At 43.9% G+C, this 144,179-nt stretch overlaps 1 long non-coding RNA gene across 3 annotated transcripts; it reads right to left on the bottom strand.

The window, feature by feature from the left end:
• Nucleotides 1-42,108: 42,108 nt before the first annotated feature.
• On the bottom strand, nt 42,109-122,506 carry LOC131492505 (uncharacterized). Of its 3 annotated transcripts, XR_009252080.1 has the most exons (8): nt 122,385-122,506; nt 122,105-122,231; nt 77,693-77,811; nt 76,204-76,385; nt 57,160-57,404; nt 56,215-56,433; nt 50,140-53,625; nt 42,109-42,307 (listed from the first exon to the last, which is right to left on the bottom strand). It is a non-coding gene; the product is annotated as an uncharacterized LOC131492505 (long non-coding RNA). The 3 variants fall into 3 exon arrangements; XR_009252082.1 differs by lacking the exons at nt 122,105-122,231; nt 122,385-122,506 and adding an exon at nt 100,697-100,965; XR_009252081.1 differs by lacking the exon at nt 42,109-42,307 and having other exon boundaries at nt 49,872-53,625.
• Between the last annotated feature and the right edge of the window lie 21,673 nt (nt 122,507-144,179).

Raw genomic sequence — 144,179 nt, 5'->3', positions numbered from 1 at the left:
TGACAGCTCGGAGCCTGGAGCCTGCTTCGGATTCTGTGCCTCCCTCTCTCTCTGCCCCTCCCCCACTCGCGCTCTGTCTCTCTCTGTCAAAAATAAATAAACATTTAAAAAAATCAAAAGAAAAAAGGCCACAAAGAAACGCGGTCATACGTTAGCAGCTGTTATCACTAGTGTTTGCTTTCTTTTCTATTTTTCCCTACAGTGATCGTGCATAATTTTTATAACTAGGAAAAATATATTAATATATTAGGTAACACAGGCAGTACAAACAGCTTCTGATTTGTCCCTCACCCAGCCCTGCTAATGTGATTTTACTTCTGTTCTCTGGGCTCCTGGCTTCCTTCTGGAGCCTCTTTCAGCGTGGTCTCACGTGAGGGCCCATTCCCAAGGCCACACTCTGCTCCCATCATTCCCCCCCGACCTCAGAAAAGCCTGACATTGTATTGTCCCTGCTCCCATCCCCGCCCCCATTCCCATAGCCAATTTGGCAAACCTTCCTCGGGATCTGTCTCCACTAACCTCTGCCACACCAGGAAGCACTGTGAGGAGGAAACGAGAAATGTAGGGAAGTGAATGAGGTAGTCAACAAAAACCCATCTACAATGCATTTTTCATTATGGATCCATCAGTACGCAGATGAGTAGAGTGTCTCATGTCACCAGAGAGCGGTCCGCCCACTGATAAATAGCGCCTGCGCGGGCCAGAGGGCCATAAGGAACCCATTTCCAAGAAGACCTCATTTTCACAGACAATTTTCCCCCTTAATCAATTCAAGGTTATGTTCAACAAACTCTTATGGAGCATCGATTGTGTACCAGGCCCTGGGGATGGAAAGAAATCATCCCATTCAACATAATGACAGACACAATACATACGAAATAAATGTGCGTTGAATAAAAAGGGCAAATAAGAAAATAGGCTTGCCCAAATCTATCCAAATAGCCGGAGACAAAAAGAAACACTAAGACGAATCCCCTCATTATCTGATAGCCTAAACTGGACACAAATTGTTCAGCTAATTAAATCTCCCAGATCTGCCGCCATGGTGATTGTCCTTGCAGGCCTCCCTCTTCCTTCTGGCTACTTCCATGCACCGATGTGCAGAAGACCCACCGCTTCTGAGCCCACGTGACTTCTTAGGGTCCTTGTCGCGGTCACATACCTTGGGATAGCTTTTTAGTTTGTTTTTTTTTTAAGTTTATTTTATGTATTTATTTTGAGAGAGAGAGAAAGATTGGGGGGAGGGGCAGAGAGAGAGAGGAGAGAGAGAAACCCAAGCAGTCTCCACACTGTCAGTGCAGAGCGAGGGTGGCTCGGACTCACGAACTGAACTGTGAGATCGTGAGCTGAGCTGAAATCAAGAGTCTGCCTCTTAAACGGAGCCACCCAGGTGCCCCACTTGAAGCTCTAGCCTTTTAAGGTTCAGTGACGGTGTATTCTCCGGAGACTTCCTTTCTCTAACTCAGTGGTTCTCAGCACCCCCCAGAGGACACCCAACATGTCTGGAGATCTTTTTTTTTTTTTATCATCGCAGCTGGGGAAGAGTATGCTGCTTGCCTGTACCGAGCAGAGTCCAGGGATGCTGCTTAAACACCCTGCAATGCAGAGGACCGGCCCCATAACAAAGAGGAGTCCAGCCCGAGATGTCAAAAATGCCAACGTTGGAGAAACCTGCTCCGGGTGAAGCAGATGCCTCTACGGGAACTCCCCGACTTCGGTTCTCCCTCACTCTCCTGATCTCCGATTCCCTGAACGTATATAGCCCAGAGCTGAGCGCCTTGCCCCAGGGACAGCGTGACGTGTGCGGGGCAAAGCCTTCTGCCACATGGGAGGCCGCAGGGCACCCCCTTGGGCTCCAGGGCCCAAGTTCATCGCGGGCTCTGTCGCTCTCGGGCTGTGGGATTTGGGGCATGGCGACCAGCTTTAGTTTTCCCGGTGTTGAAATTGTGGCAAGTAGCCAAAGACAGTGAAAAAAGTATAAAATAGCACCCACATCTTTGGAGGTATTGGGAAGATCTATGCGACACAGCATGTTCGGGTGCCCAATGCGACGAGCTCAGTAAACGCCAGCAGATAATAATAACGCCGTAAGCCACCTTGGGGTTGCAAACTCTCCTTTGAGGAGTTGTTCGTTTCTAAAACCAGTTATCTTTATGAGATTTCGGAGAGCTAAATTGAAATCTTTGAACTGAAAAAGTTAGTTCTCGCCCAGAAGCCCAGGGACGAGGGACAGAGGGGCGGCGAGCACCAGAACGATTGGGGTCCAATCTCTGAAGCTCAGGTTTGGGCCGGTGAAGAGGTCTGGCACCCAGGTCAGCCACCAGGAGGCTGTTTCCACGGCATCTTCCGCCCAGCCGGGATTCGTCCGGGGGGTATTTGCCTGGTGAGGGCGAGGGTTATAAGGCTTTCAAGCCCTTGTCTGTGCTTCTCAGGAAGCACCTGTTTTTCTCCATTTATTCCCCCAACACACACTATTATTGAGTGCCTGATATGCGTTACATCTTGCCTTTATTTCCTACCCTGCCAGCCGCCTGGTGAGAGTTGTTGCATCTGACAAGCTTTGAGATCATTCATACAATAAAAATTCATCTTCCCCGAGCCAAGAGAGAAAACGTAAACAAGAAAAGATATAGAATACCCTTTGCTACAATAACCCTCGATGTATATACTGATTTACAGCTTACAAAGCACCTCCGTACCCATTATCTCATTCTGTCCATTTTCCTGCTTTCTCCTCTGGCTGCCAAAGGAAACTGTCTAGAGGGCGGATGCATACCCTCCTTACCACCGTTATTATTATTCATACCAAATAAATAGCAATGACCATGCCATTCTTGAAGTCAATAACATCGCAGCTGAGCCAGCGAGGAAAATTTCAAGGGTTGAAATCGCCTCTCTTGTGCTTTGTCGCTGCAGAAATGATGCTCTGCTGGTCCCTCCAACTCGAAACGACAGCAGAGAAGGTGCCCTGTGGCTGCTGCCCGGAGGGCAAATGCTCACCTTTGCAGGACTTTCGGAGGGGAATGTCGGGCCGTGGGTAAAGCCACGTGGGAACAAGGACAGTGAATGTCAAAGACAACCTGAGCCCCCGGCATCCTGCGTTAGAAAATGGGCAGCTGGCCGGAGACTCAGCATGCAGTGTGGATAAGACTGATCCACACCGCTGCTGTGGCTGGGGTGGGCAGCGGACCCATGCTCAGGAATCCCTGACTCTGAAAGGACCCTGGTAAAATAGGAGGACCCTGGGTTAATCCTGCTTTTTAGTATGTAGTGAAGGTCTAGACATCGTGAGCTGGATGCCAGGTGTCAGAGAGAGTGCTGTTCATGGGGTCACGTGCATCCTACGTGTTTTGAGAGCATGCTCTGCTTAAAGCAGGGTCTCCTTTGCATCTCCCACGAGAGCTTGTGCATTGTCTCACCCACGGCAGGTGCTCAGTGATACCTGCTGGACTCACATCAGCCGCCTACCTCTTCCACAGACCTACCCCCACCCCTTTCCTCCCTCTCTCTTCCAGCCCAGAGGGACTGTGGGTGATCCTGGCAGACATAGGAGGTTAAAAAAGGAAGCAATGAAGACAAAGAGGTAAGAAAAGGAGGTAAAAGAGCAGGAGAACTGTCATAGCTTGGCCAGACTCCTCCATGGAGTGGTTAGCTGGACGGAAGCAGGGCAACGATGGGTAATCGGCAGCCCTGAAGAGCCGGTTCAAGGGAGGTCTCCCAGGAGCCCGGGACCCGCATGGATGCGGTCTCCAGAACAGACTTCCAGGCAGCTCAGGTGCTGCCGGGGCTGAGAGACACCACAGTCTCTCCAAACCAGGAGTGGCTTGTGCCTAAGCAACCGGTCAGGGCGACAAACTCCAGTTGGGGTCCAGGCGATGAAGAGACAGTTGGGAGCCAGAGGGGCGGGGATCATGGTTGCAGGAGCTCAGTCCAGAAGGTGAAGTCCCAGAGGCGTGCCCGGATCCCATGACAAAGGCTGAAGTTCAGGGAGAGCTCCAGTTGCCCGGTGCTGAGAAGGGAGCCCCTGGAGAGTAACATTTCCCATCCCTCTCAGGGTCTCTCCCTTATGGACTCCTTCCCCTGGTGGGAAGAACAGCTTGTCTGGTGGAAGGTAGGAGTCAGGTGCCCATCGAGGCAGGCAGAGCCTAAAAGCCTTCCTCTCTCTCTCTCTCTCTCTCTCTCTCTCTGCGCCCTCTGCTCTGCTTTATTGGGGAGCAGCCTTGATCGGCTTAGCAACTGGCTGGGCAAGTGTCCACCTCGCTTTCTCTATAGGAGGCCAGAGATCGCAGGAAGCCCCGTGCTGGCTTCAAGCCCAAGCTGAACCCTCAGAGCTAGCCTGAATCAAAAAGTGCCCAGGAAGCTGGTCTCCTTGTGCCTATTACCCAGCTGATGGGAGCCCGAAGGGAGGCGGCTGAGCACCGAGCACCTGCAAAACCTCTCTCTCCAGCACAGAGCAGCCAATCGGGGCTTTGAAGAGGGGCCGCCTCAGTGCCAGAGAACCAGAAGGCTTTGCCTTGAGTCTGTGCCTCTGATGCCAAGCCTGGCTGGCAGCAAACATTTGGGCCTGGGGCAGGATGTGTTAGACGCCTGGTCTAGAGAAGTGTTTAGGGCTGAGCCTACCGGGTGACGAGGGAAGACGGGAAATGGTGCAGAGGACCTATGTGACATGCTGTCTGTGGGGATTGGCCCCTACCGGTGGATTAGCCAGCAGTGAGGACGGGCGGGGGCAGAGGGGGGACGGCAGAGGCAAATGGAGGAAGTCGGGAGAGGGAAGGGAAGGGCAAGGGGCAAACAGAGCCTATGGTGGGGGTGGGGAAGGGGTAGAGAAGAGAAGCCTCCTCTCCCACCTACCACCTCTGTGTGGGCCGCCTGTGCAACAGGCCCATTTCTTCCAGGGGCCCAGGAGGGGCTGGAAGAGTAGAGAAGGTTTGTCCTAACTTCTGCCCCAACCCCCTTTTCACTCTCAACTGCTAGTTCATTGCAGGACCTTGTTGGAGGAGAGAGGGAGTAGCTAACAGTTTGACGGAAGTTGAAGCTTTTTTATCATTACCTGGGACTGACTGGTCTAATTTCTAAGCTGAGACTGTGTTTGTGACTTAGAGTGACCGCAGGACTTTTTTGTTATTCAAGTAGTAGCAGCAAATTCATGGGACATCCCAAGTTTTTATTCCGCCACTGAATAAATTTTAAAGGACAGTAGGACACAGATATAAAGACACCTCTCGATTGTGTCATAAAAGAATTTCTTATTCAATGTCCATTTATGATTATGTAGTTGGTCTTTGCCTGAGGTTGGAAGGGAGTTTCTTATGATTTGAGTTGGTACATTTCAACTCAAAGAATGGATATGGATGCAAGGTAGGGGCTCTTGGAGGTAACAGGGAAGTTCCATTCTGTTTCTTAGAAAAAATGTCTAGTTGTGCTTCACTTAAAAAGAAAACACATTGAGAAAACTACCCCTTAGGGGCATTGTAGGCTTTATTCAGAATCTCCAAGAGGGAGGAGCTAAATTACTCCCACTCAATAGACAGAAGCCCAGACGCCATGGGTGACCATCTAAAGAGGTCAGTCTGTCTTCAGGAAGCCATCATGAAGAAAGGAAATAAAAGCAACCCTAGCTGTGCCCAGATGTCAGTCCTCAAATGTGAGCATTGACAAGGTGGCTGGACTGGGGATGGGGAGGTTTGTTTTGGCTGACACAAAGCAACTTTGCTCTGTGACCACTGGGGCTCAGCTCAGGCCTCTTGTCCTGGAGAAGAGCAATCTAGGCAAAGCTACCAGGCTGATTCTGAATCCAGTCTGGCTTTCCTGAAGCCCAACAAACCAGACATTTAATAGGCCACTAAGACCTCCTCTAGTCCCTCCAGCCAGCCTGCATCACTCGCTGTCAGACAAGAGGCATCCAGGGTGAGGCCAGCTCATGTGCACAGCGTCCTGTAAGGAGTTTTCTCTTCACAGCTACATAAGCAGAAACATAAAGGCTCACTGAGAGAGAGAGAGAGAGAGAGAGAGAGAGAGAGAGTTAAATAGTTGATTTCAGACTTCTTAGCCATAACTCTATTCTCCAAGTAGAGCCAAAGGGGGGTGCCAGAAAAACTTCATTATCAGGAAAGCAGACACCTTCTAGGAAAGCACAAGCCCAAATCAGGCTTGATGTTCCAATGGAGTTTGCCCATGGGAACCACGAAACCTAGAGTTGGGCTTCCTGCAGGGATTTGAGGGAAGGAAATCGAGATTTCAAGAGCCAAATGTCGCCTGCAGAGGGGATGGCTGATGGAGGAGAGGGCACAGATCTCTAGAAACTTTGATAGAAGAAACTTAGAAAGTTGCACATCAAAGAGGGAGCTGGTTTAATTTTGTGTTAAAATGGAAAGACATGGAACCTAAAATCAATCCCTATCCCCTCTTTTTCTTCAGTGTAAATATATGCACATGGTTTTAAAAGTCAAATGGTACCAAAAGGCTAATTATAAAAAGTATCAGTGTCCTGCCCTACATCATCTCCCAGGACTCTGTGCAGAGGGGGGGGGTCCTCAAATCATCTAGCTTCTCCCCTTGCTTCTAACCTCATCATTTCTAAATAATATGCATAGAGTGCTAAATCCTAATTTGTCCATTTTTGACACTACAGGCTTCCTGCTGTGGGAGAGAAGGATGTAGCACTCCTGTTCCACCTTCCACCCCAACCTCTACACATCTCCCAACAGTAATATCACAATTATTGATTGAGTCAGTAAGCAGTGTTTACAATACTATGACTATGAAATATGACTCTTTATTGAGCCAAAAAGTTCGTTATGACCTCACCTCCTTTCTTCTACAATCTTTTCTTTTTCCTGGAGTTAATCATTGCTTTGTGGTTTTTTTTTTTTTCATTTGTCAAATTGTCTATGTTCCAATGGTTACTTGTCCCCCTCCAAGGAATTCAAAATCAATAGCATTATTTATATACACTCAAATACAGAGATTCCAGTTTTGGCTCCTGCTGGTGAATTCCTCCTAGAGAGATCCAATCCCCTGAGCTAGTCTGGAGGCTGAATATTAGCCTGAGATGTCCCTTGGCCCTTCCCTGTGTTGAATCATCTGTTCTCTATGTGCTATCTTCCTCTTTCTTGATTAATTTCCTTCTTTTGCTGAAGCATATCTTCCTAAGGAAAGTACATTGGAGGTGAAATATTTGAGTTTTTGGTTTTCTGAAAATGTCTTTCTCTTACCCTTGCTCTTGATTAATAGTTTGCCTGAGGATAGAATTGTGGCTGAAAGTCATTGTCCCTCAGAATATTAAAGGCATTGTATCATTATCTTCTATCTTTCAGTTTTGCTATTAAGAAGCTCAATGCTATTCTGATTTAAAACCCTTTAGGGGCGCCTGGGTGGCGCAGTCGGTTAAGCGTCCGACTTCAGCCAGGTCACGATCTCGCGGTCCGTGAGTTCGAGCCCCGCGTCAGGCTCTGGGCTGATGGCTCGGAGCCTGGAGCCTGTTTCTGATTCTGTGTCTCCCTTTCTCTCTGCCCCTCCCCCGTTCATGCTCTGTCTCTCTCTGTCCCAAAAATAAATAAAAAATGTTGAAAAAATAAATAAAAAATAAATAAATAAATAAAATAAAACCCTTTATATATCACACACATGAACACTCACACCCATGCACACACACACACACACACATCATACCTGGAATTTTTAGAATTTTCTCTTTGCTCCTGGTAATTCTAAATGATGACGTGACACTTTTTTAGAAATTCATTATTATGGGCACTTTGTGTCCCCTTTCAACTTAAAGCTTCTCTCTCTCAGTCCCAAATATCACGGTTTTGATAATTTCCTCTTCACCAACTTCTCTGTTCTCTCTTCCTCTATAGTTTCTCTTCAACAGACATTGAAACTCCTAGATCGTGTTTCTAATCTCTCTTTTTCTCTTCGCCATGGTTTTGTTTTGTTGGTCAATTCCAGTTCCCTGGAATTGTGTCTCAACTTTATCCTCCAATCTTGCTAATGAAGCTTTTACATTTGTTTCCTGTTTTTCATGTCCTGGTTTTAATTTCCAAAAGATCTCTCATATTCCCTGAAGACATTAAGAGGTTTTGTTTTGTTTTTAGTTTTCTGCCTCCTGCATTATCTGCATTTCCTCTGGGCTCCTTTTTCCTATTTATTTTCTTTTATCTCTCTTTGATATTGAAGACTTCCCTCAAATACTGATTCATATTAATCCAGACAACAAAAACCTGACCACAATTTATATGTGCGTGCAAGGGCTTGGGCACTCTACACAAGATGGCTGGTGACAATTCACGTTTGCAGTGGAGGGGACCCCAAGTGTCAGCGACCATCTATCTTGAGAGAGGTCTTTTCCTCCATTCTCCTACCTAGAGATTGTGGGGGTAGCAGAATGCAAGTCTGGCTCCAGCATTCAAGAATGACCTGAATGAGGTTCTACCATTTATCTGTTTCCTCCATATCACCCTGCCACTCCACCCTCTATCTGGTGTCCCCAGTCAGCTTTCCTGGAGTATAAACCAACTATCTGTTCCCCAGGTGGAAGGAGAGACACCAGATTGCAGATGGGAGAGCAGCTGTGGGGATTTAAGTACACACATGTGCAAATATCATTGAATCCCCACACCATACCTCACCCTCATTTCCTAAAAATTTTTTTAATATTTGTTTATCTTAAAGGGGGGAGGGGCAGAAAGAGAGGGAGACACGGAATCCGAAGCAGGCCAGGCTCCGAGCTGTCAGCACAGAGCCCGACGCGGGGCTCGAACTCACGAACGATGAGATCGTGTCCGGAGCCAAAGTCCAGAGTCAGATGCTTAACCAACTGAGCCACCCAGGTGCCCCTAAATATGCTAACTTCTTAAACTGTGCCTTAGATACTCAAGCTAAGGATCCTTCTTTTCCCTTAAGTCAGTAACTGCCATATTTTCCGTCCAGGAAAAAGTTGTTGACACTTCTTACCAGCTATTGTCAACTTTCCCAACCTCTTTTTTCTTGCAGGCTATCAATGTTTCTTCTAGAGTTTTGGGATGGTGAGAAAATTGACTCTGTGGTCAATCTGTCCTGTCCTCTGACCCTGGCCTGAGAATCAGTCAAGGCTCTGCCATTTGTTAACAGTGGGATCTTGGGCAAGTTATTTGCCACTCCAAGCCTCGGTTCCCTCATCTGTAAAATTGGGAGACTAATGTCTGTCCTACATAGGTCGCAGCCTCCTCTAGTGATTAAACGAAATCACGTACGTAAAAGTACTTGCAATACTGAAGGACCCACTTTAAAAAACTCTTAGCGCTAATTAACAAGTTCAGCAACAAGTTCAGGACACAGGATCAATATACAGAAATCCATTGTATTTCTACACACTAGTAACAAATAACTCAAAAATAAAATAAAGAAAACAATATCATTTATAATTACATGAAAAAGAAAAAAAGTTAGGGATAAATTTAATGGTTTGTGCACTGAAAACAAACCATTAGAAGAAATGATCTAAATAGACGAGAGGGCGTGCCATGGTCATGGATCGGAAAGGTTGATCTACAGATTCAAAACCATCTAGATTTTTTGTGGAAAATGACATGGATGTGGAAATGCAAGAGATTCAGAATAGCAAAAACAATAGTGAAAAAAAGCAAAGCGAGGAGACTCACACTATCTGACTTCAAATTTGATGATAAAGCTACAACAACCAAGACTGTGGTACTAACATAATCAGATACGTCAAAGGAATAAAATTGAGAGTCTAAAAACTAAACTTTTACATTTCTGGTCAATTGAGTTTTGATAAGGGTGCCAAGACCATTCAATGGGAAAGAATAAACTTTCCACTGTATAGGCACAGCTATGTATCCACATACAAAAGAATGAAGCTGTCCCTCTTTCTCACACAATACACAGAAACTAACTCAAAATGGATTATCGACCCTAAACGTAACAACTAAAGCCATAAAACTCTTAGATGAAAAATAAAGGAGTAAATCTTTGTGGCTTTGGGTTAGGCAATAGTTTCTTAGATATGAGGTCAAAAGCACAAACACAGAAAGGAAACAATAGATAAGTTGGACTTTATGAAGATTAAAAATCTGTACTGCAAAGAATAACCGTCAAGAAAATGAAAAGACAACACACAGACTGGGAGAAAGTATTTGCAAGTCTATAAAGCACGCATAACCAGAATATATAAAGAACTATTACAAATCAATGGTAAAAAGACAAATATCCCAATTAAAAAAAAAAATGCGCGGGGCACCTGGGTGGCTCAGTCGGTTAAGCGTCCGACTTCAGCTCAGGTCACGATCTCGCGGTCCGTGAGTTCAAGCCGCGTGTCGGGCTCTGGGCTGATGGCTCAGAGCCTGGAGCCTGCTTCCGATTCTGTGTCTCCCTCTCTCTCTGCTCCTCCCCCGTTCATGCTCTGTCTCTCTCTCTGTCTCAAAAATAAACGTTAAAAAAAAAATTTAAAAAAAAAAAACCGCTAAGAATCTGAATGGATAGTTCTCCAAAAAGAGATATGCAAATGACCAACATGCATACGAAATGATACTCAACATCATTAGTCATTAGGGAACTACAAACGGAAAGCTCAATAGATATCATTTTACACCCAGCAGGATGGCTGGTAAAATTAAAAATATATAGTTGGTCTTTGTCCCCAGTTCTTGGCACAGGGTGCATAAAATCTTTGGAATTTCCTGAGTGATGGGAGTTTCTTTTGTTATTCATAACGAGCTGCTTAGGACCACACCTGTGTTTTTGCTTGATGAGATGACTCTTTGAAGACCCCCAATAGCCTCGGGATGGGGGCTGGTGCCCAGAGGAACCAACCACATGATTAGAGAGTTAGAACTACTAACACCCTTCCTGTCTGAAATGGAGGTCATCTTGTTGGACTGAGCCCTTAAACGTGCTCAGTCTACGCTAATTCCGGGTAGACGGTGTCAGAACTGGGTTGAGTTGTAGGACTCCCAGTTGAAGTCGGAAAACTAGAGAATTGGTTGTTACGTGGGAAACGAAACAGTGGCTGTATTTTTTTTTTTTTAAGACAATACTAAGTGTTGGGTGAGGATGTGGAGAAACCGGAATATCCGTACATTGCTGACGAGACTGTAAAATGGGGCAGTCGCTTTGAAAAACATTTTGGCAGTTACTCAAAACACGAAGCACACAGTTACCGTATGACCCAGCAATTCCACTCCTAGGTATATATCCGAGAGAAATGAAAACATATATCCGCAAAAGACTTGTACATGAATGTTGACAGCAGCATTATCCGTAATAGCCAAAAATTGACACAACTCAAATGTTCATCAGCTGATGAGTGGACAAGTCAAATGTGGTATATTCATTCAATGGAGTATTATTCAGCAATAAAAGGGAGTGGAGATCGGATACAGGCTACCAGCACAGAGCACCTCAAAAACATGTGCTGCATGAAAGAAGCCAGTCACAAAAGGCCTTATGGTGCATGGGACCGTTTATACGCAATGTCCAGGACAGGCAAATCTACAGCGACAGAAAGTAGATTAGTGTTGACCTAAATCTGGGGATGAAGGTTGGGGATGGGCAATGGGAAGTGACCGCTAATACGTATGGAGTTTCTTCTGTGGGGTGAAAAAAAATGCCCTAAAATTAGATCGTGGGTATGGGCGCAGCCTCTGAGAATATGGGGAAAACTCCTGAACTGTATGCTTTAAATGGATGACTTGTATGGTCATATGAATCATCCATCAACAGAACCGTTTTTACAAGGTAGTTTGCAAACTACGAAATACAAAAGCTCAGCTTTTACCTAACATTATTATTGGTAGTGAAACAGAGTAACAGAACATAAACATTGGCAATAACTTCGATCACTCTTCCTAAGGTTTATTTCACAATTATTTTTTAGCTGCTCTATAGGTTGCTGTTCGGAAATGGAATTTCACAGATGAAGCCGACGGTTCCTCAGGAAGCTGCTTCGTACGCTGTGTGGGGCCACCTACACATGGGATGTTGCGACTGGGGGCAGTGGACAGTGAGGATCACCTGTGTGCGTGGTCCCCGCACAAGCTCCCGTTTGAACCATATATCACGTCTTTAATGGTCCAAGAAAGCTCCCTACTGAGTGGCACAGCGTGCCTCACATCTCAGAAATCAAAGGCTCAAGTCCCAATAAAAATGCTGTTCACAAAACCACTTGCTATTAAACTTTCAGTTCAATTTCCTGAAGAATCATCAGAGCCACAAAATGGAGAAAGTAATCATTCTTCTAGAGTCACTGTAATAAGCGCTTGGAAGCACCTGCTGTTTCTAAATTCACTGGCGTGAGCCTGAAAGCATCTTGCAAGACCACACCTACTTGATGATGAAAATTTGATTATAAGCTCAAAGTAGGAGTAGGCTCAGGCAAGGAGTGGGCCAAGGTGTGCCCTGGGGCGTTGCCTGTGCCGCGGTCTTGGAGCAAATGCGGGCAAATGGTACAAGAAAATGGCCCTTTCTTCACCATACTGAGATAATCACCGGTTAACAGTTGTAATACGTGCTTCTGGTTGTGTGTGTGTGTGTGTGTGTGTGTGTGTGTGTGTGTGTAAAGTATGTTATTTTGCAAAAATAGAATCCTACTACAAATATGGTTCCATAGCCTGCATTATTCACATAGCAATATGTTATGGAAATCTATGGATATCATTTTAAATGAGTTTGGTGTATTCCACTGAATAATGATACTTTCCTTTTACCAATCGCCTCTGGTTGGATATTTAAAATTCACGTTGGCGGGGGGGCGGGGGGTGGGGTGCCTGGGTGGCTCAGTCGGTTGGGCGCCCGACTTCAGCTCAGGTCATGATTTCGCAGTTGGTGAGTTCGAGCCCCGCGTCGGGCTCTGTGCTGACAACTCAGGGCCTCGAGCCTGCTTCGGATTCTGTGCCTCCCTCTCTCTCTCTCTCTGCCCCTCCCCGCTCGCACCCTCTCTCTCAAAAATGAATAAACCTTAAGAAATTAAAAAAAATAATAATAATAAATAAAGATAACATCCTAAGCCCTCACTTCATAGAAGAGTAAACTGAGGCCCAGAGTAAATAGCTTATCTTTGTATCTGACACTAAATCTCAGAGAAAGAATGAAGGTGTGAGACCTCAGACACCCGGGAAGGAAGAAGGCCCAAGGCCCAAGGGCTAAAGGTGACCCTGGGATTTGTCTGGGAACACGTGGCCACCAGCACTCCCAAGAGCATGAGAACCTCAGCCCCTTTCCAACACCCCAGGGTGGGCCCCCAGAAAGTGCTCACATGCTCATGTGTTTCGGGAAATTTTGTGAAGTTAAGATCATTTTTTGCTCTTTTTCTTAAGGAGGGTCCCCATTGCTGTTTTCTGGCTCGAGCCCCATAAACATCATATAGATGCTGCTGTCGAAATTTTTTTACCCCACAGTGAGCGGGACCATGAAGCCCATAGGAGCTGGTGGGGCTACAGGAGAGGCCCTTTTGTGGAGTCAAACCCTGCTTATGCATTTCACAGTCTGAGTTTTATTATCCTGTACTCCTCAGTGAAGGGAACGGCTAAGATTCAGGTTTGGCTTTTTGTGGTTGCATTGCCAGTTCACACCTGGGTATAAGGACAGACTGCATACGCCTTTGAAACGACCCCACACTGCCATCACAGCACATTTCCCAAAGGGATTAGGCTCCTGCCCCTGAATTCAACAGTAAATTATGGTAGTGAGAAAGGTTGAGAAGAAATTTTTTTTAAATGTCACATCACCAAAATTGCCGGTTCTTGGTTGACTTGACGCCTGTAGGTGAAGTCAATCTAGGTGGCTCGTCCTAGAGGGCTGTTCCCTCTAGATACCAGACATCACGGTGATGCTCCTTCATTGACCACGAAAAAGTTGCCCTTTAACTTCCTGCAGCAGGAGATTGTTCTAGATTGAGAAAAGATTTAGCTGTGGTTAAGGAAAGATTTCTGAATTCAAATAAAAGTAGTTGTAACTGACCTCTTTGAAAACCCAGAGGTTTTATTATTATTACTTTAACCAATATGCTTTCCCTGTATTTTTAATCTGTTTGCATCAATGACCTCTGACATAATTATACCTACCCACCTTATTTAAACCCATACTCCTATCTGGCAAAGCAATAAGCTTTGGGGTTCAATGGCCCCCTACAGGCAATGTGTTTGCCCCTTGGTTTGCCATTTGTAGCCACGTCTTGGCGATCAGTGCTTCCTGAGAGTCGCAGAGGCAGAGTCATTCTGCTTTAACCCCATAAAAATGGTGGTCGTCAAAACATGGAAGTCAGAGTCCTCAACTATAGACAGGCTATTACTCTACTGCAGTCCAAACATGATGCCTTCAGGTATGCATAAGTAAGACGAAGGCCTCATTGTCTCTGTCCTCTTGTGGGACCCGGTGGCTGGACAGAAACCAGGTAACTGCACAGTGTGAAGGCACAGCCTTAGTGGGTCAAGCTCTTGAACCAGATCGCAAATGGCGGTGGACTGGGCACCCACTACCGAGGCCAGAAGGGAGTCCAGACCAGGAGAGGCAGAACCGCGGGGTCAGGCAGCCCACGCATGTTTCCGGTCGTGGCGCTGGATGTTGCAGTGTGGAATAATGGTATATCCCACCGTGGGCTAAGAAAGGAGCCATGGATTCCAGGGTTGGGTTCATCTGGTTGGCCCATTCGGTAGGGCCGGCTAAGTAAGAATGCCTTCCCTGGAGCACTGCAGAGGAGGAGAGCAAAGTTCAAGGTGGTATAGCCAGGAAGTTGGAGGTGAGGTTCAAACCAGCTTTGTGCGTGACAAGGGAGAGGATAAAATGGAGTTGGCATTGCCAAGAGGGTTATTTAAAACGGAGCTGGGAGAACATTGAGGAGGTGGGGCGTTCGCATGTCTCCTGTCTTGAACCCTGGGAATTTCTGCTGAACTCAGCTAAAAGCCAAAGCACCTGCTAGATGATAAAATGGACACAAATTAACTTTCTGCCTAACGCCAGCCCTAGCAACCAATCACATACAGATTAGCGTAACTGTAGCTACACCAGCACCAATCACATTTGGTTCAAAACAACTTATGTAAATTCCCTCTCTCCTCTCTAGAAACGCTAACCTCCTTTGTCTCTCCGGAAGCGCACTTTTGAGTGCCCTGGAATCTGTGTCTCCCGGATTGCAATCCCCGAGACCCCAAACAGACAGACCCATTTTCTTTTGCAGCTCGCACCTTTGTCTTTCGTTGGTTGACATGTGACTTCAGAGCCCAACCGTGCGGCCACCTCCTCCAACAACACAAGGACCATCTTCTCACGGAGGCCACAAGATAAACGCGCATGAAGCGGGGAGAAAATACTAAGGCTCCCAGACGACAGGGGTTCGGGGAAGGGAGAGCTGTGGATTGAAGTGGCTGTTGAAGGTGTCATTCGCGGGGGTTTGAGTGAGCAGGAAAGAATGTCTCTCCCCCAGAAGAACACTGGCCCCGCCTCCGCTGGCAGGTGCGGAGCCGCAGACACATCATGGATTCCAGAGCACGGGCAGAATGTGTTCGGTTCCATCTTTGGTGACAAGAGGAGTGGAAATGAGGGGTGAGGATTGTCACACTGCATATGTGTTTCCTGGGGGCACTGCAACAAAGTACCACACACGGGGAGGGAGGCTTCAACAACAGACATTTATCTCCTCCTGGTTCTGGAAGCTGGAGGTCGGAGAGCAAGGCGTCAGCAGGGTTGGCTCCTCCTGAGGCCTCTCTCCTTGGCGTGTCGATGGCCGTCTTCTCCCTGTGTCCTCGTGTGGTCGTCCGGCTGTGTGTCCGTGTCTAATCACCTTTTCTTAGAAGAACACCAGTCCTATTAAATTAGGGCCCACCCTAATGACCTCATTTTAACTTAATCACCTCTTTAAAGACCCTAGCTCCCAACACAATTATATTCTGAGGTACTGGGGGCTAGGATTGCAGCATATGAATTGGGGGGAGAGGACACGATTCAACCACAACACTCTGACAGAAGGGTTCTGTTAGGCTTGTTCTGGTTTTTTTTTTTTAATGTTTACCTATTTGGGGTACCTGGGTGGCTCAGTCGGTTGGGCATCCAACTTTGGCTCAGGCCATGATCTCACCGTGTGTGGGTTCGAGCCTGTGTCAGGCTCTGTGCTGACAACTTGGAGCCTGGAGCCTATTTCAGATTCTGTGTCTCCCTCTCTCTCTGACCCTTCCCTGCTCGCATGCTCTCCGTCTCTCTCAAAAGTAAATGTTTTAAAAAAATTAAATGTTTATTTGTTTTTCTTGAGAGAGAGAGTGAGCAGGGGAGGGGCAGAGAGAGAAGGAGACATAGAATCTGAAGCAGGCTCCAGGCTCTGTGGTGCTCCCAGCGCAGAGCCTGACGTGGGGCTCGAACTCACGAACCATGAGATCAGGACGTGAGCCAAAGTCGGACATGTAACCCACTGAGCCACCCAAGCGCCCCTGGAGCTTGTCTGTCAAGCCTCTCCTGCCAGATTTCCCACCACAGGCATTGGAGCTGTAGCAGGTGTCCTGAGCTCATGGGACTGTGTGGGGCAGCTTTGCAGGAGGGGCTCACCCTGAATGTAAACACAGACTTGGTGGTGTTCCAAACTTTAGACCTCACCCGGGCCCTGACACACTCATCCGGACTCTCCACTCTCACAGGCTCCAGACGGGTGGCAGAGAAGTGACACGGTGTTGCCCTCTGAAGAGGGAGTGTGGAGGCGGGCACTCAGCAGGGTGCATCTCCTGAGAGAGTCAGGTTCTCGAGCAGGGTAGGAGGAAGAAACCATTGCTCCCTGGGGCCTCCGGCATATTAGGTGCTCTCAGCCTGATTTCCTCACTTGATCCTTAGCACAGTCTGGAGAATCAGGTCTGACCCCCTTTTTTTTAACGGATGGGCAATGAAAGCTCAGCAAGGAGAACCTGCCTGAAGCCATCCAGCTTGCACAGACCAAGCACTAAACAATCAAGCCTTAACCAGCCTGACTACAAAGCCCATGTCTGTCCATTCTGTTACAGCTAATTAGAGCAAAAACTTCTTTCCTCCCTTCCCCAAATCCTGGCACCGCCCCCCTCCCTGAGCTGCTCATACCCCCACACCCCATGCACGGCCATTCCCTCTGTCGGCTGCCCCCCTACCCCGATTCAACTCAGGTATCACCCTCTCTGTGAGGCTTCCCACACCTTCAGTTGCCCCCTCCTCCTGCAGCACGTTGTTCAAACTTCTCTGATGGAACCCCATTTTAAAAATGGGCAGAGGATCTGAGTCAATATTTTTCCACAGAAGACACACAGATGGCCCACAGACCACAAAAGGTCTGAGCATCTTTGAGAAAAGATGCTCAGTGTCACTAATCATCAGGGAGATACCCGTTAGAAGAGCTATTATCAAAAAGTCAAGAAATAGCAAGTGTTGGTGAGGATGTGGAGAAATAGGAACCCTCGTGCAGTCTTGGTGGGAATATAAATTGGTGCAGCCACCGTGGAAAACAGTATGGAGATTCCACAAAAAATTAAGCGTAGAACCCCCTTATGATCTAACTATTCTGCTTCTGGATGTTTAGCTGGAGAAAACCAAACACTAAACCAAAAAGATACATGCACCCCATCCATGTTCATTGCAACATTAATTATAATAGCCAATATATGGAAGCAACCAAAGTGTCCATTGATGGATGAACGGATAAAGAAGATATGATATACACATACAACAAAATATTACTCAGCCATAAAAAAGAATGAGATCTTGCCATTTGCGACATGGGTGGAGCCTGAGGGCATTATGCTAAGTGAAGTAAGTCAGATGAGAACAAACACCATATGGTTCCACTCATATGTGGAATCTAAAAAGAAACCAAAATGAATGAACAAACAAAGCAATACAACAACAAACTCGTTGATGCAGAGAACAGACTGATGGTTACCAGAGGGGAAGAGGCATAGGGAAGGAAAATGGGTCAAGGAGTCAATTGTATGGTGATGGATGGCAACTAGAATTTTGATGGTGATGACTTTGGAGTGCATACAGATGTCAAACTATAAGATTGTGTATTATGCTAATATTTTCTCAATAGATAAATAAATAAATAAATAAGAGAACTGTCTAGCAAAGCCCAGCCCCAAATCACCAACCCACAGAATTGTGAGCTAAATAAATGGTTGCTATTTTACTCTGTTAAGAAACAAAAACTTGCCTGTTTAGGAGGATAGATCTGTTAAGTGTTCTTCCCACAGTCACATTAAAAAAAATAAAACCTACTCTTGCTTTCTAGGTTTTCTATGGAAGATTTGTATTACTCTGCAATGAGATGTCAAGTAAAGGAAAAGTGCTTTGAAAATATCAACATAAGATTTACTTTCACGTGTACATTTTACAGATATTAAAACTTAGCAGATGTTACGTGAGATTACTTAACATCGCATCAGAATCTAAACAAGCCAAACAAAATTTATAGTCCCATGACTGAATTTCAGATCCAGAAGTAGTGGGTTAAAGAAGTAAAAAGGTTATACGATCCACATGGTTTTCTCATCCATATTCCAACACCACCCAGGTTGTACAGTGAAGGATGAAGGAAAGATAAGCGTCTCTAACCACCTTTCTGGGACAGCCCCGCTTTCTGGGGCTTACGCTGACTGGCCCTGGGCGCTCAGTGTGGCAGTATCCGCTGATGTGAACATCTTTTTTTTTTTCTTTGAATGTTCATTTATTTATATTTGAGAGAAAGGGGGAGAGGCAGAGCGGGGGAGAGAGGGAATCCCAAGCAGGCTCCATGCCAGCAGCCCAGAGCCCGACGTGGGGCTTGATCCCACAGTCAGTGAGATGGCGACCTGAGCCGAAATCAAGAGTCGGATGTTTAACCTACTGAGCCAGCCAGGCGCCCTTGCTGTGAACTTCTTGAAGAACACTGTTAGGCCTCCCTTGACTTATTCTATCCCCTGAAGTACCCACTCCTGACCCTCCATATTCGAGTGTCTGGGAGTGGGGTCCCTGACCCAGCCAACAGCCCCTAGGTATAGAGTACATAGCAAGATAGCCCAAGCTGTGCTGTGTTGTATGGTTTCCACTCAATCCAGGGGAGACATATCCTGCCCACATCAAATTCTGAACTAGCCTGCTCCCTGATGGCTTGCTCCCACTCCTGCCATCTTCCTTCCCAGGTAGGAATCTGTTACCGGGGAGCTTGCCTTCAGCCCTGTGCTTGGGGACAAGGGACACTACAAACCACCGCACCTTAGGACATGTCATATTTTCTTTATTAGAGCACCTCCATAGACTGAGTTGAAACCACCCTGCTGTTTCCCCTTCTGACGGGAAGCTCCAACCTTGAGCAGCAATTCTCTCAGAGGCCCCCTCAATTGGCTCAGTGAGAGGAAGGGAATCATCTCTTAAACTGAACACCACACTCTGCACAGGGCACAGCCGCAGGGCCCTTTTCCCCGTCTCTCCTGCCTCTGCCTCTCCTATGGCCTGGAGAGAGAGGACTGGAGTGAGGGTTCTGCCGCAGACCTGGGTTGCTGGCAGCCCCTGGAAGCTCTCTCAGGAGTATGGGGAACCAAACACCGCTCATCTCTAGCTCTAGAGATTTGGCCCCAATTCCAGGAAGAGAGAAAAGGGACCCGTCAGCCATCCCCAGGAGAAGAAACTGGTGCTGCCTGGGAAGGGTAGCGTTACATGTGAGGGATTCTGGGAAAACATGGGGGGAGCATGAAGTCCCTGAGTCTCTTGGTCAGAGCAAGGGTGAGGGGTGGTCTCAATAGGAAGAAGGTCGGTGCCAGAGGGGAGTAAAACACAATCCCCTATCTTGTCCAGAGCCACATCATGAGTATCTTTGGGTTTCCCCCATCTTCTGTCTGCGTTTCTGTCCAAGAAGTAGCCTGTCTCACAGAGGAGTCACAGACAAAGACAGAGCTGTCCTTCATGGATGGGGACAGTGGTGCTGAGGAAGCTGATTTGGGAGACAAGGGCCCACCCTCAGCAAGAAGAACAAATAGATGGTTTTAAAGTAGGAGGTTCAAGCCATCTGACTTGTTGGCCACTCCCACTCAGACCCTGTGGATAAGGGTACTGTCCAGAAAGATTGTAAATTGCTTTCAGAGTACAAGATGTGTATTAATAACCCCATACAGCTCTCTGGTGCTATCTAAATGCTAAGTAGAAGAGAAATTACTCTGGGGTATTCTCTCACCTGAATGATCTCCCAGATAGAACTGTTTTTGATAAGTTATCAACACAACTTTTGAAATAAAGCAGCCTCAGCCCTTGCAGTTCTGACCACAAGACACAAAGCATTGAACCAAAGGTTAAACTCCAATTGATTAAGGTCTTTCTTTGCCTTCCCCCTCCCGCCGCCCCCGCCCCCATCCTTTGTATCGCAGCAAATCTTAAGATTAGCCCCGGGATCACTTCCATTGTAGAGGCTGCTGTTCTGTGGTCGACATTCACATTTCTCCCCCAGGCGAACAGACCAGAACTGGAACTTTACATGCATTACTTAGAACACCAACTAAGGTGGTTAAAATGCACCTCTCCTCCGCGCACGTTGTCTTGCAGAATAAATCTGGGGCCGTGAAAGGTTTCAGTCTGGTGTCCAGTGATTTCATTGTGACTCAATGCAAGGGTCTTAATTCCCCAGAGGTGTCAGGTTTTAGTGGCGTCTACATTGTCATCCTTTGTATTTAAGATGGCTGCGTGCATCTGGCTTGGAGGGACTGCCATTTTGCCTACTGTCTGTCAGTAGCCTCGAGCACCCCATCTTCCTCTGGCCGCACCCAGAGCAAGTGGGAGTTGGCATGGCGTCCTTTGTGTACTGAACTTTCTGGGGCTCTGCACCTGGCATTCCTCCCAGTATGTGTCCGCCTCTTTCCTTTCGCCGCCATTAATGCTCCACCTTCCATCGCACGTTCCCCAGGGCCTCGGTCGTATTCCCATGAGTCCACAAGTTGGAAGTCTCGCGGTTACCGTGTCCCCCAGGTCACGCCTTCAATCTTGTTCCTCCAGTGCCGCATCCTGAGTCTGACACCTTGAGCTTATCTGCAGTCTTACAATTGTGTCAGCTTCCCCCCTCTTATCTCCTTTTTTTCCCCTTCACCTCTCTCTCTTTAACTTCTGTCTTTTTCTTTAAATTTTTTTAACGTTTATTTATTTTTGAAACAGAGAGAGAGACAGAGCATGAACGGGGGAGGGTCAGAGAGAGAGGGAGACACAGAATCTGAAACAGGCTCCGGGCTCTGAGCTGTCAGCACAGAGCCCGACACGGGGCTCGAACTGACAGACCGTGAGATCATGACCCAAGCTGAAGTCAGACGCTCACCGACTGAGCCACCCAGGCGCCCCTTAACTTCTGTCTTGAATGGGAATACCTTTCAAATTCACAAGCTTAGGAGAAGGGAATTGGAAATCCCTTGGCTAGTCCTGCTTAGGATTTTGCGCCTCCAAAATTGAAGATGTGGTTAGAAGAAATGCTACCCAAGGCCTTAATCTGACCAACAAGAAAAACTGTGTCAATGACGTGGCCCTCTGATCTTTGGCCAACATAATACTTTTATTGCGTTTACAAAATAAACATGGGCTCATTATTAAAAATTCAAACAATAAAGAGAAGCAGGAAGAAGAAAATAAGAAATTACTCAAAATCATAGTGCCCAGTAAAAATCAGTGTTAACATTTGGTGACATCACCCCAAACATCTCTTTTTGCCTATATAGTTGACGCTTGAACAACACTGGGGTTAGCGGTCCCTACCCCCTGTGCAGTAAAAAATCTGTACTATGTACTGTGTTCTTACAATAAAGTAACCTAGAGAAAAGCAGATGTTATTAAGAAAATCATAATGAAGAGAAAGTACATTTATAGTTCTGTACATTATTTATTGAAAAAAAATCTACGTGTAAGTGGACCTATGCGCTTCACACCCATGTTATTCAAAGGTCAACCGTGGGGGGCGTCTGGGTGGCTCAATCAGGTAAGCACCCCACTTCATCGACTTCGGCTCAGGTCATGATCTCACGGTTTGTGAGTTCGAGCCCTGCATCAGGATCTGCGTGGACCTCTCAGAGTCTGGAGCCTGCTTCGGATTCTGTGTCTCCCTCTTTCTCTGCCCCTCCCCTGCTCACACTCTGTCGCTGTCTCTCAAAAATAAATAAACGTGTAAAAAATAAAAATAAATGAAAACAAGGGTCAACTGCATATAAAAAGACAGTTTGATGAAAAGAATAACAGATACGTGGAGAGCTGGCTAGAAAATACTGCTCCCAAGGTATCAGTTCCGTAAATATCTCGTCACGTTTAAAAGAAAAGGCTACAAAAATTATTTAAAAAGCTGGAATCATTTCTTTAAAGTACACATTTCACTCTCAGATAATATTGATCACTTGCTATGAGGGACAAGATATCAGGTATTCATAAGCCTTCCTGCAGTGTCCTCTTGTCCCCACCTCCCAACATTGGTTTTGTGCGTTATTAGGACTTTCAGAGGGCTCTGGACATTCATGTTCTGCTGTGCAATTGTGACCCTCCCAGTGGCTTAATCTTAGTTCTACAGTTAAACAAATTCAGCATTAGTGTTTGTTTGCTAGCCAACAATCTCTCATTTTCTAAAAATTTTTCTATTTCTAAATTTTTGTTACCCTTACGTATTTAGTTTGAGAGAGCATGACGGCATGCACGAGCAAGAAAAGGGCAGAGAGAGAGAGAGCGAGAGAGCGAATCCCAAGCCGGCTCCGTGCTCAGTGTGGAGCCCAACGTGGGGCTCAATCTAATGAACCATGAGAGCATGACCTGAGCCGAAATCGGGAGTCAGATGCTTAACTGACTGAGCCGCTCAGGGGCCCCGTCTAAATTCCCAATTTTTTTTCACCTCTCAAGCAGTTAAATTTTATCACTGGGAAGTGTTTATCAAGAAGCTCCTGAAAGTCACATACTCTAGATTTGTTTTGCTTGTGAATATCCACCTGTTGTCTTTATATTTAAGTGAACAACAGGGGCCAATATTCTTCACGAATTCTGTGGATATCGTTCCATTTCCTCTCTGTGCTCTTGTTTTAAAAATGGGTGCGAAAAATAAATAAATAAATAAATAAATAAATAAATAAATAAAAATGGGTGTGTATTCTTACTAAGTTCACCTGTAGTTTGAAACACTCAGGGGGAATATGCTGACTTAGGGATTATAATTTTTTTTTCCAGACTGGATTCTTCTGTATTTTTTTTTTTAATATTTATTTATTTTTGAGAGACAGGGAGAGACAGCGTGAGCAGGGGAGGGGCAGAGCGAGAGGGAGACACAGAATCCGAAGCAGGCTCCAGGCTCCGAGCTGGCAGCACAGAGCCCGACACGGGGCTCGAACCCACGAACTGTGAGATCGTGACCTGGGCCGAAGTCGGGCGCTTAACCGGCTGAGCCACCCAGGTGCCCCGATTCTTCTGTATTTTGAATGCAGTGTGATGTTCCTCTTTCCCACTTGTGCGTGGAGGGCAGGGCAAGTTTGCAGAGTTCCCAGATCATGTTCTTTTCACCTTGCTCACTCTTAACATAGTTCTATCCAAACATCCCATTTTTTGATGCGTTAAGAGTGAATTTTCACCGGGGTACACATGACGCTTTATTGGAACCCGGTTTGTTCCTTCTTTCCCCAGAGTTGTAACTTCTGGTTTGAGGATTGCTTTCTACCCACCTTTCTGAAGCCTGGGGCATGGGAGGGGTGGAGCAGGGGGGCTGCTACGGGGGGGGGGGGGGGGGGCCGGGACTCAAGCCTCGCTCTTGAGAGCTCCCGGGATGCCCTGTATTAAATGCCCACTTCCTTAAGCTACAGATACGTCCCATTTCTGTCAGCTTCTGCTCATTCTTTTCACTTGGTCCAGAGCCCTGGGAAGTTTCTGCGCTCTCGCAGTCAGACCATATTTTATACTTGTCAAATGAGGAGAGTGTTGGGCATTTTGGACATGGACCCTAGACCTTTCTGGCCATATCTTCATCCGTTCCACAAACGTCTACTAGGCATTTACTCTGTTAAAAGACTTCAACTGGCACGACAGAAAGTTCTCGGGTTTACCGTTGCCTTCAACGTTAGCCCCTTCTCCCCCTTTTCCCTACCTTTCCCACCCTGTGAGTACTCGGTAACCAACAAACTGCAACGCTTGTGAAACACAGTTCTTGGAAGTGCTGTTCTTAGTGGTACCAGGATGGGACCGCATGAACAATCCTTTCATGCCGAGACACGTGCAAACTGGGACAATCTTCAACTTCATGTTTCACACCAATAAATGAGCAAAACCTTTACCTGACCCAAATCACCAGGACATGCCCGTGTGCCCTTCCTGCCCCCTATAGAACTCCAACCTTGTTTTGACTAGAAAGTTACCTGGTTGGGGGTGCCTGGGTGACTCAGTTGGTTAGGCGCCGGACTTCGGCTCAGGTCATGATCTCGCAGTTTGTGAGTTCGAGCCCCGCGTCAGGCTCTGGGCTGACTGCTCAGAGCCTGGAGCCTGCTTCAGACTCTGCTCTCTCCCTCTCTCTCCCCCTCCCCTGTTCACACTCTGTGTCTCTGTGTCTCTCAATAATAATAAATAAACGTTAAAAAAAAAAAAAAGAAAGTTACCTGGTTGTCAGGTGCTTCCTGACATGTGTCAGCCTTCAATCTCGATTAGAGTCCCTCCAGTTATTTTCGTCAGACAACCCATGGAAGCCACGTCAGGCATGAGGTGGATAAGACACACTCCAGGTGGCAAAGACAAACCTCAATGAATGAAAACAATATAGAAATACGGGAGGATTTTCCCCCCTTTCTTTAAGAGTTGACATATGAATATGCCGACTAATCGGGAAAAAGTGACATCTTCTCAAAGGAATTTCCACAAACCCCAAAGGGCAAAGCATCAGAGACAAGATATGGGATGTAGCTGGGGTCTGTTCCAGACTCTTGGCTGTCTGCGTACTATGTCTATGGCAACCAGGTGTGCAGGTAAGGTCCCCATAAGTGCCATTGAGTTCCGTAAGGGAACACTTCCTCGTCGCTGGGACAGAGACCATGGTTCCTATTTCTGCCATACACCGAACACGCCGAGAGATTGCTTCTCCGTGAAATATCACTTGTCTCCAAGCCGTCTCCGCTGACATGCCCTCAGAGGAGAGCCGTGGGTGTGCCCTCGGCAGTCACCACGCTTACAGCGGGTTCTGCCAGATTGTATATCTGTATCTGTAGGGATATCTACATATCCCTTACGGAAATTACGTATTAAGCAAAAGAATGAGACAACGATAAATTCTTCTAAATCCCTTGAGGTATCCCAGCAGTTTACTCATGGGTGGACCGGTTTGTTCTGCTGGATGGCACAGCCCAGTGGTTGCCCACTTAATGTGACACTGCTGGGATCCGGGAAAGGGAGTGATTGGCCCACGAGAGAAACATGGTCCAATTGTGTCTGTGTCGCCATGGATCTCAAAAGCCAGATGCCCTGAACAGGCTTAGAGGCATAGTTGCTTTGGGCAAGGGGACAGAATGTGATTTTCCTGTGGAGCAAGGAAATAAGCAAAATTTTACCCAAACCAACTCTCAACAAGCTCATAATAGAAGGTACCGTAATTGCCGAAAGAGAGTCTTAGAATTCAATGGTGCAACTAATCACGGCTCCGGCAGAGAAGACATGGCAGCAAACGCTGGCCCAGATCCTTCTCATGCAAGAAAATGGCAGCCGTCCTAGAAATATTCAGAATAGCTGTACTCACTAATCTACTAGGGCTGGTTATCAGATTGGCTGCAAGACACCTTAAACACATGAGTAGAATTAGGACCAGTCGGTGGTTAAAGGGCACTTGGCTTCCTTTCTAAGCTAATCAAGAGCCTGCTGACATGCCTTTCAAATGCCATGTAACCGCACTAATCAGAAGTCCCTTCTGGGACGAAATGAGCCGCCACCCGGAAGAGCCCATGAATTTCCTGCAAATGGCGTCCTACCTTCACTTCCCTGGGTAATAGCTTGCAAAATATTATTTAAGTCAACAAATGGCATGGAAAGGAGGCAAAGTGGATTTCTCTGAAAGGGCATGGGCTGTGGTGGCTCCTATGTAGGTTTTCAACCCCAACAGAGCTTCTCAATTCACCCTCCCAGAAGAGCAGAAACCCCGTGACTAATCCAAGTAAAGGGGTGGGGCTGGGCTTGTGAAGATAGAGAGAGCTTGCTGGAATCCTGTTAATACTGAGACTAGATGAGGGTCCACCTCCTTCTCAGCCCAGTGACTGCACACAGCAACATATGGAACACTGACAACATTTTTTAGCCTGAGGCCCCCGATCTATTTGTGAGGAAGTACTACATTCTGTTTTATGACTCTTTGAGATCCGTGTCTATGGCAGACAGGAGAGGAGAAATGTGATATGTTTGGTGTGGAAGGATGACCATCACATCTTTCGACAGAGAGATTTGTTGCTCTCTTTATGAGCTTTAGGGTAAGAGTGAGCGACAGTAGAATTCAGCTTGGAAATCTTCTCAGAGATGTACCAGTGTTTGCTTATCTCTTGGTGGAAGATCCTTCTTATAGGGCACCATTGAAAAGCACATTCTCCTAGACCTCTCTTGGTGTTCTTACCTTCTTTCCTTCTCTACTTCTCCACCGCCAAAAATCACTGTGTGCTTAATTTTACAGGAGACACCAGGAAAATATGATGCATCATCCTTGTTCTTGACCTCCTTACTATCTGGTTCGGGATTCAAGAGGGTAACACAGGGGCACCTGAGTGGCTCCATCGGTTAGGCGTCCAACCCTTGATTTCAGGTCATAATCTCATGGTTGTGAGATCGAGCACCACATCAGGCTCTGCGTGGAGCCTGCTTGGGATTCTCTCCCTCTTCTCTCTCTCCCTCTCTGTCCCTCCACCCACCCCCTCTCCAAAAAAATTAAATAAACATTAAAAAAGAGGATAATACAAATTAACATCTTGTGGAATACTCAGTCTGAGGGTTCAGATTTAAGTGCTACCAAATATTAGAAAAGAAGAGATCACTAGAAATCTGGTGAAATCTGATCATCATACCAGCACTAAGACTGAGGTGAGCATCCATTTACTGAACGCTTTACATGTGCCAAGGACTCTGCTATTAAATGCGATGTATCTGTCTTAAATTTGAATCGTCACAACAGCATTTGGGAATAACTATTATTATCTTTATTCTAAAGATAAGAATATTTTTTAAATATTTTTATTTATTTTTGAGACAGAGAGAGACAGAGCATGAGCAGGGGAGGGGCAGAGAGAGAGGGGGACACAGACTCCAAAGCAGGCTCCAGGCTCTGAGCTGTCAGCACAGAGCCCGATGCGGGGCTCGAACTCACAGACTGTGAGATCATGACCTGAGCTGAAGTCGGACGCTTAACCGACTGAGCCACCCAGGCACCCTTAGAGATAAGAGTATTGAAGCTCTTAGATGTTACCCAACTTGCCTAAGTAGACCTTGGTTATATAAGAGAGAAGTGGTCATTCCTAATGGGGAAACTTCTGAATACTGCACCTTTATTCACACACACACACACAGACTCCTCAGACTCCCAGGGATCAAGGGCACTAGCCTAGCAGGTTTGGAGCTCAGCAGAATTGGGTTAGGAGTTGGTGCCTTGTTAGAGAGAATCAGAGCTAAAGAGCTAATGCCCAGTTGAAGCTGCCTGGGGAATGACCACGGATGAACTGGAAAATGAAGGGAGACAGAAACTGAATACAAGCCACAATGGACCTAGAGAAAACCAGAATGAAGCAGGGTGAGTTCATGAGTAAAAGATTCTACAGTCAAGCTCTTCCAATAGAGCTAAAGGGGCAGATGTTAATGGGTCACGCAATCCTTACTGCATGGGGGACAGGAAGCCAAAGGCAAGGCCAGATCAGGAGGAGCCTTGAACACCAAGAGCTGGCACTCAAAGCACGTGGCTATAGGAGGCCCGTGGAGAGAAATGTGCTTTTGGTTTTTCAACTTTTAAAAATTCATCCTGAGGTGTCTGGGTGGCTCAGTCAGTTAAACAGCTAACTCTTGGTTGCAGCTCAGGGCATGATCTTGGGGTTCATGGGATCGAGCCCTGTGTCAGGCTCTGTGCTGACAGCGTGGGACCTACTTTGGTTCTCTTTCTCCCTCTCTCTCTGCCCCTCCCTTGCTCACTTGCTTGTGCATGCTCTCCCTCTCTCTCTCTCTCTACCAAAATAAATAAACTTAAAAAAATAAAAAATAAATAAAAATGCATCCTGGACCTATATTTTTGATGGAGTAACCCTCAAGTGTGAAAACATTGCTAATACTCTCAGAATTAAATTTGTTTTGCAATTTGATCAGTGAACACGAGAGAGACCATTTATCGGCATCAAAACCCAATTTCCTTGTGACTTAACATCTCTAAGTATTAGAGATAGACCAGACTTTGTATTCAGATGAGACTTCTACAGCTAATCTTCTGTCACTCTAAAAGTAATTTACTCTCAAGTGGATAAAACTACATATGTTTTGGGCTAGGAATTTAAGTTGTCAAATTCTCTTCTTGTGTAGTCACTCAAAAACTGCTCATTTCTACTTTCGTGATGCGATCTCCGCTTTAATGACCATATGCCACGGATTTCCCCCCAATATCCTGGGCCATGGTCGGCAAAGTAAACTCAACGTAAGAATACACAAAATATTTCGGGGTACCTGGATGGCTCAGTCAGTTAACCATCCAAGTCTTGATTTCAGCTCAGGTCATGATCTCATGGTTTAGGAGATGGAGCCCCATGTCAGGCTCTTTGCTGACAGCACAGAGCCTCTTGGGATTCTCTCTCTCCCTCTCTCTCTCTCCTTCCCTGCTCTCCTCTCTCTCTCTCTCTCAAAATAAATAAAAATGTTAAAAAAAAAAAAGAATATAGAAAATATGTAAATGATATTCTATCCTGGTCTTGGATGACGAATCCCTAGAAAGCTGAACACTAGTAAAAGCTCAAAGCTATCCTTTTTGTGCGTGATGAGTCAAAAATCTGTCCTAGGTCCCCCCATAGACTCTTCAAGGATATTGACACTTGCACCTTTGATCAGGAGACTTTGGAAGGGCACATGCCCTTGTGAGAGATGTCCACGCAGGCTCACCAAAGGAAGAAATACTGCTTTGTTTCTTTTTCCCCCAGGAGGAACGTGGAAATTTAGGCTTCATGATTGTTCCGGGTTCAGCATAACAAAAAGCTTCGTGGCCCCGTGCATCTACAGCACCTTCTTCTTTCTTCTCACCTTCAAATCATTTCTGAAAACGTGGGCTTCCCATAAATCTCCTATTTTCTCACCACTTGCTCATGTCTTAATTCTATCCAGTCAGATTTTTGGCCGTGATTCAACGGAGCGCACTTGTGACCTGTGGTCACCGTGCGTGTCAATGTGCTGTTTCCCTTCCCCTCCACCTCCTCTCCTCCTTCCCCTCTCCTCCTCCCTGATCTCTCGACAGCATTCATCACTCTTCACTGCCTTCTTCATGAAGCTCTCTCCTCTCTGAGTTTCCCGTACCCTCTGTTCCCCCTGGTTCTCATGGGGTCTTCTCCATCCTATAATCCTGGGCGGCTTTACTGACCTCCTTTTCTCTTCTGTATCTATAAGAGGGATATTGCCCCCAAGGTTATCTCCTTGTCCTTCCTCTCTTCTTACCCCATGATGTGTTTCTTGCCCATGCCTACAGGTAAGTCCTTTCGTGAGGATACCTCCTAAGTCAATAATATTCACTCTCTCTAATCTTGGCAGCTTCATATTTCTTGACTGCTTGGCACATATCTCTGTGTGGGTTGCCTTTAGGACCTCAAACTCATCACATTCAGCTTGGTCCTGCCTGCAAGATATGCCGGGAGCTCACCTTTGGAAGAAGGCAACCAGAGGGGGCCCTTCTGCAGCAACCATGGAGCGAGGGCTGGCCAGACCAGTTCGGGCAGGTGCCCTCCTCAGGAGAAGGAGGCAACCCGAGACCCAATCAAAGCCAACATAGAAAACTCCAGTCGGCTCCAGACCTGCGTTCACAGCCCAGGAAGCTCTGATGTCGCAGATCAACACGTGGTCCGCCCAGGTCCTAAACCAGACAGAATCATCTGGAATAAAGTGAAGGATGCCCAAAGCAAAGTCCAGGCCGGTACGTAAAGGGGCAGACAGAAACTCCTCAGGGGGACCAGGACACTACAGAAAGCTAGAGCAGAAGAGCCACAGGCATTACATACATGGTGGGTGGCTTTAAAGAGACTAACGGTCAGTATTTACATAAGAACCCGGACTCTAGGAGGGCAGATCAATTCCGGACACCACTCACTAGAAAGGGGCAGCTTCAGATGGACACTAACCCATTTTCGACTTTCATCGTTCCGGAGTCCAGAGAAGGCTCAGCTTGCCGGGAGCCGACACCACTTGGCAGCTGGGATTGGCAAGGTGTGGTGAAACTCCCCCTCCCGAAATAGGATTCGTGTTCAGAGACATCCCCACACCAGCCTGCCTCCAGATTTCCCTTTCTCTAATGAAGGTTTGGAATCATCTTTGACTCTCCAAAGTCATACCCCTTCCCTCCCTCGGTTGTCAAGGTGCAGCCGCTTGTTAATCTACGCACATCCCACTGTGTTCCAAAGAGGATTTGAAGTAGCTTGAAAACAAGTAAGTGAGGAAAAAGGGGAGGGAACACGAGGAAGAGGAAAATAAGATAAAGACAGGAATCTGACACAAAACACGTGTGCCGCGATGCCACTCGTGGGAGATCTGGACACGTAGTTTGGAGATCTGAGCACCTAACACAACGAGGCAGCCGTGCTCCGTGTTACTAATCACCATGGCCCAGAGAGGAAAGCAAGGAGTTGTTCAAGAGAAGCATGGCGATCCTTGGTACCGAGACCTAGGAAAGGAAGCACTCGTGAAGTTTCAGACCGAAAGCCCGCGACGACGTGGGAAAGAATGGGAAGGATCGTAAGGCTACGCCTCACGTCCCTCGGGGTAGGTGCATGGCATAAGACCAGAGCACTGCCCGGGAAGACGTGATTCGATTGTAGCTTCTTTCTTTAAGCTGACACTTGCCTCCACCTTCACTTTTCATGACTTTCTTCCTTAAGCCACCCCCACCTGCTCCCCTGGGTCCATCCTGAACCAGCACCAATAACCCCTTAATCCACGGCACACCGCCTGTCTCCACTTCTTCACAAACATGGCCCCGTGAGGCATACCTCACCCCCTTCACAGGCCTGGTACTCCCCAACCCCCACGCCAGCCTCCCCTTCTGCTGCATGGATCACTCACTCCGCCCAAAATGCCCGCACTGTCTCACTTCGTGAGAAATGTGTAATGGTTGATTTCATGTGTCCACTTGGCTGGGCCATGGTGCCCAGATAGTTGGCCAAACATTCTCTGGATGCTCCTGTTAAAGTATTCTTTTGGGTAAGATCTATATTCAAAGCCGTGGACTTTGACTAAAGCAGATTGCTCTACATCATGTGGGTGGGCCTTATCTAATCAGCTGAAGGTCTTAAGAAAAAGGCTGAGGTCCCTACCCCCCCCCCCGTCACTAAAGAGAGACCCAAACTGCAATTTTTTCTCGGCTCTCCAGCCTTGTTGGCCCTACCCTGCAGATCTCAGATTGGCCATCTCCTCCCGCCACGTAAGTGAATTTCTTAAAATCAGTCTCTACCTCTCCCTCCACATACATACACACATCCTATCGGTGCTGTTTCTCTGAAGAACCCAGACTAACACATTCTCCTGGCTCCTTCTCTCTCCAGTACTCCCTTCTACCATTCTTGTTGGTTAAACTCTGATCCATGCTTTTCTGGGAGGGGGGGGGGCACCTCCCGATTCCTTGCGACACGTGTGTGACCAGCCCCCTTTCCCTTCCCAGGATGTCTTGTGCCTCTCTCTGCGATGAGCTACAGTTATGCTCTGCCTGCCTAAAAATGATCAATTTCTGGCTCACGGCTTTGATGGTGCAGCAGCCCCATGAAGGCAGAGGTTCTTGGCCCGGAGTTAGGCACCCAGTGAATATACAAAGGCACTCAGGGAATTTCCCCAGCAAGAGCCAGTTGCCAGTGTATCTTCCCAGAGCACACATCAACTATATCCCAAATCTACATTTTGTAAAGGAAATTTAGAGCAAGACAGGCGATGTTCATTTAGCGATTCAGCCGTAAAAATGAATAAAGGACACGGAAATTTCCGACACATTTTTCAGTACCACTGGGTCATCGTACACAGGGGCAAACTAGGATTTCTTCTTTCGTGGATGAATAAAAACTCTATGTGGCGAGACAAAGAGAATCTGAGAGAACCAAAATTAATTGCTCCCACCAGAAGCCCTGGCAAGGTCCCAGCGTGTGCAGGCACCTAGCGGCCTATGACACTCCCCCACCCCCCCACCCCAGCCCCGCAGAGGGGCCATCAGGAGTCGCCTGGCAGCTCTGTCCGGCTGTGCAAACCGCATGCCGATCTTCCTGCTGGAAGAAGGGGAGTCAAGGCAACGAGCAGCCGTGCAAATCCCCGCCTGGCAGCCGAGCTTGCAGCCTCGCAGCTGCAAGTTCGGCTCAAAGGCTCCTTTCGAAGCGACAGCCTTGGCGCCTCATGGAGAGTGTGGCCCGCCACGGAGGGCGTGAAATTAACAATGCGTACTTAGCATTTAGGTACCACTGGCAGGTCGGCCAAATCAGTAGGACTTGAGTTTCCGATTTCTTCCAGGGGTTGTTTCCCAGAGAGATTTCGCATGGAGCTGCTGATAATGAAGCCAGGGCTCAAGGGAAGCGGCGAGGCACGAGTCAGCCTCCTGTCAGGGGCCGAGAACAAAAACCAGCCGGAGGCTGGTCCCAGAGACGCACAATGTGTGTGGCCATCAACGAGCAGGGGAGGGCCAGGGGCTGGCAGTTCCGGGCCCGCCGCCCCTGATCCAGCCTGCTTCTTAACTGAAGATGAAAAGTGTGGACCGTAGGATCTTCAAGTCCCCTTCAGGTCAAACATCCTACGTCGCGGGCACTTCCTTTCGGCCGAATGGAAGATTCGGGCAGAGTCCATCAGCTCTCGGGACTGTTTTTCATTCGTGCCTCACGCACCAACCTCAACCGCGAGGTCGCGGCTTCCTTCCTGGGCTCTGAGTGCCTGTGTCCAGGCAGGCGGGGCCCCCGAGAAGGGACACGTAGAATTCTAGCACATTCAGGCAGGTCTGGACCCTTTGATTTGCTGTCCGGCCGGCAACAAACAGAAGTGCACCAAGGGCTTTCGGATGCTGGTCCTGTGCGTGGAGGGTGTTTATTCTTCATTCAGGTCACCGCTGCCCTGCTGCGTGCCTGGGTCCCTGCTGCCCAGGAAGGACAGGTAGCTGATACACACTGACAGCATTTAGGTTCTTTGCAGAGGAGACCATCCTCAGTGGCCGGTCTCCCCCCTCCCCGCCCCCAGCGCTCTGCACCAGCAGATCTGTGGTTTCCACGGCCTCCCCAATTCCAGGTGGAAACGTCGAGACGCCCATCGCTGGGAGGACAAGCCTCAGAAGCACGTAAAGTAGAAGATCTTTGGAAATGCCTCCTCCCCACCTTCCCCATCGGCGCAGAGAAGAATGACTGTCCCCTGCAAACCCCCACCTCGTCAGATCCACAAGGATGAGACCACCAGGGCTCCCTCAGACCACAAGCACCATGGTGTGCTAGGGCCGAGGGACTAAGCTCTTGGAGCCGAGACATAAATAGAATTGTGTTGAGAAGGACACCTGGGGAGGTTCCTCGAAAGAGAGACAGAACACAGAGCAGAACTCCTTTGCTCTGACTCCCTCTCCCTTCTCCCCGGAAGGTGCATGAGAGCGCCGGCGGTCCAGCAGCCCACCTGGGCCATGAGGTGACCTGAAGAATGGGCGTCCACAGTGGGAGGCGCGGCGCTGAAGGCGGGAGGTGCCTCGGCCCTGAGGTCGGTGCCCCACAGCGGCCTGGCCCCATCCGCCCCTGAACCTCCATGAGAGGAGAATCAACTTCCATTTGAGAAGATTCACAGTCCATTTGAGTCTTCCGTCAACTGTCACCAAACGCAGTCCTAACCGCTGAGCCACCCGATGCAACGGTCACACGCGGTGGCGGGGGGGGGGGGGGGGCACGAGCCAGCCCGCCTCTTCTGTGAGCTGGAGCGGGTGTTGGTGGCATTCTAAAGGGTCCCCCCACCTGCTCCGCTCCGGGGTGACCCCGACCAAGCCACATCCTGCTCGGTGCTCCTCCACGGCCCCGCCTTCCCCTCCTTCCCAGGCGGGCGGACCCTGAACTCCGTCAGCGCCTGGCTTTTGTCCTGTGTCTTTAGTTTTTACCGGGACGGGTGTGGGCCCCTTGTATAGGCAACAAGAAGGTGCTAGAATCGGAATCTGAACGGAGGTGTGAGAGGCACAAAGCTGGGGCACGCAGGAAGGAGACGGTACACAATAGATGAAGCGGATAAATAAGGAACAGGGGCCCTTTGAAAAAAAATACGCCGCAAGTGACAGGAGGTAAGGATTGTTACCATGGTGACGCGGGGCTTGGGGCTGGGACCGCAGAAGCTCTGGCTGTGAGCATGTGTTGAAAACGAAATGCAAAGAGAGGAGGAGCCCGGCAGAGGCTCCCAACCAGCCGTGGAACCCCTGGCTCCCTCCTCTCCCACCTCTGCCTGCCCAAGACAGATTAAGACCCTCGAAGCCCAGCAGGGCGCAGGATACCCTGACCCTTGACCCTCCAGGCCCTTCAGTGAGTACAGGACTGACTTTTGTATGTTTGGAAAAGAGAGGGCCGGGCCAGACAGTTCCAGCCATGCTCTCCCACCGTGAGCCTCTGGGGTTGGTCTCTTCTGGGTCTGCCACTTGGAATCAGGCTTCCCTCTCTGCCCTACTGCTGGGGAAAGGAATCTCACTCTCCCTGCCTCCCTCCTTATCTTTCCGTTTTATTTTTGGCGCCAGAGTCCCCGATTATCAAAGGCTGTGTGTCAGGAGTGAAAATTCGGTGAGGACCGGCCTCGGACCCACAGGTATGAACCGAGGCCTCCTCGGGAACATTCCTCAGGAACATGCTCCGTCCCTGGGCATCCCGCTAGCTGCTCAGGTCTGCAGGGGAGAGGCCGCGGCCAGCCCCTCACGCGGTTTGCACCCGGCGGGTCCCTCTCACTCACCTACCCCCATTTCTACCCCCTCAGCCATATATCCTGGTGAGCCCCGGCTTAGGCCACCACCCACAGCCTCTGCTACGGGGTCACCTCATACCTTGCCACTACAGCTGTGCGGCAGGCTCCCCTTGGCTCCCAACATTCAGTTTCCTTCCACCCACAAATGAGCATGTTCCCTAGCTCTCCCTGCCCTGACACATGATCCTGTTTCTTTAAGGCCATGACCTCCGGATGTTGCCGCAGGCTGCAATTATGTTGCAGAGTCCCATAGACCCACCGGTGGGAAGGGCCCCTCTCCTTCTGCTCTCCTTTGGCCTCTCTGGGATGGCTACCTTTTACCAAGATCTCCCCTGGCCATTTGTCTGGGAGGGAAGAGGCGGGACCCTCACACTGGATGGTGACTAGCCCTTTGCGTCAAACCAGAGGACTTCCACTCGGCCTTCTGTCTGCAGGGGAGTAGGGATTTACTCTCCGTCATAGCCGCCTCCTCCCCTACCCCAGGGACCTCAGCGGTGTGAATGGTACCCCTTCAGTTTCTCTGGAATTTCTTGTGGCTGAGGCTAGACGGTAGAATGGGTGCGATTTAGGAGGCCACGCAGACATCACAGCCTCTCAAAATCGCTCATAATTTTCTGGGAAGCAATATTGAATCACGATTATAACGCCTATGAATTAAAGGGCCTGTCGTTTAGGAATCCGTACCAGGATTGACCCATACCATTCTTTGACCGTCTTACAAACCAGAAACTCTTCTAAACAAATTCCTGTATGTTTACACGGCTAGATACCTTTTTTAAGACACCGAAATTCTACGGGTCTAAACAAGCTGGCTGGGCATATTGGTCGGAAATTCACTTGCTTCTAATGGAAACCTAATTAAAGGGCCTTCAAAACTCAAAAACGAGTGTTGATGGTACTCACATATCACAGAGTCTGAGCCTGGGCAGTCCGGGTTGGAGCACCTGCTCAACAAATCTTTGGAGACCAAGTGTCATCCTAACTTCCTCTTTCGCCATCCCCAGCATGTTGATAATTCATCCTTAAGCTTGTTGCCTCTTAGCACAACATGGCTGCAGCACCTCCAGACCTCACACCCATGTTTTTGGCCAGAAACATGAAGGAAGAACAAAAAAGGAAGGAGACGCCAGAATCAGGAAAATAAGTCTTTTTAGAAACTCTCAAAAAAAAATCTTTTTAACAAAACAAAACATTTTTATTTGGCTCATCAGAGCCTAAGTCTGGAAACCACTTGTGGAGAATCATCCCACGGGGATGGGGACTGATGGTTGACAATTCTAACACTGTCTCTGTGTCAGAAGAGCTGGCCGTATTGATAGGGTTAAAAATATTCACAGCTCAGAGTAATAGGAAGAAATAAAAAGGTGGCCCCCAGGGGGAGAGTACAGAGCTTCCTCGCATCTCTCTAGGTATAAGAAAATCCAGAAACCCATGGGAAGCAAGGGATCCGGGGCTGGGCCACTGGACAGAACTGTATTGAATGGCTGTTCCTAACAACAAGGAATTCTGAGAAAACAAGTATTTTTAGCTACTGCCCAGAATATAACTAGGATTTATGTAGTTTGAAAAGGGGGGGGAGGGTAACGGGAGGGGCGGAGGGGCCATTAGAGGAACGGAATGAATATTGGGTAGGCAGCTAACATTGCCTACCAGGCGTGGGATTAGGACATATTTTATCTTTCTGGGTCTCGGTTTCTTCAGTTACAAAATGAGCGTTGGGCTAGATATAAAAATACCAAAATTTTTCATCCAAGAGCTCCTAATAGTAGATGATACCCAACTCTTTACACCATTCCCATTTCAGAGAGAAATCCCACAAAAGAACCACAGAATTTCACCGAGCGCTCATATTTAATACCGAGGGGCACCTGGGTGGCTCAGTTGGTTAAGCATCCGACTCTTGATTTCCGCTCAGGTCACAATCTCACGATGGGCGTAGCACCTGCTTGGGATTCTCTCTCTCCCTCTCAATCTTCCCCTCCCCTGCTCACTGGCTCCCTCTCTCTCTCAAAAAAATAAAATAAAATAAAATAATAAATATTAAAAAAAGAGGGAAAACTCATGAGCTTTTCATTCTAGGTCACATGTTAGTATAAATATAATCATAAAATAGAAAAATAATGTTTTTAATCTACAAATAAAACGGGTAGATGTTTGTCCTGTGACCTTGCACACACCCCCTGCTCAGGGCATGTGTGCACAAGCTTGAGAAACTCTTAAATGCAATGCTAAGCATGACGGGAGTTTCCAGTTTCCACCATGGAAGGCTTGTAAGCCAGGCATTTGGAGATCAATGTGGAACGGGGGAGAGCATTTGGCTGGTCCCGCTGAGGTCTGAACTCGAGCTTCCTTTTAAAAAAAAAACAGGCCAGTTGATCTTGATGGATGTGCACCAAAATACGGCAGCTGTCCTCCGGGTCCCAGAAGTTGGATCGCCGCCTCATAAACGCCCACCGCTTTGGCTGATGCTCTGTTGGTTGGAGACTTCTTGATTTGATGTCGCAAATAGCGATGGCCTTATTCACCGAATGACCGATGGCCTTGTTCCCCAGCTGTGCGGGTAATACCCAAGAAACACCTGCTCAGGTGTCCTCAAGCCCGCTGTCAGAGGAGCACTCCTGAAGGGGCGGCTTCTACTTACTTGACCCACTCCCCTTAGTTCCTTCCTTCCCATCCACACACCCTGGAAGAGTTGTTGCAGGGGGTCCTGGGGACAGGAGTGGGGGGTGAATGCGCCCCTCCCCGGGTGCATTCCGCCTTACCTGATGGAATCAAGTCAAAACGTAGTCATCTCTCCCCAAGGTGAAGCGTTGTTTAAATACCCATTTTAGGTACTCGTGATGATAAGCAACTACTGATTTTGAGAAGAGGAGTGTCCATGAATATTCTTCGAAACTGTGTTGCACAAGACCATGGGGGAAGGGAAGGAAGAACAACAACAAAAAAAATTTAGAGAGGGAGGGAGCCAAACCATAAGAGACTCTTAGAAACTGGGAACAAACTGAGGGTTGATGGGGGGTCAGAAGGAGGGGAGGGTGGGTGATGGGCATTGAGGAGGGCACCTGTTGGGATGAGCACTGGGTGTTGTATGGAAACCAATTTGACGATAAATTTCATATTAAAAATAATAAATAAGTAAACTGTGTTGCACAGAACATCCGGGAGACGCCAAGAGGATATTGGGGTAGGGTCGGGGGAAGGTGCCCTGGGGAGAGACCCAGAATTCTGTGCAACCCCTCAGGCAGGCTCTCCATGCATATCTTCATGCTAGAGACTCCGAGAAATTCTGTAGGAGGGAGACCTATTTAACTTCGGTGAGCCCAGAATTTCCTAAACTCAGAGAGATGAGTGTGGAACTCTTTCTCGTCGCCCCCCCCACCCCCCCCCGTTGACCACAGAAGGAATGTGTTTTTGTGAACCACGGCTTTAGGAGCTACCGCTTAGGCTGGCGGGACTTTTGTGGCCATTGATCCATTGTCACACATGCTGCGCAAGCTCTCACGAAGCCTTCTCTCCCGTCTGAGATTATGAAAGGAAAAGCCACGGGCTGTGTATTTTATCCTCGGCAGATGTTCTGCCGCATAGCGCCTTGCATGAGCTCTCTCTTATTTTCCCCCACCTGCGAAGCAAGGGGGCCAATACTCACCGTACAAAAACATAGTGGAAGCAGTTACTTGTAAGGTGTTGTTAAGAAGGAAATGCCGATCGTTTATCGAAGGGACGTGTGGCAAAGAAAGAACGAGAGAGAAGCTGGGGCAGACGTCAGTCTCATAGATACGCTCGGACTGTGGGTGACGTACATCCTGGGTTGGCCGGTTCCTAGCTACCTTCTCTGCAACAACAAAGTACATATGCGTGGGTTTTTAATGCCCTTTAAAAGTAACAAAAACCAAAAAGGGGCTGAGAGTAACATCAGGTGCTGCTCCGGGTGTGTCAGGAAAGATTCCCCCCACCCCGCAATCCGATCGCATGAGATTGGATGGAGGATGCCAATCTCAGAGGTGAGAGGTGCCTGGCAGTGGGGTGCCTCTCAATCTGGGGTGCCGGCAGCAGGAAGCCACCGGGAGGGAGAGGAAAGCAGATGGACGAGGCGCAGACAGAGGACAGGGTGATGCTGGCGAGGTCACTGCCCACGGGAAACCCTTCTCCTTTTTCCTGATTTGGAGGGGGGGTAGAAAATAAGAAGTTCTAGTTCATGAAATTTAAGACAGCCATTTAGCTCAGAGCCCTTTCAACTCCTCTTTCTTTTTATTCTTTTTTTAAATGTTTATTTATTTTTGAGAGAGAGAGAGTGTGTGTGGGGGGGGGGGGCGGGCAGAGAGAGACAGACACAGAATCTGGGGCAGGCTCCAGGCTCTGAGCTGTCAGCACAGAGCCGGACGTGGGGCTTGAACTCGAGCCGTGAGATCGTGACCCTGAGCCGAACGAAATCAGGCACTTAACCGACTGAGCCACCCAGGCACCCCTCAAATCCTCTTAAAGCAAAAAGGTCAGGGATGAATGAGTAATAAACACAAGGGACAAAAGGAGCTAGCATGGGAGGGCACAGGACACCAGGTCAGAAGATTTGGGTTCCAACTCGAATCCTGGCAGCTAAATCCTGCCCTGCCTGGGATCCCCACGCTTCCCAAGGCCTCGATTTCCACATCTGTGCCATGAGGGTAATGCACATTTCCCAGAGGCTCGTGAAAAGCAGTTGCGATCCCAAGGGCACACATTTACTGTCTCCCCACAGGCTACAGTAAGTGGGGTGAGGGGTTTCCTGTCACCTCCTTCCCTGCTGTTCATCACCCGACGGAGGTGAGGAAAAGCTGAAGTGAGGTTTAAAACACAGCAGCCCTCCCAGGAGTGGCTTACATCATTTCACATCACTCGTGGCAACTCCAACCTGCTGCTAAAGACCATAATCATCTCGATGTTTTTTCTGCTTTTAAACATAAATATTTTAGAATAGGGAACATTACAAGCAGCCAATTCTTTAAAACCTCCCACGTGAGGAAAGCAGCTAGTGAAAGAGATTTGATAACACATGAACTGTGCTAAAAACATTGAAACATAATGAAGCTACCAGCCACTTCCTGATCTTTCCGGCTATGCGGGCTTCTGATTTTACTACTTCCTTTCACGTCTGCTCAATGACAGTCTTAAAAAAAAAAAAAAAAATCCTACATTTTCAAAGATAACTAAGGTTAGCATTTTGATGTATTTCCTTTTCATCAAGAACCAAAGGTAAGGGGTGGCTGGGTGGCTCAGTCAGTTAGATGTCCAACTTCAGCTCAGGTCATGATCTCACTGTCTGTGAGTTCGAGCCCCGCGTCGCACTCTGTGCTAACGGCTCAGAGCCTGGAGCCTTCTTGGGATTCTGTCTGTCTGTCTGTCTCTCTGTCTCTCTCTCTCTCTCTGCCCCTCTTCTTCTCTGTGTCTGTCTCTCAAAAATAAATAAACGTTTAAGCAAAAGAAGAACAAGAACCAAAAGAGATGCTACCACTGTCCCCATGGAACCAGGCTCCACCCGGTTGTTCGCAGTCCCGGGAACAACCTTGCCCATCCAGGATCAGGAAGTCCAGGTAAATGGGTACACCCAGCAGGAGGTCTCCTTGACGATCTGCTCTTTCCAGTGAGTCCCAGTCCTGGTTGAAACCCTACCATCTGGCTTCTCCCTCCCCCTACTGATGACAATTTTATTCCTGCCACATTCTCCCCCCCTGTGGGCCATTTCTCCTCCTGGTCTGTCATCGTACCCCATCTGACCTGCTCCAAGTAAGGCACCCTGCTTTCCGTCACCCTCCTGCCTTCCGCACCAAGCCATCACATTGGTCCTTGGTGTCAACTTGTCCATCCAGACACCTGCCTGTCTAACTCAGCCTGGCACCTGCCCCATCAGGCACATCCTGACTCCACCGTGGACAAGGCCATCCCAGACCTTCAGGACACCTGTAGACTAACCAGGGAGCAGAGCCTTCCTAGGACTGTCAGGAAGCAACATTAAGGGATGTAGAGCTTTTGGCTGAGAAGGAGGCTGCAAGGCAGAGAAGCAGTCCCATGCATGACCAGAGCTAAAGAGTTAGCTGATGGGTTGAAGGTGATGTGGTCCCTTCCCCGAGAGAACCAGAGTCCCTTTCCTTGGTTCTCCCCCAGGCTCTCTCTTCCCTCCCTCCCTTTCTTTGACCCATCGTAACTTTTTCCCTTCTAAAGGCTAAGCAATGGCAAAATTAGCTGGATTCACTGAAGCCCTCTCTAGATCTGAATGGAAGCTCTGGAGACACGCCCTTACGAAAAAGAAAAAAAAGTAAAAGAAAAGATAAAACAAAGGAAACTGGAGTTTTAAAAATGTATCCACTGAAGCCAGGAAGGGAGACTAGAATCAGATAAAAAGCCATTCTATGAGGCCATGGCTTTCAGTTACCATCAACGCACAGGCGATTCATGAGTCTTCCTCTCCAGCCCCCCCTCTCAGCTCACGCCCGTCCGCCGGCAGATGCTCGACACCTGCACAATCTCAAAATGACACGCGTCCAAGGTAACACTTTGCTCTCCCGCCGCCAACTCAATCCTCCTCTGGGTATCCATCCTCAAGTCATCTTCCTGGACATGCCAGAAATCTGACAGTGGTTTTGGAGCCCTTCTTTCCTTCCCCTGGGGAGCGTGTTCTACCCGTAACCAAGTCCTGTTGAGTTTGCTGCCTACCTAGCTTCTGGAATGGTGTGCTTCTTGCCACTCACACGTATTCCACCCTGGTCCGAGTTGCAATCATGTCTCGCATGGGCTGTAATAAAAGCTTCCTTCAGGGGCGCCTGGGTGGCGCAGTCGGTTAAGCGTCCGACTTCAGCCAGGTCACGATCTCGCGGTCCGTGAGTTCGAGCCCCGCGTCAGGCTCTGGGCTGATGGCTCGGAGCCTGGAGCCTGTTTCCGATTCCGTGTCTCCCTCTCTCTCTGCCCCTCCCCCGTTCATGCTCTGTCTCTCTCTGTCCCAAAAATAAATAAAAAATGTTGAAAAAAAAAATTAAAAAAAAAAAAAAAAAAAGCTTCCTTCAGGGCCGCCTGGGTAGCTCAGTGCGTTGAGCGTCTGACTCTTGATTTTGGTTCAGGTTGTGTGATCCCTGGGTCATGGGATCGAGCCCCACAGCAAGCCCTGCGTCAGGCTCCATGCTGAGCATCGAGCTCCTTGAGACTCTCTCTCTGTCTCTGCCCCTCTATTCTGCTCATGCTCTCGCTCTCTCTCTCTCTAAAATTAAAAAAAAAAAAAATTAAGCCTCCTTCACTTGCCTTTCTGCACCCAGTAGGTTTCCCTCCATTCCATAGCAGATAACACAGCCATAGCCATCTTTTTTAGAACATAAAATTGTATAATCACATTTTATACACACACACACACACACACACACACACACACTTAAGAGCCTCCTTTTTTATTGAGGCATAATTAACATATGACATCATATTAGTTTCAGACATAATGATTCAGTATCTGTGTGATCACTGTGGCAAATCTAGTTAATATCCATCACCGTACACAGTTACAAAAAAATGTTTTTTCTTGTGGTAAGAACTTAAAAAATCTACTCTCTTAGCAGCTTCCAAACACTCAATAGAGCATGATGAACTGTAGCCACCATGCTACATATCGCATCCCCAGACTTATTTATTTTCCAGCTGGAAGTTTGTACCTTTTGATTCCCTTCACCCATTTCACAACGCCCCGCCCCTGCCTCTGGCAACCACCAATCTATTCTCTGTTATCTATGAACCTGTCGGGTTTCTTTTTTAATACCACATATGAATGAGATCATATGGTTTTTGTCTTTGTCTGACTTATTTAGCAAAATGCCCTCAAGTTTCATCCATGTTGTCTCAAAGGGCAAGCTTTCATTTCAAGAGCATTTTTCTCTTCTAATAAAAATTCCTTCCTATTATTCATACGATAAAGACCAAAATCCCGAATGGGGCTGTGTGGACTCCTTGAGGACAGAGATTGTGTCCTTTCTTTTTCTGCCCTGCCTTATATTCCTAGTACTTGGCACAGGCTGCCACAGTGAAATATTAATGGCAGATATTTCCAAAGGGGGTCGTGTGGCCTTGGGAAGATGTCTGTAGCCCTCGACCGTGGGGCTCAGTTACTCCTTCTATAAAATGGGCATGGTAACAGTGCTTCCCAGGAGACTGTAATTATAAAAGCTGCACAGCTCTGTTGTCAATGTTTTCTTGCACAAAAGTGCATGCAATGCACCTGAACCCTTTAAATATACTGTTTTTGATTTCTGCATTAAGTGTTTCAACTATATGTATTTTAGCCTTATCGATATTTCGAAGTACCAACTGTGCACCCAGAATTGTCCAACGTGTAATGGTTATGATTTGTGTCCAGGAAACTTGCAATCGTGTACAACTGATATTAATCCCAATGGAATCAGGTAACAATATTTAGGTCTTCTGAGGTACATTCATTTATTATTATCTACCTCTCTTTTTAAAGTCCCAACCTACGTAAGAAGTCTCTATTATCTCCACTCTACAGATAGAGAACTGGGAGCAAACAGATGTGGCATGACGTGCCCAAGGGCAGAGAGTCAGAAACAGAAGAGGGAATGATACTCATGATAATTTGCATTTGTGAAGCTCTCTTCCTCCTGAAAAATCCAAAGCTCTTAGCAACGCACAATGGAATCCATCATTACAAAAATGCTATGAGGTTAAACAACAAGTATTGATAGCCCTAAGAGAGAAAAGTTTTAAGATGTAGTTGTGTAGCTAACTTCATAACCATGCAGTTAGATTGGATCAAAAAATCGTATTTTGCATCGCACTCGAACAGGGATTATTAGGAACTCAGAGAGAGTTCCAAGGCAGAGTGAATTGCTGAGTCAAAGTTCTCCCAGCTACGTCTCTTGCTTTCTGCTCCCTGAGGTTAAACCAGAACGAAAGACACAGGATAAGCATTGAAGGGAATGCATGTGATTTTGGAGCCAGTCAAACATGACTCTTTCTACTTAGCACTGTGATCTTGGGCAAGTAACTTAACCTTGAATAACCCTCTTTTCTCATTAGAAGGATAGGTGTAATAACTCCACTACACATGGAAATTAAATATGAAAAAGAAAGAAGGCATCCAGCATGGTGTCTGGACCAAAGGGTTGTTTAACAGTGGCTGATATTGACACTTGTATCTATCAGTGATAATAAATGGTTTCTTCCATTTTTAAAACATCGTAAGCAAATGGCCAAGTTACCTAGGCAAGAAATTCTGAAGACTAAACATGTGCATGGAATTCAGGTAAAAGTGAAGATGGGGGTCAGTTGAGACTGATTAGCAAGCTCCCTCCTTCTACGAAGTCCCAAATTTTCATGGGAGGGCCCACTCCAGTTCCAATGGCAGATCTGGGGCCAAAGCTGAAGGGGGCTTTCTCCAGGTTGGACCTCAAAGATAGGGAGCAAACATGGAGAAAGATGGCAGAATCTTTCACGTCAATCCAAAGAATACCTCAAAGAACAAAGCAAGAACAAATTCTAAACCTTGGGGATCTGCAGGAGATGTCCCTGGGGGAATATTCCTAGGGAGTAATGATTAAAGAAGTAAGAAGCTGAATAAAAATGCTTTTCTGAGAACACTAAAGCCAAACCTTCCCTGGAAGACAACCAGGAAACTTCCACACCACCCAAGATGTAGCACATTGTCTGAATCTCCATCTGTTAGGGAAACTCCTATTAGGCAAACAGAATGCCTCCTTTAAAACACTAAAATCTTTGGTGAGCAGAAGTGGGCACTCTACAGTTTACTGCTTACTGCCAAATAGTTCAATCCCATGCATTTGTCTTAATATCTTGCTGAGAATGGAAGTTTCAGGGAATCAAGTCCAGGAGAGAGAATCACTTTGGAGGTGATGGCACCATTTGGCGGGAGTCCATGGAACCGATACACCATGAACATCAAGGAGGGAGTCAGTGAAAGCCCAGGAGGCTGCATCACGGACCAGAAACTTCCTCGGAGTATGAAGGACTTTTTCATATAATTTAAGCTGGAAATTGTTTTCTTCTAAAGCAATTAAAGAAGAAATAAGAAAAAGAAATAAAAAGCATCCAAATTAGAAGGGACAAAGTAAAATGATCTCTCTCTGCAGATGACACAATCTTATATGCAGAAAACCCTAAAGATTACACACACACACACACACACACAATTATTAGAATAAATGAATTCAGCAAAGTTGCAGGATACAAAATCAACACACAAAAATCAGTTGCATTCTTACATATTAACAATGAACCATTAAAAAAGGAAATTCAAAAAACAATTCCATTTCCTGTAGTATCAAAAAAATAAAATAATATAAAATGCCTAGGAATAAACTTAGCCAAGGAGAGTTGTACACTGAAAACCACAAAATGTCTCTGAAAGAAATTAAAGAAGATACAAATTAGTAGAAAGATATCCAGTGTTCATGGATTGGAAAGCTTAATATTGTTAATATGACAGTACTAATCGAAGTGATCTACCAGTGCAGTGCAATCATTATCAATATTCCAATGACAATTTCTGCAGAAATAGATAAATCCATGCTACAATGCATATGAAAACTCAAGGGACAAAACAGTCTTTAAAAAGAAGAAGGAGGGGCACCTGTGTGGCTCAGTCGGTTAAGCATCTGACCCTTGACTTCAACTCAGTTATGACCTCATGGTTCGTGAGTTTGAGCCTTGAGTCAGGCTCTGAGCTGACTATGCAAAGCCTGCTTGGGATTTTCTCTCTCCCCCTCTCTCTCTGCTCCCCTCCACTTGTGCGTGCACACATGCACGTGCACGCTCTCTCTCTCTCTCCATCTCAAGTAAATAAACTTCAAAAAACTTTTCTAAAAGAAGAAGAAAATTGGAGGGCTCACACTTTAAAACTTATTACAAAGCGATGGTAATCAAAATAGTATGGTTCTGGCATAAAGACAGACTTACAGACCAATGGAATGGAATAGAGAGCCCAGAAATAAAATCTCGCATATGGAGTCAAATGATTTTCTTTTTTTTTTAATGTTTATTTATTTTCAGAGAGAGAGAGCGAGAGAGCGAGCACATGAGTGTGAGTGGGTTAAGGGCAGAGAGAAAGAATCCCAAGCAGGCCCCTTGCTGTCAGCACAGAGCCCAACTTGGGGCTCTATCTAATGAACGATGAGATCATAACCAGAGCTGAAATCAAAAGTCAGACACCCAACTGACTGAGCCATCCAGATGCCCTGATGGTCAAATCATTCTCAGCAAGAATGCCAAGACCATTCCATGAAGAATGGGCAGTCTACAACAAATGGGGCTGGGAAAACTGGATATCCACCGGCAAATGAATGAAGCTGAATCCAGACCTTACAGTGTACTCAAAAATTGACCAAAAATGTACCATAAATGTAAATATAAAGAGCTATATATAAGAGCTGTAATGTAAATGTACATATAAATGTAAATATAAGAGCTGTCTCTGAGAAGAGACAGGGGGAAAGCTTGTGACATTGTATTTGGCAATGATTTCTTGGCTATGATACCAAAAGCACAGGCAACAAAAGAAAAACCTTAATTGGACCCCATCAAATTTTAAAACTTCTGTGCATTGAAGGATAGAGTCAATAAAATGGAATGTCAACCCTCTCAATGGAGAAAATATTTGCAAATCATATATCTGATAAAGGGTTAGTATTCAGAACATACAAAGAACTCCTGCAACTTAACAACAAAACCAAATACCTGATTAAAAATGGGCAAAGGATTTCTCCAAAGAAGATAAACAAATGGTCAATAAGCACAGGAAAAGATACTCAACTTCACCAATCTCTAGCGAAATGCAAATTGAAACTGCAGTATTTTTATAAAGGAAAAAAAAGGAAGGAAGGAAGGAAGGAAGGAAGGAAGGAAGGAAGGAAGGAAGGAAGAAATAACCAGTGTTGATGAGGATATGGAAAAATTAGAGCCTTTATGCACTGCTGGTAAGAACGTAAAATGATGCGGCCACTGTGGAAAACAGTTTTCCACAAGAAGTTAAACCTAGAATTACTCTATGATCCAGAAATTCCACTTCTGGGTATATAACCAAAAGACATGAAAGCAATAATTTGAACAGATATTTCTACCCACATATCCATAACAGCCTTATTCATAATAGCCAAAGTGTGGAACAACCCCAGTGGCCCTCAGTGCATGCATGGATAAACAACATGTGGTATAGGCACACAATGGAATACCATTCAGTCTTAAATAGACTCTGAAATGTTGACACTTGCTACAACATGGATGAATCTTGAAGACATTATGCTAAGTGAAATAAGCCAGTCACAAAAGGACAAATACAATTTGAGTCCACTTATATGAGGTACCTACAGGAGTCAAATTCACAGAAACAATAAAAATCGAATAACGGTTGTTAGGAGCTAGAGGAACAGGGAAATAGGGGGACAATTGTTTAATGGGTACAGAGTTTCAGTTTGAGATGATAAAAATAGTTCTTGAAATAAATAGTGGTCATAGTGACACAACATTGTCTGTGCACTTAATGCCAATAAGTTATGCACTTGAAATGGTCAATTTTATGTTATGTGTATTTTATTAGAATAAAAAAAAATTTAAGGAAACACTTAGGTATAAATCTAACTAAACAGGTACAATACTTGTATACTGAAACAACACAATGCTGATGAAAGAAAATTTTAAAACATATAAACATGTAGAGAAATATACTATGTTCATGGATTAGAAGAATCAACACAATAAAGATGTCAATTATCCCCAACCTGATACATAGATTTATCATAATGCCTATCAAAATCCCTTCAAGAGTTTTTATAAGTATAGATAAGGTTACTCTAAACTTCATAGAGAAAAGCAAACAAATTTGAAGAACCAACACAATGTTGAAAAAAAAGAATAAAGTTGGAGGAATCAGTCTACCCAATGTCAAGACTTCTAGCTACAGTCATCAAGATTCTGTGGTATTGGCAGAAGCACAGACTTATAGATCAATGGACCAAAACAGAGAATTCAGAAATAAACCTATACAAATATGCCCAGCTGGTTTTTGACAAAGGTGCAAAAAGCAATTCAGTGAGGAAGGATAGCTTTTTCAATGAATGGCACTGGAACATTTGGACATATAAGCATTTGAACCACCAGCAAAAAACAAAACAAAACAAAACAAAACAAAACCAACTCAAAATGGATCACAGATTTAAATGCAAAACATAAAACTATAGGAGAAAACCAGCAGGATCCAGGGCTGTGAGCAAAGATTTCTTAGACTCAACTCTAAAAGCATGATCCATAAACAGAAAAAATTATACCTTTTTAAAAACTTTCAGCAGAATTATAAACTTTTGCTCTGTGAAAGACCTTGTTAAGAAGGTGAAAAGACAAACTTCAGCCTGAGAGAAAATACTTGCAAACCATACATCTGACCAAAAAACCTAGCATCTAGAATATATAAAGAACTCAGCAGTAAAAAATAAATCACTTTAAGAATGGTCAAAAAATATGAAAACACATTTCACCAAAGAGGATACATGGGTGGCAAATGAACACAAGAAAAGCTGTTCGACATCACTAGCAATCAGGGGAGTGCAAATTAAAACCACAATGTGACTCCGCATCCATCAGAATGACTAAAAAAAAAAAAGAAAGAAAGAAAGAAAAAGAAAAAAATTGGTACAACTGGGTGGCTCAGTCAGTTAAGTATCTGACTTTGGCTCAGGTCATGATTTCACAGTTTGTGAGTTTGAGCCCCGCATTGGGCTGTCTGCTGTCAGCACAGAGTGTGTTGGATCTTCTGTCCCCCCACCCCACCCTGCCCTACCCTGCTTGTTCTCTCTCTCTCTCTCTCTCTCTCTCTCTTTCAAAATAAATAAATAAACTTTTAAAAAGTCTATGTATATACTACGTTTTTTCCTACACATTCATCTTATAATAGAGTTTAATTAAAAATTAGTCACCATAGGGGCGCCTGGGTGGCGCAGTCGGTTAAGCGGCCGACTTCAGCCAGGTCACGATCTCGCGTCTGTGAGTTCGAGCCCCGCGTCAGGCTCTGGGCTGATGGCTCGGAGCCTGGAGCCTGTTTCCGATTCTGTGTCTCCCTCTCTCTCTGTCCCTCCCCCGTTCATGCTCTGTCTCTCTCTGTCCCAAAAAAAAAAAATAAATAAAAAACGTTGAAAAAAAAAAATTTAAAAAAAAAAAAAAAAAAAAAAATTAGTCACCATAAGAGGGGCGCCTGGGTGGCCCCGTCAGTTAAGCGCCCAACTTCGGGCTCCGGTCGCGATCTCGCGGTTCGTGGGTTCGAGCCCCGAGTCTGGCTCTGTGCTGACCGCTCAGAGCCTGAAGTCTGCTTCGGATTCTGTGTGTGTCTCTCTCTGCTCCTCGCCCGCTCACACTCTCTCTCTTTCTCTCTCAAAAATAAATAAACATAAACAAAATTAGGCACCATAAGACATTAACAACAGTAATTAATAAAATAAAATAATTATAACAAACTAATAAAAGTTATGTGAATGTGGTCTCTCGGGGTGCCTGGGTGGCTCAGTCGGTTGAGCGTCCGACTTCGGCTCAGGTCACGATCTCGCGGTCCGTGAGTTCGAGCCCCGCGTCGGGCTCTGGGCTGATGGCTCGGAGCCTGGAGCCTGCTTCCGATTCTGTGTCTCCCTCTCTCTCTCTGCCCCTCCCCCGTTCATGCTCTGTCTCTCTCTGTCTCAAAAATAAACGTTAAAAAAATAAATAAATAAATAAGCAATTTGACAATAAATTTCATATATTAAAAAAAAAAAAGAATGTGGTCTCTCTCTCTCTCTCTCTCAAAATATCTTCTTGTACCGCACTCACCCTTCTTGTGAGGATGTGAGATGAGAAAACGTCTACGTGACGAGATGAAGCGACGTGAGTGATGGAGGCACCGCAGCATTAGGGCTACTGTCGACCTGACGATATGTCAAAGAGGGGATCATCTTCTTCCAGTCCACAGTTGGCGGTGGGTAATTGAAACCACAGGAAGTGAAACAGCAGATAAGGCGGGGGTGGGGGCGGGGGGGGCCAGTAGTGTCTTACTCAAACTTGTCTTGAATAAAGAAGAGAGACCTGGAAAAATTCTTTGGCCTGATACTTGTCATATCATCCTGAGTTCCTAGCTCCCTGCTTCATGCGACAACCAATAAATCAATTAGGGCCGGGCCAACAGAAGGGAGTCCTCTCTGATCAGCATTCTCAAAGACAGTCGGCACCCAAACACAGCAAATCCTTTCTGCCAAACAACCATCCTCCACCACGTGCGATCAGACGCTTGGAAAGCACTTTTTGATGAAGTCAGCGAGCAGAAAAAATGTGCGGGAGGGGATTTTACTACACGTCTGCACACAAGCAGAGCGGCGGTGCGCTGAATCGGATCCAGGACAATAGGATACGGGTGTCGTTGCGGTCCTATACAACGAACAACAATCATGGGGACTATTCGCCCTCCTGAAGGACGCCGGCCCTGCTGGTCACCTTGGCCGGCAGAGCAGCTGCTCCGGTAGCCAGGGCATCTGTCACTCCGTCGGCCATTGCTGAGAAGTCCAAGTGGGCACCCTCCTAATGGCAACAATTCTTTAGGCGGCCTTCGACCCATGACTTGATGAAAAAGAGAAATCGGTTGCCTCTGCCCCATGTCTCAGGAATCTGGATTAAGAAACGCTGAGGAAAAGAAGCGATTAGCAGAGGAAGACAACCCAAAAAGTTCATGATGGCAAAAGATATGGGGCAGACCCAGGAGGCCACGGGAAAGCCAAAGTTGCCAGCACCTGGAACTCTGGAGCAGAGAGAAGAAAGTGAAGCAGACGGGCAGAGGGAGGTTGGAGGTGCCAGGAGAAGAGCCTGGAACCCTGAAGGAAACGGAGGGGGGGGGCATAGGCAGGCCCTGGCACAGCCCACGGCAGCCTACCAGCTAACCCCTGCCTAGCCTTGTGCCCTCCTTCGGCCTCTAGCAGCTTATCATCACATTTTCTGGAACAAAGCTCTCTCCCTAAGAGGAATTCTGGTGCCAGCTGTTAATGTGCCTCTCTCTTACCCCCCTACAAATTAAAGCACCGCCTACCCTCTGCCTCTAAGTCCATCAAAGGGATTAAAGGTCTGCTGCTCCGACTACAAAAAAAAAAACACAAACCTACCAAATCAATAACCAGGGTCAATTCAGCACGATCCCGGTTCCCACTGGCCCATCTGACAGAGTGACGGCCTCTGTAATACACAGAAGGTCTCAGTCAGTTGTGGCCAGGTACTGAGAACTTCCGTGTCAGCCGAACGTGAGGACTTTGCTTGTGTCAGATCTGTGCCCCCCGTGGGCCCCGTTAACTATGACACCACCTGCACACCAGCGAGGACAAAACACGCCTGCTGTCAGCTCTGTCCAGGTCACAACCTCCCCGGGCCTCAGTGTTCTCGTCAGCAAAACGAGGCACTTGGACTAGAACAGCGGGTCCAGAGGAGACACCAGAGAGCCCAGGCAGGGAGCGGGGAAGCCTGCACGGCAGACGAGAGGGAGTGGGGCTGAGTACCAGCCCCACCCGCACCCCAGCTTCTACCAGAGGCAGCTCGACTCTCACCCCTTCTTCACACTGGGCCCCCTGCTCAGAATGCAGTGAACGAAATGTTTCCACTGCTGGAAGTGCTTGAAAACCACTTGTCTCGCTGTTCTCTAAATTCCCATCAGCAGCTTCTACTCGGCTACAGGATCGCACTTGTCATTCCAGGAGCGAATGTTTCCGCTACACTTAACAGACCCATATGACTCCAAGTCAGAATGTATATCCAGGAGGATCTGATCCAGGAGGCGGAGAGCTGCTGAAAGGGATTTCAGGGCTAAGGCGAAGCACAGCCGGGTCCACGGCAGCCTGTAGCCCACACGGTCCTTCTGCTAAGAGCGGGCCCCAGCGTGTAACGGGGGAAAGGAGTGCTAACCCTACCCGAACTCCCTCATTATCTCTCAATAGTTACTTCCTCTTCTGCCATAACAGAATCCCATATCGTGTCAGCAGGTACCACCCAGGATAAAAGACGACAGGGGCCCCTGGGTGGCTCAGTCGGTTAAGCATCCGATGTCGGCTCAGGTCATGGTCTCTCTATTCACAGGTTCGAGTCCCGTGTCGGGCTCTGGGACAGCTCAGAGCCTGAAGCCTGCTTTGGATTCTGTGTCTCCCTCTCTCTCTCTGCCCCTCTCCCCCTTCTCTGTCTCTCTCAAAAAAAAAAAAAAAAGACATTTCCCAGCCCCCTTGCAGCCACTTGTGGATGAGTGACCAAATTCCAGATGGTGACATATCAGCAGGAGTATTGTCCGGGACTTCTGGGAGGCTTTTTCAACAAGGGGGCAGCGTTTCATGCTCAGCAGCCACCCTAAGTCATGGAGACTGAGGCTAAGAAGACAAAACAACAGGTTAGTGGGAGCCTCGGTCCCTGATGACCTTGGAGGCACCATATCAGCCTGGGCTATGCTTCTAGAGTCGCTGTGGGCGAGAGACATGAGCTTTCATCTTCTTTCAGCCACTGTTATTTTGAGTTTGAGGTCACAGTCAGTTTGATCCAATCTGGCAAATAATTAATGCCCCAAAGTTGCAGTCAGTAGGGACGAGAGAGCCTAAAATGTCACAATTTTTGGAGGAGGTCAGATGGCAGGCGAGAACGACACAGATGGAAGCTGGAAACTGGGTGAGCCTTATTACGCAGGGACAAAACATTTGGTAAAACTGTCACCCGTGGTTCCTTGGGTCAAAGACCACAAGCTGAGATCTGTGCAGAGAAGGATCGATGGAGAGAATTCAGTTGGCAGGTGGTGGCCATTATGGCTTCGTAATGGGCCAACCTGCCCAGGCCCAACTGTTCCCAGAATGCCTGGCCAAAGGCGTCCATTAGGGTGGGTCTGAAACTGTTCCACTTTCCTCTGGATTCCCCTCCAGAGGTAGACCTCCAGCTTCCCGGTGATGCGACCCACGCCAGGCCCTTACTTAGAAGTACCCTGCTCTGGATGCTCGGCTGCTACCATCTTGGAATTCGGAATTTTTGAACAAGAACCCTTGCATTTGCACTTTGCACTGTGTCCGGAAGATTATACAGGCGTTCCTGCTCCGTGATTCTGCACCTCTGGCTAGACCCCGATGCAGTCTTCTACGCTTCCCTTTTAACAGAGTCCTGGGAGAGCGAGCAAGCTCACACAGAGTGATCCAGCCCCAGGCAGGGTAGAGAAGATAGCAAAGCCGAGGGAGGAACTATCTGCCTGCAGTCCCTGCTCTCGGACCCCCAAGGAAGCACGGAAGACAGCCGTTCCGAGGAAATGAGATGGTGATCTCCACACGGGGGTGGTGATCTGCCGGCAAAACCATTAGCCTCACAGCCGAGTGCTCTGTTTCAGGTGGCCTCCAACCTGAGACATCAGGTTGGAGGAGAGAGCAAACAGTAAAGGACAAGAGTCGGTGGGCTGGAACCCCACAGGTAGGAGGGAAACTTACCTCTGAAAATCCCCTGCAGTTCACCTTTCCCTACTGACGCTTGCTCAGTTGGGAAACACCTCTTCTTCTGAAAAAGGAGAAATTGAGCTTTTCTGGAGACCTGTCTTTACCCTGTCGGATCTACAGCTCGTTCTTTTTTCCACATTCTCCTTCTTTCAGACAGGCAGCCTTCCGGGGGTATCGGACATCCTGAGGTTGCGTTGATCACAGGGCCAGATAATCCGTGGACGGGAGGAAACCACAAGGAAGCAGGAAAGGACTTTCCAGTTCTCAAGGCCGAGCATTTCTGGAACCGGCTACAGTGAGTGACAACCACAGTAGGTGACGTTGCACCCTGGTGACCAGAACCAGGTCAACAATTTAGCCAAGATGTGATAATGGCGAGGCCGGTATCAGATCGGGGAGTGGACGTGGGTGGGCTTTTGACCCTCAGACTCTGACCTTAGGACTTCTGCATAGCAGGTGGGGACGGGGGCGGGTGCAGATCCTCCCAGAGCCAATCTGGAAAGCACAACCGACAGAAGCCAGATGGTTAACGACGCTTTCTTTTAGGAAAGCACAGAGAGTGTTGACCTTCCATAGGTCACCAGGTAACTGCCCATGTTCAAGGTAGATCTTTTCTGTTTGCTAGCCCAGGGCAAAGCCTGGAAGGCAGAGAGCTCACATCGATCCTGGTCTTCCTGAAACTCTTGGCACTTCCCCTTCCCAACCTCTAGAGTCAGTGCTACTTATCACCCTCACTGTGATGATTAAATCTGTGTGTGTGTGTGTGTGTGTGTGTGAGAGAGACAGAGACAGAGACAGAGACAGAGACAGAAAGAAACATCCACCCAATCTCTCAACTGACCCTGAATCACTAAATGATTTAGAATCTACAAGGAACTATCTCATTCTTTTCTGAATTCTCACTACTAAGAGCAGGACTTGGCATCATACTACTGCTCAGTAGACGTTGAGCCTCGGGTGACTATCATATCTACAGTATCTCCTCCTCCTCCTCCCTTGAAGATTGGGGTGGGGGTTGGCAGGGTCCTGGCAGCTTACCGGCTCCGCCCCACCTTGTCAGGAGTGGCGGCCTGGGGACCCCCTTCTCTTCCCGCTAACTGGGGATAGCCGTGGTTCTTTATCGGCACCGGCCAGGCGGTCCTGGGTCGGGCTCCCACGCTCCAGAAAAATGCAGCATCGTAAGCACACCGTTTGTAATTCAGACACCACAGTTGTGCCTACATTTCAATTGCTGTGTTATAACCAACTTGTATCCTCTTGTTATGATTTAAAGCCTACCAACTTCAACCAATTAAAAAAGCAATCCGGTGGGCTGAGGGGGAAAGTCTTGCTGCGTGTTTCGCAGCGGTGCGGTGGGCCCCAAATCTGTGTTTTCTCGGTGATGCTCATGGACACCCCAAGGGTCTGTGCAGTCCCGGAGTCCTGAGAAGTGGTTACCAGACATTTTAGGTCCACTGATAGGGAGTCACGTGTGAGGGGAACGAAGGTCATTTCCTTTGCCACCAGGCCCTTCCTCAGGTACTCTGTATGTGCTGAGCGTAAGTGCACGTCCAGCATCTTGCAGAACGGGTGGTCCTGAAACGTGGGCCTGTCTCTCCAGGGGCTTCTAGCTGAGCTCAAGAGAAAAGACAAACCCAGATGCGACGATAGAAGTAAGGACCGGGTTGCGTGGTAATGACAATAAATGCAGTAAACACTGCAACGTTCAAAACAGTGCTTCGCAGGGAGAGGCGACAGGAAAGCGTTTGCTCACGTCACACTGTGCTTAGTGGCAGAGGTAGCACTGAAACTCACGTCCCTTTGGCACGTGGGCCGTACAAGTTCAACACGGTCGAGTCACCATATTGGACACCTGAAACTAACCTAACGCCGTCCGTTAACCAGCTGGGGTTGAAATAAAAACTTAAATTAAACCTACAACCCATCAAATGAAAGATCACAGAGCCCGGGTTCAAATCCGGGTCTTCCAGCTCTAAGATCTCCGTCCGTTCCACCACACCGTATTTCACAGATGCATTAGAAATTTAAAGAGCTATGGGGCGCCTGGGTGGCTCCGTCGGTTGAGCGTCCGACTTCAGCCAGGTCACGATCTCGCGGTCCGTGAGTTCGAGCCCCACGTCGGGCTCTGGGCCGACGGCTCGGAGCCTGGAGCCTGCTTCCGATTCTGTGTCCCCCTCTCTCTCTGCCCCTCCCCCGTTCATGCTCTGTCTCTCTCTGTCTCAAAAATAAATAAACATTAAAAAAAATAAAAAAAATAAAAAAAAGAAATTTAAAGAGCTGCTCTTCATTCCGTTTGGGAGAGGGAAAAAGAGAGTTTCAGCCTCCTTCGATAGGACAGTTACATTCACGGAGTCCACATTTATGGACCCAAAGAGGGAGAGGGTGCCTGGGTGGCTCAGTTGGCTCAGAGTCCAACTCCTGATTTCAGCCCAGGTGATAATCTCACGGTTTGTGAGTTCAGGCCCCGCATTGGGCTCTCTGCTGTCAGCACAGAGCCCACTTTGAATCCTCTGTCTCCCTCTCTCTCTCTCTGTCTCGTTGCCCCTGGCCCACTCATGCTCTCTCGCTTTCAAAACAAACATTTAAGAAAACATAAAACAAACATTTAAGAAAACATAACATTTTTGTTATGCTACGTCATGTCCCTCACCTCCACCCTCGGGGATGTCCCGAAAAAACAGGAAAACAGCCTCTTCTCTGCAATTTTCTTCTCCCCCAAGGAAACTTCCACGGGTCGGGTGGAGCAGTCCAGGTTCCGTCTCGTGCGTTCCATTCAGCCAACGACCACACTTCTGTTCTCTCCCTCGGTGCTGATGGCCATTCTGTTCCTCAGTGTACCAAAGAGTGTTTAGATGACCAGCAGCAAGCCCTGTAAGCCCAGCAGTGAAATGGAAAGTGTGACGTTGGAAGATTCGTTTGGATCTGCCTGAAAATGGTGTGACTTGTTTCCAAAATCTATGGTTGAGGGCGTCCCATTGTTAACCTAAATCTTTCACCTTGTGACCGCTAAAACTTTTCCTTGCAGTCAGAGTTTAAATGGGGACTCTAGTCAAAACTGTTCTTGTGGTTCAGTCTTTCAGCTGATTAACTTTTTCAAAAGCGTGCGTCCAAGGGGCAATTCAAGATGTTGTGTTGGCATTAGCTCAGTGTCGGAGGCTGTCTGCTGGTCCCTTATGTGTGCAATAAAAACTTTTACACTGCATGTTCAGAAGGGGAAAAAATAAATTACCCATAATAGGAAATTAAGAGGAATTGCCATGGAATTGCCATCATAAATTAGATGGGCCGTCAGGAAAATATGATGGAATGGGCTGCTATGGAAAAGCTTATTTCTCTGGGCGCATTTATTTTGCATGAGTTTTTATTATTCAGTAGCTTTAGATTCAATCAATGTGCCTCCATCTGTCTTAGATGGCCAGGGTTTTTTCCCAGGGAAGAAATGGGGGAGGCTGCCCACCCAGACTCTGCCTGAAACCACGAAGGGATTTGTAGAGGAATGTTTTAAGAAACCAAAAAAGCATTTGCCTCCAAGAAGTTAGTGCAAAGGCATGTTAATGAACTTCCCAAAGAGCCAAGATGAAATTTAGAAACTTACAGAACTGAAACATGAAGCCTGTCAATACAGTAACTTTCTTGGCAACTCTAGCCTTGTGCCTCTAGGTCTGGAGCAGTAAGGGAGTGGGCAATCTTCTCTCCTTGGCCTTGGTGAGATTCATCTTATGTTTTCCTGTCTCTGGAAAAGATTGTGCTGTCTTGGGAGACATGGCCACCATTGCTGTCCTCGGTAAGATGCTACCTCACCGGGACTGGGTATCCAATACTCAGGATGCCTTCTTTATCCTGTCGTAGAAGATATATCATCCCAGCTTGTGAAGAACAGAAAGCAAAAGGCTGCAGATGGAAAAATGGGTTATCAGGGCAACTCTTTCTCCTCTTATGAAAGTTGTCTGACCCACTGAGCTCATGGGGATGGTTGTTCTTAGGTGACCCGACACGCTGAATTTTCATAGAGGTTGATTTTTTCCCCCAGACACTGTACTTGGTGATATTGGGACAAAAATGATAACACAGCCACTGCTTTTAAAGGACTTTGGTACAGAGGCAAATTTTAGGTGAAATTCCAAGATACGATAAAAATAGGAAATAAGCACAAAAACAAACAAAAGAACAATTTCGCCGTTCTCCCCACCCCTTCCTCACATCTCCTCTCTACCCCCATTCCTGGGAAGCCTGGGAGATTTATCTGATGATACTAGACAGAGTAACAAAGCCAAAGACCTGGCTTCGGAAGTAGGAGGCTTAGAACCTGGTTCTGACTGTACCCATTACGGGCCTCCTGGTCCTGGAAAGTCATCCAACAACTCTGGGCCTGGCTCAAAAGTGATTTGTTCTGCAAATAAGTTCTGTGAGGTTTTAATGTTCCTTATACATCTGTGTCAAACCTGCTCTTGCATTGGGCCTTGTGTAACAAAAGGAGGAACACACTTAACCCCTCATTCATTCATTCATTCATCCAACAAATATTTATTAATCACATAAATTTTTACCAGAAAAAAGAATAGGAGGGGCACCTGGGTGGCTCAGTCGGTTAAGCGGCCGACTTCGGCTCAGGTCCTGATCTTGCGGTCTGTGAGTTCGAGCCCCACGTCAGGCTCTGTGCGGACAGCTCGGAGCCTGGAGCCTGTTTCAGATTCTGTGTCTCCCTCTCTCTCTGACCCTCCCCCGTTCATGCTCTGTCTCTCCCTGTCTCAAAAATAAATAAACGTTAAAAAAAAAACTTAAAAAAAAAAAAAAGAATAGTAAAAGAAAGACAGCAGTTATTACAATCATATAAAGAAAATGTACAGTGGAAATTGGCAAGGAAGAAGTTAAACTTTTACTCTTCACAGACGCATGATACTTTATGAGGAAAACCTGAGAGACTCTGCCAAAAAATTGCTACAACTAATTCATGAATTCAGCAAAGTCACAGGATATAAAATCAAGTACAGAAGTCGGCTGCATTTTTAGACACCAATAATGAAGGAGCAGAAAGAAAATAAAGGAATCAATCCCATTAACAGTTGCACCAAAAACCATAAGATACCTAGGAATAAACCTAACCAAAGAAGTAAAAGATCTGTACACTGAAAACTGTAGAATACATATGGAAGAAACTGAAGAAGACACAAAGAAATGGAGGAACATTCCATGCTCATGGATTAGAAGAACAAATGATGTTAAAATGTCTATACTATCCAAAGTAATTTACACATTCAATGCAATCCCTACAAAATAACGCCATCATTTTCTTCACAGAGCTAGAACAAACAATTCTAAAACTTGTATGGAACCAGAAAAGACCCCAAATAGCAAAGTAAGGTTGAAAAAGAAAACCAAAGCTGGAGGCATCACAATTCCAGACTTCAAGCTGTATTACAAAGCTATAATCATCAAAACAGTATGGTACTGGCACAAAAACAGACACATAGATCATTGGAACAGGATATAGAACTCAGAAATGGGCCCACAAATGGATGGCCCACTAATCTTCAACAAAGCAGGAAATAATATCCAATGAAAAAAAGACAAATGATGTTGAGAAAACTGGACAGCGACATGCAGAAGAATGAACCTGGACCACTTTCTTACACCATAATAAAATAAACTCAAAATGGATGAAAGACTTAAATGTGAGAAGGCAACTTTCAAAATCCTAGAGGAGAAAACGAGAAGCAGCCTCTTTGACCTCAGCCACAGCAACTTCTTACTAGACATATCTCTGGAGGCAAGGGAAACAAAAGCAAAAAGGAACTATTGGGATTTCATCAATATAAAAACCTTCTGCACAACAAAGGAAACAACCAACAAGACTAACAGGCAACTGATGGAATGGGAGAAGATATTTTCAAATGACATATTGAATAAAGAGTTAGTATCCAAAATCCGTAACGAACTTACCAAACTCAGCACCCAAAAAACCCAAATAATCCAGTGAAGAATGGGCAAAAGACATGAATAGACACTTTTCCAAAGAAGACATCCAGATGGCTAACAGACACATGAAAAGATGTTCAATATCACTCATCATCAGAGAGATACAAATCAAAACCACAATGAGATACCCCCTCACACCTGTCAGAATGGCTAAAATTAACAACTCAGGAAACAACAGATGTTGGTGAGAATGCAGAGAAAAGGGAAACACTTTTGCACTGCTGGTGCAGCCACTCTGGAAAACAGTGTGGAGGTTCCCCAGAAAGTTAAAAATAGAACTACCTTATGACTCAGCAATTGCACTAGTAGGTATTTATCCAAAGGATACAAAAATGCTGATTCAAAGGGGCACATAGGATCCCAATATTTATAGCCAAAATTATTGGAAAGAGCCAAGTGTCCGTCGACAAATGAATAAAGGTGTGGTATATATATACACAATGGAATATTACTCAGTGATCAAAAAGAATGAACTCTCGTCATTTGCGACAATGTGGATGGAACTAGAGGCTATTATGCTAAGCAAAATTAGTCAGAGAAAGATAAATATCATACGATTTCACTCATCTGTGGAATTTAAGAAACAAAACAGATGAACATAGAGGAAGGGAAGGAAAAATAAAGTAAGATAAAAATAGAAAGGGAGGCGAACCATAAGACACTCTTAAATATAGAGAACAAACTGAGGGTTAATGGAGGGGAGGTGGGTAGGAGGATGAGCCAAATGGGTGATGGGTATTGAAAAGGGCATTTGTGATAAGCACTGGGCATTATATGTAAATGATGAATCCCCTGAAACCAATACTACACTATGTGTTAACGAACTTGAATCTAAATTTTAAAAAAATGTACAGTAATATCACGATTCACGGTTGCAAACAAAGTCTCCACTGAGTTTTCTTTTAAAGAAAGGGATTTCTTTGAGGGGTTTGTAGACATTCTGCAACCGGGAATTGGCCAGGCAACCCGGAAGGGCTGCTCTAGCAAAGCCTCACCACTTTTCCCAACAACACCTACCTCCATACTGGGCGCCAACTGCACAACTCACCAACTGCACAACTCACATTGCAGGACCATGGGTCAGATGCCAAGAGCTGCCTGCCTACTGACCCACTTGCCCCATGGTGGCGAATCCCACGGCCAATAAATAAATAGACAAGCGTGCATGAAAATGTCTTTGGGAAATCTTTTGCCAAGAGCCAGTCGTCAATTTTATTTGGAATTCAGTTGGGAGTACAGGGAACTTGTGACACAGTCTTCATCTTTTTAAAAAATTACTATAAGAAACATACTCATTGTTAAGAAAAATAGCAAGCAGAACAACATGATACAAAGTAAAAACAACAAAACTATTTCCCATCCCACCCATTTCCACTCCAAGAGTTACATTATTTAAAGAATATTTTATTGTGAAAAGTTTTTAGACTATGTAAAAGTAAAGAAAACAGTGCAATGAAACAAAATTACAAGCCCGAATTCAACACAATCCATCCTGATTCGTCTAGATTACCACCTATATCTCCTTCCATGCAGCATATCAATTCACCTGTAAATATATTAGTAGATATCTCTAAAACAGGAGTCAGTTGGCAAAGGGCCCCAGAAGGTCTCCGTCATAACTACTCAAATCGGCCACTGGAGTGCACAAGGGCCACAGATGACAATGTAAACAAAGGGGGCCGGCTGTGTTCCAACAAACTTCATTTACATTACATGCTATGGGCCAGATTTGGCCCACAAGCCATAGTTTGCCAACCCCCTGCTCTAAAAGACACAAACTTTTTTCTTTCATACACAACTTTTCTCCGTCATACTAAAAGAAGTTAATAAAGAACTCCAGGGGCACCTGGGTGGCTCAGTCGGTTGAGTGTTCGACTTCAGCTCAGGTCATGATCTCGCAGTCTGTGAGTTCGAGCCCCACATTGGGCTCTGTGCTGACAGCTCAGAGCCTGGAGCCTGCTTCGGATTCTGTGCCTCCCTCTCTCTCTTCCCCTCCCCTGCTCATGCTCTGTCTCTCTCTGTCTCAAAAATAAAATAAAAACATTTAAAAAAATTAAAAAAAAAAAAGAACTCCATTCTTTAATATCCTCAGACCTAAAAATGCTAATAATTCCTTACTATTATCAAAGTCGGTCAGTGTTCACTTTTCCTGGATTGTATTGTAATCTTATTTACATTTTGTTTATTTCTGCGTACAGTTCATTTAAGTCAGAATCAAAATAAGACCCACATATTCCAATTGCTTGTTATATCTTCTAAGTCTCTTCTAACCTCCAATGTATCCCCCATCTCTTTCCTCCCCTTAAAATATTTGTTGAAGAAACAGAGTCTCAATTGTCTTGTAAAGGTTTCCAGTTTGGGTTTTTTGATTATATCTCTGTGGTGACACTTAGCATGTTCCTCTGTCCCTTGTATTTCTTATAAGTCACTAGTAAGATTTAGAGTCTTGATCAGATTTAACTTAATTTTTTTTTCTTTGTCCCAGGACTGCTTCTTCAGGAGGCACATGATTCTGATGGTTTCCTTCTCTGTAATGTCATCAACCACTGATAGTCATTGTCTGATCATATCTTAAGTTTGCTATCCCTTTTTCATTTATCGGTTAAATTCCTTTAAAGAGGAACTCTACTATTTGGTTATTCTGAAATGCAGATCATACGAGAAACCTGAAATAGTCCTCTGCTTCTTTTCTTTAATGTACTTGTTTTTAAAATAATGAAATGATTCCCTGAAACCCTCCAAAGATATCCAATGAACGTTTCTTCTTTTTGATGTCATTATGAGCCTATAGATTTAAATACTGCAGTCATGATCCTTATTAATGTTAAAATTGTCCCATCTTTGATTAAGAACTTGTTCAGGTTAGGTCTTCAGTCCTGTGGACATCATTCTAGTATTATTTCATAACGTCTTTTCTTTCCGGTATGACAAAATCTCCAGGCTCATTTGCACCCCAGACCTAGATGCAGGCATTTCTCTGAAGACTCCTGGTTCCTTCTAGTGGTTAGTGACATTTAGAGAACATAATCTAGATTGGAGGGATGCTTACTGCTACCATGTTGGTCTTTGTGCCTAGGGTTTGGGATGGATAGAGCTAAAAAACATGTTTTGTGTTGTTGAGGATAAAATGCATTGTGAGTTCATACTGATGTTTCCAATTCAAATTTAGGGCTATGGGGTTTGTACATAACATCGTCAATTTTACATTTGTGTTTCTTTTCAACCATGCCAAAAAATTTCAACTTTCAACACCACCAGCATAATTACTTTTCCTATAATAATGCACACAAAATCTCCAAATAACAATATCAACCTTACTATCAACAATATGATTACTGACACAGTATATTGGGGGGTTTCTTATTTGGTTAGGTCGTTTGGCTTGGTTTATATCCTTACGGCATATCCCCAGAAGGGATCTACAGTTAAAATTTTCTGTTTTAGAGTCAATTGGAATAGATCCTTTTCAGAAGTATGCCCCACCCAGGAACAGGTTCATTTGTTTTCCTTTACTTTCAATTTCCAGCAATTCATTTTTTTTAATTTATTCAGCTTTGTTTTAGAATTCTCCATAATATTTACATAAGTCCAAAATTAAATATACAAAATGAGGTACATTCGAAGAAGTCTACTTTCTATGCTCTCTCACTATTGCCTCCCTCTCCTATAGACAACCATTTTTAATGTTTTATCCTGCCATCCTTTAAAACGTACATAAGCAAACGTATATCTTTTGTATTTTTTTCTTTTCTTGGTTGAATCGCCTTCTGCGTACATCTACAAGGAAGATAGAGTTGGCAGTGTTCCCCCAAAATTTGATCTTGAAACTCTTTTCCAAAGGAGCATCCCACGGGGTAAATATTGGGCAAAACTCATTTGGGAAATGTTGCTACAATTCAGAGAGAAAAGAAAAATAAATAATCTACAGATGCTCCATAAGTACAACTCTTCTAAGAACATAGACCTGCGACTGACAGTTTGCAACTGTGATTGCAAAGTCCTAAGCATTGCAATTTCTTGACTCCTCACATGGCAGGTTGGTTCTCCACTGACATTTTTTTCCCCCCTTTACTGCCAGTCACCTCTGAACAGGGTTACTTCCCGGCACTGTGAGCGGTACTCAGTCACCAAAGATCACAAAATAATCCACGAAGGCATTTTCCCGTTGTTTCACCTCTATTCTCTCTTCTTCAATGTCATTAATCCAGTGTTTCCTCCTTGCTCACAGATCCAAGCGCACCTCCTGCTCTGAAGAAGACACAGTAGGCCTCCTTGTCAGAGGACTCATTCTTTGTCCCCACGGATTCCTCTTGCGTAGTTCCTTTATCTGTTGTTAAAAGGCTTCTGTCTTTGCTCCAAGCCCCAGTGGTGGTTAGTGTTTGGACAGAAAATAGGAAGATTTGACTCCTCACTGGTGATACATCAAGGGGGAATTAATAAAGGATTCTGAGCAGCACTCAGTCGACCCGAATTCTTGAATTCTTGCGGAGATAGGGCTTTCAGGAACCCTGATGAAGAGATCAACCCCACTCTCTGTTTCCACTGAGCTCTTCAACACAGCACTAAGGCAAGTTGGCCAATATAACAACCCAGCATGAATGACTACAAAGCTACAATCGTGTCCCTAGAGAGCTCACTGGGATGGAGACGAGTATTTCATGAAAAAGGCTAGATCACTGCAGAGGTAAAGGGTTCATCTAAATCAGTGTTTGGAGTTGCCAGTGTGTCAGCCAGCAAAGTGAGATTTTTATTTTGCTTTGACTCTGGCTATTCTCCTCCAGGGCTTCTCTTGTTCCTGTGTCTCAACCTCTCCCTGTAGGAGGCCTTCAGCCACCTAATCCTGAGGCATACTTTCTATATGGTCTAAGCAGCCTACCAAGGGAAAGTAATTCTTGTACCCAGTACCCTGTCACCTCTTACACTTTCCTTAGTCCTTTACTTTCCATCCGGTCCTAAAAGACAAGTGTTTTCTCGTTGGCCCCTGCCCATGTGCCTGAGATCTTTAGCTGGTGTTTGTCCAAGAACAGTCCATATAACGCCTGTATCAAAATCACCTTAAGGTGCCTATTAAAATGCAAACTATGGCGCACCTGCGTGGCTCAGTCAGTTAAGCGTCTGACTTCAGCTCAGGTCATGATCTCACGGTTCCTGAGTTTGAGCCCTACGTTGGACTCTGCTGTCAGCACGGAGCCCGCTTCAGATCCTCACCGCCCCCCTCTCTGCCCCTCCACTGCTCACTCTCTCTGTCTCTCAAAAATAAAGAAACATTTAAAAACACGAAAATGCAAATTATAAGGTCCTATCCTAGACCTTCTCTTGTAGGAGGCTCGGAACCTGCCTTTTGGCAAACACTTAAATGCTTCTCTTTGCATTAGAGGTTAAGAGTCACTGACCCTGCCCCTCCTATTTGTAGATCTGGCAGCTGGGCATCACCTCAGCTAATCTCTGTTTCTCTAGAAAGCCTTTCATATATTTGCAGAGTAGCCCTATCTGCCTCATGCACATAGGCTCATACTATTAAATACACTGCTGTAAATTTGCTTTACCCCAAACAGTCTCATGAACTTAACACATCAAATCTCTATAGTCTTATTTAGCTGTCATCAAAAGAGACTTCCAAATATGTGTGTATATATATATATATATACACATATATATGTGTGTATATATATATATGTACACATATATATATATATGTGTATGTATATGTGTGTGTGTGTGTGTGTGTGTGTGTATATATATATATATATATATAAAGAAAAAGAAGAGTCCAAAATTGCCTTCTCCCATTAAAAAAAAAAAAGAAAAAAAACCTGAACAAACTATTTTCAGACCTTGGAAACTGGACTAAATTAGCCTTAGAATAAACACTTTAGACTCTAGACCTAGAACTTAAAAGCGAGCTTGGAAAGGACCAAACTGACCTATGAATATTTGATTGTTTGTTCAGATCAAACTCTACCACTCTTTAAAGGAATAAAATAATATTTAGCATTCGATAATAAAAAAAAAGTTGCCATGTCCTACAGCCAATAAAAAATTACTAGACTTCCAAGAAGGAGAAAAATGTGATACATAATCCGTAAAGATCAGTCCACAGTAAAAGTTCCAGAAATAATAGGGAAAATGGAATAATCAAACAAAAACACTAAAGCAGACATTATAAATGTATGATAGCTCAAAGATTTAAAGGAAAACATGAGTATAATGAGGAGAGAAGTGAAAGGTATAAAAGGGAAGCAAATGAGAAATACAATATCCAAAATGAAAATTTTGCTAAGTGGAATTTACAGATCCGACATCTCAGGGAAAAAAAAAAAAAAAAAAAAACAGCAAGGAACTTGAATGCAAAATGAAACACAAAAAGAAAAAAAGTACTTAAAAAATGAAAAGAAACTCAGTGATCTGTGGAACATGATCAAGTATATGTATATACATATATATTATATGTATATAACATACATATAATTACAATATAAATATATAATTAGAATCCAAAGAAAAAGTAGGATTGAAAACAAAAATTCTTGAAGAAATAATGTCTGAGGGAGATTTCTGAGAACCTGTTCAAGTAGAAGGACCCTAAATCACCTTGCCTCGTGGACAAGCCTAGATAACAGCCACATCAGGGACTCTAACCCAGAAAGCGACCCACAGACCGGCAGAACAGACTTCCACGGTGAATTGTGAAAGGAGGCCCTGTTGAAAAAGGTAGGAGGGACAGAGACATGGTGAGGAACTAAACTGGCCAGATGAACCACAAATGCGTGGGACACCACAAGCACAGAGCAGAGGAGCAGACCCCACACCAAGCACCCCAGACACCTGCACTGGGAAGTCGAACCTTCATAACACTTGGCTTTGAAAGCCAGCAGGGCTTAACTTTGCAAGTTTTCGCAATCAGCAGGGCTTAACTCTGGGTACTTTAAAAGTCAGGAGGCTTAGCTCTGGGGAAGCTGGAAGGTGATAGGAAACTGAGTCCCCACCCTTATAGAGACAGCACAACAAACAACTCAGGAGACAGAGCATAGCAGCAGCAGTCTGAAAAGTACCTGGGGTATACATGAAGGAGATTTATTTATTAATCTCAGAACATGTGCTGGAAGGACAAGGACCTTTTTTTTTTTAATGTTTATTTTCTTTTTTTTTTTTTTTTTTATTTATTTTTGGGACAGAGAGAGACAGAGCATGAACGGGGGAGGGGCAGAGAGAGAGGGAGACACAGAATCGGAAACAGGCTCCAGGCTCCGAGCCATCAGCCCAGAGCCCGACGCGGGGCTCGAACTCACGGACCGCGAGATCGTGACCTGGCTGAAGTCGGACGCTTAACCGACTGCGCCACCCAGGCGCCCCATTAATGTTTATTTTCAAGACAGAGAGAGAGAGAGAGAGAGAGCATGAACAGGGGAGGGGTAGAGAAAGAAAGAGGGAGACACAGAATCTGAAACAGGCTCCAGGCTCTGAGCTGTCAGCACAGAGCCTGATGTGGGGCTTGAACTCTCAATGGCAAGATCATGGCTTGAGCTGAAGACAGACGCTTAACTGACTGAGCCACCCAGGCGCCCCTGGAGGGGAGAAGGACCTTTAAGAGTGTTCTTCAAGAACAAAACAGCTGGCAGGTGCTATTTCTCTCCCCTCCCCCAGCCTTGGTGGGAACAAGCACAAACAACCTACGTTTACCTTGCCAACACCACACAAACTGCCCCCATGTTCTCCTACGTATCGGCCCCATTCAACCCACCTCACTCAGCAATCATCTCTCCAAAGCGGCTCCTGCTATGTCACATCCAGAAAGCAGCCCTGGCAGGGACCCGAGTCATTCCAAAGTGACTCCTGCCCTGGGGAGAGGGGAATATAACCACACGTACACCAGGTCAACTGCAGCCCCAGCAGACAAGTGATCTGACTGCTGGCCCTGCCCACCAACAAAAACTCTCAGGGGCAGCACAGGGAGAGAGCCTGCAATTGGGTGTGACTTCAGCCCCAGCAAATGGGTTGAGGGTAGGCATCTGGTCCGACTGCTAACACCGACCAACTACAAAGCCCATGGTAGCTTTAGACTGGTCTCTTAACAGAACAAGGACCAAACCCTGTCCTCAACAGGCAAACTGGGCCATTATAGCCAACTGGACTGAAGGCAAACCCAGCTCAGCCACAACACTCGGGTGCATGCACACCACACAGGAAACACTCCTCAAGTGCCTGGTTCTGGTAAACGGGGGACATTGTGCTACCGAACACCATAGGACCTCTTTTTCATAAGGCCACTACTTCAAGATCAGGAGATATCACTGATTTACCTAATGCATCAAAACAAACAGAGTAAGACAAAATGAAGAGAGAGAGGATTAGGTCCTAAGTGAAAGGACAGCAAAACAACAGCAAATGTGCTAACTGAAAAAGATAAGCAATATGCCTGATAAAAAAAAAAATCAGAGTAATAGTTGTAAAGACACTCACTGCACTTGGAAAGAGTGGAAGAAAGATCTCACTGGGAACACCAACAAAGAGATAGAAAATATAAAAGAGAACCCATCAGAGACAACGAACTCAGTAACTGAAATTAAAAATACGCTAGAGGAAATCAACAGCAGATTAGAGGAGAAAGAATGGATCAATGACCTGGAAGAAGAGTAATGGGAAGGAACTAGCTGAACAGCAAAAAGAGAAAAAGAATAGTACCAAATAAAAATAGGCTAAGGAAATCCAACGACATCATCAAGCATAATATTTGCATTATAGAGATCCCAGGAAAAGAGAGAGAAAGAGAGACAGAAATTTTATTTGAAGAAATAATAGCTGACAATTTCTCTAATCTGGAAAAGAAAACAGACACGCAGATCCAGGAGCCATAATCAGTTTCCAACAAAACCAACCCAAGGAGGTCCATACCAAGACTCATAATAATTAAAATGTAGTCATAAAGAGAGAATTTTAATAGCAGCAAAGGAAAAGAAAATCGTTGCATACAAAGGAAACCTCATGAGGTTATAAGCTGATTTTTCAGTAGAAACTTTTCATGCCAGAAAGGAGTGGCATGATATATTCAAACTGCTGAAAGAAAAAACACTGCAGCCGAGAACACTCTACCCAGCAAGGTTGTCATTCAGAATAGAAGGAGAGATAAAGAGTTTTACAAACAAACAAAAGTTAAGGGAGCTCATCACCACTAAACCAGCCTTACAAGAAATGTTAAAGGGAATTCTTTGAGTGAAAAGAAAAGGCTATAATCAGGAGTAAGAAAATGATGAAAGGAAAAAGTTTCACAGGTAAATACAAACATAATAAAACCAGTAGATGAATCACTTATGAAACCAATGCAGAGGCTAAAGCACAAAGCAATAAAATCAATGATATCTATAAAAATCAGTAAGGAATTCACAGAATAAAAGATGTACAGCATTACATCATATACATAAAATATGGCAGGGGAATAAAAATTTAGTGCTTTTCAAATGGATTCAAACTTAAGTGACCGTCAACAATATAGGCTACTACATGTTATATTGAACTTAATGATAACCACAAATTTAAAAAACCTGTAATAGATATGCAAAAAAATAAAGAGAAAGGAATCCAAGCATATCACTAAAGAACGCCTTCAAACCACAAGGAAAGAGAACAAGAGAAGAAAGGAATAGAGCAGAACTACAAAAACAACTGTAAAACAGGTAACAAAATGGCAACAGCTCATGCCTATCAATAATTACTTTGAATGTAAATGGACTAAATGCTTCAATCAAAAGATATAGGCTGATTGAATGGACAAAAAAACAGGACTCATCTATATGCTGTCTACAAGAGGCTCACTTCGGACCTAAAGACACAAGCAGATTGAAAGTGAGAGGAAGGAAAAACCCTTACCATGCACATGAAAGCTTAAAAAGCTAGGGTAGCAATGATTATATCAAGCAAAATATATTTCAAGACAGACTATAACAAGAGAAGAAAAAAAGATACCACATAATCATAAAGGGAACAATCCAAGAAGATAAAACAACTTGTAAATATTTATATACCCAACATGAGAGCACCCTATATACATAAAGCAACTATTAACAGACATAAAGGAAGAAATTAACAATAATACAATAATGTAGGAAATGGTAACACCTCACTGACATCAACAGAAAGATCATCCAGACAGAAAATCAGCAAGGAAACAGTGGCTTTGAATGACACACTGAATCAGGTGAACCTAACAATATATAGAGAACATTCCAACCAAAAACAGCCATATGCACATTCTTTTCAAGTGCACTTGGAACATCCTCTAGAATAGATTACATGTTAGGCCACAAAACAAATCTCAATCAATTAAAAAAGACTGAAATCATATTATTCATCTTTTCTGACCACACACTATGAAACTAGAAATCAAACAAAAGAAAAAATCTGGAAAGAACACCAATAAATAGGAAGCTACTAAACAATAAATGGGCCAACCAAGAAATCCAAGAGGAAATGAAAAATACATGAAAACAAATGAAAATTAAAACACAATGATTCAAAATTTTGGGGATGCAGCAAAAGTTGTTTTAAGGGGAAAGATGATAGCAATACAGACCTACTTCATGAAAACAAGGAAAATCTCAAATAAACAACCTAACCTTACACCTAAAGGGGCTAGATGAAGAAGAACAAACAAAGCCTAAAGCCCATAGAAGGAAGAAATAACAAAGATTAGAACAGAAGTAAATGAAACAGAAACAAAAATAACCATAGAACAGATCAATGAATCCAGGAGCTGGTCCTTTCAAAAGATCAACAAAATTGATAAAACTTTAGTCAGATTCATGAAAGAAAGAAAGAAAGAAAGAAAGAAAGAAAGAAAGAAAGAAAGAAAAGAAAGAACTCAGATAAATAAAATCAGAAATGAAGGAGAAGTATGAGAGAATATTATGAAAAATTATACGCAAACAAATTGGACAACAGAGAAGAAATGAATAAATTCCTAGAAACATATAACCTTCCAAAACTGAAACAGGAAGAAATAGAAAACTTGAACAGATCAAATACTAGCAATGAAATTAAATCAGGAATCAAAAACTACCAACAAACAAAATTCCAGGACAAGATGGATTCACAGAAGAATTCTACTAAGAATTTAAAGAAGAGTAAAGAGTTATTTGAAACTATTCCAAAAAATAGAAGAGAAAGGAAAGCTTCCATATTCATTCTATGAGGCTGGTATTATCCTGATACCAAAACCAGATAAAGACACTACAAAAAAGGAAAACTACAAGCTAATACCTCTAATGAACATAGATGCAAAATCCTGAACAAAGTATTAGCAAACTGAATCCAACAATACATTAAAAAAAAAAAAATCATTCATCCTGATCAAATGGCATTTATTCCAAAAATGCAAGGATGGTTTAATATTGAAAAATCAGGGGCGCCTGGATGGCTCAGCTGCTTAAGCGGCTGACTTCAGCTCAGGTCATGATCTCACGGTTCATGGGTTCGAGCCTCGTGTCAGGCTCTGTGCTGACAGCTCAGAGCCTGGAACCTATTTCAGATTCTGTGTCTCCCTCTCTCTCTGTTCCTCTCCCGTTCATGCACTGTATCTCTCTCAAAAATAAAGATTAAAAAAAATATTTTTTTAATCAATCAACATGATACATCATATTAATAAAAGAAAGGATAAAAACCATATGATCATCTCAATAGATACAAAAAACATCATTTGATAAAGTATAACATCCACTCATGATAAAAAAAAAAAACACCTTCAGGATAATGAAAGCCATATAAAAAACCCATATCTAACATCATACTCCATGGTGAAAAACTTAAAACTTTTCCTCTAAGATCAGGAACAAGGCAAGGATGTCCACTCTCACTACTTTTATTCAACATAGTACTGGAAATCCTAGCCACAGCAATTAGGCAAAAAAATCAGACAAAAAAGGAAAAAACTCAAATAAATAAAATCAGAAATGAAGGAGAAGAAATAACAACTGACACCACAGAAATACAAAAAAAAAAATTATGAGAGAATATTATGAAAAAGTATATGCAAACAAATTGGACAACAGAGAAGAAATGAATAAATTCCTAGAAACATATAACCTTCCAAAACTGAAATGGGAAGAAATAGAAAAGTTGAACAGATCAATTACAGAAAGAAAAAAGGAAAGAAGGAAAAAAGAGAGAGAGGAAGGGAGGGAAGGAAAAAGATGGGAAGGAAGGAAGGAAGGAAGGAAGAAAAGAAGAGAGAGAGAGAGAGAAGACAGAAGAAAGAGAAAGAAAGTGAGGGAGAAAGGGAGAAAGATGGAGGGAGGAAGCAAGGAAAAACGAAAGGTAGGAAGGAAGGAATTTAACAATACTGTTAAAATGTCCGTACTAGTCAAAGAAACCTATAGATTCAATGCAATCCCTATCAAAAAGCAACAGCATTTTCACAGAAGTAGAACAAATAATCCTGACATTTGTATAGAACCAGAAAAGATCCAACTAACCAAAGCTATCTTGAAAAAGAACAAAACTGGAGGTATCACAATCCCAGATTTCAAGATATACTACAAAGTTGTAATAATCAAAACAGTATGGTACTGGCCCCAGAACAGACACACAGATCAACAGAAAAGAATAGAGAGCCCAAAGAGCTTATGTGGTCAATTAATCTATGACAAAGCAGGCAAGAATATACAATAGGGAAATGATAGTCTTTTCAACAAATGGTGCTGAGAAAAATGGTGCAGTCACACACAAAATAATGAATTTGGACCACTGTCTTATGCCATACACAAAAATAAACTCAAAATGGACTGAACACCTAAATGTGAGATCTGAAACCATAAAACTCCTAGAAGAAAACATACACAATAATTTCTTTGACATCAGCTATAGCATCATTTTTCTAGATATGTCTCTCCTCTAGCCAGGGAAACACAAAATTAAACTATCGAGACTATACCAAAATGAAAACCTTTACACGGTGAAAGAAACCATCAACAAAACAAAAAGGCAGCCTGCTGAATGGGAGGAGTTATTTGCAAATGATATAGCCAATAAGAAGTTAAGATCCAAAATATATGAAGAACGAATACAAATCAACATCATAAAAACAATCTGATTAAAAAAATGAGCAGAGGACCTGAATAGACATTTTTCTGCAGAAGATACACAGATGGCCAACAGACACTCGAACATATGCTAAATATCACTAATCATCAGGGAGATGCAAATTAAAACCACAATGAGATACCACTTTACACCTATCGGAATGGTTAGAACCAAAAAGAGAAGAAACAACAGGTGTTGGTGAGGATGTGGGGAAAAGGAAACCCTCATGCACTATTGGTGGGAATGCAAAATGGTGCAGCCACCATGGAAAACAGTATGGAGGTTCTTCAAAAAATTTAAAACGTACATACATACATACATAAAAATAGAATTCCCATATGACCCAGTAATTCTACTACTGGGACATTTACCCAAAGAAAATGAAAACATTCATTCAAAAAGATACATGCATTATTGATGGCAGCATTTTTTATGATAGTCAAGATACAGAAGTGACCCAAGTGTCCATCAATAGACCAAAAGTATTTAAAAAAGGAAGAAAGAAAGAAAACCATGCCAACGCAAATTATAATCAAACTGAAAACTGTGATAAAGAGAAAAATAATGAAAGTGGTAGCCAGAGAAAAAAGCCATGTTACAAACAAAGGAATAAAGATGTTAATTACTACAAATTTCTTGCCAGAAATTATGGAAGCTTGGAGACAATAAATAGAGTAATATATTTTAAGTACTGAAGGGAATAAAGGAAAACTGTCAGCTAGAATTCTATGCCCAGTGCAAAAATAAAGGTGAAATAAAGAGTCAGATGAGCAAAAACTGAAAGAAATTTCTCAACAGGCAGACACAGTACAAGAAATATAATTCTTCATGAAGTTCTTCAGGCAGAAGGAAACCAGATGGAACTTGGATCTACACAAAAGAATGAAGAATGCCAGGAATGGTAATATATAGGTAACTATAAGGCATTTTTCTTACTTTTAATTTCCTTGAAAGATAATTGATCATTTAAAGCAAAACAGTGACAATAAATTATAGAAGTTCAACATATATAAAATAGAATCCATTAAAATGGTAGCATAAAGGATAGAAGAAGGAAGCGGAAATACACTGTTGTTAGTTTCTTACACTATACTTGAAGTACTATAATATTATTTGTAAGTAAACTTTGATATGTTAAGAATACATATTTTATAACTCAGAGCCACAATTAAAAATGAAAGAGAAATATCTAACAAGCCAATAGTGGAGATAATCAATTAATCCAAAGAAAGTAGGGAAAGAACAGTATAGAATAAAAAGAAAACAAATAGAAACATAGCACACTTAATTCCAACAATATCAATAATTGTTTAAGTTTATTTTTGAGAGAAAGAGAGCATGGAGGAGGGGCAGAAAGAGAGGAAGAGAGAGAATCGCAAGTAGGCTCCCCACTGTCAGCACAGAACCTGACATGGGGCTAGATTTCACCAACCAAGAGATCATGACCTGAGCTGAAATCAAGAGTCAGAGGTCTAACCAACTGAGACACCCACGTGTTCCACAATAATTATATTACACAATCTAAACTACTATCAAAAGGCAGTTACTGCTTGACTAGATTTTAAAATTTTTTTAAATTTTTTGAAAAGTATAACTTAATTATATTCAGTCTATAAGACATTCAGATTAAATATAAAGACACTAGTAGATTAGAAATAAAAGAATGGGAAAATACAAACCATCCAAATACCACCCCCTCCAAAAAAAAGCTGGCAAGCTGAAGTGACTATATTAATATCATAAAAATAGATCTCAGAACAATAAATACGCCAGGAATAAAGAGGGACATTTCACATTGATAGAGGGGGGTCACTTCATCAGGAAGAGATAACAATTCTAAATACATAAGCACCTAAAAAACAAAGCTAAAAAAAACCATAAAGCAAAACTGACAGAGTTGAAACTAGAAATAGACAAACCCACAATTACATTAGGAGATTCCTTCACTCTTCTTCCAGTAATTGTTAGAACAAGTAAACAGAAAATCAATAGATACAAGAGACTTGAACAATACATGAAATAGGATGCTCACTAGGACTGTTGTCTCAGAATTGACACTAGGGTCTATATCTCAAAACAACGGGCTCTAAGTATGTAATATTCTAAAGAAATCTGCCAAAGACTGGAGCCAGCACTGCCTTATTAGAAGACAGACAAATTAGCCCTAATCCTCCCTCCCATTATTCTAACTAACATCCACCTATCTCATCACCAACCCATATGAGAAAACAACTGTCAAGGGGAAAATGAAAGTTGTACATCTCTCTCGGGAGGAGTCTGAGATTCACATTTAAGAGGTTTCCCCTAGAACAAAGCTCAATTTTGGGAAGGGGCCCAAGGAAAATCCCCTACAGAGCCTGAGAAAGAAAGTCTGCCATCACTCCCCTGCCTGGATGCTTGCTGAGCTGTAGAACGGCGGACCCACAATGAGGCAGCCACCAGAATGGAGAATAATGAGAGAATTATTGAGAGAGCTTGATCAGTAGCCCTGGGAGTTGTGTGGCCCTTGTGAGTTTGATAAAGGCACTTTCTTCTCCTCTGGAAATTTCTGGAGGCAAAAAGCTTTGGAGTAGCTAAAGTCAGAAGAAGAAGAAAAAACTGACAGTGGTCAAGATGAGGATTCTTAGCATTATTTCCCAGCTCCTGAGGCAACTGAGAGTTGGAAGAGAGAAACTCAGTCCCCATGGCCCCACGGCAAGGAAGGAGCCTAGAGGATAGAGGAGACAGGGATATGGATGCCAAGATGATGACCAGCAGCCATGTGCCAAGAAAGTCCACTCTCAAGTCAGGGTCATGAGATCTCTGCCTCTCTTCCTCTTCCCCCAACACCACAGGAACTGGGCTTTGAGAATGGGTAGGAGTTGAGAGGCTGATTCTAAAATCAGACCTCCAAATAAGCCTTCCTTCTAAGCTGGCTGCAGTGAGGAGACTGAAATACCAGCCCACATCCTCACCCTCTTAAGTGAGGCCCCTGGGCTCTGCTGAGGCTGGGTGGGAGAAAAGGATGTCAATTTCAGATTGAGATCAGATCTAAGCCTGGAGTTTGAATAGCTGAAAGTCCCTGGAAACCCATGGGATTGGCCAAAAATGTTGCTAATGTAAAAAGGGGGGGAGGGGGACTCGACAGAGCACAGAGATTGGAAAAACATTAAACTATTTCATGTTAATATCCCACTGAGTTCCTAGTGCTGAACAAAATCAGACTAAGCATCTCTGTGTATCCAAACAGTGCACACATTTGTCAACTTAAATGGCTTTTCATCATAGTGGTATGTATTACATTATATTTATAGTCCATGATGTGCTTAATAATGTACCCATTATTGAACATTCGGGTTATTTCCATTTTTTTCCTCTTAGGAAAGAGGTTGCTATAAACATCTTGGTATAAATTGCTCTATTTCTCTTCTTAGCTCTTTCCTTAGGCATATGCCTCAGGACTCCCTTCCTATGCAATGCCCAGACTCACTTCTTCCCCCCGTTACTCCATGAGACAGCCCGTCAGTACACCAAATGTGTATGAGTTGACTTTCCTTCTGTTGTAGGTGACAGCCTGTGATTCAGACTGGCTCGTACATGAAAGAGAACTTACTGGCTGACACAACTTAAAGTCCGAGGATAGAGCTGGCTGCAGGTCCTTCAATCCAGAGGCTCAGAGGACACCATCCATTTCTCTAATTGTTTTTGCTCTGCCTTTCTCTAGAAGTTGATTTCATCCTCCCGCTGACATGCCCCCGGGAATCGCGCTGGTGGCGGCAGCTCGAAACCTCACACCTTCATAATTCAGGAGAAAGAAACATAGTATTTTCAGAAAGCCCGGCAAACATCTTTATTCATCTCATTGGCTCCACATGAGTTATGTGCCATCTCTGAACCAATCACAGAGGCCAGAAGGGTAAAATACAAGGATAGACTTATATTTGTAGGTATGGATGGGTGAGTGGTCAATTCATTCACATGGTAGAAATGAGGAAAGATGTTTCCTAAGGACGATTTGGACTATTGTTATCAGAAAATGGAAATATGGGGGCGCCTGTGTGGCTCAGTTGGTTGAGTGTCCAACTTCCACCCAGGTCATGATCTCATGGCTGGTGTGAGATCTGTGCTGATGGCTCAGAGCCTGGAGTCTGCTTCAGATTCTGTGTCCCTCTCTCACTGTGCCCCTCCCTCACTCATGCTCTCTCTTTCTCTCAAGAATCAACAAAACATTTTTTAAAAATTAAAACAAGAAAAAAGAAAATGGAAATATGGACGCTGGGTACCAAATAATATATGTCCCTTACACCCATGAGTGTGTCTGTTTTTCCCTCTAAGACTGTAAGCTCCGAGGGCAAGGACGATGTGGACATCAGTCGCCACTGCGTTCACCACACCCAGAACTTCCATTTATCAAAGGTAAATGTTTAGTGACTATTCACTGAATGAGTAAATTCACCAAAGTAGAATAACCAGGTTGAGGAAATAAAAGATCTTATTGTACGTTGCCACATTCTTCTCCAGAAATTAAAAAAAAAAAAAAGTGTCGATGTATAATAAAATTGTAATAAAACAATAGTATAATGGCAATGTATATGAGGATAGCTATTTCCCCCAAATATTGCCAACATTGAGGAATATCATTTTGATTCATTTCTAGTAATACAGTAAGTCTTCAGCAGATTTTTAAGCTGCTTTATTTTAGATGCATTTAGTCGTTAACACAGTTGATCATTTGCCCAGCACTAAAATATTATATATGAATTTGGTCTGTAAGCTTTCAAAAGACATTCAGTGAGATTTTATAAATCCCTTTTCCCACGTTCCATCTTCCAGTATATTTTCACAGTGATTGATCGATGAAGATGTTTTAAGTTGCTGTAACATACACATAATATACAATTTACCGTCTTAACTATTTTTAAGTGTAGAGTCCGTAGTGTTAAGTACCTCCACCTCGTTATGAAGCCAACCTCCAGAACTCTTCTCAACTTGCAAAACTAAAATTTTATACCTATGAAACAACTCTCTATTCCCCTGCCCACCCAGCATCTGGTGACCACCATTCTACCTTCCATCCCTACGCGCTTGACCACTCTAGGTACCTCAGATCAGCGGAATCGTACTGTGTTTGTCTTTTGAGGCTGGCTTATTTCACTTAGCACAATGGTCTCAAGGTTCATCAATGTTGTAACATGTAACAGAGTTTCCTTCCCTTTTCAGGCTGAAAAATATTCCATTGTATGCATATGTCAACATTTTATTTCTTTATTCATCCATCGGTGAACACGGGGGCTGTTTCTACCTTTTGGCTATTGTAAATAATGCTGCTACGAATGTGAGCGTACAAACATCTCTACAAGACTCTGTTTTCCATCGTGACTACACCGTGTCACATTCACATCCCACCAACAGCGCATAAGGATTCCAATTTCTCCTGATCCTTGCCTACGCTTGTTGTTTTCTGGTTGTTGTTGTGGTGGTGGTGGTTTTATTTTACTATAGCCATCCTAATGGGTGCGATCCGAGTAGTTGATATCCCATAAAGATGTGGAACACAAGGTGGGTAGCAATGTGTTAAAGGTGATAAGAGGGAATTTCTGCCAGGAAAGCAGACAATGATGGTCTCTCCTCGGCAGCCAGGTTGGGCCCTCTCCCACATTTACATGCGAATTCTTTTTTTAAAAAAAAAAGAACCATTCCCGTTCTTGTTCTCAGGAACTAGAAAATCCTGGAGAAGTATGGGTTGTGTCCTGTTGGAATTACATTCCTGATGTCATTGCCGGGAAGCCAGACATTTTCTGGAGATCAGAAAGAGAGTAAGCGAGGGTAGCGAGAGTAGCGAGAGTAGTGAGAGTAGTGAGAGTAGCAAAGAGAGCATAATGGGAAAGAGAAAACAAACAAGAGGGTAAATGATAGGAAATATCACACATTTCAAGGGACTGTCCCTATTCTATACCAAAAGATGAGGAAAGGATCCTCTGTGACAGTAACGTTTGAACATAGATCTGAAGGAAGAGAGAGAATGAGAGGTGGTGCGCCGTGCAGATATCCGGGGGAAGAAATCCAGGCAAAAGAAAGAAACTGTGCAAAAGGCCTGGGGCAGAAAGCAGCTTAAGCATGTTGGAGGGATAGTAAGGAGACCAGTGTGGCTTAGAGGGATGGGCGAGGAGAACGTGATGGGAATGGTGCCGGTGAGTAGGAGGGTGCCAAGCCATGCTAGGGACTTTGGCTCTGATTCTGGGTGAGCTGGCAAGACATTAGGGAGTTGGAATAGAGAAGAGGTGTGACCTGATATAGGGTTTTTAAATATCATTTAGTCCAAATATCATTTGGACCAGAAGAGAAGACTGTCTAGGGCTGGATTAGAAGCAGAAAAAACCGTTGGGAGGTGACTGCCATCATCCAGGACAGACGGTAGCTGGGACAAGGGCGGAAGTGATGGCTGTGGAAGGAAGCTGTCAGAGCTCAGACACGTCTTGAAGGCTGAGCTGTCAACACTGGGTGATGGCTTAGATGTGCGGTAGGAAGGGGGGGGGTTCAAGGAAGAGTCTGGACTTCTGTCTGAGCAACTGGTAGGACTTGATCACCATTTACTGAGAAGATGAGAGGAGGAGCAGGCCTGGTGAGAGAAACCGGGAGCTGACTGGATGTATGGCGGTTGGATGGGCATTGGACGCAAAAGCAGGCAGCCCAGGGGGAAGGTCAGGGCTGGAAAAGCAGCCCAAGACGCAGCGCCAGCCACCTGGGACTGTGAACTGTTGCCAGCAACCTGCATGAGAAACGCTGGAGGCTAGAGCACGACTCACATCCTTTACATTTATGTGTTGTAAGGTATCCAACTTATTTGCAGAAGTTCAAAACTCAGAATCCGGTAACAATTATATATACATGTTCTATATAAGGGAACGAAATATTTTCGAGGAATAGCCTCCAGTAAAGACTAGATTCTCCATGTGATCCACACCTTGCCTGCCTCTCCATCCTCTTCTCCGGGCACGCCATTCATATTGTCTTCCTGCTGGCTCCTCAAATTCCCCATGTTTATTCTCACCACGGGGACTTTGCACATGCTGCACTCGCCACCCAGAGCCTCACTGGCCAAGAAACTCCTCCTGCTCATCCTTCAGATCTCAGTTCCTCCTCCGTCTCTTCCTTAAGAAGCCTCACCCACACCTTTAGCTTATGCCAGGTCCCTGCACTCTAGGCCATCTCGGAAGTGCCATCCTTCTTTCCAATGGTAGCTTAATAGTCGTTCATTAATTACTTGATTAATATCCCTCTCCCTCATTAGAATGTAAGCATGGTGTAGGATTTTATTCACAACAGTTTCTCTAGGAAATTGCCTCTCTCTGGCACACTCAATTATTGTTGAATCAATGAGTAAAAAGGAAGAGTCAGACAATAAGATTGTTCCCTTAATGGTTTGAGAAATACAAAGAACAAATGTGGTTGCTAAGGTCTAAGTCCTTTACTTTAATACTAACAGTCCCTGAAAAACAACACTGAAGTAAAAATATGAAAACTTCTGATGCCTTTACACGTTATGAGAGGCTTATATTTCCAAGGAGATAAGAAATTGTAAAGTGGCTCGTTACACCAGGCCTTTTTGACTTGATATTTGATGACATTTTCAGCATTCTGTACAGACTTCTAAATTTTGTCCTTTTTCGTTCACAGTTGAATACATCCTCAACTAGCTTCACTCTAAAGAACATCCAAATGAGACTTAAGTTTCCTCTGTCAGCATATCTAGTGATTTGCTTCATCGTTGCAGTCAAATTAAGTTTGTTAGGTCTATACTCCTGTCTGTATCTAATAGTCTGTTTCAACCAACTGGTGGTTGCTAACGGCAGCTGGGGGGGGAGGGGGTGGGGGAGGGGGCAATACAGTGAAGGGGATCAAGAGGTACAAACTTCCAGTTATAAAATACATAAGTCTTGGAAATGAAAAGTACAGCATATGGAGTATGGTCAGTAAGAGGGTAACAACATTGTACGGTGACAGATAATGACTACGCTTACCATGGCGAGCACCGAGTCCTGTACAGAATTGTTAAATCACTATATTGCACTCCTGAAACTAATATAACACTGTATCTCAGCTAAATCTCAATCATAAATTTTTTTAAACATCTCTCCTCTTTATCACTATGATTGATTTTCATGTTCCTTCCGCTTTTATAAAATAATAAGGACCAATGCAATAAAATATTTAAATGCATATGCCGTTGCACAGACAGAAATGGTGACAGGGCCCACGCGTGGCTGTTGGCCTCCAGACCAGGTCCTGCTGAGCTGAAGACCAGACTGTGGTTTGGAACCCCATCATGGAACATCAAAGCAAGAGGAAAAGGTAAGATAAAGGCACTGGGTAGGTTTTTTTTTGAACGACCGTATCCTTTAGAGATCCTAAATGTTTTCATTATACAGCAAATCCAAAATGTATGTGAATATTTACTTTCAAATGTTTTTGAGTATAGCTGACACACGATGTTACATTAGTCTCAGGTATACACACGAGGCTATGCTCCCCACAAGCATAGCTTCCATCTGTCGCCATACAACACTATTACAATACCATTGAATATATTCCCAATGCTGTCACTTTTGTGCCCCAGATTGATTCCTTCCATAGCCGGAAGCCTGTACCTCCCACTCCCTTTCGCTGATTTAGCCCATCTCCCTCACCCCCCTCCCTCCTGGCAACCATCATTTTGTCCTCTATGTTTATAGGCATGACTCTGATTTAAAAACCAACAAACAAGCACTAATTGTTAAGAACAAAAGAATTAAATATATACATAAATTGGATAAAAATCTCATTAATAATAATATATATATATATATATATATATATATATATATATATACTAATAATCCGGCGGTGGAGAAAGTATACAAAAATAAATGTGAAATAAAGACCACACGAAAGTGCTAAGCGGTCCTTCGGGGAAAGGGATTCTAAGCTGATCATAAAAAGCCACTTAAGTGGAATTTAAACGAGGTGGTGGAAAAAAGTGGAAAAAAGTGGACACAGTAATAGCAGGAAGAGATCAACCCAGGAGTGACATCTTGGAAGAGAGCATAGGAAGCTCCAGAAATCCCTCTTTGCACCCATACAACTATTAAACTGGCTGCAACTGTCTGAAGTTAACTATTTTGGAACTCTGTATCCAGTCGAACACTCCCAGCATTTGTAGCAAGACCTTGATGAAGAGGCTGGTAAATTTCAGTGACTTTCAGCCTGTTTGCCTGGCAGAGACTGTCAGCCACAGTGGCAAGCCTCTGGGGGGATGGCTAGCCTAGGTTTCTTAGGTGGCTTGTTGGAGCTAAGGGTGACCAACAGCACCAAGTCCTCCCAATATCAAGACTGTGTGTTCCGATTGCTGATTGCTTCTTTTGAGAACTGAGGGGCTGGCAGCCATCGTTTTAATCCTCATGGGCTGGAGTGGCTTCCAGGGAATTTAAAGACACTCCTCAGTTGACACAGAAAAAGCATGTCAGCACACTTTTGAGATAAAATAACAGTCAGCAAACTAGTAAAAGAAGGAAATGTTCTCAACATAATAAAGTCCACATATGAAAAACTCGCACCTAACATCACGTTTGATGCTAAAAGACCGAAAGTTTCTCCCCTCAGATCCAGAACAAGACAAGGATGCCCACTTCACAACTACTATTCAGCGTGTTACTGAAAGTTCTAGCCAGAGCCAATAGGCAAGAACAAGAAATGTAAAGCAGGTAAATTGGAAAGGAAGGAGTAAAATTACTTCTGTCCACAGATGACATGATCTAATAGGTAGAAAACCCTAAAGACTCCACCAGAAAGAAAGAGAAAAGAGAGAAAGAGACAGAGAGAGAGAGGAAGGAAGGAAGGAAGGAAGGAAGGAAGGAAGGAAGGAAAAGAAATTGTTAGAGCCAATAAATGAATTCAGAAAACTTTCAGCATACAAAATCAATGTTCAAAAATTAACTGCATTTCTATATCTAGTAATGAACAACTCAAAAAGGAAGCCAAGAAACTATTCCATTTATAATGCCATCAAAGAGAATTAAATACTTAGGAATAAATTTAACCAAGAAGGCAAAAGACTTGCACACTGATAACCATTGCCAAAATACATTTTTAAACACTTAAATAAATGGAAAGGTACACCATGGTCCTAGATGAGAAGACTTGATACTCACAATACTCGTGATCTATAGATTCAATGTAATCCCTATCAAAATTCCAATGGTGTTTTTTGCAGAAATAGAAAAACCCATCCCAAGATTCATATGTAATCTCAAATAACACTGAATAGCCAAGTCAATCTTTATTTTTTTAATTTTTTTAATGTTTATTTATTTATTTATTTAATTTTTAATATGAAATTTATCGTCAGTCGGTTTCCATACAACACCCAGTGCTCATCCCAACAGATGCCCTCCTCAATACCCATCACCCACCCACCCCCACCCCCCATAAACCCTCAGTTTGTTCTCAGTTTTTAGGAGTCTCTTATGTTTTGTCTCCCTCCCTCTCTAACCATTTTTTTTTTCCTTCCCCTCCGCCATGGTCTTCCGCTAAGTTTCTCAGGATCCGCAAGTCAACCTTTAAAAAGAAGAATGAACTTAGAGGACTTCCACGTCTCGATTTCACAACTAAGTACGAAACAGCACTAATCAAAATAGAATGGCACTGGCATAAGGGTAGATATATAGACCAATTGAGTAGAATAGAGAGCCCAGAAATAAACTCTCACATATACGGTCAATTGCCGACAAGATTGCCAAGACAACTACTGGATATTTAACTCAAAGAAAATGAAAACACAACTTGAAAAGATATATATCCCCTATGTTTGTTGCAGCATTATTTACAATAGCCAGGATAGGGAAGCCAACGCAGTGTCCAGCAATAGGGATAAAGAAGGGATAAGGAAGACGTGGTTATATATACACGAAGGAATATTACTCAGCCATCAAAGGGAGTGAGATCTTGCCATCTGCAAACACACGGATGGACCTAGACGGTATTCTGCCAAGTGAATTCAGAGCAAAACAAATACCATAGGATTTCACTTATATGTACAATCTAAAAGCCAAAACAAATGAACAAACAAAGAAAGCAGAAACAGACTCCCAAATACAGGGAACAGACTGGTGGTTGCCAGAGGGGAGAGGCCCAGAGGGGTGGGCAAAACGAGTGAAGGGGAGCGTGAGGTCCAGGCTTCCAGTCTGGGAATGAATAAGTCACGGGGATGAAATATGTAACAGAGGGATAGAATCAATGGTGGTGTTGTGGTAGTGATGAATGATAGATGTGCTACACTTACGGTGAGCACAGCATACATACAGAGTTGTTGAATCACGATGTTGTACCTGGAACTAATGTAACACTGCGCAAACTATACTTCAATGTAAAAATTTTGTAAAGCAAATTTTTGTTAATAAAAAGTTAAAAAAAAAAAAAAAAAAAGATTGCCAAGACTATTCAACGGGGAAAAGACAGCCTTTCCAGAAAGAGGTGCTGGGAAAACAGGATATCCACATGCGAAAACAATGCAGTTGGACCCAAACCTCATACTATCAAAAGTTACTATACAAAAACTAACTCAAAATGAATCGAAGACCTAACCTTAAAAGTCAAAATCATGGAAGAAAAGCTTTGCGACACGGGATTCAGTAATTTCGTGGAAATGACACCGAAAGTCCGGGCAACAAAAGAAAAAAATTGATAAATTGGACTTCATCAAAATTTTTAAGAAAATGTTTTAAGTGTTCATTTAGTTTTGAGAGAGAGAGAGAGAGAGAGAAAGAGACATAGTGTGAACAGAGGAGGAGCAGAGAAAGAAGGAGACAGAGAATCCGAAGTAGGCTCCAGGCTCTGAGCCATCAGCACAGAGCCCGATGCGGGGCTTAAATCCATCAACTGTGGGATCATGACCTGAGCTGAAGGCAGATGCTTAACCAGCCGAACCACCCACGCATCCCAGACTTCATCAGAGTTTCAAACTGTGAATCAAAGGATGCTGTCAACAGAGTGACAGGACAATGCACAAAATGGAAGAGAAGATTCCAAATCACGTATCTGATAAGTGGTTAATATAGAGAATATGGAAAGATCTCGTGACACTCAACTGCAGCAACAAAAACCCATTTCGAAACGGGCAGAGGGATTTGGAAAAAACATTTCTCCAAGAGAGACATACAGTAACACATAAAAAAGATGTCAACATCCTTAGTCATTAGAGAAATGCAAATCTAAACCATGAGAAGATGCCATTTCACACCCATTAGGATGGCTATTGTAGAAAATCAGAAAATAACAAGTCTTGGTGAGGATGTGAAGAAACTGGAACTCTCATGCACTGCTGGTAGGAATGTAAAATGATGCGGCCACTGTGGAACACAGTTTGGTGGTTCTTCAAAAAGTTAAACCTAGAGGTACCATATGATCCAGCAATTCTGCTCCCAGGGATATATATGCCCAAAGAACTGCAAGCAGGTACTCAAATAGACACGAATACACCAATCTTTATAGCAGCATGATTTACAATAGCCAAAAGGTAGAAATAACCCAAATGTCCATCAACAGATGAATGGATACAGAAAATGTGGCTTACCCATACAATGGAATTAACTAGACACAAAATAAAGAAAAATCCTGATACATGCTACAACACGGGAAAGCCCTGAAAACACTATGCTGGATAAAATTAGCCGGGCACAAAAGGGTAAATACAATATGATTCCACTTACAGGAGGTACACAGAATAGGCAAGTCCATAACGGCATAAAGGAGAACGGAAATAACCTGGGGTTGCCAGGGATAGAGAGTTATTGTTTAATGGATACAGAGTTTCTCTTTGGGATGATGAAAATTTCTGGAGATGGGTCATGATGATGGTGGCAAAAACAATGCCATTGAATTGTTCACTTAAAATAGTTAAACTAGGGTTGCCTGGGTGGCTCGGTCAGTTAAGCTTCTGACTTTGGCTCAGGTCATGAACTCACAGTTTGTGAGTTCGAGCCCCACATTGGGGTCTGTGCAGACAGCTCAGAGTCTGGAGCCTGCTTCGGATTCTGTGTCTCCCTCTCTCTCTGCTCCTCCCCCACTTGTGCTCTGTCTCTTTCTCAAAAATAAATAAATATTTCTTAAAAACGGTTCAACTAGTAAATTTTATGGTTTGGTATTTTACCACCATACGTAAAATAGAATAGAATAGAATAGAATAGAATAGAATAGATAAAATAAAATAAAAAATAGGGGATCAACCCAGGCAGAAGACTGAAGGATGATACTCCTTGCCAGCACCGTGAAGAACACGTATGTCTGGATGCCCCCTTGAACTTCAGAAGCAGTGCCCTGCTTGGCGGAGGGAGGAGAGCCGCAGGGGCCTGTGGAGGTAGCCCGCCGCCTGGAAGTTACAGCCACGAAGAGATATCTGAGCCTGTCTAGAGCATCAGGACCACAGCAGGGAATCAGGCACAACACCAAACTGTAGGCTCTAGGAGAACAGACATCCTCTCTGCCTGTCATCATTTTATCACTAGCCCCTGATGCCTAATAGACATTCAGTAGGTATTTGTTGAATGAATGGATGGATGAATCAATCAACTATACAATGACATTGCTTTCAAACTACATCATAATGGGGATGGGGCCTGAGTATTCACATTTTTTACTCATTTTTACTTTTTAACCTGTTCCCAGGTTATGCTGATGCTGCTGTTCTGGGACCACACGCTGAGAACCACTGATTTAAAAGAAACAATTACCATAATTGAAAGCCCAGATCCCCGCTCACATTTCTATGTAAATGTGTTAACTCTTAGATTATTTTTAAAAACCTAGGGGCACCTGGGTGGCCCAGGTGGTTACGCATCTGACTCTTGGCTTTGGCTCAGATCATGATCTCACAGTTAGTGGGTTCAAGCCCTGCATCAGGCTCTGTGCTGACGGCATGGAACCTGCTTGGGATTCTGTCTTCCTCTCTCTCTGCCCCTCCTCTGCTTGCTCTCTCTCTCTCTCCCTCTCAAAAACAAATAAATAGGGGCGCCTGGGTGGCGCAGTCGGTTAAGCGTCTGACTTCGGCCAGGTCACGATCTCGCGGTCCGTGAGTTCGAGCCCTGCGTCAGGCTCTGGGCTGATGGCTCGGAGCCTGGAGCCTGTTTCCGATTCTGTCTCCCTCTCTCTCCGCCCCTCCCCCGTTCATGCTCTGTCTCTCTCTGTCCCAAAAATAAATTAAAAACGTTGAAAAAAAATTAAAAAAAAAAAAAAACAAATAAATAAATAAACATTAAAAAAAAATTTTTTTAAAGCCTAGGCTGAGAAGCCCAAAACACGATTGAGATTGAATTTCTTGCTACCCTGGGTAGGGCTTGCTGAAAGTCAAATTTAATTAGATTTGAGAAAAAGAAGGGGCACCTGGGTGGCTCATGATCTCGCCATTCCCGAGTTTGAGCCTCACGTCAGGCTCTGTGCTGACAGCTCAGAGCCTAGAGCCTATTTCAGATTCTGTGTCTCCCTGTCCCTCTGCCCCTCCCCTGCTCACGCTCTGTCTCTCTCTCTCTCTCAAATAAATATTAAAAGAAAAAGAAATATGGCTTTTCTTGTGCGTGATTGCTAAAATTTTACTCAGTAGGGTGCCTGCGTGGGTCAGTCTGTTAAGCGTCCGACCTTGGCTCAGATCATGATCTCACGGTCTGTGGGCTTGAGCCCCACATAAGGCTCTGTGCTAATAGCTCAGAGCCTAGAGCCTGCTTCAGATTCTGTGTCTCCCCTTCTCTCTCTGCCCCTCCCCACTTGTGCTCTGTCTCTGTCTCTCAAAAATAAATAAACATTAAACAAATTTTTTTAATTTTACTCAATAAAACAGGTGAAGAAACCAGTTCATGACACAAGCTAATCCTCAGTGAGACCTGTATAGGCAAATAGGGAAGCGGATTGAATTTTTGAACATGCTGCTCACTAGCTGTGTGACTTTGGTGAAATATCCGACCTCTCTGGATTTCAAATACTGAACCTATCAAGCAGAGGTGATTGTAGCAAACTCATGGGCTTATCATAAAGATCACATGAGACAGAGTAAGTTAAATATAGGAGAAACTCTCTTACCCAATTTCTCCTTAAACAACTTGCTGGTTTAACCATCTTTCCTCCTGATCCAAGCCCGTTGGTCAAGGCCAGCAGCAGGCTCACAGCCACCTGCCCCTTCCTGTCCTTCCCTACACTTCTGTTCCCACCATCGGAGTGAAAGACGTTCCAAAGTCAGGTGCATCGACTCTCAAACCTTCATACTCTACGTAACTCAACTAAAAATACTTAAATCCTTGAAATATGCATGCAAAAAGAACAAAATAACTTGAATGCTTTGGAAAGTCTCCATAAAGGCGAGTTGTTAAAATAAATTACTATCAGATTCCGTGCAAATGAGACGTCTTGTAGAAGAGTAGGCAGGAATAGTAAAAATCTAGAAAGATTGTGTTCGACTGCTCCCAACATACTTTTCAGTCTTTGCTCCACTTTAAAGAATCCTAACCTGGAAATCTCAGGTAATAGATCGCAGATGTGGTTTATGGAAGAATAAGGATCTGGAATGCAGTCAAGTACCGTCCTCAAAGAAGGGATCTCGGCCATAAATCAATAGGTTGGCAAAGAAATGTACAGATTTATGCTTTAAGTTAAAGTAGAAGTTTAAGGTTGAGTACAACACGTTGTATGATTCCCTGCTTCCACTGACTTTTTAACAGACCAAAATACCCGTCCTAGTCACATCGGATTAGCAGTGCTCAGGGCGCTTGGCACTCATTAAATGTTCCTTCTCCCGCCACCACCTTGAAAGGTTGCACTGGTTTCACACCCAAATGCCATTCCTGTTTTTTAACATTTCATCAGTAGATACACACTACCGAAGTGCTTCATGTTGCACCAAACCAGCTATTTGCAGAGAACGTTTGCGGCCCAGGACATTTCTGTTTTACACATTCCAGAAGCCTTACCCCCAGCACTCAGCAGAATCCGGGGAAGGTGAGGGGCAGAGAGCGCTCATGAATAGTCATGCAACTTTTCAGAAAAATAACAACACCTCGCCTTTACAGGGCACTCTGATGAGGATGAGCCCTTCGGAGATGTAGGTTAATCTCCCGGCACCCCTCCGAGCTGGGTCAGTGTTATTCCTGCCACTTAGAACGTCAGGGGGTAGAATGCTGGCAGGTTAATTGACTTGCTAAGTCAGCACTACAGGTTAATAGAAGGGATGGAGTGGGACCTCGGGCTGTGCAGGTTGTCAGCTGTCTGCCCTTGGCCTCTGGGTTTTTGGTTTGGTTCCTTTCCCAAAAGCTTACATGTGTTTTCTGACCTCAGTAACACCTTTATGTAAAATGTGTGTGTGTGTATGTGTGTGTGCGGGCGCGTATGTGCGTCTGCATATATGTATGTGTATCTCCTCCTTGAGAAGCAAGCCTGGAAAGGAAACAGCGTGGGCTATGTTTCCTCCCGCTTCACTTTCTGCAGTCCCTCGGCTGACCTGACCGGAAGGAGCTCAGCCCTCCCCCAGCTTTTCTGCATTCACTGATAACTTGCTTCTGAGAGAAAGAAGCAGAAGTCAGGGCCACTGCGAGCACCTTCCCAGGCCACCCGCAGCCATGAGAAAAGCCTGGAGAAACAGCCTAATCCAGGTGAAGGACTACAGCCTACAGACAAACCCCCCAGAAGGCCCCGGCTATCTTGCCCTCAGCAATCCCCGGAGAAGAGTCAGGCCTACTTATACTTTTTTTAAAAATATAATTTATCGTCAAATTGGCTTCCATACAACACCCAGTGCTCATCCCAACAAGTGCCCTCCTCCATGCCCATCACCCACTTTCCCCTCTCCCCCCGCCTCCCCGCCATCAACCCTCAGTGTTTTCTCTGTATTTGAGAGTCTCTTATGGTTTGCCTCCCTCTCTCTCTGTAACTTTTTTTTCCTCCTTCCCTTCCCCCATGGTCTTCTGTTGAGTTTCTTAAGATCCACATATGAGTGAAAACATATGGCATCTGTCTTTCTCTGCCTGACTTATTTCACTTAGCATAACACCCTCCAGTTCCATCCACGTTGCTACAAATGGCCGGATTTCATTCTTTCTCATTGTCAAGTAGTATTCCATTGTATATATAAACCTATACTTCAAACATCCTATTGTGTGAACATAGGATTCCTTGGTGCCTATCAACGTCCCTACCCACTCTTCCCAGGCCACTGTTCTGATGCTTAGAGAGGCTGGTTGTAACCTGTGACAGTGGCATGTAAGTTATTGGCATGGTATAAGGGCTTTTTTTGCAGGAAGTTATGCAAACATCAGCTCAGCCTGAGGAGTAACAGGTTGGTCACAGACAGAGTATAATCAGGGAAGACTGATAAGATCCTACTGTCTCTTCCAGGGCCAATCCTGTGAGCCTCCGGGAACAACATTCATTCACCTACAAATGTCTATCGAGCAACTATGGTGCCCTGGGCACCAGTGTATCTTCTGGCACTCAGGAAGAAACCCTACTCGCCAGAAGAAGTAGGAAAGAAGGGGACAGGAATAGACTAGTAAAAAAGTGAGGAGCGGTGCCTGGGTGGCTCAGTTGGTTGAGCATCCAACTCTTGGTTTCAGCTCAGCTCATGATCTCAAGGTTCATGAGTTCAAGCCCCGCAAGGGACTCCATGGTGACCGCACGGGGCCTGCTTGGGATTCTCTCTCTCCCTCTCTCTCTCAAAACAAATAAACTTTAAAAAAAAAAAAAAAAGGAAGAAAAAAATTAAAAACAAAATGAGGAGGAGATTGAAGGTGACACATGACCTCAGTAGTCTCTGTGGCTGCCTAGCACCGACCGGCCATCACTCAGGCTGGGAAGTCACTGGGTGCCATCCCGGGGCTCTACCCACTGTCCAGTGCAACCTCTCCCCTGCTCCTGGGTTTCCTGCTTCCAAACTTCAGAGGTCCTCCAAGGGTGATAGCCTTGCCCCACAAGGACGGCAGAGCTCTGTGTCATACAGAACCAGCAGGAACTTAACAAAACCCCTCATGTTAGTATAGGTCGAGTGGGAAATTGGGAAGGAACTTCAACTGCTTTGTTTCTCAATGAAGTCTGATTTTCTAGGCCACACATGGGCCCAGCAACCCATCAGGTGATCATTCTCCACTTGTAGCTTGAGATGGATTTCAAGGAAGTCATATCACTATCAGCAAAAAGACCAGAGAAAAGGGAGCCCTTGTGCACTGTCGGTGGGAATGCAAACCAGAGCGGCTACTGCAGAGGTGCCTCAAAAAATTACAAATAGAACTACCATATGATCCAGGAATTCCTCTTCTGGGTATTTATCCAAAGGAAACGAAACGACTACCTTGAAGAGATAGCTACGCTCCCGTGCACTACAGCGCTATTCGTAACAGCTAAGACCTGCAAACAACCTAAGTGGATAAAGAAAATATGATTATATATTATGATTATATAAATATGATTTTTTTATAAAAACATGGTTTTGTATATGTATATACACATATATATGTATACACATAGGTAGGCACACACACAACCATCATAAAGAATGCAATTCTTGGGGCGCCTGGGTGGCTCAGTCGGTTAAGCCTCCGACTTCAGCTCAGGTCACAATCTCACGGTCCGTGAGTTCGAGCCCTGCGTCGGGCTCTGGGCTGAGGGCTCGGAGCCTGGAGCCTGCTTCTGATTCTGTATCTCCCTCTCTCTCTGCCCCTCCCCCGTTCATGCTCTGTCTCTCTCTGTCCCCAAAATAAATAAACGTTAAAAAAAAAAATTAAAAAAAAAAAAAGAATGCAATTCTGCCACTTGCAACAACATGGACGGACCTTGAGGGCATTAGGCTAAGTGAAATACATCAGACCAAGAAACGCAGATACTATATGATCCCACTCATATGTGGAATCTAAAAAAAGCTGAATTCACAGAAGCAGAGAGTAGCCTGGGGCTTGCCGGGGACTAGGGGCTGGGGGAAAAGGGGAGAGTCTGGCCAAGGGCACAGACTTCCACTTCGAAGATAAATAGCTCTGGAGAGCTAATGTATGGCATGGTGACCTCATTAACAATGCTAGATTGTATACCTGAGTAGATCTTAAGTGTTCCCACCACCCACACACACACACACACACACAAAGGTCGTTATGTGAGATGGCTAAAAAAAAAATAAGAATAACCATTAGAATCTCTGCTTTATTATGTTAACCAGAACCATTTTCTAAACTCTGCTCTACACAGAAAGCTAGCAGTCGGTGAGGTGGTAAATAAACACCCACACTGATCCTGTCTCGTTCATGTAAAGGAGGTAACCGCCCTGTGATGGAGGCCACGGGTCCCCAGGTGCCCCCTCAGCACCCAGGCTGCAAGAGGCTGGCCACGAGCCCCACCTGAGGTCCTCTTTGAGAACTGCCCCTTCTTGAAGACAGTGCCAGGGCACCCAGGTTACACTTTCCCCCTCGGGGACAGCCTCGTTGTGTGGGAGTCCAAGGGCCCAGACCCCTGGTCTCAACGGAGGACAATTCAGAGGACCGCCCCAGCTGCAGAGTCCCGGTGAGACGTACGAGGCCCTTGGTAGGATTCCGTCACTGTCCAGCTTGCTCCTCTGTTTCCCTTCCTCCCCTCACTGGGGCTGTTCCCCCGGCACGCACCCCCCCACCGCTATCCTCCCCTCGACCCCCTGCGTGCTGTCTCCACCTCCCAGTCTGTCTCTCAGCAAAGGACCTTAGACAGCCACCCAGCCACACCCACACCCACACCCAGCCCTGTCTTAAAGCAAAACTTGGTTCAAACATTTTAGAGTGACAGACAACAGGCACCCTTCAGCCCACAGCTTTCAATGAAAGGATGACTAACCACTTTCTATGTTCAGGTTAGGGTGTGTGTGTGTGTGTGTTTTAATCCATTCCAAAAGAACCAGAACAAACTGGGTGATGTCCTATATGTAATTGACTATGGGATTAGGTCAGCTTGGCTAATTAAGACTCACTCACTGCCATCTCCTGAGATGAGCTACCGTGGGGCTGGCATAGAAAACAATTAGCCCCTACTAGAGTTCAAACAGCTTCTGTGCGCCCAGAGAGCCCATGTTCCCTTCTGGAGCCCTTAATTAGTGAGTCGACTGCTTTCCCCCATCCCTTATTCTTGTCATAACTTCTTTCACTGGTGGCCTCAATTGTCATTCTGCGCAATTCCCCAACTGACAGCACAAATGCAAATTTGGGGAGAATATCACAGGAAGAGGGCACACTGTGCCCGGGGACGTGAACATCTGTTTCTGTGGAGATGCTCCTTTTGCTCGGAAGCATATCACAGCCTAGCTAATGCGAGGAGCTGTGGTCTTGAAAGACACCAGCAAGAAACCCAGAGGCACTGAAAATCCTCACTAATATAAATGAGTGTGGCTCACATTCGGCAGGGGTAGGAAAACAGTGTGTTTTTAAATGAGAAGAACTGAAGCACTGTAGGTAAAATGAGAGGCCTCCCCTCACAGGTAGGGATGTGTACCGCTCAGATCCTGGTGATGAATGCTAGAGGCTTGTAATTACCCGCCCCAGCAGCTCTTCCGAATTGACCTGGTTATTTGCAAACAAGGTTACACTGGCTGTCGCTTTCATTGGCACTATTGCCAAAAGAGATGCACGGCTTTCTAAGGGTGCCTTTTTTTCTCTGTGCCTGGGGTCGTGATGTGAGGTTTCTCCAAAGCTGTAATGGAGAACAAAGAGACAAGTTGGAAGGCTAGTTCAGCTGGAGATTTCTAGGGAGTCTGCAGATATCAGATCAGTCTCGAGGGGAACTAAGTCACGCCAGCCAAGGCCGTGGGAGACGGAGCTGTAAAGTAGACGCCTGATGGACAGCTAGGGAGTGAGAGTGAGGTGGGAGGAAGGAGAGACACATTTGTATGGACTGGAGCATTCAGAGGAAGCTGACACTTCCTCACCGAGCAAGTTATCTGGAATAGTAATTGGGAGATTAAGCAGAGAATCAGAGCAAAGGGAGTTTTGTAGGTTATTTTATCCAGTCTAGGGAAGGCTGTGAAGAACGATCTCAATGCTCCCCTAGAGGTTACTGTTGTAACTATAATTTTAATCTCTTCTAAGTTCAGAGTCCCTTTCTCTCCCCCATTAGACAGTGCTAAACACAAATGCTTTGCTTCTGAGCTCTTTTTTTTTTATGCTCCATATAAACTACCACCCTAGAGTTGGCATTTACCATAAAAATGTTGCAATTACTAAGATGACTATTTATCATCTACAGTTGACCTTTGAATAACATGGATTTGAACTGCATGGGTCCACTTATACATAGATTGTTTTTTCAATGACTATAGGACAGTACTGTAAACGTATTTTCTCTTCCTTATGACTTTCTCAATAACCTTTTCTTTTCCCTAGCTTACTTTATAATAAGAATATAATATATAATATATGTAACATACGAAATAAGTGTTAATCAACTGTTTATGTTATCAGTAAGTTCTCCAATCAACAGTAGGCTCTTAGTAGTTACATTTTGGGGGAGTCAAACGTTACATATGGATTTTCAACTGCACAGAGGATTGGTGCCTTGAACCCCTGCATTGTTCAAGGATCAGCTGGAATAACTAATACGCTGACTTTGAATGGTGACAATATGTGTCCTTGTTCTTCAGTTATAAGAGTTTACCTGTGTGACGTCTCTCCATGAAACCAAACACACCCAGATTCTTTTTCTAAATCATACCATTGGGACCCACGTGGTAGTCTTTAAAATTAGAGAGTACTATTAAAATTATCAGAATGCAAGAAGGGACAGCATAGCAAAAAAGGACGGTGGAGGAAGAAAGAATGGACAGATCAGTGGATATATGGTTGAGGAAGTGAGCCAAGACTTACACTCGCATGTAAAAGGAATTTGAAAGACAGAAGGAAGAGTGAAGAGTGAGGAAATCCTTGGGGTGGCCAACCTGGCAGCTGTAATTACTAAGCCCAACGCCCCTTACCCCCGAATTCCATCTATTATCACAGTAGATTCCCACACGTTTCTTAGAATGGAGTTTAGACCCATGCACACTTTTGGCCCAAATCCCTATCTTATTTCCTATACTAGAGACCTAGGCTGTGAAAACCCCTGTAGCCTCCCTAGATTAAGAGCCAGTTACTGGTTCCACATTTTCTTTCTCCAAGGAAGAGTTCTTGTTTCCACATGGCTTTCTAAGATGATGGGAAAAGAGGAAGCACTTCTGGACTGGCAAAGTTAAGGACTTCCAAAATCCTGCCCCTTTATAAAACAACCAGAAGAGTGTCAAAGCAACAATAACAACAACAAAACAAAACAAACCAAACAAACCCACACGGATCAATGTTTTAAACCTCTGAAAAATAACTAAAGACTTGAAACAATTCAGTGACTATTTATTCAAGAAAAACACCTGAATATTAGGAGGAAGAATAAGCTTTGTAACACTTTAACTTATCCTAATTCCACTATCATCTTCTGAGATCCACAATAATGTCCTTGAACACCAACAGCCTAACAATACAGTAGCTGTGATAAATCAGCAGCCTAACAGTCACTGGAGGGGGCAGAATGGAATTGGAGCACCGTCAAAGCCCTATCCCCAGAGAATTATCACTATGTAAAGAGACTAATGGCTCAAAAGCCCCATTCTCGGGATTTGTCTTTACTTGACCTGACTCAGAGCTCACTCAGTGCAGGCAGCTTTATTCCCAGGGTATTCGTCAAAAACCATCAGCAGCAATTGTTTAATATCTTAGCTGCCTGAGTCAGCATTGCCAGTTGGAACTGACAGTAGGCTGACCAAAACACTTAAAAGGAAAAACGGGAGAATGAAATATTTGTAAGGGGCACTGAAATTTTCTAATATAATACTGGGAATCTAGAAGGCCACACACATATGCAAGGTTATATGCATGCCCAGGAAATATTGGGAGTGCCCTAATTTCTTTCTTCTGGCTAATTTCGGGCTTAGCACAAGCAAGAAGTGAAGACTAAGGAAGAGTTGTAAACTGCTTCATAGTACCATTGATGGCATACCTCAATACACACACACACACACACACACACACACACAGCCACACGGCAAAGGCTGGGAGTCATATTAGATCAAAGCTTTTAAAGAAATCTCTGTCCAATCATTAGCTGACCACTAAGCTAACCAAACACAAACCTCAATGGTTTCACATAACAAAGAATACAGATTTTACAGATTTGGTCTAGAAAAATCAGTAAACAAATAGCAATAACAACAAACAGAAACAATAAACCCTGGGAAATAGAAAGAATATTATTTCCAGAGTTACCACATGATATTATTTAATGTCCAGTTTCAAAGAAAAAAAATTATAAGACATGTAGAGAAACAGGAGAGTATGGCTTGTATACAGTTAAAATAAACAATATCTATAAATTTGGACTTACTAGAAAAAGCTTAAATATTGGACTTACTAGAAAAAGATCTTAGATGGGATACTATTAATATGTTCAAAGAACAAAAGGAAACTATGCCTTAGAATTTTTAAAAATCATGAGAATAATGTCTCACCAAATAGAGATTATTTATAAATAGATAGAAATTATTGTTTAAAGGACTGAAAAGTTCTCAAAAATTGAAATGAAAATTCACCAGAGAGGTTCAACAGAAGATTTGACCTGGCCAAATAAAGAATCAGCGAACTTGAAGTCAGGCCAATCGAGATCATCTAGTCTGTGGATGAGAAAGATAAAAGAATGAAGAAAAATGAATACAGCCTATTAGACATCACCAAGCATACTAACATACACATGAGAGAGAAGAGAGAAAAAGAAGAGAAAGAATATTGGAAGAAATAATGGCTAAATACTCAAATTTGATTAAAACAACTAATTGGCATATCTAAAATCTCGAACTCCAAGTAAGAAATATCAAGAGTTTCACACTGAGACACACTACAGTCAAACTGTGAAAAGACAAGATAAAGAGAGAATCTTAAAAGCAGCAAGAGAAGCAAGCAACTCATCACATACAAGGGATCTCCAATAAGATTAACATCTGAATTCTCACCAGGAAACATGGAAGCCAGGAGATAGTAGGATGACGTATTCAAAGTGCTGAAATAAAAAAGACAATCAAGAATTTCACATCCAGAAAAACTACCCTTTGAAAAACAAAGAAGAAATTCAGCTATTTCCAGAAAAACAAAAACTGGGAGAATTCATCACTAGCAGACTGGCCCTATAAAAAACTCTAAAGGCAATTCTTCAGGATAAAATGAAAGACACTAGACAATAACTTAAATTCACATGAAAAAATAAAGAGCACTAATAATAAGAACTACACAGGTAAATATGATAATATGAATGTATTTTGTTTGTAACTGTTTTCTTCTCCTATCTGATTTAAAAGTCAGCAGCACAAAGCACCAATAATAAAACTGTATTGATGGGCTAACAATGAATAAGGATGTAATTTGTATTACAATAACAGTACAAAGGAATGGGGGACACAGACCTATACTGGAACAAAGTTTTTGTATATTATTGAAATTGAGCAAATTTTAATCTGAACCATATTGTTTCAAATTAAGATGTTAATTGTAATCCCCAGGACACCACAAAAAAATAACTAAAAAATAGAAAGAAACAACAGAAGGAAACAGAAATACCATATTAGAAAATACCTAAAAAGAAGGCAGTAATGAAGGAATATAAAAACAAAAAATACATCAAACATACCAAAAAATATAAAAACAAAAAAATACATAAGACATACCAAAAACAAATAACAAAATAGGAGATGTCAATTCTACCTCATCAGTAATTATATTAAAAGCAAATGGACTAAGCACTTCAATCAAAAACAGAGATGATTGTCAGCATGGTTTAACAAGAAGCCAAAACTATGGTCCAACTATATATGCTGTGTGCAAAAGATACACTTTAGATGTAAGACACAATACATTGAAAGGTTGAAACTAAATAGATGGAAAAAGATATACCATACAACTAGTACCCAAAAGAGCACCAGAATGGCTATACAGATGAAATAGTATAAGGCAAAAATTGTTACTAGAAGCAAAGAAGGACATTTTATAACCCTAAGAGGAGCAATGCATCAGGAAAACATAACAATTATGAACTTATATGTACCTAACAAGGAAGCCCAAAATACATAAAGGAAAACTGACGAACTGGAAGGAGAAATAAACAATTCAACAATAATAGTTGAAGACTTTAATACACTACATGCAGCAATGGGTAGAATAACTTCTAGCAAAAAGTCAACAAAGAAATAGAGGATTAGAGCTACTTCTTCCCTGGTTGGAAGACATTCTAAGTATACCTTATCACCCATGTGTTATGAGAGGGAAGAGAAAAGAGTGGTCCAAAGCAAAAGGGGGATCTGGAGCATCAAAAGGGAGATATTCCCAAAAGAGTACCTCCCTTTGAAGGAACAAAAGCTTTTACCCTTTTTGTTTCTCCTGGAAAAGTCTCTCTACCCCCAGAAATTTACTCAGTTGCTGGTCCTTGATCCATATCAATACTTTTCATTACAGGGAGGAGAAAGCTGGGTTAGAAGTAAGGATCTTGACTTCCCCTTAAAAACTAGAGAGTACCCTGTCCTCATCTTTCTACACAAGATTGGCTAACTATTATTTAGAGAGATTGGGGCACAAAAGAATGCTAACAGCCTCCCAGAACTTGTGCAAATGTTAGGCAGAATCATTTACCTAGACAGACAGGAAATACCTGGAAATGGTCATCAGCCTACCAACTTTAATTTAGAACCTTAGTCTGATATATATGTTGGAAAAATATATGAAAGAAGGGAGGGTATGCAAAATGTAATTAGACACCAATAGAAGAAAAAACTTAATTTAAAATTAATTTAAATTATAATAAATATTTTATTTTTATTAATACAAATGAAATAATTTTCCCTCATTTGAAGAGGATTATTTTTTTCTACCCATAAATACCTGAACAAAAGTTACTGCTTTTTTCTCTCCTCAAATATTGCAAACATTTTGCTATGTCACTGGGCAAGAAATGATGGATTGATTTAAGTTCAACACTCCACTGGGGAATGCATTACTGCATAAATTAAAGCTGAGCTTCTGTTACCTTGTAATTTATTGACCAATGCTTTCAATCAAGTCCACTTAAGGGCTTTAATAGATTTCCGATGTCGTTTAATGGTTTTTTGTGCTGCCCTCCTAAAATAGTACTTTTTTAGCATTCTTGAAACACCTTTATAATCTTTAATTAGTTAATCTTCATAATATCCAATGAAGTTATGTGAGATTTGTTCCATTTTTACAGAAGACTCAGTGGAGTGATTCCTGTATAAGAAGAGTGCACATCAAAATCATCAAGGTCACTTGTTAAAAGAGAAGATTTGTGGACTCTACCCCCCCAAAACCTTTTTTTCAATAGGTCTGATGGAGACTTACAACCCTGTACTTTAACCAGTCCTGATGAGGATAGCAGAGAACCACATCTTGGGAAACAATATCTTAATCCACAAATGTCTAGACAGAGAAATCTTTAGTTTTAAAAAATATAGCAGACTATCTACCTTGACTTCCAAGTAATCTTGCTTTCATGTTACATTGTAAAATATCTTCAGGGCTGGATAATGCATAAGACAACTTTTAAACACAATAAATCTAGAGGGAAATTAAGTGACACCTCAAGAAAGTGACAACTGAAGGGGTAGGTGAGGAATTAGGGCCAACTTTCACCTTGAAAGCATTTGCTAGACCAGTGAATTTTAGTGTCAGTTTTTATGCTCTGAAAGGACCACAAAACACAAGAGAAAAAGACCAGGGCCTGCCCAGGTGGTAAATTTATTAGGAGACGTCCCCATTATGCTAGGATCCCAAAGGGCTATAGTCTCAATGCAAGGGTGAATCAGAAGTAAATCTGTCCTCATTCATAGCAGACTATAAAGAAAACTGCTAACTCACATTGGCTGTTGATGAACAAGGGGGAAGAACTACCCTAAGATTTATACCTTCATAATACTTCTCACATAGATGCAGCTCCAATCCATACTACCTGTACAGTTTGAAAAACCTCAAACTAAACATTTTTAAAAACCAGGTCCTGGGGTCAATCCAACAAGAGGGTATAACACTTCTAAGTATTTATACAACGAATATACAAAGCAAATATTAACAGACCTAGGCAAAGAAAGAAATAGTAATACAATAATAGTAGGGGACTTAATACCCCACTTTCAACAATGGGTAAATCTGACAGAAAATCAACAAAAAAACATGGGCCTTAAAATACTTCACTTAACATATGACTTAACAGACACATACATAACATACCATCCAAAATCAACAGAATACACATTTTTCTCAAGCACACATGGAGCATTCTCCAGGACAAAACGAGTCTTAATAAATTTAAGAAGATTTAAATCATATCAAGTCTCTTTTCTAATCTCAATGGTGTGAAACTAGAAATCAACTACAAGAAGAAAAAATTGGAAACTGTGCAGATATGTAGAGATTAGACAACATGCTACTGAACAAACAATGAGCCAAAGAAAAATTCAAAAGAGAGATAAGAAAAAATACCTTGAGACTAATGAAAATGGAAACACAACTAAAACTTATTGGATGCAAGTCCAGGACCAGATAGACTCACAGGTGAAGTCTACCAAACATTTAAAGAAAATTAGTATCCATTATCCTCAAACTATTTCAAAAAATAGAAGGGGAAGGAAAGCTTCCAAATACATTCCATGAGGCCAGAATTACCCTGATACCAAATAACTACATAGAGAGATAAGTAAAATAAAATAAAATAAAATAAAATAAAATAAAATAAAATAGATTAAACAACCAGCAAGTGAGACCTGAAACCATAAAACTCCTAGAAGAAAACAAAGATAGTAATTTCTTTGACATCAGCTATGGCAACATTTTTCTAGATACGTCTCCTAAGACAAGAGAAACAAAAGCATAATTAAACTGTTGGGATGACACCAAAATAAAAAGATTTTACACAGTGAAGGAACTATCAACAAAACAAAAAGGCAACCCACTGAATGGATAAAGGAACTGGCAAATGGTATAGCCAATAAGCGGTTAATAGCCATATAAAAAACTTACACAACTCAGGGCGCCTGGTTGGCTCCACCGATTAAGTGTCCAACTTCGCTCAGGTCATGGTCTCACGATTTGTGGGTTCAAGCCCCGCGTCGGGCTCTGTGCTGACACCTCAGAGCCTGGAGCCTGCTTCAGATTCTGTGTCTCCCTGTCTCTCCGTCCCTCCCCTGCTTACTCTCTGTCTCTCAAAGGTGAATGTTTAAAAAAAAATTAACAAAAAAAACTTACACAACTCAACACCAAAAAACACAAATAATCTGAATAAAAATGAGCACATCATCTGAACAGACATTTTTCCAAAGATGACATGCAGATGGCAAACAGATACGAGATGCTCAACATCACTAATCATCAGGGAAATGCAAATGAAAAAGCACAATGAGATATCACTTTACACTTGTCAGAATGGCTGGAATCAAAAAGACAAGAAATAGGGGTGCCTCGGTGGCTCAGTCAGTCAAGTGTCTGACTCCTGATTTTCGTTCAGGTCATAATCCCAGGGTCATGGGCTTGAGCCCATCGTTGGGCTCTGAGCTGAGAGTGGAACCTCCCCGCTCTTGCTCTCTCTAAAATTAAAAAAAAAAATTTTTTTAAGACAAGAAATAACAAATGTTGGCAAGGATATTGAAAACAGGAATCTTCATGTAGTTCCAGTAGGAATGTAAATTGGTGCAGCCACTCTGGAAAACAGTGTGGAGGTTCCTCAAAAAGTTAAAAATAGAAATACCATATGATTGAGTAATTCCACTACTGGGGTATTTTCCCAAAGAAAACAAAAACATTAATTCAAAAAGATATATGCACCCTATGTTTATTGCAGCAGTATTTACAATAGCCAAGATATGAAAGCAACCCAAGTATGCATCAACAGATGAATGGGTAAAGAAAATGTGGTGGAAAATGGATAAAGAAAACACACACACACACACACACACACACACACAGAGTGGAGTATTACTTAGCCATAGAAAAGGTGAGATGCTGCCATTTGCAACAACATGGATGGACCTAAGGGATATTATGCTAAGTAAGTCAGAAAAAGATAAATACTATGTGATTTTACTTATATGTGGAATCTACAAAAACAAAATAAGAAAATAAATAAACAAAAAACAGAAGCAGACCCATAAATAAAGAGAAATAAACTGATGGTTACCAGAGGGGAGGGGAATGGGAAAAATGGATGAAAGGGAGTAGGAGATAGAGGATTTCAGTTATGGAATGAATAAACCATGAGAATGAAAGGCACAGCATCGGGAATATAATCAATGGTATTTTAATAGCATTATATGGTAACAGACAGTAGCTACACTTGTGAACATAGCATAACATACAGAGTTTTTGAATCACTATGTTGTACACCTGAAACTAATGTAACATTGTGTATCAACTATACTTCAAAATTAAAAAAAATAAAACTTATGGGATGGATGCAGCAAGAGCAGTTTTAAGAGGAAAGTTCATAGTAATAAATGCCTACACCAAGAACAATCTCAAATGAAGAACCTAACTTTAGACCTCAAGAAACTACTAAAATATCAGAGTAGTAATAAATAAAGACTTAAAAAGACAACAGAAAAGATCAATGAAGCTAAGAGCTGGGTTTTTTTTTTTTTCAAATTATTTTATTTTATATTCAAACCCAATATTTTTTTTTATTTTTTTTTATTTTTTAAATTTATTGTCAAGTTAGCTAACATACAGTGTATACAGTATGATCTTGGTTTTGGAGGTAGATTCCTATGATTCATTGCTTACATACAATACCCAGTGAAAAGCTGGTTTTTTAAAAGATAAACAAAATTGACAAACTTTTAGCTTGACTCACCAAGAAAAAAAAAAGAGGATTCAAATAAATAAAATAAAGAGTGCATATATCTTTTTGAATTAATGTTTTTGTTTTCTTTGAGTAAATACCCCAGTAGTGGAATTACTCAATCATATGGTATTTCTATTTTTAACTTTTTGAGAAACCTCCACACTGTTTTCCAGAGTGGCTGCACCAATTTACGTTCCTATCAGAAACACATGAAGATTCCTGTTTTCAATATCCTTGCCAACATTTGTTATTTCTTGTCTTAAAAAAATTTTTTTTTAATTTTAGAGAGAGCAAGAGGGGGGAGGTTCCACTCTCAGCTCAGAGCCCAACGATGGGCTCAAGCCCATGACCCTGGGATTATGACCTAAACGAAAATCAGGAGTCAGACACTTGACTGACTGAGCCACCGAGGCACCCCTATTTCTTGTCTTTTTGATTCCAGCCATTCTGACAAGTGTAAAGTGATATCTCATTGTGCTTTTTCATTTGCATTTCCCTGATGATTAGTGATGTTGAGCATCTTGTATCTGTTTGCCATCTGCATGTCTTCTTTGGAAAAATGAATCACAATACTTAGAATACTAGCAGGGGTTGGAGAAAAGCATAGAATCCCTTTCTGCAGAGATAAAAGAAGCAAAATCCAGTCAGGACAAAATTAAAAATGCTATAACCGACATGCAATCTCAAATGGATGCCACGGAGGCAAGGATGGACAAAGCAAAGCAGTAAATCAGCAATATAGAAGACAAAATTATGGAGAATAATGAAGCAGAAAAAAAGAAGGAAACTAAGGCAAAAGAACATGATACGAGAATTAGAGAACTCAGTGACTTATTTAAAAGGAATAACATCTCAATCATAGGAGTCCCAGAAGATGAAGAGAGAGAAAAAGGAGTAGGTTTATGTGTGCAAATTACAGCAGAAAACTTTCCTAATCTGCGGAAAGACATAGACATCAAAATCCAAAAAGCACAGAGAACTCCCATTAGATTCAACAACAAAAAAGACTATCAACAAGGCATATCATAGTCAAATTCACAAAATACACAGACAAGGAAAGAATTGTGAAAGCGGCAAGGGAACAAAAGTCCTTAACCTATATGAGAAGACAGATCAGGTTTGCTGCAGAACTATCCACAGAAACTTGGCAGAACAGAAGAGTGGCAGAATATATTCAACATGCTAAATAGTAAAAATATGCAAGCAAGAATTCTTTATCCAGCAAGGCTGTCATTCAAAATATAAGGAAAGATAAAGAGTTTCCCAAACAAAAACTAAAGGAGTTTGTGACCACTAAACCAGCCCTGCAAGAAATCTTAATGGGGACTCTCTGAGAGTAGAAAAGATGAAACAAAACAAAAAGACCAAAAGCAACAAAGACTAGAAAGGACCAGAGGACACCAGCAGGAACTCCAAACTCTATAGGCAACACAATGGTAATAAATTCATATCTGTCAGTACTCACAGAACTCATGTTCCAATCAAAAGACATAGGGTATCAGAATGGATAAGAAAACAAGATCCATCTGTATGCTGTTTACAAGAGACCCATTTTAGACCTAAAGACATCTTCAGATTGAAAGTAAGGGGATGGAAAACCATCTATCATGCTAATGGGTACCAAAAGAAAGCTGGAGTAGCTATACTTATATCAGACAAACTAGATTTTAAAATAAAGACTGTAACCAGAGATGAAGAGGGCATTATATCATAATTATGGGGTCTATCCACCAAGAAGAGCTAAGTTATAAATATTTATGCCCCCAACATAAAACACCCAAATATATAAATCCATTCATCACAAACATAACAGAAACTCATTGATAATAATACCATAATAGTAAGGACTTCAACACCCCACTTACAGCAATGGACAGATCATATAAGCAGAAAATCAACAAGGGAACAGTGGCTTTGAATGACACACTGGACCGGATGGATTTAACAGATACATTCAGAACATTTCATCTTAAAGTAGCAGAACGCACATTCTTCTTGAGGACACATGGAACATTCTCCAGAATAGATCCATAGTGGAACACAAATTAGCCCTCAACAAGTGCAAAAAGATCGAGATCATACCATACATATTTTCAGACCACAGTGCTTTGAAACTCAAAATCAATCTCAAGAAAAAAATGGGAAAAACCATGAATATTTGGAGATTAAAGAACATCCTACTAAATGAATGTTAACCAAGAATGAATGAATGGGTTAACCAAGAAATTAAGGAAGAAATCGAAAAGTACATGGAAGCCAATGAAAATCATAATGATAATACTGTATGGTATATTTGAAAGTTGCTAAGAGAATAGATCTTAAAAGTTCTTATAAGAAAAAGAATTTATAACTGTTGTGTGGTGATAGATGTTAGCTAAATTAGACGTACTATTGTGATCATTTTGCAATATATACAAATATCAAATTATTATGTTGTATACTTAAATCAAGTAATGTAATGTTAATGTCAAGTAGTGATAATGTAATAACAAATAATATAATGTTATATGTCAATTATATCTTAAAAAAAACAGGTTCTGAGCTAATAGTGCCCCAGGCAACTGACATATACAAACCTTTCCTGGAGAAAACAACTTTCAGTGGAGGACCCAAAGAATTTCCACAGGTACGATCTCAACAATCAAGAGCTCACAAATAAAAATGTCATTTAATACCAAGGAAACAAGTCTCCATGAGTTAGAGCCAGAAAAAAAAAACAACAAAACAACAGAATCAGACCCACCAAGAATTCTAAAATTGGAATTATTAAACATATAAAAGCATATATGTAAAATATTTAAAGAATAAAAATTTTATAGGACCGATGTTTGGAAAATTAAAAAATACAAGAATTGAAATGTAAAGAATTACGTTGGGTTTAACTGCAGATGAGACATATGAAGAGAGATTTATAGAATGAAAAATAAATCTGAAGGAATTACACAGAATGAGGTGTGAAGAACAAAAACAAGAAAATCTGAAACTGAAAGATCAAAAGAAAAGATAGTAAAGTCTAACAAATGTCTAGTTGGGATTTCAAAAGAAGAAATAAAGAAACAGAGTCAGAGATAGTATTTAAAGTGAGAGTAGATTAAATTTCTCTAAAACTCCTAGGATAAAAAGCTTCATATTCAATAATCTCAAAGAATCCCAAACAGAATAAATCGAAAGACACCTTGGGGGTACCTGGGTGGCTCAGTCAGTATAGAGACTGACTCTTGATTTTATCTCAGGTCATGACTTCAGGGTTACGGGATTAAGCCCTGTGTCAGGCTCTGTGCTTAGCGTAGAGCCTGTTTTAAGATTCTCTCCCTCTGCCCCTCCCTCCTGCTCACACTGGTTCTAAAACATTAATGAATTAATTTAATTTTAAAAGATACATCATAGTCAAGTTGCAAAAACGCCACAGACCAACAGCAAGCAACCTTCTCCTGAATAGGGTTAGTTAGTAACAATTTTAGTTTTTTGGGTGAGAGTTGGTGTGTGGGCTAGTTTGCTGACTCCTGACACAGGCAAAAATAAATTAAACACAACTAGAGAGGAAAGACAGATTACCTATAAAGAAATGACATTAAGTTTGGTATCTGACTTCTCACTAGCAAAAATTAAGACAGTGGAACCAGGTCCTCAACATGTTAACAGAAAAAAACACCAACCTAAAATTCTATCAGTCAAAATAACTTTCATAGATGGAAAGAAGAAAAAAAAGTTATTTCAGTCCAAATAACTTTCATAGATGGAAAGAAGTAAAAAGTCATCTATTAAAGCAAAAACTGGGAATTGCCAGGGCGGCTCAGTAGGTTAAGCATTCGACTTTGGTTCAGATTGTGATCTCACCGTTCATGAGTTTGAGCCCCGCATCAGGCTCTGTGCCGACAGCTCAGAGACTGGAACCTGCTTCGACTTCTGTGTCTCCCTCTCTCTCTGCCCCTCCTCCACTCGTACTCTCTCTCTCTCTCTCCTTCAAAAAGAAATAAACATTAAAGAAATTTTTTTTTAAACAAACAAAAACCAAAACTGTGGGCGTCTGGGTAGCTCCGTTGGTTGAGTGTCTTACTCTTGATTTCAGCTCAGGTCATGATCCCAGGGCTGTGGGATCAAGTCCTGCATCCAGCTCCACACTCAGCCCAGAATTTAAGATTCTCTCTTGTGATTAAGATTCTCTCTTGAAAAAAAAAAAGAAAAAGAAAAAGAAAAGAAAGAAAATTAGTAAACAAAGAAATGCTTCAAAAAAAGATCCTCTCTCTCTCTCCCTCTCTCTCTCTTTCCCTCCCCCTGCCCTCTCCTCTGCTTGTGCTCTCTCTGTAAAATAAATTTTTTTAAGAAATGAAAGAAAAGCAAAAACTGAAATTAGCTGCAAACATACTCTTACTTAAGAAACAAATTCTAAAGGATATATTTCAAGCACCAGGAAAGTGATCCCAGATGAAAGGTCTTTAAAAAGAAAGAAAGAAAGAAAGAAAGAAAGAAAGAAAGAAAGAAAGAAAGAAAGAAAGAAAGAAAGAAAGAAAGAAAGAAAGAAGAAAGAAAGAAAGAAAGAAAGAAAGAAAGAAAGAAAGAAAGAAAGAAATCATGAGAATTAAACTATAAGAAAATGATTGGAAATATGACAAAATTTGTCTTATGGCCCAGAATATAATCTATCTTAATGAAATTTGTTTGGGCTATTGAAAAGAATATGAATATGTACTGTGATCTTCTGGGTGGAGTATTCAATAATTGTCAATTAGGTCAAATCTTTGGTCACTGTATTATCTATTGCTGCATGACAAATTACCCTAAAAGAATTAACATTTATTATTTCACAAAGTTTCTAAAGGAATCTAGAAGTGGCTTAGCTAGGTAGTTCTGGCTCAGTGTCTCTCATGGAGTTGTCTTTCAAGCTGTTGCCCAGAGCTTCAGTCTCTGAAGACTTGCCTGGACCTAAGGATCCATTCCCAAGCTCTGTCACATGACTATTGGCAGGAGGCCATAGTCCCTTAGTTCCAGGCCCTCCATAGGGCTGTTCACATGATGGCTTCCCCCACAGTGAACAATCCAAGAAAGAGAGAACATAAGCATGCAGGGTAGAAAATATAGTCTTAAATACAGAGAACAAATTGAAGATTGTTGGGGGAGGGGAGAAAGTCGGGGAGACGGGGAAATGGGTGATGGGCATTGAGGAGGGCACTTGTTGGGATGGGCACCGGGTATTGTATGTAACTGATGAATCATGGGAATCTACTCCCAAAGTCAAGAGCACAATGTATACACTGTATGTTAACTAATTCAACAATAAATTATGGAAAGAAAGAAAGAAAGAAAGAAAGAAAGAAAGAAAGAAAAGAAAGAAGAAAGAAAGAAGAAAGAAAGAAAGAAAGAAAGAAAGAAAGAAAGAAAGAAAGAAAGAAAGAAAGAAAACACAGTCTTTAGCAACCTGATCTTAAAAGTGACATACCATCACCTCTGCCATATGATATAGGGCTCTCAGATCAACACTGGTATGATGTGAAGGGGACCACACATAGGTATGAATACCAGAAGGTGGGACCAGACCCTGCAACTGAGTTGTTCCAGTTTCTATATCCTTAATGATTTTGTTTGGTCTGCTTGTTCTACCGATCACTGAAAGAAGAATGTTGACATTTCCAACTATAATTACGATTATGTCTATTTCTCCTTTTGGTTCTATCATTTTTTGCTTTATGTATTTTGGAGCTGTGTTTTTAAATGCATACACATTTGGGATTGTTACATCTTCTTAAGCTACTGTACCCTTTGTCATTATAGGAAGTCCTTCCTTATCACTGGGTTAGAAATTGACTTTGTCTGATACTAATATAACCAGCCTTGATTTCTTTTATTTACTCTTCTCATCCATTTACTTTGATCCTATATATGTCTTGACATTTACAATGGGGTCTCCCACATTCCCTGGCTTGTGATCCATCCCCCTCCTCCATTTTCAAAGCAATGGTGGGCAGAGCCTTTCTTGTGCTGCCATTTCACCACTTCTCTGCAGCCAGAAAAGCTTCTCCGCTTTTAAGGACTCATGTGATTATAGTCGGCCCACCTGGATAATCCAGAATAAATCCCATCTCAAGGCCTTTAAATTTGAGGACCTTCATCTCTCCAAAGAGCTTTTTGTGTGACTGATACTCCTACCTTCTGATCTCTCTAAGGTATGGGCAAAAGGTTGTGCAGCCACACCCTCAGTTTACCTGCAGTATTCAACAATGTCAGCTTTATGAAGAAGGCCTTTAAAAAGTTATAATTTTGCAGGTTACCTGGTTTTCTCCTCAAGGTAAGAGAAGTATGCTCTTGCAGCTTTCTACATTTTAATTAATGGTGGAAACTCTACTTAATATTTAATAATAAAAAAAACCCTTTTTTAAAGAAATAGGAAAAAAAAATGAAACTATTGAGTGTGAGGTGAGCCATGATAGGTGCTAATCACATAACTGAGAAGTTGGCTACAAGACATACAAATACATTTTTTTTTTAAAAAGATAAGACTCTGGTAGTTTACTTTTGATTCATTTTTTTTTTAAAGCTAAATACAAAGATATGATTCCTGGTTGAACCATCACAAAGACGGGCATATTTGGAGGAGGGGCCAAGATGGAGGAACAGCATGGAAATTTTCTTGCGTCTCTCATCCCTGAAATGCAGCCAGACCAACATGAAACCATCCTGCACACCTAGAAAACTGATTGGAGGATTAACACAACAATCTGCACAACCTGAACCACAGAATTCAGCAGGCACCCAGCGCGGAGAGGTGAACTGGGGGAGAGAGAAGCCGCGGAGGGCAGGGAGCTGTTTTTGCTTGCAGAGAGAGGACAGAGATACGGGGGTGGCAGGGGGGGGGGGAGTTCGGGAAAAGAACCCCCCCATAAAAGCGTCTGGAAAGAAAGTGAAAAACTGGAAACAGCTACAGTCGACGCCGCAGTCCCTCAGAAGTGAGGGGTTGGAGAGAGGAGCCAACATGGCAGAGAAGTAGGGGGACCCGAAGTTCTCTCCTCTCTCAAACAAAGCAGTGTTGAGTCCAAAGGCCTTTGAACTCCAAGAATCCAGGAGGCAAAGAAATAGAGTCACTTCAGGGACTCATCGGGACAACCTGATGGGTCATACGTAGGGCTTCAGGGAATAGACAGCAGGCCCACGGTGCAGGCGGGACATACCCACACCAAACCACGCCCCTCCATGCCTGGTGGCTGAGTATCTACTACAGTGGGATTGACGCTGAAGAACCAGACAGCCCCTCCTCCAGACCAGCGCTGTTGGATTGCCTGATTTAATTCTCCGACAATTCTTATCATATAGCTATATTCTTCCATCCTTCTTATCACTTCCCTCCTCTAATCTTGTTATTCTGGTTGTTGGTTTGTTTGAGCGGACACATACTTAATCCATGCTGTTGATATATGTTCTACACCTCCTTCTTTATTTTCCTTTCTCTCTCTCTCTCTGTGGATTAAGCCAAATAGTTTCTCTGTCTGGTCAATTTTTATTTTTTCCCCCACCCCTGTCATTTCTCTCTTTGTATGGGGTAACGTCTCTGCCATCAGCTTCGCCTCCACCCTGTTGTTTACTTGTAGCTGGTGTCTCTGGTTTTTTTGTTTTGGGGGATTTTTTTTTGTTTCTGTGTGTGTGTACATGTTTTTGTTTTCTATTTGTATTTTGTTTGTTTGTTTGTTTTCCTTTCTGGGGCTACTTCAATGAACAAATCAAAGTACACCTGATGAAGGGTCCAAAACATCACTAAGAGAAGGGAGATAAAGTACCCAAAGTCACAACAACAGTGAGCAAGTAACGTTCTTCAAAAAAAAAAAAAAAAAAACCTCCTGAAGGGCCAGGCCCTGTACAATGTATGACCCTCTTTAATATGGTAATGCTATGAGGTGAGGGGCACATAACAAGCTTTTAAAACACATAAGGGACAGAAAAGTAGCCAAAATGACAAATCAGAAGAATTCTCCTCAAAAGAAATTCCAGGAAGAAATGACAGCTAAAGAATTGATCCAAACAGATATAAACAATATAACTGAACAAGAATTTAGAATAATAATCATAAGATAAATCACTGGGCTTGAAAAAAGCACAGGAGACAGCAGAGAATCTATTGCTGCAGAATTCAAGGAACTAAAAAATAGTCATGATGAATGAAAAAATGCTATAAATGAGGTACAAAATAAATTGGAGGCAGCAACAGTGAGGATTGAAGAAGCAGAGGGGAGATTAAGTGAAATAGAAGATAAAATTATGGAAAAAGATGAAACTGAAAAAAAGAGAAAAAAATTCTGGACCATGGGTGGAGAATTAGAGAACTAAGTGACTCAATGAAGCAGAACAATATCCATATCATAGGAGTTCCAGAAGAAGAAGAGAGAAAGGGGCCAAAGGTGTACTTGAACAAATCATAGCTGAGAACTTCCCCAATCTGGGGAAGGAAACAGACATTGAACTCAGGAAGCATAAAGAACTTCCTTCAGATGTAACAGGAATTTATCTTCTGCATGACATATCATAGTGAAACTGACAAAATACAAAGATAAAGAGAATTCTGAAAGCAGCTAGGGACAAACGGGCCTTAACCTACAAGGGTAGACACATAAGGGTGGTAACAGACCTAACTACTGAAACTTGGCAGGCCAGAAAGGAATGGCAGGAAATCTTCAATGTGATGAACATAAAAATTATGCAGCCGAGAATCTTTATCCAGCAAGCCTGTCATTCAGAATTGACAGAGAGATAAAGGTTTTCCCAAACAAACAAAAACTGAAGGAATTCATTACCACTAAACCAGCCCTACAAGAGATCCTAAGGGGGATCCTGTGAGACAAAACACCAGAGACATCACTACAAGCATGAAACCTACAGATAACATAAGGACTCTAAACCCATATCTTTCAATAATAACACTGGATGTATATGGACTAAATGCTCTAATCAAGACATAGGGTATCAGAATGGATAAAAAACCAAGACCCATCTATTTACTGTCTACAAGAGACCCATTTTAGACCTGAGGATACCTTCAGATTGAAAATGAGGGGATGGAGAGCTATCTATCATGCTACTGAAAGTCAAAAGAAAGCTGGAGTAACCATACTTATATCAGACAAGCTAGATTTTAAACTAAAGGCTGTAACAAGAGATGAAGAAGGGCATTATATAATATTTACAGGGTCTATCCATCGAGAAGGGCTAACAATTATAGATGATTATGCACCGAATTAGAAAGCACCCAAATATATAAAACAATTAATCACAAACATAACCAATCTTATTGGTAAGAATACAGTAATTACAGGGGACTTTAATACTCCACTTACAACAATGAATACACCATCTAGGCAGAAAATCAATAAAGAAATAATGGCCCTGAATAACACACTGGACCAGATGGACTTGACAGATATACATAGAACTTTTCATCCTAAAGCAGCAGAATACACATTCTTCTCGAGTGCACATGGAACATTCTCCAAGACAGATCACATACTGTGTCACAAAACAGCCCTCAATAAACATAAAAGAATTGAGATCATACCATGCACATTTTCAGATCACAATGCTATGAAACTTCAAACCAACTGCAGGAAAACGTTTGGAAAACCTCCAAATGCTTGGAGGTTAAAGAATATCCTACTAAAGAATGAATGAGTCAATCAGGCAATTAAAGAAGAAATCTAGAAATATATGGAAACAAATGAAAATGAAAACACAACAATCCAAACCCTTTGGGATGCAGCAAAGGCAGTCCTAAGAGGAAAATACATTGCAATCCAGGCCTATCTCAAGAAGCAAGAAAAATCCCAAATACAAAATCTTACAGCACACCTAAAGGAACTAGAAGCAGAACAGCAAAGAAACCCCAAGGCCAGCAGAAGAGAAATAATAAAGATCGGAGCAGAAATAAACAATACAGAATCCAAAACGACAAAGAACAAAAAACAGTAGTACAAATCAATGAAACTAAGAGCTAGTTTTTTGAAAAAGTAAACAAAATTGATAACCCCCTAGCCAGACTTCTCAAAAAGAGAGAGGATCCAAATAGATAAAACCACGAATGAAAATGGATTTATCACAACCAATCCCTCATAGATACAGGAAATTATCAGAGAATACTACGAAAAATTATATGCCAGCAAACCAGACAACCTGGAAGAAATGGACAAATTCCTAGACACCCGCACACTACCAAAACTCAAACAGGAAGAAATAGAAAATTTGAACAGACCCATAACTGGTGAAGAAACTGAATCAGTTAACAAAAATCTCTGAACAAGTAAGAGTCCTGGGCCAGATAGCTTCCCAGGGGAATTCTACCAGACATTTAAAGCAGAGATGATACCTATCCTTCCCAAGTTGTTCCAAAAAATAGAAAGGGAAGGAAAACTTCTGGACTTATTCTATGAAGCCAGCAATACCTTGATTCCCAAACCAGACAGAGACCCCACAAAAAAGAACTATAGACCAATATAATATCCCTGATGAACACAGATGTAAAAATTCTCAACAAGATACTAGCAAATCGAATTCAACAAATTGGGCAACCTGGAAGAAATGGACAAATTCCTAAACACCCACACTCTTCCAAAACTCAAGCAGGAGGAAATAGAAAGCTTGAACAGACCCAAAACCAGCGAAGAAATTGAATCGGTTATCAAAAATCTCCCAACAAATAAGAGTCCAGGACCAGATGGCTTCCCAGGGGAGTTCTACCAGACGTTTAAAGCAGAGATAATACCTATCCTTCTCAAGCTATTCCAAGAAATAGAAAGGGAAGGAAAACTTCCAGACTCATTCTATGAAGCCAGTATTACTTTGATTCCTAAACCAGACAGAGACCCAGTAAAAAAAGAGAACTACAGGCCAATATCCCTGATGAATATGGATGCAAAAATTCTCAATAAGATAGTAGCAAATCAAATTCAACAGCATATAAAAAGAATTATTCACCACGATCAAGTGGGATTCATTGTTGGACTGCAGAGCTGGTTCAATGTTTGCAAATTAATCAATGTGATTCATCGCATTAATAAAAGAAAAGATAAGAACCATATGATCCTATCAATAGATACAGAAAAAGCATTTGACAAAATACAGCATCCTTTCTTAATAAAAACCCTCAAGAATGTCGGGATAGAAGGAACATACTTAAACATCTTAAAAGCCATATATGGAAAGCCCACAGCTGATAGCATCCTCAATGGAGAAAAACTGAGAGCTTTCCCCCTGAGATCAGGAACACGACAGGGATGTCCACTCTCACCATTGTCGTCTAACATAGTGTTGGAAGTCCTAGCATCAACAATCAGACAACAAAACGAAATAAAAGGCATCAAAATAGGCAAAGAACAAGTCAAACTTTTACTTTTCACAGACGACATGATACTCTACATGGAAAACCTGAAAGACTCCACCAACAGTCTGCTAGAACTGATACATGAATTAAGCAAAGTCGCAGGGTACAAAAATCAATGTACATAAATCAGTTGCATTTTTATACACCAGTAATGAAGCAACAGAAAGAGAAATAATGATGCTGATCCCATTTACAATTGTAACAAGGACCAAAAAATACCTAGGAATAAACCTAACCAAGGATGCAAAAGATCTATATGCTGAAAACTGTAGGAAGCTTATGAAGGAAATTGAAGAAGACACAAAGAAATGGAAAAACATCCCATTCTCATGGATTGGAAGAATAAATATTGTTAAAATGTCAATACTACTCAAAGCAATCTACACATTCAATGCAATCCCAATCAAAATTGCACTAGCATTGTTCTCAAAGCTAGAAAAAGGAATCCTAAAATTTGTATGGAATCACAGAAGACCCCAAATAACCAAAGCAATATTGAAGAAGAAAACCATAGCGGGAGGCATCACAATCCCAGACTTTAGCCTCTACTACAAAGCTGTCATCATCAAGACAGTATGGTATTGGCACAAAAACAGACACATAGACCAATGGAATAGAACAGGGAATCCAGAGTCAGACCCACAAAAGATGGCCAACTCATCTTTAACAAAGCAGGAAAGAGTATCCAATGGAAAAGACAGTCTCTTTAACAAATGGTGCTGGGAGAACTGGACAGCAACATGCAGAAGAATGAAACTAGACCACTTTCTTACACCATTCACAAAAACAAACTCAACATGGATAAAGGACCTGAATGTGAGACAGGAAACCATCAAAACCCTAGAGGAGAAAGCAGGCAACAACCTCTTTGACCTCAGCTGCAGCAATTTCTTACTGGACACATCTCCAAAGGCAAGGGAATTAAAAGCAAAAATGAACTACTGGAACCTCATCAAGAAAAAAAGCTTCTGTACTGCAAAGGAAACAATCAAAAAACCTAAAGGTAACTGATGGAATGGGAAACAATATTTGCAAATGACATATCAGAGGAAGAGTTAGTATCCAAAATCTATAAAGAACTTACCAAACTCAACATCTGAAAAACAAATAATCCAGTGGCAAAATGGGCAAAAGACATGAATAGACACTTTTCCAAAGAAGACACCCAGATGGCCAACAGACACATGAAAAGATGCTCAACGTCACTCCTCATCAGGGAAATACAAATCAAAACCACACTGAGATAGCACCTCACACCGGTCAGAGTGGCTAAAATGAACAAATCAGGAAACTGTAGATGCTGGCAAGGATGTGGAGAAATGGCAACCCTCTGGCACTCTTTGTGGGAATGCAAACTGGTGCAGCTGCTCTGGAAAACAGTGTGGAGGCTCCTCAAAAAATTAAAAATAGGGGCGCCTGGGTGGCTCAGTCGGTTAAGCGTCCGACTTCAGCTCAGGTCACGATCTCGCAGTCCGTGAGTTCGAGCCCCGCGTCGGGCTCTGGGCTGCTGGCTCAGAGCCTGGAGCCTGCTTCCGATTCTGTGTCTCCCTCTCTCTCTGCCCCTCCCCCATTCATGCTCTGTCTCTCTCTGTCTCAAAAATAAATAAACGTTAAAATTAAAAAAAAAAAATTAAAAATAGAACTACCCTACGACTCAGCAATTGCACTACTAGGTATTTATCCAAGGGATACAGGTGTGCTGTTTCGAAGGGGCACATGCACCCCAATGTTTATAGCAGCACTTTCAGCAATAGCCAAATTATGGAAAGAGCCTAAATGTCCATCAACTGGTGAGTGGATAAAGATGTGGTTTATATATACGATGGAATACTACTTGGCAATGAGAAAGAATGAAATCATGCCATTTGCAGCAATGCGGATAGAACTGGAAGGTATTATGCTGAATGAAGTAAGTCAGTCAGAGAAAGACAGATATCCTATGTTTTCATTCATTTGTGGATCTTGAGAAACTTAACAGAAGACCACGGAGGAAGGGAAGGGGAAAAAAACAGTTACAAACAGAGAGGGAGGGAGGCACACCACAAGAGACTCTTAAATACAGAGAACAAACTGAGGGTGAATGGGGGGGGGGGGTGGGGGAGAGAGAAAATGGGTGATGGGCATGGAGGAGGGCACTTGCTGGGATGAGCACTGGGTGTTGTATGGAAGCCGATTTGACAATAAATTCCATTTTTAAAATAAATAAAAATAAAATAATAAATAAGTTTTGTGTTTAGAAAAATTAACAAAAACAAACAAAAACAAAAAAATTTTTTTAGGAAAAAAAAAAAAAAGACTGGCATATTCGATTCCATCTGGTAAACAAGATAAATGGTCCCTGGAGGGGCCTTAGCACCACTTACCCTCATTTACCAGAATTAGCACAATACAAGCATGGATGAACATACAACACATCCTTCTTCCTGCCCCGTTATGGACACCACCTGCACCCCAAGGGTGGGGACAAGGTGACTCCAGCATTTACAACAAAGGACAATACATGTTGACGGCTAGCAAAATCTATCCTAAAGTCTAGGAACCAGAGACGATACCTTCCCTCAATCCTATTTTTTGTCCCTAAAAGGAGACAAAGCATCACATCCTAATCCATTACCAAAAGGGGCAGGTATTCGTTTCTGTCACAGAAATAGAGTTCGAAGGAACCCCAAATGTACTTCCTTGCCCCAAGCAAAGTCAACATAAATTGGTTTGTGGACTACCTAGCAAGACGGGAAGATGTGTTTTCTATACATATAAAAATAGCAAATTTGTTCCTCCTTTGGGCTGCGTCTCTGTGCAAGAAGAACTATTTGTTTTTATGACATCCTTTTTCTGCTATTTTTCCACATTTTTAATGGAAATAACGAAAATGTATGTAAACTGTAATCAGTTATTACACGACCTCAAGTCATTGCTACGCGGCGGGGACTTTTTTTTCTTTTAAAACTTCCAAGACCCTGTTGGGTCAAGGCAAGGAACAAAGAAACAACATCAAAAATTAAAGAGGGAGTTTAATCTCTGCCAAGCATACTCCTACAAGTCACAATCAGGGGCCCCAGCTGGCCTGAAACCAGTAAGTGGTTCTCGCTCATTGGTATGGAAATTTCTTATTTCCTCAGCATTTCTGCTCCTGGGGAAGCTATCTAGCACGGGGTTCTCAGAGGTCCCAGGGGGCACAGGGTCTTGTGCAGCATGTGTTTACAAAATTGAGGCCAGCCAAGGACGAGGGTGTTTGAGGTCACCTGGGTCTGTGCACAGCATAACTTGGAGGATGTGTCTTCGGTCCCATGGTCGTGCCTGGTTAAGTCTGGCCTCGCGTGGAGTCTCAGAGGAGGAAAAATTTTCAAAGGAGGAAGAAGATACAAAACAAGAACACCTCCTCCCTGTGCCCCCATGATAGGCTTGCCAGCTAGTGCCCAGAGTGTGTTGGTTGAGCTGTTCAACTCCCTACAATAAATGTGTGGTCCAATGCTGGTGAAAAGGACATAGCCCATGCAGATGAGGAAAAGTGGGATGCCAACACTGCCTGCTCCATGCCAGGCACGGTGCCCATGTCTAGATGTGTACGAACTTTAAATCCAACACTATCTAATAAAACTCACACTGTATCCCTATTGGACCAATGCAGAAACCAGCTCCCAGAGGGGAAGTCACTTGTACAGGTAATACAGCTAGTAAGCGGCGAAACAAAGATTCGGCCCCATGAAAGCCCTCCCAACTGCCTCTCTCCTGAAGAAGTACATTTCCACTCTCACCTCCCCGAAGCAGCTCTATCTGACCAGGAGAAAAGCTGCATATAATCCTGTATCGGCTTCCCTGGGCCGGTCAGATTGTGCCTGGGGTATTTTTTGGGGTCTCCAATGACGCGGTCTTCGTCTGTCCTATTTGAGGCACTCTGTCAAAGCTAGTGTTTCTTCAGGAAATGTCAAATGCTAGCTTTGTCCCGACACTCAGTTAGGAAATGAAGTTGAAACGCTTGGCCCCAAGATCGCTCTGCTTCTAGCGAGAGAGCCCCTCCTGAGACCCAAGGCTCCCGAGTTCTCCAATGCGGCTCTTTCAGCATATAGGCAGGCTCTCCTGAGGGAGCCTCCCACAGCCAGAAGCCTCAAGCTTCGGGCTGCCTTCTGCAGGATGTCAGATGTCAATACCAGATTGAGTACGAAAAAACTTTCCCTTCAAACCGGAGCTGTTGCGTGAAGTCTCAGCTTGGAAGGTCTTTGCCATAGTAGAGCTGCCGAAGAGCCTTGAAGACAGCCAACACCTGCTAAACCAGAATTCTGCATTCCTTCCTTGGTAGAAGGCAATGGGTGCCTTAGGCACCCACCTCCACCTCCAGCAAGGACTAAAAATCGGGTGGCGACTTGGGGAATGCCCCTCCCAGCTTCGCCTACCTGAATCCTATCCTTTCTTCGAGACCTAGGTCAAGGTTTGCCCCTTCCTGATGTCTTTCTTGACTAGCTAGACCTTTTCAGGGATTCCTCCAACCTCCAGCTACATGGCTTGGGGCAAAGCCTCACTTTTGTTTCCTCGTGTCTAGACTGTCAATACCAATGGTACCCCCCAAATCGGCCTTTTGGGAGGGCTAAAGGACATAATTCATGGAAGTGACCTGCACAGAGCAGTGTTTGATTCGCCTCCCTTGCACGTATCATTGTTTGCTATTGTATATTCATTTGTGTGGTTGTTTGACTAATACTGTCTTTTCCATTAAAAGACGTGCGTGGTGAAGCCAGAACCTCTGCTTTCCTCATCTCTGTACGTAACGAGTCCCAGCACACTATCTAGCCCGTCACAGATAATTGGTAAATATTTGGTGAAGATGTGAATGTATGAGTGAATAGAAGGCACTTCATAAATGTTTGCTGGATTACAAGAGCACGATGCCCCTGGAAATGTTGCTAATGTTACTTCTTGACTTAGGTGATGGCTGTATCCATAAGGCAATACCCGTGTTTCAAAATGTAGGTTTTATTATTATTCAGATGGGCAAGTCCAGAAGATCAGGAGATACCTTCTATTGAAAAGATAGTTTGTTACGGTCCCCAAGAGGAAGGGACTGGCCATGGGGAAGGGGAGCACACGGTTGACCTTTGAGCACATTGTGCACAGGGCTTTCTGTGATGGAAATCAACCCAGTGAACTTTACCAGATAAGGGAGGAGAGCACCTACAAAGTTTCCAGGAAACATGACTCCTGACCTGAGTTTTGAAGGATGCATAGGAGTTCTTCGGGCACGGGGCTCGTTAGGGTGAAAGTGATCCATGCAGAGAAAAAACATGCACAGAGTGGAAATGCAGGGCAGGCATATGCCTGGAAGACCCCAGTGTGTCTATGAGATATAAGAGATGGTCCTAGGGAGGTGGAAGGGGCCAGGCCGTTCTCTAACAGACTCTAGAAGAGTCCAGAATTCATCTTCAGTGGCCAAGTTCCATTATTTAGTATACGCTGGCCATGTGAAATAGCCAAATTCCAAACACAGACACATGAGATTACTTCCCATCACTCGTCCTTTCAGGTGCCAGCGGTCAAATCTTAAAACCAAAAGGCTTGCCTTTGGCTTGATGGAAACACCCAAAGCGCTGTCTCTGTAGGACCAGACGCTCGTCACACCCAAGAGAGACACTGCTCACCAAGAAGCAGGATTCTGCTGGGGACAAAGGGAGGCAGGGGGTGAAGGCTGCCCTGACCCCTTCCCACCGCACATCAACCCTGGCATAATCGCACCAACTCACCATCTGGCAGGGCCACTCCAACAGCTGCAGGCTGTTAGTCCTGATGACATCTCTGTCCTCCTGGTTCTCATCAGTGTGACTGGCAAAGGGGAAGATGGGCATGTTTCTGTGCTCAGCACGGCGCTCTGGCTCTTGCTGCCTCTTCCTTCGGCTCTGACTTCAGCCTTCACCTGCCTCCCAGAGTTCTGCCCTCAAAGGAGACAGAACCCCAGACCAGGTTCTCATCCCTGGCCTCCTACCAGCGCCCAAGGACCTTCTGATTCAGAGGGACTCGGTAAGCAGAGCCCCTCTGGGTCCTTAAAGCACCACCGTGATTTGAAGCACAGCCAGAACTAAGATCTACGTTTCCCTCAGTCTCTGTACCATCCTCCAGCCGTCCTGCCAGTGTGGGTCTTTGACAGGACAAATGGGAAAGAAGTTGGCCCTTTCCGGCTCCCTCCAGCCAAATACAGTTCCTCACATATCTGAGGATAACACACACTGCGCTTTTTCAAAGAGCTTTCGTATACTTGTCTCATTTCACCTTGTGCATCAAAACCCCACACTGTGGGTAAAGCCACCGGTGCTACAAGTCAGGGGCCAGTGAAAGGCGGATTTGGAACCGGGCATCTGGTGTTCCCGGCTCCTGGCCTGGTACATTTCATAGACCACCACATAGCCATGTGTCGACTCTTGGTACGGCCGTGCTTTGAATTAATGACTATCTCTTTGTGCGGGAGGCAATCCAATGGCTAATCCATAGCTTATGTGGAACTGCCCGTAAGTGGCATCGACCAGAGTCTCATCAACCACAGAGACTTCTCCATGTCTGCGGGAAAAGTCAGGGTTAAATGCCTTCACACCAGCTAGGAAAAGGAATTCACTGAGGGCTGACAGAATCTCCCTCACTCTGAGGGAAAACATCAGCCACTGGGCCTGGGGAGAAACCGATGTGCACCGGATGGAATCGGGAGCAATTTTCACTGAGGGATCAGAAGCCCACAGAAGCTAAGGCAAGCAAAGGGTTCACTGTTTAAGATACAGAGAAACCTGGGGGCACCTGGGTGGCTCATTCGGTTAAGCTCTGACTTCGGCTCAGGTCATGATCTTGTGGTCCAGTCCGTGAGTTCGAGTCCCACATTGGGCTCTGGGCTGACAGCTCAGAGCCTGGAGCCTGCTCTGGATTCTGTGTCTCCCTCTCTCTCTGCCCCTCCCCCACTCAGTCTTGCGCACTCTCTCTATCTCAAAGGTAAATAAATATTAAATTTTTTTTTTTTTTTTTAAGATACAGAGAAACTTAAGAGAACCCAGCTTGACCAAAGAAGTACAGCTGGGCCTCAAGGAAAACAGAAGAATGAACAGCAACATCTCTCTCTCTCTCTCTCTCTCTCTCTCTCTCTCTCTCTCTCTCTCCTCCTCCTTCTCCTCCTCATCCCCCTCCTCCCCCCACCCTGTCATCTTTCATCTCAGCCTCTCTCTGTATGCCTGGTCACTTACCTTCTCTATATACTGGTTTCTCTGGTTGCTCAGGGCTCCTACTCCTTTATCCTTTCATCCTGTCTTTTGCTTTGTCTGACCTGCCTCAGCATGAAGCTTTGGCTGTATCTGTACTTGACCCCTACAGCTACCAAATAAATCCTGTAGTTGGGCATGTCCCAACTCAAGAGCTGGGAGGAAGGATCCAGGGGTTCCGATAGGCTGGCAAGGCCCATCCCCAATCCACTCATCTGATTCCCGGGGCACTGAGTCCCATGGGATGCCACTAAGACCCCCCCTTCGGGAGAGACCGATTTCTTAGGACTGAGCCTAGACAAGCACGCCCATGGGTCTATCTCAGAAAGGCAAGGCCTCATTTCTAGAGGCCACCAAGCTAAAGTCTGCCAAGCAGTGTTAGAACATGGGTCATAACAATAGCTAGTAATACGTTAAAGACCAGAACACGGAGTCTATTAGATGACATCCTCACTAAGGAAGTGGTTGTCTAGAACAGTGATTATGTAATCGCTTTAATAAATGAAATTCTGCGAGTAGAGCAAAATGCCACAAAACTTACTAGGGGAAAAAAAAAAAAAAGCCCCACCAGATTCAATGAGAAGACAGGTCTGCTTTCGGTGAAACTCTAAAACTTGGATAAGTACGAAACATCCTGAACCGGGACTCAGGCGACCTGAGTTTTTATTCAGGCTGTGTTATCAACCTTCCATCTGGCAGTCCCTCCTTCTCTGTCTTGCTAACTCCTAACTGATTTTATTTTCAAGACTCAACCCCAGAAAGTCCCTGCTCTGTGCTCCCATGGGGCCCTCCACATAACCCCATGACGGAAACTTCACATTGTCCTGAAATGATTGGCTCACCATCTGTCTCTCTCACTAGAAGTAAGTTCCTTTAGCACACAACTGCTATTTTTATCCTCGGTTATATCCCAGTGTTTTCCTGACATACAGCAGGCACTCAATAAATGTTTTTCAACTGAACTGATTTTACAACATGCTTATCTGTGCCGCAAACAAAGGCACGCATACTGCTACCTGGATGAAACCGTTGGGACCTCTTGGGACAGGAGGAGGGTCACCGCTGGATGGACATCGCAGAGGTGGTGAGACGGCCGGTATTCTAGAGCACAGCCAGCCCTTCCTGGGACCTGGAGGTCTCCGCCTGTAATATTAGGAAGAAATCGCATATTCCTAAGCTCGAAATCAATGTAGTTCTTTCCAAGGCACATTTTATTACAAAAGGAAAGCCTGCATGTAAAAACAAATAGCAGAGTAATGTCAGAAAAATGACAGATAGGAAGCCCCAAGCTCTCACCCCTTCAACAGAAACATTAAAAAACAAGCAGAAACTGTCAGAACACATTTTATAAGAACTCTGGAAAACAGTCAAAAGTTTACAGCAACCAAGTGAAAGCTGGATCAAGAAAAAGGCACTTCAAAATTCCACAAATCTTTTCTGGCTATTTTGGAGGCCCTTCCCCCTTGACTGTAGTCTTAAAGTGGCAACAGCCTTAAAGTGGCCCCAGTCTTAAAGCAGCAACGGTCTTAGTGACTACGAGCTTAAAGATGCAGCAGCCTGATTTCCCAGTGTGGGACAATTTTTCTGGTTTTGGGAGGGAGAAGAACACACTTTATTTGCAAATTCTTGTGTAGGTCACATATATGTGAGCCACATGTGTCTTCTTTTTTTAAAATTTTTTTAATGTTTATTTATTTCTGAGACAGAGAGAGACAGAGCATGAGTGGGGGAGGGAGAGAGAGAGACACACACACAGAATCAGAAGCAGGCTCCAGGCTCCGAGCGGTCAGCACAGAGCCTGATGTGGGGTTCAAACCCATGAACCATGAGATCATGAACTGAGCTGAAGTCAGACACTCAACTGCTCAACCGACTGAGCCACCCAGGTGCCCCACTTTTTTTTTTAATTTTTGTTAATGTTTATTTATTTCTGAGACAGAGAGAGACAGAGCATGAGTGGGGAGCCACATGTCTCTTCTAACCTGTCTGAAGATTACCTGAAGGGCTGATACAAAGTGCTTCTCTCTGCTTGCCTAACTCAGAAATCAGACCAAAAGAGCTCAAAAACATGACAAGCTGAATTAACAACCTTCAGATGCCTGGAAAAAAAGATTATAGTCCAACATACAATAGACAACATAAGGCAAAGCTGTAGAGAGTTCTTCTAGGAAATTAGGACATTTAAAGCAACCAGGCATCTATACAGGCACATGGATTCCTAAAGCAAGATGCAATCTCAGAACAACCTGAGAAGATTCTAAGCTTTCACCTTGAACTGATCTTTAGGCACGGTGCAGGCCTGACTAAAAGAGGAGAACCCAGGCACAGAACCAATTTGCAGAGTCAGAGAGCTCCTGGCTTTTAAAGAATTCTCTGTCAAACCATCAGCTGAATGCAAGCTAAGAAACAGAGACTTTGGTCACCACATGAACGTGAAACAGTCTTTGAAATAATACTTTGAGAATGTCACTAATCAAATAGACTACTACAGCCTTCAACAACTGAAAAAGCCAGCAAATCCTTGGGAAGGGGAAGAATTTGGTTTCCAAAATCACCACGTGATAACAGCCAAGTGTACAATTTTCAGTGAAAAATCATAAGGGCATGCAAAGAAACATGAAAGTATGGCTCAGCCAAGGTAATAAAATTAATTGAAACAGTCACTGAGGAAGGCCAGAAAACAGATTTACTAGACAAGCATTTTTTTAATGGTCTGAAAGATCAAACCACCAAAGGAAAACATGGACAAAGAATGAAAGAACATCAGGAATACAGTGTATTAGCAGAATGACAACATCAATAAGGATATATAAATTATTATTTTAATGTTTATCTTTGAGAGAGAGAGAGAGAGACAGAGTGTGAGCAGGCGAGGGGCAGAGAGAGGGAGACAGAATCTGAAGCAGGCTCCAGGCTCTGAGCGGTCAGCACAGAGCCTGACGCGGGGCTCAAACTCACAGACTGTGAGATATGCCCTGAGCCGAAGTCGGACGCTTAACCGACTGAGCCCCCCAGGCGCCCCAGGAGATATAAAGTATTTTTAAAAACTGAATTTTTAGAGCTGAAAAGGACATTACACTGAAATGGAAAATTAAATAGAGGGCTCAAAAGCAGATTTGAGCAGACAGAAGAAAGAATCAGCAAAGTTGGAAATAGGATAATTGAAATTATCGAGTCTGAGAAGCAGAAAGAAAAAAGAATGAAGAAAAGTGAATAAAGCCTAAAAAAACCTTAGGCCTTACACTATCAAGTAGAGCAACATACACGTTATGGGAGTCCCAGGGGGTGAAGAGAGAGAAAGAAATAACAATATTTGAAGAAACAGTTGTTGAAAACTTCCCAAATCCAAGAAAGTCAAACGTTAGTAGGATAAACACCAAAGAGAATATTAAAAGAAAAGAGAGAAGTGACTCTCTCTCAATTTAGCCCATAATCACACTAGAGAGTAATTCAAAGCCATTAGAAAAAATAAAAAGCATAGATAAAGGTAACTACAGAGATAAATATGAGAGACCAATAAATATAAAATCCAGTATTATTGTACTTTTGGTATGGTTTTTAAATTCTCTTTTTCCTACATGCTTTAATAAGCAAATCTATTAAACAATAGTTATCATTCTATGTTAATGGGCATAACAAATGCAAAAGGATGTAATTTGTGACTTTCACGATATAAAAGGGAAAGACAGGTGCACAGGAGCAGGGTATTTGTACGTTATTGAAAATAAGTTGGCAGTATTAAAATTAGGTTGTTAAAAGTTTAAGCTATTAATAATAATCCCCATTAATCCAGCGATATCCCGATAACAGAGCCAGATAAAGATATCACAAGAGAAAACTACAGACCGACAAGCTTTATGAATAGTATGCAAAATCCTCAAAATACTAGCAAACCAAATTTAGCAGCATATTTTTTTAATGTTTATTTATTTATTTTGAGAGAGAGAGAGAGAGAAAGTGAGCAGGGAAGGGCCAGAGAGAGAGAGCGAAAGAGAGAGAGGGAATCCCAAGCAGGCTCCACGCAGTCAGTGCAGAGCCCAACACAGGGCTCGAACTCACATTCAAAAATGGGCGAAACCCTTGAACAGACATTTCTCCAAAGAACATATACAAATGGACGATAAATACCTAAAAGATATTCAACATCATATCCATTAGGAAACTGCAAGTCAAAACCACATTACAACGTCTATTATTAAATTTTACAAATACAATTAGTGTTGACAAAGCTGTGGAGAAAGCGGAACCCTCTTGCACTTCTGATGGGAATGTAACACGATGCAGCTGCTGTGGGACACAGGTTGGCAGTTCTTCAAAGAGTTAAACATAGGCTTGCCATGTGGCCCGGCAATTCAGCTCATAGGTATGTACTCAAAGAATCAAAAGCAAGTGTTCCAACAGATGCTTCTCCTCCAATATTCACAGCAGCAATATTTACGACAGCCACAAGGTGGAAACAACCTAAGTGTCCATCAACAGATAAATGGACAAAATGTCATATACACATGCAATGGAATATTATTCAGCCTTAATAAAAAAAGAAAAGAAGAAAGTTCTCGGCCGTGCTACAACATGGTTGTACCTTGAAGACATTTTGCTGAGTGAATGAAATCAGACACGAAAGGACAAATACTAAATGATTCCACTTATAGGAGGTAACTAGAGAGGTCAAATTCATAGATAAAAGTATAAAAGTAATCACCAGGGGCTTCCGGGAGGGAGTAATAAGGAGTCATCGCCTGATGGGTATAGAATGTGAACTGGGGATGTTGAAAAGGTTTTGGGAGGAGATAGTGATGATAGTTATACAACCCAGTGAATGTACTCAATGTCCCTTATTTACACACCTAAAAATGGTTAAGATGGTAAATTTTATGTTATGTGTATTTTATCACAATATTTAAAAATTAAAATAGTATTAAAGGATCACCCCAGGTGGAAGAGTGGAGGTTGGTGCTTCTTCTCAGGACTATACAGGGCACAAAAAAGGCATCTGTGAGAGCAGGCTGCTGACTCAGTCCGCAATCAGGGAGCTCTGTGCTTACGTTGCACCCCACGTTTTGGCTGTTGTGAATAATGTTGCCATGAACATTGGTATACAAATATTTGAGGCCTGTCTTCAGTTCTCTTGGATATATACCTTCCACCGTTGAAGTCAAGTGGGGTGTGTGTTAGGATCTTTCAGGTTATAGCACTCACCAAAACTAACTTAAGACACGTCCATTAATGCCTCAACTATACCCTTACTAAGGGACAATCATTGGCCTACATTAGCTGCCTTCTTCTGGTCCAATTACCTGTAACCAGGGAGACAGGATCACATAGCAGAGAGCTACAAAGAGCCCCCCATGGCTATTGTGTGTACTTGAGGGCAAAACAGACAAACCAAGAGGTTTCCACAGTGGTGGGTAGGAGGCACCAGAATATAATTAATAACACAATGTACTAAAGGTTGGTGGGAGCACAGAGCTACAGGACTGTATCAGAGGGACTCTAGAATCTACATAGTAGGGACAGAAAGGAAGACGCCATATTGAAACAGCAGCTACATACAAGGTTGAACTATATTTTTGTTTTTTATTTCCCAAAGCCAAAACCAAGAAGGACAATTCTAGCAAGGTGGAGATGGGAAACAACAGGACCTGAGGTGGGTCAGAGGGACTTGGAAAGTTTCAATTCACATAGCTAGTAACAGGCAGATTGAACACGAAGACCAGATGTATCCAATCCAAAAGCCTACCCTCTTCCCTTTACTTATCACTGTAATTCTTTGGGTAGAAAAATATTTTGCTAGTCTGAGCAAGTGTGAAAAAGAAAAGCTCATGTAGTTATGATTTTGTTTGTTTGCTGATATATTGTCTTGTTTTTATTAAGTTTCTGAGAGGCATATAACAATACATTGTTTTCAAAAATAACTAATCAAACATTGACCATGTGGCAAGTATGTGCTAAAGCTTTTACCTATACTGTTATATTTGATCTACAGTAACCTTTTACAGTAGGAAGTATTATTATCTCCATTTTTTGGAGGCAAAAAAACTGGGATTTGAAAAGTCTTTAAGTAATTGCACAGTGTGATACAGCTAATAAGTGGTAAGCTAGAATTCAAGCCAACTACGAGCCCACAAGCTCTCAACTGTTATGCTAAATAGTTGAGAAGTCAAGGTTAAGGGAAACCATGATTAAGAAATTACATCCTGATGGGGTGCCTGGGTGGCTCAGTTGGTTGAGCGTCCGGCTTCAGCTCAGGTCATGATGTCACAGTTTATGGGTTCGAGCCCCGCATCGGGCTCTGTGCTGACGGCTCGGAGCCTGGAGCCTGCTTCGAATTCTGTGTCTCCCTCTCTCTCTGCTCCTCCCCCACTCATGCTCTCTCTCTCTCCTTCAAAAATAAATAAAAACACTAAAAAAAATTAAAAAAAAAAAAGAAATTACATCCTGATTATCCCCTAGAATTATATTCCATAGTGTCCTGATTAGAAGCCAGGAATAAGTCAAAGATATTAAAGATTCCTAGTAGACAAATAAAAAAGGGAAGAATACTAGTTTTAGGAGTCACAATATCCTTAAGCTAAATTTAGGATAGCCCCAATTTTTCTGATACTGGGATTTTTACCCATGAGTCATCAAAAAGAGAACACAGTGTGATATCATAGATAATGTCCTGACGACATCTTTACAGTTAAGACTATGATGAGTTTTAGAACTCATACACTTGCAACTCACACACTTAATTGTAGTCAGCATAAAACCAAAGAACATGTGAGTTTAGGAATTTTTTATACGGCCAAACTAATGGGGTCCAGTTCACAGCTCCCTGAAGAATTAGTTAGAACCAGTGTGTGTGTGTGTGTGTGTGTGTGTATGTGTGTGTGTGTGTGTGTGTGTGTGTGTACATGGGTTCCTCCAGGGACTCCTCCACACATATTTGAATAAGAATTATACAGGGAGTGCTAGTTGGGATTTCCGAGATGAATCTGGAGTGGAGTCTATGTTGCTAATTAAAAGCAGAGCCCCAGAGAGGGATGTGGGCTAAAGTTATGGCAGTAAGAAACATTTACCTAGATGGACGGTCACCCTACCTACATGGAATAATTTGGGTTTGATCAATAGTATCTCATAAAAAATGTTAAAAAGCAACATTCTATGGAAATTATTTTAAGAACGATACGTGAAGTGCAAATGTACATGCCAATGCTACTTTGTGTTCCCTCAAGTGTTTTGAAAATAAACACGGTGATTCTTACTGTTTAAACGGCAAGTAGGAGAAAACATTTTAATAATCTAATAAACAACAACCAGTTCCTACCATCAGAACACAGACAGAAGTTAGTAAGGCAGCTCCCCGTTGACGCCATTTTGATCACTCGATACAAATCTGTTGTTCGAAAGATTTTCCTCTCTTCTTTAAAGTGGAAATAAAGTGCCTTATAAATGAAGTTTTCATTAGGTATTGAAAGAAAGCAATGACAATTTTACAAAAAGCTTCGAATGAGGTAAAATTGGTAAGCAAGGAGTATGGGTGGCTCATACATCAAAATACACGAAGACGTCGAATAAAATATTACTTGGAATGTCAGCCAGGTAGTAGTCCGTGGACAGTTTAAAATAGAGAACGAAATAGTCAGATGTGTCTATTTAAGCTAGGAATAGGATGGACAATCAACACGCCTACTGCTACAAAGAATTCAATTTGGCTCATTAAAAAGTATCCCTGGATCGCAGCATAAAAGCTGAACTGTTGAGTCCACTTGAGAATCATCTTGCTCGTGATGAGATTTTCATGAGACAGTTTGAAATTAATGGTGGCTTGGGGCGCCTGGGTGGCTCAGTCGGTTAAGCGTCCGACTTCAGCTCAGGTCACGATCTCGCGGTCCGTGAGTTCAAGCCCGCGTCGGGCTCTGGGCTGATGGCTCAGAGCCTGGAGCCTGCTTCTGATTCTGTGTCTCCCTCTCTCTCTCTGCCCCTCCCCCGTTCATGCTCTGTCTCTCTCTGTCTCAAAAATAAATAAACTTTAAAAAAATAAATAAAAAATAAATAAATAAAAATTAAAAAAAAATGAAATTAATGGTGGCTAAATCCAAGGACTCGGCCAAAAAGGAATGTTTTGCGTGTACATCTTAATGAGAGAAGAAACCAGGATGATATAATTAATGAAAATTAGTTCTTTATAGAACTAATTAGAGACACCCGAGAAAGTTCCCCCAAGGGGAAATGGGGACCTATCCCAACGTTTTACAAACCATTTTTAGTGCCGTGATAGAAAATGGTACATCAACCCACTGCCTCGCAGCAAGATAAGCTCCATGAGGGCAGACTGGTCTGTTTGTACCCCCAGCACCCACAACAAACAGCATGGCACCTAAATGCTGCTCAAGAGGTATCTATCTGTTAAGAGAATGAATGCTTTTGAGCGAGTGAATGAATGTCATTTAGATGCAGAAGTAAATGCCTGCCAAACCTTGGGAATAAGGTTACCCTCTGGGAATAAAACTAATAATAAGATACACTAAAGATCGGGGGCGCCTGGGTGGCTCAGTCAGTTGAGCCTCCCACTGCGGCTCAGGTCATGATCTCGCAGTCTGTGAGTTCGAGCCCCGTGTCAGGCTCTGTGCTGACAGCGCAGAGCCTGGAGCCTGTTTCGGATTCTGTGTCTCCCTCTCTCTGACCCTCCCCTGTTCATGCTCTGTCTCTCCCTGTCTCAAAAATAAATAAAACGTTAAAAAAGAAATTAAAAATAAATAAATAAATAAAAAGATATACTGAAAGTCCATAGCTATCTGTAAAAAAAATCCAAAAGATTGCCTATATAGGTGAGGGGGGATTTGGGACTTCTAGGTATAATTAAGCTATGTGGGATAGTATCAGGAGTCATGATATAAACATGATTTCAACTCAGAAAATAGAAGACTAATTTTTTATATGCTTCTGGGGAAAAAAAAAACTATAGAACTGAATGGGATCTGGGAAATAACAGATCAGAGATGAAGAATTTTTAATTTTTCTGTTGAATCACTGTATTGTACACCTGAAACTAATACCTTAATTATATTGGAATTAAAAAACAATAAAGAAAAATAAACAACCACGTTTTACAAGTATATTTGATAACAAAACAGTCACCATCTAATGGTAAATAAAATTTGAGATTACAGATGGTATTTGCTTGGTTAAATTAAATTAAACCTACACATACCTTGAAGGAAAAAAAAATCTCAAATTATGAAAGTGATAATGTCTAAATACTAAAAAAAAAGGGGGGGCACCTGGGTGGCTCAGTTGATTAAGAGAGTCCGACTTCAGCTCAGGCCATGATCTCGGAGTTCACGAGTTCGAGCCCCGCACCAGGTTCTGCGCTGACAGCTCAGAGCCTGGAGCCCGCTTCAGATTTGTGTCTCCCTCTCTCTCTGCCCCTCCCCTGCTCGCATTCTGTCTCTCAGAAATAAACATTAAACATTTTTTTTAATAATAATTTCAATTTTTCCGAATCCCTTCCTAGCCAGAAAGGAGGCTCCACGAGGGAAGAGATTATTTTTCTGTTGAGATGGATGGGTCGGCGGGTAGGTAGACCAAGGGAGAGACCATCCTTTCACGCATGTCTTCACACGTGGACGAATTTGTCCCTGTTAATCCAGCCATGATCCGGGAGAAAGACTCTGGACTGACTCTGTCCAACAGAGGACTTCTCACGTGCATCCAGACCACATTGCGGCTCTGCTCCACGGAGCTGCTCCAGGAACAGTCAGGGTGCTAGTCGGGTTAGACGAAGCTATGCTGCAGGGAAACAACCCGGAAATCTCAGTGGCCGAAAAACTAAGCGTTTTTCTGGTTCTTTCCCCCTGCTCATGGCGCAGCTGCCACGGGCCTGGCTGTTCTCTAGGGAAGCTACTTCAGGCAGTTGTACGAGGATCCGGATTGAATCCATCTTTTGGTCAAGCACCAGGCCAAGGCAAGGCCCAAGGCCTGGCGGGTCAGCTGGTAAAGCAACAAAGAGCTCTTTGTCGATTCTGACAGCTTGCTGCTTGCATGGACAGTGAGGAAGCAGAGCCAAAGCCGGCCCGCACCCCACCCCGCCCCCGAGGTCCTCACCACACAACCTGAAAAAATGGACCTGTCGCAGAAGAGGCCAGGTCACGGCAACACCAAGCTGTGGGACACCCCGTGGCTGCGGAGTTAAGTGGAAAGGGCAGAAGCCATCACAGGTGTGTCGGGATCATTTGTAAGGTATTCTCTGGGTACCTGGCCACAGTAGAAGTTAAAATATTGCTGTTTGTGAAGGATCGTTTGCAATTTGCAGATTATATCCCCCCCTCTCGTGTTTGACACGATTCTGAGCGAAGCACAAGGCACGGAGTGGCAGCCACCACATCCGGGTAGACGAACAGAGCTTTGGTGGACCCGTGAGCTCCATCAGACGAGTAGGCCACAGCAGGGGCAGGGGGGTGGACGGGGGGAGGTGGGATAAACACAGTAAGAGCTTGGGGGCTTCCTTAATAGATCGAATCTGTCAGTGGCTCGCGTCTGTTGTCCACCTCTCTCAGGTTTGGTGATCAGGACGTTCTGAGCGAGATCCGAGAACCTGGCGAATGCCGGGTTCACGGGTACGGCGGGGTTTCCGGAACTGCTAAGTGAGTGCATGTTACCAGGACATAGGGATCCTGTTATTGGCCTGCCCCATACAGCTAGCCACGCGGCACCCCCTTAGCGTTTCTATCACGGGCATGTCTCACGACAACAGGTTCGCCTGACAATATGTGGTCTCGTGGCTTTCACGTGCCTGTTTACACCAGAATGACTGCCTGATGACAAAAAGGTGCAGCCATGTCCATACAGCTACGCATTTGAGATAGAAGGTGCTACTGAGGTCACCAGGAATCACAGAAACTCTTAGGGCAAATACGCACAGAAATCCCCAAGTGCCTTTTCCCTAGCACTCAAAAATAAGATCACCAGTATTTGGGTGTTTTTTTTTATGTTTATTTATTTTTGAGAGGTTGGGGAAAGGCAGAGAAAGAGAATCTAAAACAGGCTTTGCACCGTCGGCACAGAGGCCGATGCGGGGCTCGAGCTCACGAACCTTGAGATCATGACCTGAGCTGAAAGCAAGAGTCGGGCGCTTAACCGACTGAGCCACTCAGTTGCCCCGAGACCACCACTATTTCCTATTTAACATCTCTGATTTGTAATTCACGCTTCAGGGGAGAAAAGGGGAACAGATCTCCTGCCAATAGCTACAATGGAAATAAAATAATAAAACTTTACAAAAAACAACAAGTCAGAAATACATGGTAAATATAATCAAAGGTACACCGTGCCCTGCCTATCAGTTTTCTTAAGTGATCTTTTCATGTTTGGTGGAGATTACAGACATAGCTATTCTCACAAATGTGTGATTTGGATGGAGAAAAGCCCAGAGGTGGGATAAAATTCATCTCTATCAGTTGGTGTTTAGATCTTTCTAAAATGAAATAGAGCAGAAACAATTTCAAAGCTCCCAGAAAGTGAGTTGTTTCGAAGAAGTAGCAAATAAAAATCGAACACTTGCGAAATCTTCAGGGAAACATCTGTAGCATCATAAGCTCCCGGCTACCTCGGAGGATATTTTGATTCCAGTAGGATTGTGTCCACTTCAGGAAACCAAAGAGGCTTTCTTTTTCTGTATTAAAATATCCTTCATTGGGGCGCCTGGGTCCCTCAGTCGGTTAAGCATCCAAGTTTGGCCCAGGTCATGATCTCGCCATTCATGAGTTCGAGCCCTAGGTCAGGCTCTGTGCTGACAGCTCGGAGCCTGGAGCCTGCTTCAGATTCTGCGTCTCTCTCTCTTTCTCTGCCCCTCCCCACTCGTGCTGTCATTCTCAAAAATAAATGTTAAAAAAATAAATAAATAAAAATAAATAAATAATAAAATATCCTTCATTGCTTAGAGCAAGGGATATAAACTAAAGTCTAATGACTCAAGGGCAAAGACCACAAAAAGAACAATGGTTAAGAAGGTCAAGACTTTTTAGGGTCACCTGGGGGACTCAGTCGGTAAAGCATCCGACTTCGGCTCAGGTCAGGATCTCACAGTTCGTGAGCCTGGAGCCTGCTTCAGATTCTGTGTCTCCCTCTCTCTCTGCCCCTCTCCTGCTCACATTCCGTCTCTCTGTCTCTCAGAAATGAAGAAACGTTAAAAACAAAATAAAAAAAAGTCAAGACTTTTCTTAAATTTTACTATGTATTTGATTCTTGCTGGTGCTCTTATAAACCCCAACTTCTATCAAGAGTGGCTTCAGTCTCCACAATGAAAGCCCACCAAACCCCACCTCCGTGTAACATGATCTCTCAACATAAATGTCCTTCTCCTCTGTCACTCTGTCCCAAGGGAAGGGGATGAGCTTGTCTGATCACCCAGAGTTTCCCAATCCTTGACATCGTAAAACATCAGCATCCCCATTTCCAATGGAAATCTCAAGAACCAGATCTAATAATAAGCCCCTACTAGACACTTGAATTGTCTTCATCAAAATACAGCGTCTAGTTCTTGCTTATCTTTAATAACAATAGCTTGTAAAAATGCCCCTTATGACTTACCTGGCGATGAGACTGGGGAGATGTTGGGTCGTTTTTGTTGTAGGATCTAATCCAGATCAAGGATTGCTTTTTCTATCTCAGCAGTCTAAAACAACCCCCTTGTCTTTTTCTTTCTCTCATGACACGGACTTTCTGAAGAGTTTTAGAGAATGCCCCCAAGACACACGTCTCCGTTCCCTGACCTGAAAGTCAGGTCTAGAGCAACGCTGTCCACTAGAAACATGATGCACACCATGTATGTAATTAAAAAATTTTAGTAGCCATAGTTTAAAAACTTTAAAACAGGTGAAGTTAATTTTTATATTATTTTACTCACTGTATCTAAAATCTTATCATTTCAACACTTGATCAGTATTTTAAAAGTTACTCATGATGGGGCGCCTGGGTGGCTCAGTCGGTTAAGCATCCGACTTCAGCTCAGGTCACGATCTCGCGGTATGTGAGCTCGAGCCCCGCGTCGGGCTCTGTGCTGACGGCTCAGAGCCTGGAGCCTGCTTCGGATTCTGTGTCTCCCTCTCTCTCTGACCCTCCCCCGTTCATGCTCTGTCTCTCTCTGTCTCAAAAATAAATAAACGTTAAAAAAAAAAAAAAAGTTACTCATGAAATATTTTACATTCTTTCTTCATAATAAGTCTTCTAAACGTGGAACATATTTTATGCGTAGAACACATCTCAGTGGGTACTGGTCACAGCTCGAGTGCTCAGGAGCACACACGGCTAGCTGATGGCTACCATATTGGAGAGGAGGTCTAGAAGCCTGATTACAGGCGAAAATTCTGGTGGCAGTATCTCTTGCATGATGGTATGTAAGCAGACCATCGCTAATGATACTATGCTTTTTGTTAACGTGGCCGGATCGCTCTATGATAGAGATGCCTTCCTCCTTCTTTGTACTAAGTAATCCCTGAACTGATACTTTGGTTTCATACAAATATTCTTCTTGGGATGACTGGAAAATTTGAATATACACTGGACGTTAGATGTTTTCAGGAATGGAACATCATGAGGTCAGCAACTTACTTTCACGCCGTCTTAGCAAAAATTTTATGTAGGTGTATGCACAGCTATAGACAAGTTGGTATGTTTAAAAAGAGATAAAGCAGTCATGTCAAATGTTTACAATTTTTAAAAATCTAGGTACAGGGTATACGGGTATCTATTGTGCTATATTTCCAATCTTTCTATAATTTTGAAATTCTTTACGCGAAAAGCCGAGGGCAACATTTTTGAGTAAATAATAGCACCTATTTTTTTCCAAGTTCTGTACAAACAAGTGCTAAAAGTCTTTCACACATTATCACATTTAATCCCTGAACCAAACAATCGAGGTAGGTGCTCTTATCCACTTTTCCTGACAGAGAAAACAAGGAACAGAGAAGTTAGGTGATTTGCACTACGTCACACAGAGCGTCGAATGGAAATGCCACGACTGAATCAAGTGACTTGGAATCCCAGTTCTGAATCACAAAGGCATACTGTGTCCTCAGCATTCAAAAGAAGGAATTCTAGTTCAGGAAAGTCCTTTTTCCTAGGTCTTTCCAAGCTCAATCTTTCTCCTAAAGACCCAGAAGCAGCGGGATGTGAACTCAGAGAAACTATAATCTCGATTCGGGATCCTGACGGCGAGGTCATGGGAGTGAGGGTGCGGACCTACTCCCGGGACCAGACCTCCTGGGTCTTCTCACTTACAGAACAAGCCCCTGGTCAGTCTGATGCCTCCAGTAACTACCATGATTTTCTCCAGCTACCCACAGGCAAAGGGCCAGCACCAGTCCATTTCAAATACTACCGGCAAGGTTGGGTTTCCACGCCCTCCTCTTTCCTTGGTTACAGAATAACGAGGATGTAACTCTAAGCGACTATTTACTGAACGCTTGCTACGTGCCAGACCCTGTTCCGACTGCTCTTCGCGCAGGCCCTGACCAAACTCTCCCACAACTCTGTGAGGCACATTCTAGAAGGAACATGAGGCACAACAGTTGCGGGTACCAAGTACAGCTTGGATAACATAATCCCAGAGCACATAGTACTCACCACTGCGTGGCAAGGTGGGAGGTGGCCTCCCCGGGGCTTGTCCCACTGGAACGGATGTGAGGGCGGGCCTGGCCTTGGAGGCAGCCACTGTGCCACATTGCCCTCCGGGGAAGGGAGGGGAAGCCTGGCAGGGGAGAGCATTCACACCCAGTGAACCCCTTCTGCGTGCCGGTGTCAGGTGAAGCCCTTGAAAATCCACTATCCTGTTTAAGGTCCACGACCATTCCAGGGGTTAGATAATAACTATCTCCATCGCACAGATGAGAAAACAGAACTCGGGAAATTAAGTCACTTCCCCAGAGCTTCACAATTAAGACAGGCTCCCTGCCATATAGCAAAAGTTATTAAAAAAAAAAAAAAAAAAAAAGTTTGCTAAATGAAAGCACATGTAGTTTCATAAATTAAAAAATAAAAATACACAGACTGTCGTACGTGCCATGAGCTAGATGTCACCGTTTGTCGAAAGGAAAACCGTGACCCGGAGCCAGCGGGTCCCCCGTCACACCACAGGCTGCCCTGACCCTGGCCGTGCTGGGGGTGCCTGGCTGAAGCAGGGAGTGAGCTGAGGGAAGCACCTGGAAGGAAAAAGAATGAACCTAGGGCCAAGTCCTCACATCGGAGCATGAGAAATCCAGGGCAAAACCAGCTGCCAAGCGTCAGGAACAAAACTCAGGGGCAGGTGAACAGGAAAGGGGGCCCCACGAGCAGGGACTGCTCCAGAGGGGGTATCTGAGCTGTACTCCAAGGCTGGGTCACAGGGTCAAGTGGCATGGGTGGACCCCTGGTCACTTTGGAAAAGCAGGTGAGCAGAACTCCCCCCGGAGCTAAGGGAATAAGGTACCTGCTCTGGGTGGACACAGGATCCTGGTACCAGGCTCTGCAAACAGAGGTCGGGTCAGAGTCCAGCCCTGACCTGCTCCCTCAGCCAGGAGATTCTGGGCAACGTGCAAACTGAACAACTGTATATACCGGCCCAGAAATTTGTCAGGTTAGACAGAGATTCTGGATCAGACCCGTCTCGGTCCCACCGCAGAGCTCTGTGTAGATTTCCAATGCTGGGAATTTTGAATTCTTGCAGACACAGCCCAGCCTCCCATCCCACTGCCTCCCTCGATGGATGTCTCCTCCTCATCCCCTACTTGATGCCCAAACAATGCAGGTGCCGTCCTATTAGCTCTCTCTCTCCTCTGCTTCCCAGTCAGTGCCCCTCAGCCCCTCTCCCTGAGTCCAGACATAAGACCATACACGTTCTCTGTCTCAGTCTGCTTTCTGGGCAGCCCAGGCAAGAGAATAAATGAGAGCCACAGAGCCACTCCTCAAAAAAGAACGTGGCCTTGAAGAGAAAGTAGAAAGGGTACCTGGGTGGCTCATTCAGTTAGGCATCCAAGTCTTGATTTTGGCTCAGGTCAGGATCTCATGGTTCGTGGGTTCGAGCCCCGTGTTGGGCTCTGCGCTGACAGTACAGAGCCTGCTTGGGATTCTCTCTCTCTCTCTGGCCCTCCCCTGCTCTCTCCCTCTCTCTCAAAATAAATAAACAAACTTTAAGAAATAAAATAAAGAGAAAGCTAAAGGTTACGCATTCCACGTAGAAGCACATTTTCTTTTTCTTATCCTTGGACACACCAGGACACCCAGGACCTCTGACTCCAGGAAAACTCAAGTTGGGCATGAAAAAGAGAGCTCAACCTAGCACACAGCAGCCTCAAAACATCCACCGGAAGCTAAAACCCAAGGAGAACGAAGCACCTGTCAAAAATTCCCAAAAACCTGGATTTTGAGGTGGGAGAGTGTCTCTCTCCCCCACCGCTCCAGCTCTTGACCACAGGCCCAGTCTCAGCTTATCTAGTATTTTCCCCAAATGCCCTCTGTATTTTAGCAAGAAGGGTCCAAATTTTTCAGGAAGATAAGAAGTTCTTAAAACCTTCCACTGTCCAGAAGCCCACGGGCAGGAAGAGCTACTCACCCAGATCGCTGCAGGCATCTGTCCCTGGAAGGCAGCCAACTGAATCATCTCACTTGCCCCTCCCCCCCCAGCCCCACCCCTGCACAAGGAAGGAAAAGGAAAAGGCCACCGGGGCTTGGGAGGGGGGGGGGGGGATTTCTGTAAGTCACCTCCAGCCCGGGTATCCTGAAAGGAGAAGCGTCTGCCCTTCTGGAGACTTTGAAAGGAACCTTTGCAGTTCTCCCTCCTCTCCTCTAGGGAGGAAAGGCCACATGCCTGCATCGGCAATGGATATGCATTTAAGGGGCTGGAGGAAACCCATTAGCAATCGCGGAACGCATAGCTAATGCAACAGTCTTTGGACACGCATGCTAACCATTTTGACAAGCTGCCCGCTGAGAACCGAGAGTGCCATCCAAATGCCACCTAGAGAATCCTAAGAGGCAAGGAGGCCGTTAGGTCTGTGCGGTGCCCCCGCTCGGGGGAAGGCACGGGGGACAGGGGAATGGCTGCTTTCAATGCACTCTGGCTGGCTCTCTTCGGGGCTCTCATTGCAAAGGGAGCCACCGGTCCCCGCATTTCCAGCACCGCACGCCCGTGCGAGCAGCAGGACGTGTCGCCGGGAGCTTCCTCAGAATATCAAATCTGGCGGAACCGTCTTCCACCTGCTCTCAAATCTGAGTGAAGGCCGAAATGAGATGCTGGCAAACAGGTTCCAAAAACCTCAGCCTCTGGGGCTTAAAGCGGCCCTCTTGACACGTGCTGGATCAGGGACGATGCATCTGGGAAATTGTGACGACCGGGAAACTAAAACACAAGAACCGAACACCATGCTAGCATCGCATTCCCCAGATTTTGCTAAAATGTAAGCTGCGGGCGGTATGTGGAGTGAGGACCCAGCTAGGAAGGTTCCCTGCAGTAAACAGCGGCCTCTGCAGATCCAGGCCACGACGCTGCACCCGGGGGAAGGAAAACCTCATTGGCCGCTTCACTTGTTCTTTCAAATATTCTACAGAGACGCATTTGCTGACATTTAGAAGGCAGGAGGGTGGAGCACGGGTTTTCAAACTGCTCTGCTGAAAGCCCGGCGTTCCCAGGGGGCTCCCTGTCACAAACATGAATTGAACACCTACTACGTACCAGGCACTGTTCTGGGTGCTGAGACACAGCAAATGAACGGCACAAACATCCCCATTCGTGTGGCTCTTAACTTTTGATGGGAGAGAGGGCACCAGATGAATTTAATAGGTAAAAGACACCGTAAATTGGAAAGCAACAGCAATAATAATTAGCAGTAGTAGTAATAATAGGAAGAAGTCACCAAGCAGGGAAAGAGGATAGGATGGTCAAAGGAGGGAGGCTGGGACTTGCGTTGGGTTTCTAGGGAAGGCTTCACAGAGAAAGAGGCTTTCAAGTAAAGCTCTGAAAGAGAGACCCTGCTAGTCCAGCCGAGCTAGGGAGGGAGGACACGGGAAGGCAGAGCCGGGGATGTTCGGGGCCACGGGGGCGGAGGTGGTCAGGGAGGGGAGGCAGATCAGAGACAGAGGACAAGGGAGGGAAGAGAGCGAGCTCTGCCAGGTGGCCCAGTGCTTCAAACTATGGCGGCCCTATTTTCATCTGTTCAAAAATACTCATGTTCTACATCAATTTTTGTTTGGGGAAAATCGTTCACTGCTAAAGAGAGCAGGGGCCAGGGGGTAGGGTTGAAAACAACCCCCCTGTGGTATAAAAAGGCCGGGTTCAATTCTCAGGCCGGTCACTCGTGACCTGAGTTTTCTGGAGCTCTCACTTCTCATTGTGCGTGCACCCGGCAGAGGGAGACTCGAAGCGCAACTGGAGTAGGGTGTGGAACCTACCAGAGCCCAGTGGAGGGTTTCCCTGTCCCTACTCTGGTTTGGGCTGTGCTTGAGGGAAGTGCGGACACTGGGACCCGGCTTCAAGGAACGCACCAGCCAGTGGGCAAGGTGCAATGGTGCACACAAAAACATGGTGGGAGGCAGCATCGGGCCGTGGCCTAGCTACAGCTTTCATCTCCAGAAGCCATTATTTTCACCTACAGGGATCAGGAGAGGGCAACCCAGGCATGAGGCCTGCGAGCAAAGGGCGTCACTGTAACACAGGATATGAATCAGGGAGGACACTGCGGGTGGAGGGGACAGAACACATGAGGTTCAGGTTTAACAAGCAGGATGTGTGTGAGGGATGGCAGAGAGACCACTTTGGGGAAGGTCCTTCCTTGACAGCTGGGAAGGCTGTGGAGGGACGGCAGTCTGACCACAGAGAGCCCCCAGTGCTGGGATAAAAGGGATGTTTTTAGAAAAGAAAGGGTCCTTGAAGGTTTTTAAGCAAGACAGAGCGATTTAGAAAAATACATGGGATTGATGAGCGGAGGCAGGAAGACAAAGGAGGACAGACAGGGGCCGGTACATCAACACAGATGCAGGGAACCACCGCTCAAGCCAGAAGAGTTAGACAAGAATCTGGAGACGGAGAGGGACAAATCCACTCTCTCCTCTCAGGCAGTCAACTCAAGAAGCAAGACAGGGTGATTCAGCGTAGACATTAGGCGATTTGAGAGGGTCTTGCACAGAGGCAAGTGGTGACGTCAGAGGAATGGAAGGGATTGGGGTGGGAGAAGGTTGAGAGAGAATTGCCAAGGTCTGATCCTGGATCCTGGGCGAGGGAGACACCAGCATTTCAGGGTGGGACTGAGAAAAAGGAGCCAGTGAAGGTAAGAAAGCATTGGAGATATGCAAGTCCCTAGAGACAGAAGAGTAGGAGAAGCCAATGGCGGGCCCAACAAACCAAAGGGACCTCGAGACGAACAAGGTCAAAGATCAACCCAACAGCCATGATGCTGGGTAGTTAAAATTGACCCCAGGCCTTCAGAGGGCAGTTTCAATGGGGAGGATTATCGAGATCAAGGGTGGCAAGGTATGAACAACAAATGTAGGCTATTCCTTGTTCTTGGCTGGCAGTCAAGGGAAGGGACTGCCAGCGATTTGGGAGGATAACAGGAATAATCAAATTTTTCAGATCAAGGATGTTCTGTGTCTGTAAACAGAAAGTGACAGACATCCAAGAGGCAGAAAGGATATGGTTAGAAGATCGGAAAAGAGACTGTTTGGCTCATTTCCTCTGTGACAAACAGCTCAAAGAGGACTTAGAAACAATACCAGCACAGTGAGCCCACAGAACACCGGGCACGGAATGCTGTGGGCATCCACGTTCACGCACGCAAGGCCCATCACCCCAGTCTTCAAAGTGGCCACGGTTGGGAAACGTGAGCATGGCCGTGTCCTCCAGCAGGACACCGGTACATCCCTGCTCATTTATTGGTGTGGCTTCCCTCAGGGCTCTTCCTCTGGGGGTGTATCGCCAGTGGGGCATCTGGCCAGGCATTCCCGGGAGGATCTTCCATGGTCCTATTTTTCTGAATGTGTCTTTCACCCCACCCACACACCAGGTGAGCCTGGTCCCACTGCGTGTGGTGTGGCTGGTGCTGAGTCACGTCCCTCAGGCCCCCTTTGTAATGAAAACCCTGCCTCATCATATCGGTTGTGTCTGTTACAGAGCCTGTTCCAAACCTCCTTCTCTCATCTGTAACATTTATGTTACACAATCAACCGGAACTTTGTACTAAAACGATTACAATAATCCAATCACCACTAAATCATAACATCTCACAGATGCTTCTCCCTCTGATTAAAAAAAAAGGAGGGGGGCGCAGGGCCTCTGGGTGGCTCAGTCAGTTGAGCATCCGACTTTGGCTCAGGTCATGATCTCTCAGTCCTTGAGTTCGGGCCCCACATCGGGCTCTATGCTAATAGCTTAAAGCCTGGAGCCTGCTTCAGATTTTCTCTCTCTCTCTGTCTCTGCCTCTCCTCCACTCATGCTCTCTCTCTCTCTCTCAAAAAGAAATAAACATTTAAAAAAAATGCTTTCCTCTAAAATATATATATATATATATATATATATATATATATATATATATATATATATATATTTTCCTTCTAACAGGTGGACGCAGCTGAGGAGAGAGGAGATTTTATGGTGAATCATCACCAGGATTCTATTACCTTCTCTAGCCACAGAGCTTGCCCCCTTGGAAGGAGGAAGCAGTGGGATAACCAGGGGCATCTCGGGAGCTTGACAAAGTCACAACAGCCAAAGGAAGGAACCGTCAGATGCAGGAATGGGAATATGGGCATGGTGACACAGTGGCCACAGGGAAGAAGCTGGGTGGGGGGACAACAGGGCAGACAGGCTGAGACCAGGTGGTACAGAGGGGGAGGAGACACTGGTCCTTGGAGTGAGGGGAGCCTTGGGGAGACGGATGCTGAAGGAGAGCAGAAGCGGAGGCCCCCGGAAATGTGAGGGCCAGAGTGTCGGAAGGGTGTTCCGCGTGGATGCTGGGGCTACAGAGGAAGCCAGGAGGAAACAAGAGGGGAAACCGGGTGCAGTGGAAAGGGCTGGGAGCTGCAGGCATAGCCACGGTCAGCTGGCCAGAGAGCCTGGGGACAGATGCTGCTGAGGGCTGATGCAGAACAGTGTCTGCAACAACCCTGGGGACAAGACATTCCTGCGGCCCCCTGGCCCAGGGGAACATACGTCACACCCATGAAGAGTGACAATAATCACCTACAGGCTGAGCAGGAGAGGAAGAGCCGTTAAAGGAATAGAGAAGCTTGAGCCCCTCAGAAAGGGAAGAGGAACGAACAAGAAAAAGTAAGAGTGTTGAGAAGACAGAAGACACAACGGGGAACAACGACTCAAACCCTGACTCAGCTGCTGCCTCAGCGATGGATCTTACGAGACTCAAAGCACAGGGATGTGAGCTCATCAGACGCGAGAGACGGGGCTGTAGCCTGGCACCTTGGCAATAGGTCAGTCACCTCTGTGAACTATTTGGAAGACTCACCCCAGATCCCTTCCAGGTACACACACACCCTCCTTGACGTGTCTTTTCTTCTTAAGCCTTCACACCCTTCCACAGCATTGGGCAGTTTCCACAAAGGAGCAGCAGGGAGGGTGGGGCAAGAAAGGAGGGGAGATGATGTGGAAGGTCCACATTTCAGGAAGCCGGAGAGGAAGACAGGCTGTGAAGACCTACCCACTGTGGGGCCTGGGTAGTGGTCAAGGTCAAGGCTGGGAATGGGGCAGCTGGCCGTCTGTGTCTCCTTTTGGGCCGCTTGAGGTGCTACCATCCACGGCGGCTCCTGCGAAATCACCTCCCAGGCAGAGCCCCCCACATCAAGCCTTCTCCCTTCCAACTCCCCCCACATCTGCCCCTCCCCTCGGGGGCCTTGTCTCTGCCCAAACATCTGACAAGAGAATTCAGAGCGGGCCTCCTTAAAGGCCCCTGCCCTTCAACTGGTTGGCCCCTCATCTCAGGCAGGTGTCAGCTGAAACGTCACCTCCGGGGTGGCCTCCTCCTGCCAGCCCCTGCGCTTCTTTCCTTTGCTTCCCATCCCTGTGACCACCCCCTGGAAGGATCACGGTTACGTGACTGCTGGCTCCGTGTCGATGTGACAGCAGTCCCCGAGCAATGACGGTGAGGAAGGGGGACAGCGTTTCTCAGGAACCGGCATCCTGCCGAGGCAGCATGTTGGAACTGTGCGGGAAGGCCGCAGGGTTCAGCCTTCTTTTCCTCATTCCCCTTCCTGCAAGGCAGTGAGCGCTTCATATACAGGCGTCTCCAGGCTTGGTTCAAAGCAGCGCACGGTCGGGAGTTGCGGCCCGCAGTGCCACCTTGAGGACGCCAGAGGAACTGCTCCGCCTTGGCCCGCACTCCGCGAACATTCCCAGCGTAGGAGAAAAACAATTACTGCTCATCTCCGGCCTCTGTGAACAGCTGGCAGAAAAAAAATAATACGTACTACTTCGTGAGGGAATTCTGAGACCAGCGACCCTCCTATCTGGGCACGTGACCAAAACGGTAAAAGCAAGAACATGGTTTTAATTCCAGCTTCATTTACAGCCTGTGTCCTTGAAAGGTCACCTGCTTGAGCCAACACATCATCTCCAGGTGTGAACAAGAAATCACGTCACCAACCTCTCTCAGAGTTAGAGGTTCCTGCAGGGAATTGGGCACAGAAACAAAATTTCATCAATACAGAGCATTAAGCGAAAAGATGCCAAGCCACCTGAATCCACTTCTGGTTACCAGAGCTTAGAAGCCTCTACACACACTGTCTAGACAGAGGGAAGGAAGTGGATAAAGCATGCAGCATACAAAGCAGAATCATGTCCCCAACTCAGTCAGCCAATGCAAGAAACAAAAAATCAAATCTGGGGCAGGAAAAGGGAGCTGTTTCTCACAGGTAGCCCCGAAACGCCCCATTATAATGTCTGTTCCAATCATACGTGCTAGAAAAAGTAGAGTAAAAGAAGCCTTTTGTTTAGGGATGACCTTCAAATAATTTAAGTCTGTATTTCAGGAGAATTCCAATAGAAATTCCACAAAGATAGTAAGAAAAAAAAAAGCAAATATCCCAATTGAGAAACAGGCTAATATTACATAAGAAACATAATTACATAAA

The sequence above is a fragment of the Neofelis nebulosa genome, chromosome 13 (genome assembly GCF_028018385.1).
Source record: "Neofelis nebulosa isolate mNeoNeb1 chromosome 13, mNeoNeb1.pri, whole genome shotgun sequence".
Lineage (NCBI taxonomy): Eukaryota > Metazoa > Chordata > Mammalia > Carnivora > Felidae > Neofelis > Neofelis nebulosa.
This window is presented reverse-complemented; position numbering and strand designations above follow the sequence as displayed.